The 130,411-nt window shown below is 39.2% G+C and overlaps 1 protein-coding gene and 2 long non-coding RNA genes across 3 annotated transcripts; all 3 read right to left on the reverse strand.

Moving 5' to 3' along the window:
* Positions 1–1,874: 1,874 nt before the first annotated feature.
* LOC146379129 (uncharacterized) lies at positions 1,875–2,987 on the reverse strand. The gene is made up of 3 exons (XR_014801465.1): positions 2,855–2,987; positions 2,546–2,768; positions 1,875–2,457 (listed from the first exon to the last, which is right to left on the reverse strand). It is a non-coding gene; the product is annotated as an uncharacterized LOC146379129 (long non-coding RNA).
* Positions 2,988–12,800: 9,813 nt separating this feature from the next.
* LOC146379130 (uncharacterized) lies at positions 12,801–17,093 on the reverse strand. Its single transcript, XR_014801483.1, has 3 exons — positions 17,061–17,093; positions 14,624–14,649; positions 12,801–13,377 (listed from the first exon to the last, which is right to left on the reverse strand). It is a non-coding gene; the product is annotated as an uncharacterized LOC146379130 (long non-coding RNA).
* Positions 17,094–71,061: 53,968 nt separating this feature from the next.
* Positions 71,062–120,846, reverse strand: mtnr1bb (melatonin receptor 1Bb). The gene is made up of 4 exons (XM_084942448.1): positions 119,680–120,846; positions 78,423–78,541; positions 77,967–78,311; positions 71,062–76,737 (listed from the first exon to the last, which is right to left on the reverse strand). The coding sequence occupies exons 1-4, from the start codon at positions 119,885–119,887 to the stop codon at positions 76,315–76,317; spliced, it is 1,095 nt and encodes a 364-aa protein (XP_084798574.1). The 5' UTR covers positions 119,888–120,846; the 3' UTR covers positions 71,062–76,314.
* Between the last annotated feature and the right edge of the window lie 9,565 nt (positions 120,847–130,411).

Raw genomic sequence — 130,411 nt, forward strand, 5'->3', positions numbered from 1 at the left:
GAAAAAATTGCATTTCCTGCGAAAATGCAGTGTGGATGCTTTAAAGCTGAAGCTGTATGCAAAAACTAGCTGAAAAAGCTGAAAAGTTGCAGAAATTGTAAAAACTTTGCATAAGCAAAGGAACTTTGCTAAAATGTAAGCTGTCTGCTGAAAATAGTTGAAAATAGCTGAAGAAGCTGAAGAAATCAAAGTCAGTGTTTAAAAAGTTGTTGAAATTTTAATTTTGCAGAACAACATCAAGTTAACGAAAAATGTAATAACTTAGCAGAAATGCAATAACTTAGAAGAAACATAACAATTCAACAGAAATGCTGTAGTTTACCAGAAGCTACAACTTAGCAGAAATGTAATAATTTAGAATAACATAACTTAGCAGAAATGATATAATTTAGTAGAAAATTAATAACTTGGCAGAAATATTACAACTTATCAGAACTGCTATAATTTTGCAGAAATGTAATTATTAGGAAAAAACTGTAAACAGATAACAGCTGAAAACGATGAAGTAACCACGAAGTTACTTATTTAACTGTGAAAAATGACCAGAAACATTAGAAAAGGAAGAAAACCAATTCAATTCAATTTATAGATACAGATATAGATACAGAGAAAAACCCAACAATCATATGACCCCCTATGAGCAAGCACTTTGGCGACAGTGGGAAGGAAAAACTCCCTTTTAATAGGAAGAAACCTCCGGCAGAACCAGGCTCAGGGAGGGGCGGCCATCTGCTGCGACCGGTTGGGGTGAGAGAAGGAAGACAGGAATACCAGCCAGCAGATAAACTGATGTAAAACAAAACCAAGGTAAAATTGCAGAATTTACACAGTTGGTGAAATGTAAAAATGGCAACAAAAAAACCCCAAAGAAACAAACAAAAAAAAACACACAAACAACATTTAGGTAATAAATGCACAAGATGATTTGATTATAAATATGGTACCAATCTACAAAATACTGTCGAAATGAAGTCCACATTGTGATATATTTGAGGTGTGGAGAGTCACACAGCTGAACAATCGATGTGCATATTTAAAGAAACAAGGATCAAATAAAGAACATTGTTGTGGAATAAATTACAGTGAAAAATAATCACTGCCCTGCGTTAGAGAGTGACTTATGATGAGGTATTAATTGGGTTAACTTTACCTCTAACAGCTTTTCACATAGTGCTGTGACCAGGGTGAAATCCATCATAAAGTAACTGTAAACAGTAGAACCATTAGCATGAATGTTATGGTTCTACTCTGATCAAAACTCAAGTCAGCTGTGTGACCTGATATAAAATGATAAAGAGGAACACATATAAATGGATGTGACCTTTATGAACTTTTCAAAATGACTTTATATGTCTGACCCATTATCTATATATATTAGAACAGCGGTCCCCAACCCCCGGGCCTCGGACCGGTACCGGTCCTTGAGTCATTTGGTACCGGGCCGCGAGAGTTGAGGCTCAGGTGTGAAATGTATAGTTTTCAGGGTTTTTATCGGTTTTCAGCGTTATTTTGTTATCGTTTTTATCGTTTACTCGGTTTTCCTTGGTCTTTTCACGTGTGTTATGAATAAATTTTCTTTTTTTCAGTACCAGTACTAGTTTTATTTTGTTGTATTTATCCGCGACACCTTAAAGGCCGGTCCATGAAAATATTGTCGGGCATAAACCGGTCCGTGGCGCAAAAAAGGTTGGGGACCGCTGTATTAGAGCAGATGTGGAAAACCACTGTTAGACCTACTCTATACTAATGTAGTTACTGACACCCCATACTAAGGCAGGATTCATACAAACACACATTATTTATTCTCTTAAACACTTCTTTTTTCATAATTTGAGATTGTGTAATTTCTATAAAGAATACGTGTAATGGTTCAATAGATATAGTTATTTAAATGTCCATAATAATCACACGATCATTTCTGTACATCCTACAATTCAAGATTTAGAGCTGTGTGTCTGTATGAATTCAGCTTGCTATACTTATAGACTTAGATATATTAATCCACTATTTACCCAAACAAGTTAAATTGTTTGGGTAAATAGATTGGGTTTGTCCTACAAAATAATTATTCAACAATAAAAAAAAAAAACACAAAAAGAATCTGCACATTAATCCAGAGTTCAGTTTCATATGTCTGATATTGTTTGTTAAATCTGGTGACACAAACACAGTCAAAAATTCATTGCTAGCGTGACATGTGGTCCTTTTTGCCTTTGACCAATGATATGCTGGTTACTTGGAGCGGTTTAGTATTTGCTGTCACAGAGGAATGTTAACCATAAATCCAAAAGACAAAACTGAAAAAAATATGTTAATTGCAAACATGTTTTTGCTTAGTAAAAGGATTGAAATTACATGGAAACTGTCACCTTAAAGCCTCATTGTAAATATCATCACAAACAGATGTTTTCCACACAGTTAACAAAGCTCCACCACATCCGATCACTGCATATAAATCTAAAAGAAAACAAAAACAAATAAAAAAAATAAAATTAACACAAGGGAAGACTTTTGATTTAATAACTAAGCTTAAAATAAGTGTTACCTTTGAATATTTGTGGGAAAAATCTGATGCTACCCCAAGAATACAAAGCCACACTGGAAACAATGACAGGCTTGCAGCCCTCTGTCTTCCTGGAGTGAGGTGCCTGATCAGTAGCAGTGAGTTGACAGAAGTCGGTGTCTGTAAGAGTGGTCAAACACTGATACTCTGTCCACTTGCGTAGAGTCTAAGAAGCTGGAATGCAGGCACACTGGACGAGCTTGTTCTAAAAAATACAGAAAAAGGAACATTTTATTTGTGTTAAGGCCTAAAAACTACAAATAAGTTATACAATGAACAATATTGAAATACCTTATAGGTGCTGCAGGCCACATAACCAGAATCCAGAGCAATCTCACACTCACATGATGGTGAGGAAAGACATGAGCTCTGCAATGAGGTTTGAATGTCTCAGTTGGGACACTGAAGAACTCAGAAGACAGCAATACCTGCACAGAGAGACCGAGTAGAAAAAGCATAGATTTGTAATCCATAATGTGAATTAAAACTCAAAAAGTGTCAAGAAGTATAATCATTTGAGTGTGAAATTATTTGTGCAATAAACAGGATTTAAATTAATTAATTGAATTAAAAACACTGACATTTTTTATCAAAGTTAAAGAATCATACCTCTCTCTGCTCTGAGGATCACTGAGGACCTCTGACAGGAAATACAGTTTCCTCAGTATGAGTCATCATTGATGGTCTCAGAGGTGTGCAGTGTGGCAGCATGATGATGGTCTCCAGATCAGGCAGGAGGTCAGGTGATGGGTGTGTCATCTTCTCCATTGAAGACACACTGGTATGGCAGTTCATAACACAGCAGTCTCTGTGTGGCATGTAGTTATCTGTGCAGTCCAGCACTGATGGATCAGGTTTGGCTCAGCAGTTCATGAAGATGGTGTTAAGATGTTGTTGTTTCAGCTGAGGATGGTGAAGTTTGAAGGTTTTCCCACAAAGGAAACAGGACTGTGTGTGCCCTGTCTGAAAAAAATACATCTACAAAACATAAAGTGCTTTTAACACCACCCACCCACCCATCTCAGCCCCCAAGTGTCTATATAATGCTGGTATGGGGTGTCAGTTACTAAGTCTAATTAGTGCATCAGAAAGCGGGGGCTACACCTAAAGCCCCCGCTTTCTGATGTCTTTGTTTATTAGCAGCTTTTTCCAGCTGCTCAGAGAATTCTGACTTGGCCTTTATCCACCCAAACCCAAACCCACCCGGATAAAGGCCAAGTCAGAAAATGGATGCAGAAACTTTCCATGTACTTCTAAATCAGTTTTTATACATATTCTGTAAGCTGTAAAAATGTTTTTCTCTACATAATGTATAATTATAGACATCTCTGGTAGCCTAAAGATAGTTAAAAAATTTTAAAAAATTTTACCTGTAAAACATGATAAGCAAAACCTCATTCATCCCAAAAACATTTGATTCTACAAAATTTACTATAATCAAGAAAACATTATTGTCTGTATTTATTCATGTGACCCATAATAAATACCTGCATTTATCTGGAATTTATTTATTTACTATTTCATATTTGAAAGCCCTTGGAGGGGAAGATCTCGTTGAGATACATACGTCAGAGTAAAAAAAGTATCAAAAAAGGAGATGACAATTAACATCCATGAAAAAATGCATTAGTAGATTTAGTCATTTAAAACATGAGAATAAAAAATAAATTATGTCCGTTTAATACTTTTTGCAGCATATTTCAGATCTGAGGTGCATGATAACAGAAAGCAGATCTCCCGGCTCTGCATGAAGTACAGCCATGATTTGGTGAAATGATTAATAACATTGCAATAAGAAAGGGTCTTCTTACCGACAGAGTAGGGAAAACAATTTTTTCAATGAAAAATCTTTTCCATACTCTACAATCAGTAAACTCTGTAACAAACATGATCTGTAATTGTTTCAAAACTCACCAGACGACTTCATGATTGGCTCGAGGACAGGACACAAAAGACAGGGTTGTGGTAACTGTAATATGTTCTCAGGACACCTGAATGGAGACATTGATGTGGCTGAGAAATAAAAATGAGATCAAGCAGGGTGTCCTTGTCTGTAGTGGCAGAAGTGATCAGCTGTGAATACCCTCTAGACTGAAACTGCTCCAGAATCTGTTTTCTTCCACTCTGTAACTGGTTCTCATTAAAATCTCCACACACAATTATTGGATGACAGTCCATTATTTCAAGTGAATCTAAAAGACTTACCAGGTTTTGCATGAACGGTGTCAAACTGTAGTCAGGGGGTCTGTACACAACCGCAATGAGCGCAGGGAATGGAGCCTGAACCTTCAACACTAAAAACTCAAGATCAGTGACATTATGCAGATACTGTTTTACCTGAACCTGAAAATGATTCCTCAAATACACAACAACTCCACCACCACTTCTGCTGGCCATGTGAGGAAAGTTTGTGTAGGACACATGTCTGTTGCGTTTGAACATGGTGTAGCCGTCCAAATAAAGACTGTCTGCAACAAAGGAGCCTTGGAGGTGAGACTCTGTGAGACACAAAACATCTGCTAAACACATTTCATGATGACTCTTGATGTCACTGATGTGAGACGGCAAACCCTCCGTATTGTGATGGATCAGTGTAAGAGTGTCAAGTCTGCTGGCTGTTTCTCTGACCTGAAGAAGAGGCATCATTTCCTCAACGCTGGCTTGTCTCATGGTTTGGAGCACTGCAGTTACCTCGGGATTGGCGTAAATCTTTTTCTCATCCAAGTCCTGTAAATAGAGTCCACTGAGAGACGTCACCCTGCTGAGAGCAACATAAGCCATACCTGGTTCAAAAATGTTCTTCATTGAAACTACAGCTGTCTGTGTTGTAAGACCCTGAGTTTTGTGAATTGTGCAGGCGAATGCTAGCTTTACAGGAAACTGTCTGCGTACCGCTCCTTTAAACTTCAGACTCTCCTCTGCTCTCTCAATGTAAACCAGATCATCAGATGCTGCATTAACACTGCGGGTGTTTCTTACAGACTGCCGGTTGTCCATTCTGAGCCCCAGTTTAATTATGTGTCCATCATTTTCAGATCTCACCACCTTTATCAGTATACCAAAAGCACCGTTAACCAAACCATTTAGTGTGTCCAAGTTTCTGGTCAGCATAACTCGAGCTCCTTCAGCGACGTTCAGGGTGTCGGGTAAATCATTTCGCCCACCTGTAAATGGTTTGTCTCTTCGTTCCATTCTGCCTGTACGTTTATCCTTCTGGAAATCGTCTGCAGTGATGATTATGATGTTTGAATGAAGCTTCTTCAGGGTATCTGTGTTGTGGGATTCCACATTCTTGTTGGTGGCATAAATGTGTAAGACCTCAGTTGGACATTCTTCTGGTGCAGTCACAGCCTGTGACAACAAATCTCTGTCGCACTGAGAAAGCTCATCTGTCTTTTCTTTGACTCTAATCCTGTTCAACATCTCTGCAAACGCCACATCATCTTTCTGACGCATGATCTCGGTTAGAGTGATCATCTGAAAATGTTCCCGCCACAGGTCAATCTGTTCTGGATCGTAAACACAGAGAGGTTTAGACTGTCGCACTGGTGGCAGCTGGTAAAAATCTCCAACAGCTAAAACTGACATTCCACCAAAAGGTCTCTGAGTGCCTTTGATTTGTTTCAGTCTTGCATCCACATAAGCAAAAAGGGGTTTTGAAACCATTGAAATCTCATCAATAACAATAATTTCAGCATTCATCAGCTCAGATCTGACTTCATCCAGTTGGTTACCAAGTCCTTGAATGGGTGGTTTCAGACTCCTGGGTAGTTTCAGTAGGGAATGTAATGTAGAGCCATTGATCTGAAAAGCTGCTGTACCGGTAAATGAAGTCAGTAAAACAGTTGGATTTGATATGTCAGCTTCTTCTGCATTAGCAGGCAGTCTGCTCAGGATCTTTGATGCTTCAGAGTGAATACATTTAATCAGATGTGACTTTCCAGTTCCTGCACCACCGTTGATATAGAAGAAAAATGGATCTGGGTTCAAACCACAAACTCGCTGAATACACCAGTCTCTTATAGCATAGAACACGCAGGCCTGCTTCTGGTTCAGATTCTGATACATTACACGTACCACAGCTGGATCGACTGCAGGTTGTTCTCTGATGGCTCTGATCTCTGTTACAGCATCAGACTGACAACTGTAGTCGGGGACATTCTCCTGTTCGTTCTCATCATCAGAATGTCTCTCAGGAAGATTCTCATCACATTGCAGCCTCACAACTTCAGATTCAGGAGCCAGATTACACCATTCATCAATCACAACATCCCTATTTTGTTCAAACTCTTCCAGTGCACTCTCAATATCCTCAGAGTTCTTCTCATACTTGTCTTTATTTCTTTTCACAATCCGTTTCACAGACTCACTGTGGTCTGAACATGGAAGTCGCACAAAACCCGAGTTGTAGAAGGATTGATAGGTTTGGAAACATTGTGGTTTCAGTTCCTGCTCTGATCTGTGTGGAAGGTAAAGTCTCAACAGTCGACCATAATATTGCTCAGGATCTTTTTCCTGTGAACAGTGGTAATACCTGATTATAGCGGGTTTATCATTCTTTCGCCTTTGTACAAATCCAAGCTGGTTCAGAAGAGGAAGCACATCTTTTCCTTCATTTGGACCACTCACCAACCGGCACAGGGCAGCAAAATCAGCCAGCGACATTTCCTCATTTTGGGGTCTCAGGTCTGCATTTGTATTTATCACTCAAACTTGTCATCCAAATATTACAACTGTCATGTGTTGTGCTTTCCAGGAAGCTCATGGGCCGACTCATTTTTACTGGGTTATCATCGGTTGGTACAAATACAACACTGCGGGAACATTTTTTCATTTTTAGGCCACAGACTCGAGTCACACACTCCTGTGCGCTGATCTCTCTCTTTTTTGAGTAAGCCTGCATCACAGCTCTCATTTCATCACATTCATTGACCATGTTGTTTCCAGAGTTATCAATAACTGTCTTCAGGTATTCAGAGAGGCCAGATTCTTTCTTCGTTATATATTTACAGAGGTATTCTACACATGAATAGGCATTCAAAATGAATGAGACATCTAAATTAGAGTTCCAGGCTTCAAGCAGGTGTGGGTTGTAATTGTTGATCCAACAGTCCTTTGGGTCACGTTTCAGAATGAGACCTGTTTTCTTGTTTATGTCCTGGAGGCATTGTTCATACTCATTCATTGTCAAGTTGCATCGTGACAGAATCTGCTCTATGGTGAGGAAAGCAGCTTCAGGTTCCTTCAGCAGGTTCATCAAAGGTCTGAGTTTGGCTTTTGCAGCTTCAGTGTCTGAATCCTCATCCTGTCTCACAATCATTGTTCTTGTGGCTGGTGGTTTTGGAAACCCAAATCTACAACCAGAGTTCACACTCTTAAAGCATGTTTTTGTGTGGTTTTTGCTGTGCTTTTGTAGTTCAGTGACTTTTTTGTGCAGTTCAGGTTGCTTTTCTGGATCAGGGAGTTGAGCTGAGATGTATCTGTCCACAAAGTCACAGACAGTTTGGTCGTCATCCACATCTACTTCTACCTTTTCTTGAATCCACAGCAACATGTGTATATGCGGACTACCTCTGTGCTGGAACTCAACTCTGTAAAAGTAATCAATGATTTCACCAAGGGGCTGTGCAGGAGAAAAAAGCAAATCTCTGAACAAAGCCTCAACACGTTTATCCAGTGGTTACTGGATTTGATCTTAGGATTTCACACTTTTCTGACCAGTCCAGGGCTTCAAAATCAACCTCTTCACCTTGCTGTCTCTTTATTGCTTGAATCACTTCAGGCCATCTCATCTCAGCAGCAGAGAAAGTGACAAAGAACTGAGGTGTTCCTATTTGGCGAAGCATACTGAATAAATCTTTGGTAGTTTTCTGCCAGTAAGCTGGAGTTCCTCTGAGTGGCTGCATAAATCTGATTGCATCTTTATTTCTTACCAGCTTCTCTACTTCTGTCTTACTTTGTAACATTCCTGATGTGATTTTGCGTCCATCTTTGGTCATAGTTTTACCTTTCCTTAGCTGTATTGTCATGCTGGAATTAGCCAAATGTATTTCAGTAACAAACTGTGAGAAAAACAGGTAATTTGTGTCTTTAGCAAATCTTGCATCAATGTTGAAAAGCCTTGACTTGAAGTAAGCACTCGGTGTGAGTTTAAGAAGTCTCTTTTCATCCAGTGTATTCTGACCAGTAGGAAACTGCACAGGAAATGCCATGGCTTCCAAATGAGGAGTTCTGAAGAAGCTAACAGGATTGTTTCTTTCTGCCGGAGCCACACAATATGTGTTATCGGTGAAACAAAGAATCTCTTCTGAAATGTCAACAGGCTGCAGACAGCTTTCTAGAGCAAAACCTCCATTGTTCAAATCACTTTCTGGTTCCTCTGGATTTTGTTCCTCTGGTTGTTCATCACAGGATTGCATATTAATAGCTTGTTCACTTTCAGACTCACTTTCGCACAAAAGGGCATCTTTTTCATAGTTCTCAATTTCCATTAAATCTGCTTCATCATAATCATCGCTTCCCATGCTGGCTTCATCACTGCTGTCATCATCAGGTAACGTTGGATCACAAAGCAATGCATCATCTCTGATAACAACATCTGTGTACTGTGGGTGAATCTGTTTCAGTTTACGCAGGGCTTCAATGAGTTTAGACCAGGTGACAGTCTGGAACAGCTGATGGCCTTTGTAGCACAGTCGTCTTTTCAGCTTGATCCGCATTACCTGTGATTGGCTTCTGAGCCTCGGTAAACAGTCAACTGTTTGTTTGACTTCAGATGGTACACACACCACATTACCACGTATGAGTCTTTGTCTGCCCTTTGGAAGTGGAATAATCTTAGCAAAAGGTATGCATTTGGCAATCAGATGTCTCTCCAGAATGTTGAGATCACACAGTTCAGCTGGAATATCCTGCAGTTCTAAACCATTGACAGCGGCAAGTCTTGGCATGCGTCCACTTTTGAGGGAACTGTGACACGTGTGACAGATATACTCCTTTTTTCTTTCAACAGGAAAGCTGCAGTGATCATGACATGCTTCATCACACACATGAACAAATTTACCAGTTAGACACTGCTGAGCTACAGTTTGGTGTTTTGAGTAATTTTCTCTTTTGCAGATTTTCACCTGATTAGGAAAAGAAGCTTTTAGACAAACAGTACAAACATAAGATGGTGCTGACTTAATGTTTGATCTGAAACGAGATATGGCCTCATTCATTAAAGTGTTATCTGGATGACACTGTAAACTTTCAGCTGGTCGATGCATCTGACGATATTTTATTTTTATTTTCATTGCACATCTGATATTATGCATCTGTCTAAAGGAAAAACTGTTCCAATATTTTACTCTCATTCGTTCTCTCATATTGTCCTTGTGTTGCTGCTGAAATTGTCTTTCTTCTCCATAACGTTTAGTGATGTAACATTTTTTTTTCTGTCTAAATTCTACACTTTCTTTATATAGGTTAGAAACATATGACCTCATGTAAGCTTTATGTTTCTCTCTGAATCCAGCACAAGTTCTGTAATTTCTTCTTATACGTTCCTTCTGGTGTTCTTTGAACATAGGAGATTGTCTATAAGATTCTTTATATGTTTTTCTCATACGTTCCTTCTGCTTTTCTCGAAAAATGGGAGATTCTCTGTATGTTCTCGTTATACGTTCCTTCTGCTTTTCTCGGAAAATGGGAGATTCTCTGTATGTTCTCGTTATACGTTCCTTCTGCTTTTCTCGGAAAATGGGAGATTCTCTGTATGTTCTCGTTATACGTTCCTTCTGCTTTTCTCGGAAAATGGGAGATTCTCTGTATGTTCTCGTTATACGTTCCTTCTGCTTTTCTCGGAAAATGGGAGATTCTCTGTATGTTCTCGTTAGACGTTCCTTCTGCTTTTCTCGGAAAATGGGAGATTCTCTGTATGTTCTCGTTATACGTTCCTTCTGCTTTTCTCTGAATGAAGAATCTTCTTTATACATCCTTATGACACGTTCTCTTTTTCTCTCTCTAATTTTAGCACTATCTCTATAGATTTGTCTATAATGTTCTCTCTGTTTCTCTCTATATGTAGCATTGAGTTTATACAGATTATTTTTGTACACACTCTTTTTCTTACTGTGATCAGAATCATGAGACTTTCTACTAGAATCTTTTTTCTTTGCCTCAAAGCTTTCATCAAAAGTGTACATCTGTCTTTCTTTCTTTTTCTCATTTTCCTTTCTCTGTGGTAGTTTTTCTTGGACCAATAGTTGTCTCCTAATCTTTCTCCTTTGCTGTTTATTATGCTTCAACAGTTTATGTGAGAGTTCCTCTGTTGTCATAGTTAAACAGGAGGCAGTGTTTAAATCATTCAGAGGAATAGAATCTTTTGTTACCTGAGTGTCTCTTACAGAAGATGCAGAGGTTTCTATTTCAAAATAATCAGAAGGACGATTGTTCAGCTCAGCAGCTGGCTCATTTGAATAATCCACTCTGGATGACATCACTTCAGTAGCTAAAGTGTTGGCCACAGTTTTCTGTGTCTGCTCACTAGATTTTGGGGTTTCAAATTCAGGTTCATTTAAAGCTGGTGCAGGAACACTTGTAGCTGTTTGTCTGTTTTCATCAGCATTTCTTTGGTCAGCAACGTTTTCACTGTGGAACTCAACAGGCTGTAGCTCCTAAGTGCAGGATGGGGCGATGCTAAACATTCGGTACAAACCTTTGATCCTGTCAATCATGTCGTTAAGACGTGTGAATTTTAACATAACTGCAGTTCCACCACTTACACTTAGTGACAATGGCATTCCTGTAGACTTACGTGGGTGAGGGTCAAAGTATGCATATTCACCTGAAGTCAGCCTGCAAACAGCGATGACCGTTCCTCCCATGACTAGCAAAGCGTAGCGAACGTCTGAAGCCAAACACTGTAGTCCCTGTTCAAGGCTCGGAAGATGATCTGTACCGTCAAATGTGCCATAACGAGCAAACTGAGACATATCCACTTGATACTCGTGTCTGCGGCTGGTGACCACTGTGGGAAGCTCATCGCAGGCTAGAAACACGCTGTTCACAAACCTCTTTCTGGCATCTGAATACACGGCATGGCCTTTGTCCAACACACGGTTAAGATCTGCTCTGGTAATGAATTCATCCTCGTGTAAGAATGACAGGAAAACCAAACTGTTAGCCATGCATTGCTGATTCCGGTACTTTCCATACCTAGGAGAAGCCTGGCTTCGGGATGCACAGATGCTACTCACTCGTGGACGACTTTCACTGTTTGTAACCTGTACATGAGACGGTCCTGGAGCTTCTCCATCATGCTGCATTTAGACAGTTACCTGGGGTTCAGTCTGGATTACCTGCTGTACTTTAGCATTTGGCACAGATGCGCAAACACCTCTCTTTACCACATCTGCATAAGACACTGCGGCTGTCTGAACGCTGAGCTGCACTTCTGGACTGGGAATACTTGTAACAGACACCTTTACCTGCTCACCGGTCTGAGAAACATTTACCTGTTCCTTCTCCTTTTGCCATCTAAGCTTCTGGGACTGTGACCTTTGACCTTTCCTTGGCATTTTGTGCAAGTACAAACTGGACCTTATATGTATTTATACACTAATGTAAACAAAACTCAACCTGTAAACACTGAAAAACCTCAAGTTTCTATTAAATGGATAAATGTAAAACTATACAAATGGTAAAGTGTTCTTATAACTGTTTAATTGATGTAAAAGGCTGACTTAAATACAAACTCAATATAAAAGTTATTGAAAGATCTTTAAAAACAGTTTTATTGTAGCTTTTTCAAAAACTGTATATTATTACTTCTTTTTTTTTAACCAGACTGGTTAATGAATAGGTCTATACTTCTGTGAAGTAATATGCAGAATAAATCTCAACAATCAACAGGCTATAATAAAACTCTTAGCTTTGAAGTAGACTTTGTGTAAATCTTTCAGATATCTAAACTTTAAAGAAAATATAAGGAGCTGTGGTGGTGTGGTAATCAGATGACAGGCGATGAGGATTCTTCAGCTGGATGTTCTGCAGCAGTCAGGAAACAGGAAGTCTGGGTTCTCAGGGCAGCCTCTAGATGACAATTGTAACTGAATACTTACACTGAGTGACAAAAAAAGGGTTTGTCCTTAAATAATAATAGTTTAAACTTGTAGTCAAATGTTATAGTCAATGAAACAGACTTGAAAAATGTATTTGAATCTAATTTAATATTTATCTAAATACAGCAGTCTGAATGTATATATTACAAAATAACCAGATTGTCTTATTACAAATAAACCTTTAAGAGGTGTATATTTTATATAATTTATCAAAGCAATTGCACCTGTAAGCCAAACAGCCAATCAATGTTTATTCCAAAGTGTAATGCAAAATTAAAATGACAAATGTAGGGCTGTGTAAGTAGTTTCTACTGTGAGTTCTACTGTACTGTAATTCTACTACTGTAATTTTAACTTTCTACTTGTGATTTCCAGCAAAATGACTGGATGTGAGAGAGTTTAACGACAGGAAAGCTGGAGCAGTGAGAGCGGAGATCTCTCAGAATTCTGAATACAGATTGACGAAGTTGTGGTAACTTCAATTCCAAAAACTTAGATTCTGGTAAAACTGGATTTCAAGTCACAGGATTGCGTTTCAACTCAGGTTCAAGCTTGTCAAATTAGATAGAGCACATGGCGGAGAATGGATAGAAGATAGAATGGCTTGTCAAAAAAGATGGAGCAGGGAGAGGGAGAGTGATAGGACAGACTGAAATTGCTTGTTAATTGCTTGTTAATGATAGAGGGAGAGGGTTTTCTGCAGCAGGTCACCTGTAAGACAGAAAGAAAGTGGAATTAGACACACTTCCAATAAACCTGCCTTTACCGTATTTTTCAGACTATAAGGCACATTTAAAAGCCTTTAATTTTCTCAAAAATAGACAGTGCACCTTATGTATGGTTGTGCTTACTGATTTCAAACCAATTCTATGTGGTACACGGCAATCTGTCAAATGTTTTAGTATGACTTTGGTAAGCTACAAAGCAGCACCACTTGATGTATTGTCGGAGCATGGCTACCATAGTCAGCACCCTCGTAGAGTAATTCGTACTGTGCTTCAACATAGTATGGTGTGTGTGTATAAGGGCCTGGCACCTGTTGAGAGCCATGCTTATGAAGCAGATTTCAAACTGATCAATCCACATTCATCAATCCACAAATCCTGAAAAGTGAGTGTATTGTTCTGTATTTTATGTCTTACAACTGAACAATTTTGAGAGTTATTGTAAATGAGTTGAATAAAGTTTGACTTATCTGTTTTGTTTGACTTAATGTGCCTTAGAATTTAGTGCGCCTTACAGTCCGAAAAATACAGAACATATATATCATTACACACTGAAGAGTTGTACAGTACATTATTAGATTCAACTGAATGAAAATGTTTAACATATGGTGGTGGAACATTTCTAAGGACATTTTTGCATTCTATTAACACAATAAAAACAAACAGAGTCTGTAAACCAAGATGTGGTGCTACAGTAACTTACTAGAAACATTATATGGTCAAGCTAAACCCACACAATGAAGTCAGAGCAGACAGTTTCAGACCACCTGCTTTAAACACTTCACATGCACTCAACTCACATGATCCTAAATGCCCAAAGGTCTCAAATTCCCGTTTCTGTGTGTACTTACCTGGTACAACAGTATATCATAATGTCTGGGGAGCCGTTAACATAAAAGTAAAAAATAATTTACTCAGTATGACTTTTGGCAAAATGAAAAATTTGGAGACAGATGACTCCTATACAGCAGTTTCTACATTTTTCAGTCAATTTTGGGGCATGTTTAATACACACTCCGCTAAATCTACAATAAACTTAGCATGGCCGATATTAGGGCCTAATTAAAAATGTACTATGATGATAAGAGAGATCTGTAAGTCTGGAAATGTTTACATAGACTTTTCTAGGATCTGATGATTGCCAAGAGCTGTGCTGACTCACTGCACTAAACTGAATCTCCTATAATGAGAAACATTTCCCAGCACTGCACCTCAGACAAACCTTTACTTACCAGACTGAGACGATCAGATCAGCAGTCTAGAGAAAGGAAACAATTCATCAGATCACTGTTTGATGATTCAGACTGTTGAGCCTCTTCACACACAATCCAATTTACTGTGACATAAATTAAGTAGTAAAATTCTCAATTTATTTAAGGCTTTATGAGCTTACTGTAGTCTAAATAGGAGATGAATGAACTGCAGTGTCTCACATGGCTATAGCAAGTGTAATAAAAGCATTCATTACTACAGAAATGCAAAGAATAGCCACCAATATTTGTTGGCACAAGTGCAGGATATACCAAATATTTCCAACATAGAAGCTTTGTGGCTCCAACATTTTCTATAACAGGTCAGTACTAGTAAAGTGTAAAAACCAAAACTTTTAAAAATGTTAGCTACAAAGTAATTATATAAATCAGAAGCAACAGAAAACCTCATCATGTCTGATATGAATATGTAAATCTTAAAATACCTTTAAATATTGACATGTTACAATAGCAGAGGTGCACCATGTTTTGTAATTAAAATTAAATGTCTTAAATTTTTACACTAAAAAGTCCTCTCATTGTACCCGTTGCTAGGAATATTTATGTATTTTGCAGTGTACCTTTTTGGCAACTTTTCTATTTACAGTTTTTTCTGAATGCTTAAACCCTAACTGTGATTCTTATAGCACAATTTCTAAAACTATTAATACTTATAGCAAAACCACTCACTGAGTTTGCAAAACTAAAAGCACAAACACTGCTTTGCACTCAGTTTGCCATCTTGTAACACACACTTTGCAAACCTGTAGCTACAATCCACTGCACAGCATTCTTTTTGCAGAACTGTAAACACAACTCACTGCGTTACACTTAATTCCCAAATGATCAACGCATTTGGGCCATTATTTATGCTATGCTAACTGTCTGGCACACTGTCACATGTGAAAACTTTTTTAGATAATTAGTTCACTTTGCAATCAGCCTAAGCACTATAATACAGGTAAGCTCTGTGTGTGGAGTACAATGGAGGAAGCAGGAAGAGTGAGAAGTAGAGGAGGCTGAGCAAGAGGACGTGGAGGTGAAGTAGTAGGATGAAGAGGACGACAAGGACAAGGAGGAACAAGAGGAGGACGAGGAGGGGGGAGAGGAAGGCTAAGAAGAATAAGAAATAGAATTGCTGATGACATCAGAGCTACAATAGTGGACCATGTAATCAACCGTGGAATGACCCTGAGGGAAGCTGGCCAACGGGTTCAGCCTAACTTGAGCCGCTACACTGTAGCAAGCATCATAAGGACATTTTGAAATGAGAATCGGTTAGTACAGTCACTTTGCACTAAGATTTGTAGCACTGCCATATGCCAATGAGAAACACAACAATACCATAGATGTAAAAATACTTAAATTGTTACTTTATAGAATTGCTAGACGACCAGATGCTGGGGCAGAGGAAGCATGTTCACTGCAGACCAAGAAACCCATATAGTCAATATGGCGATTGCAAATAATCCTATACTTGGAAATAAACCCTTGTGTTTGTTTTGATGTGTGTAAATAAACACCAGTACTTGAAGTTTGGATCCCTCTATGCTTGCGGATCTATGACAAAAGTATGAGCTCAAACTGACATAGCCTACCTTGTGCACAGAGAAAGCAAAAGCCAGATGTGTTTTTTATTCATACCATCAGTGTATAGTTGGTGCATTGTGTGCTTATTAATATGATGGCTTGTGTTAACTGTTGGATACGAAAATACCATTTTTACAAAGGTGTGGAGACTTAAGCAAGGGTTATTCGCTTTTACAAGAAAACTACAATGTTTTGCTGATTGGGTGAAGAGTTTTCTTATTTGTGTGTAAAGTTTTGCAAAAATAGCCAATAGTTACAAAAAATGTGCTCAAGCCATCAGTATAAACTGTAATTTTAAAACACATTATAGTCACCAAATAAGTAATAAACCAATTAGACACACTGGCTGTAATGTACCTAACAATGTCCACTCACACCTCTGGTTCTCTTAGTTTTTCATTATTGCTTAACTGTGCAAAATACATCAGCAGAATTTGAGAGACAATATGAATCAATCACTGTGCAGCTCTTAAGTGTTTGAGCAACCACTTATACTGACTCCCCTAAAACACTTTCATTGTTTTGTCTGCTACTTAAATCCACAAACATAAGGAGAAAAATGAACAACTGCCATTTAGCTATGTTTGGATTTAATAACCCATAAGAAATTTAAATCATACATAAATGGGCTATTAAACTTCAGGGACATTTTCAGGGACAGTCAGAGGTGGGGGCTTTGCTGCTACACGTAATAAATCCTGACTTTGTGTTTTCGCCAATCAGTAAATGGAAACATATCACAAAAAGTCAAACTACTGTATGTAAGTTGCCAAATGTGCTACGCAATGCCAGGTTCATACTGCTTCAGTTACAATCACTGTTTACTTACCAGCAAAGGCAAAACCAAAGATCTCTTTCACTCTGTGTAACAAAAGACAAAGCACAAAAATACAGAATGAGACAACTCAGATCAGCATCACAGTCAATACTGCATCACTCTGTGTAGTCCAAAAGATTCAGTACACTTCTTTGTTTACCACAGCAACAAACAACTCACCTCTTTTTTCTACACCTTATTAAAGATTACTGTCTTCATTAAGGTAAAATGTGGTTTCATCCATTTGTAATAAGCCACACACGTCTCTTAGTTATGTGATAGCTCTATTAGTTTGGTGCTATTAGATAACACAGTAGATTTAATAAGCAATGATTTGCTACACCTAGCTGTGCACACTTTATCAAATTCTGACATCACAATTTCAAAGTATGAACAATCATGAATGAAAGCTTGGATGATATTTTTGTAGGCTTCAACATTTGAGTTGGTCTGCATTCAAATTCTGCTTTCTAAAAATATTATCACCTGCACACAGTATCATTTAATATGCTGTTGTTTTAAATATCTACAACTCATATTTTTAATATTAATGGTGCACTGCTGCATTTTATTTATTTGAAGGTGGACTTTTTTATATTTCGTTAATTTTTCACAAAGTGAGAAGCTAAACAGAGCTGCAGGTGTAGGTTTTATTTTAAAAAAAACAACCTGCACAAACAAGTGCTTGTTAAACAGTTCTTAAAATTTAACTAAAAAACTAAAATTAACTAATTAAAAAAAACTTCTTGTTAAGAGATGTTATTATTCTTATATTATGTGTTTTATCCTCACTCTCTCTCTGCCTTCTGTTAATTAACCCACAGCACAAAAACACACCGGTACAGGCACGTGACTCTTTCTCCCGGCTTTCAGTCAGAAGCTGTGTCCCAAAATGTCGGCTGCATCCTCCGGAGGCCGCATTTGAAGGCCGATTACGTCACAGCCAGTCGACGAAGGCTGTCCCAAATGCGGCTGACAAATGCGTCCTTCATTTCCCCGAATAAACTTTTAACATATTTTTAGGCGAGAAAGTAGCGGTGTAAATTACAAATATCTGCTTGGTTTATCAAGACATCGCATATTTGCAAAAGTGTGCCGACGTTTTCAGAGACGTCTGTCACCCACCGGCTAGATAGCAAGCGGGGAGGGGGGTTCAGACCCCCGCTCTTTCGCTACTCAGGTTAAACATGATATACAAGTCAGTCGGATAACTTAAAAATGTAATTGTTTGCCTTTTTCTGTGTTTTATTTGTTCTGGAGTAAATCGGTTTGGCTGAGATTAAAGTTATTAGATTATTAGATTAAATAAAGCTTGATTAATCCATCCGGTGGGTTCCTCCGGGATTTTCACACAGCTCAATAAACGTTAAACGGTCGAGAATTTACGCCAGTGTCCTGTTATATTTTAAATAGCAAGGAGCAGACGGCCGAGTTTATTAAACTCCAGCGAGACAGCGGTGATGCAAATCTTAAGGCTAGACCGTCCAATTTCACAGCCTTCTCGGTCTTTGAAGGACCCGGCCCACGTAGACCGCGAAGGCCGGGTCCTCCGAAGGATGCAGCCGACGTTTTGGGACACAACTAATGGCGGTAAAATGGTTCCTTTGAAGTTGTCGACCCTGCTGCTTCAGCAGCTAATCAGCTAATGACGGCTCATTACCTCACAAACAAAAGAATGAGGCCGTTTTAACTGACTGATTTGTGAAGAGAACTATCTTCAGCTTCCTTAACAGACTCAGAAACACTAACACACCGAATGAACCAAATACAACACAATAACTGTAATAAACAATCAAATGAACCATATTAATTTCACACTGGGCCTATAGCAGCTAGGCTAGGCGTTAGCGCTTAGGTTGTTAGGGCTAGCATACCAAACACTCCTTTTAAATAGTAAAATTACAACGTTTCACTAAAAAAGCAGTCATTGTGTTACTTTAACATGACTTATACTTCGACTGGCTTCATAAATCACTAACAACAACTGGGTAAATCCCTCATACAACTTATAGACATTTCAGAGAAGAGAGACAGAGAAGCAGCGCTTACCGGCAGGGATCGAGCTGAGAGTGGGCGGAGATTCAGGAGTCAGGCGGAGACGTAAAAAAAGAGGCATTCAGGAGTAGTGGGAACCTCCGGAATTACACAAAATTGGCATGGAAAACGTGAAAAATATATGTAAATTTAAATATTATTATATTCGATTTTTTTGCAACAAAAAGCAACTAGCAGAAATTTAATTCTATAAGTTTAATAAATGTTTCAAACAGGATTCTTTGAATTTGAAATAATGGTTAAAAGACAAATAAACACAAGGTCATTATGTTAAAATGTACTTTATTATGATAGATTTATTTAACTGACTGCAGTAATAAGAACAGTCTTCTTCTGAACACCAACACCAAGGAGCTGGTCTTGGTGATCGCCTAAGCATCCTCACAGTAGGAGCTGCAGAGGCTCATCTCACTCCACTGCAGGACTCAAGACGTTCAGGAAGTCCCTTAACCCCACTGCCATGAGTCTTTTTAACAGCGACTCTTGACATGTTCATTGCACATTTGTTTCTTTTATTCTAATACATATTGGTTGTAATCATGAATTCTGAATTGCTTTAAAGCTGAAGCTGTCTGCTAAAACTAGCTGAAAAAGCTGAAAAGTTGCAGAAATTGTAATTTTAAATTAATACTATGTTTTAGCACAAATACTATAATTTGACAGAAATACTATCATTTGGCAGAAATACTATGATTCAGCACAAATACTCTGGTTTAGCACAAATATTATAACATAGCAGAAATACAATTATATAGCAGAAATGCTATATTTAGAAAGAAAAATATAATATAGTAGAAATAGTATGATTTAGCAGAAATACTACAATATAGCATAATAACAATGATTTAGAACAAATACTATGATTGAGCAGAATAGTAATAACTTAAGTGAAAATACTGGAAAAGTAAGATGACAAGCTGAAAAAAAAAACGGATCATGGTTAAATTCCCTCAAAACTAATTGTTGTTCACCTGTGAAAAAAAAAAAGAAATAAAAATAAATTTAAAAAACAAGAAGGAACAGCCAACAGATACACACAAAATTAAATATGTATACACAAATGCACAGAGAGAGAGACACACGGAGGGTCTATGCCAGTCAACCAGTCTGAATATATTATACTTTTTTCCAACAATGAGATGCTGCCCTAAAGAGGGTCTCTCTCTCTCTCTCTCTCTCTCACGCACACACACACACACACACACACACAAGATCCAATTCAGTCAACCAGTCTAAATGTATTGAATTTGAATCTTACAATGAGATCATCCCATAAAAAGGCTTTCTCTCTCTCTCTCTCTCTCTCTCTCTGTCACACACACACACACACACACACACACACACACACAAGATCCAATTCAGTCAACCAGTCTAAATATATTGAATTTAAATCTTACAATGAGATCATCCCATAAAAAGGCTTTCTCTCTCTCTCTCTCTCTCTCTCTCTCTGTCACACACACACACACACACACACACACACACACACACACACAAGATCCAATTCAGTCAACCAGTCTAAATATACTGAATTTAAATCTTACAATGAGATCATCCCATAAAAAGGCTTTCTCTCTCTCTCTCTCTCTCTCTCTCTCTCTGTCACACACACACACACACACACACACACACACACACACACACACACGATCCAATTCAGTCAACCAGTCTAAATATACTGAATTTAAATCTTACAATGAGATCATCCCATAAAAAGGCTTTCTCTCTCTCTCTCTCTCTCTCTCTCTCTCACACACACACACACAGAGACACACACACACACACACACACACACACACACACACACACAAACACACACACACACTCACTCACACACACAGAGGGAGAGAGAAGCAAGTTTCTAGCTCAGTCAAGCAGCCTGTGAGCTGCTGAATTTGAATCCACCAATCAGAGAGGCTGTGCACTTTTTCCCGCCAAAACAGGTGCACGCAGCACAGAGAGACACAGGATTTTTGCAGTCTATTTCTCATAATGACGACTCCCCTCAAACAAATGACCATAATTTCCTAACCGTAGGGGCTAGAACGGTCATTCTTACACCGTTTTGTTCAGAAGAGATTGGGGAATCTTAAAGTGTTGACAATTTATCATTACAATATGAATTATTAAAGATATTTGACTTGTAATGCACCATAACTGAGTAGAGCAAAGCAAAAACTGCCTTGACCTGCCCTCAAACAACGCTTTCTAACTCTAAATCTATTTGGAGTATCGATATCATTCTTTCACCGTAAGAGACAGCAGGCTTTGGTGAACAGTCATGGAAATTTTCAGGTCTCTGTGGAAATCCAAAAAAAAGATATGACGAGAGAAAAAATTGCCTCATTTCCAGAGTTTGAAATCTGAAGAAATCTGAGCGAAGGACGAATTTCCTACCCTCAAACAAGTCCAACTCATTTCAGAACGGTAATAGGTGAGAAAAAAATTCTTGAATTGTGAGCGTCAGGAGTGTCTGAAGATATACTGGGACAAGCCTCATGTTTTAACTTCGCTTCGTTAAGGAGATATGACGATTCGAATATGCCTCTCATTACAGAAATCAAGCGGTGATTTTGAACAAACTCTCCATTGACTTTCTATGGAGAGTTTTGAGACTTTGTGTTGGTCTGAGGAGATTTGCGAAAATTCTATAAATCTCACAACAATGATAGTGACATTTTCTGAAAGCCAGCAAAAATACCTACGTTTTGATGTATAATTTGTGGAAGTTGAGTGAAAATTGAGCAAGTAGCAAACAGTTGTTCGGACATGAAGAGAAGACTGCGAAACCTAGGGTGGCACACTGGAAGCCAAGTGCATAGCAACCATAACAACGCATGTATTTTGTGAAAAATCACAATTTTGCAACTCAAAACTTTAAGAGGCATAAAAGTAAAACGGTAAAAGATTTGAAAAAGCTGATTTATACCTGAATAGCCCAATAATTTGTGAACATTTTAAAGTTTGAATGGTTGTTCTACGTGAAAATATGAGGAAGTAGTTAAGTTTCAAAAACAAGCAAATTTTAGCAGAATTGCAGAAGTTTCCCATTCATGTCAATGGGACAAATTAAGCTTAATATTTTAAAAAGTATAATAGTGAAAAATACCAAAAGACATAGCACACATTAGCAGAAATAGCAGAATAGTTTAAAATTTGAACGGTGAAAATCGGCTGAAAATTGTGGAAGTAGTTAAGTGCCAAAAAGTGTACGGAAGTCCCAAGAGGAACTCAATAGTGTGGATGCTTAAAGCATCCACACAATAAAGAGAAACAGGAAAACAATAGTGTGGATGCTTAAAGCATCCACACAATAATAATAAAGTATAAAGAATAAAGAGAAACAGGAACTCAATAGTGTGGATGCTTAAAGCATCCACACAATAAAGAATAAAGAGAAACAGGAACTCAATAGTGTGGATGCTTAAAGCATCCACACAATAATAAAAAAGCAACAAAGAAACCTCAAACATACTTTAGATACAATATTGAAACATTGATTCAACCATCCACAAAAGCATCCACACAATAATAACTAGAAAAATTTGCATTTCCTGCGAAAATGCAGTGTGAATGCTGTAAAGCTGAAGCTGTCTGCTGAAAACTGCTGAAAAAGCTGAGAATTGCTGAAGAAGTTGAAGTCAGTATCAGAAAAGTTGTTGAAATTGTAATAAATTTGTAGATGAATAACAACTGAGCCAAAATATAATAACTTTGCAGAAACATAAAGAGTTTGCAAAAATACTATATCAAAGGAGAAAAAAGCAGAAATGTTGTAACTCAGCAGAAACATAGTAACTTAGCTGAAATAGTACAACATGGCAGAAGTGTTATAATACAGCAGAAATGTTAATATGTAGCACAAACCTAAAAACTTGAAAAAATGTTGTAAGAGTACAACTTAACATACAGTAGTATAATAGTAACACCTAGTAGAAATGCAACATAGGAGCTGAAATAGTATAATTCAGCAGAAAAGTAATAACTTTAGCAGAAATATTGGAAACGCAAAACGGCCAGCTTCAAAAAGCTGAAGTTCCCTCAAAAGATTAGTTATTGTTCAACTGTGAAAAATTGTCAGAAACATGAGAAAAGTTACAAAGGAACTGCCAGCAGATACACAAAGCTAAGGCAAAAATGACATGCCTAGCAATGTTTACAAATAGGGACACACACACACACAGAGACACATAACCCATGTTCAGAAAACAATGTGTACAAACATAGATGCAAGCATAAACACAGACATACAAACATACACACACAAGGCCACACAGAGACAAACAGAGCATGAAGTGTCCTGTGTGTTTCTATGCCAGTCAATCAGTCTGAATCTGGTCAAGTTGAATCCACTAATGGATGCTGGTCACCAACGAATAAAAATTGAGTCACACAAGCACAGACAAAGACACACACACACACACACACACACACACACACGCACACACACCACAGATGCTGCTTGTGTCAGAAATATTATGATTTGGTAGACATACTATAATTAAACAGAAGTACTACTTTTAGTAGAAATGCTATGTTTTAGCAGAAATACTGTATTCATCAAAAATACCAAAAAGAAGCAGAAATACTATGATTTAGCAGAATTACTATGATTAGCACAAACCCTTTAAAATAGCAGAAATTCTATGTTTTAGTAGAAATACTGTATTTATCACAAATACCAAAAAGAAGCATAAATACTGTGATTTAGCAGAAATACTATTATTTAGTAGAAATCCTATAATTCAGCAGAAATACTATTATTAAGCAGAATTACTATATTTAGCACAAATCCTATAAAATAGCAGAAATTCTATATTTAAGCAGAAATACTATGATTTGGTAGAAATCCTATAATTCAGCAGAAATACTATATTTAGCACAAATCTTATAAAATAGCAGAAATAGTATGATTTAACAGAATAGTAATAACTTAAATAGAAAGATTGGAAAAGTAAAATGGACAGCTGAAAAAATGCTGAACATGGTAAGCGTCGCTCAAATGTACTTGTTGAAAGGTAAAAAATTGGCAAAAAAAAAAAGAAAGAAAGAAATAACAGCCAGCAGATAAACACAATTACAATTATGGACACATATGGAAATACAAATGCACAGAGAGACACACACACAGGATGTAATCCAGTCAACCAGTCTAAATATAATCAATTTGAATCCTACAGTGAGATGCTGCCATAAAAAGGGTCTCTCTCTCTCTCTCTCTCTCTCTCTCTCTCTCACACACACACACACACACACACAAACACACACGCACACACACACACACTCACACACTTCTGTAAAGTTATTAGAAATTCAAAAACTTTTTCAAACACTGACATCGGCTTCTTCAGGTTTTTTTTCAGCTGTATCTATGAGAGTCAAAAAGCCTGGATCTGCTCAATTTGAATCCACCAATCAGAGCTGTCACTTCTGTCTGCTTCATCAGGCTATGTAGTTGTCCCTGTCAATGCAGCTGCATCCCTTGCTCACACCGACAGAGACATGGGCTTTCTGTAATGCATTTCAGACATGGAGCAGTAACATAACATCTTAGCAAAAAAATTGTGACTGAAGAGAAACATAATAACTTAGCAGAAATACTATTATTTGGAAGAAATAATAGTATTTGGCAGAAACACTATATTTAGCAGAAAACCTATAAAATAGCAGAAATGGCATGACTTAGCAGAAATACTATATTTAGCACAAATACTAAAAAGTAGCAGAAATACTATGAGTTTGCATAATAGTAATAACTTAAGTAAAAATATTGGAAAAGCAAAATGGACAGCTGAAAAAATGCTGAACATGGTTAGGCTCCATCAAGTGTACTTGTTCAACTGTGAAAAATTAACAGAAATTTAAAAAAACAAAACAAACAAACAAAGAGAAATAACAGCCAGCAGATACACACAATTACAAATATGGACACATATGGAAACACAAATGCATAGAGGGACACACACATAGGATCTATGCCTGTCAACCAGTCTCAATATGTTCAATTTATATCCTACGATGAGATGCTGCCAAAAAAGGGTCTCTCTCTCTCTCTCTCTCTCTCTCTCTCTCTCTCTCTCTCTCACACACACACACACACACACACACACACACACACACACAGACGCACAGACACCACAGATGCTGCTTGTGTCAGAAATATTATGATTTGGTAGACATACTATAATTAAACAGAAATACTACATTTAGTAGAAATGCTATGTTTTAGCAGAATTACTATATTTAGCACGAATCCTATAAAATAGTAGAAATTCTATGTTTTAGTAGAAATACTGCATTTATCACAGATACCACAAAGTAGCAGAAATGCTATAATTTAGCAGAAATACTATTATTAAGCAGAATTACTATATTTAGCACAAATCCTATAAAATAGCAGAAATTCTATATTTTAGCAGAAATACTGTATTTATCACAAATACCAAAAAGAAGCATAAATACTATGATTTAGCAGAATTATTAAATTTAGCACAAATCCTATAAAATAGCAGAAATTCTATATTTTAGCAGAAATACTATATTTATCACAAACACCACAAAGTAGCAGAAATACTATGATTTAGCAGAAATACTATATTTATCACCAATACCAAAAAGTAGCAGAAATACTATGAATGTACTTGTTGAAAGGTAAAAAATTGACAAAGAAAGAAAGAAATAACAGCCACCAGATACTGCCTGTATGTTTCTAGGTCAGTCAAATTGCCTGGGACCTGCTCAATTTGAATCCACCAATCAGAGAGGCTGTTTACGTTTTCCCGCCAAAACCGCTGCATCTGTTTACACATGCAGCACAGAGACACAGACCTGCTTCTTTCAGTTTATTTCACATAGTGAGGATTCCCCTCAAACAAATGGCTATAATTTCCTAACCGTAGGGGCTAGAACGGTCATTCTTACACCGTTTTGTTCAGAAGAGATGGGGGAATCTTCAAGTGTTGACAATTTATCATTAAAATATGAATTATTAAAGATATTTGACTTGTAATGCACCATAACTGAGTAGAGGCGAAGCAAAAACTGCCTTGACCTGCCCTCAAACAACGCTTTGTAACTCGAAATCTATTTTGAGTATCGATATCATTCTTTCACCGTAAGAGACAGCAGGCTTTGGTGAACAGTCATGGAAATTTTCAGGTCTCTGTTGAAATCCAAAAAAAAGATATGACGAGAGAAAAAAGTGGTTCATTTCCAGAGTTTGAAATCTGAAGAAATCTGAGCGAAGGACGAATTTCCTACCCTCAAACAAGTCCAACTCATCTCAGAACGGTAATAGGTGAGAAAAAAATTCTTGAATTGTGAGCGTCAGGAGTGTCTGAAGATATACGGGGACAAGCCTCATGTTTGAACTTCGATTCGTTAAGGAGATATGACGATTCGAATATGCCTCTCATTACAGAAATCAAGCGGTGATTTTGAACAAACTCTCCATTGACTTTCTATGGAGAGTTTTGAGACCTTGTGTTGGTCTGAGGAGATTTGCCAAAATTCTATAAATCCCACAACAATGATAGTGACATTTTCTGAAAGCCAGCAAAAATACCTACGTTTTGATGTATAATTTGTGGAAGTTGAGTGAAAATTGAGCAAGTAGCAAGAAGTTGTTCGGACATGAAGAGAGGACTGCGAAACCTTCAGTGGCACACTGGAAGCCAAGAGCATAGCAACCATAACAACGCATGTATTTTGTGAAAAATCAAAAAGATGAAACTCAAAAATTGAAGAGGGATAAGATGAAAACGGTAACAGATATGAAAAAGCTGAATCATACATGAATAGCCCAATAATTTGTGAACATTTTAAAATTTGAATGGTTGTTCTAGGCGAAAGTATGAGGAAGTAGTTAAGTTTCAAAAACGAGCAAGTTTTAGCAGAATTGCGGAAGTTTCCCATTCATTTCAATGGGACAAATTAAAGGAAAAAAGCTTAATATTTTAATAAGTATAATAGTAATAAATAGCAAAAATCATAGCAGAAATTAGCAGAAATAGCAGAATAGTTTAAAATTTGAACGGTGAAAATAGCACAAAAATTGTGGAAGTAGTTAATCGGCGAAATACGGAGCAACTAGAAGAATAATAATAAAGTATAAAGTATAAAGTATAAAGAATAAAGAGAAACAGGAACTCAATAGTGTGGATGCCTTAAAGCATCCACACAATAAAGAGAAACAGGAACTCAATAGTGTGGATGCCTTAAAGCATCCACACAATAAAGTATAAAGAATAAAGAGAAACAGGAACTCAATAGTGTGGATGCTTAAAGCATCCACACAATAATAAAGAATAAAGAGAAACAGGAACTCAATAGTGTGGATGCTTAAAGCATCCACACAATAATAAAAAAGCAACAAAGAAACCTCAAACATACTTTAGATACAATATTGAAACATTGATTCAACCATCCATTTCTTCTGCTTGTATCTGCAGTCTTATTCTTTTTTCACTACACATAGCTTTTAGCCAGTGCCACATACAATAGGGTAGGAATGTAGATCAACCAGGAAATGAAACGTTTTGCATTCATTCTCATCTTTCTCTTCTACTAATCATTGCACCAAATCATTTATCAGTCTCCCTTTCTGTCATTCTCTTTCTGTGTTCCCCACAAGGACAAACTGCTTTGTCCCTGCTGAATCCAAGGTTTGACTAGCTGACAGACTCCTTTCCAGCACCCTGGGATAGACTATCCCATCAGGGCTGAGGAGTATTATCCACCTTAAGTTGGAACACACCTCCCATTTCTTAAAAAGGGGTGCCATCACTGCAAAAACAATATAAAACATGTGTAAACTAGCCTTAGATTTGCCACATGAACCCACACATATTTTTTCTGTGTGAATTAACGTCATTGATGGACAGTCGTCACCTGTCTGCCAACCTCTTTGTGTAAAATGTTTTGCGAGGATTTACTTCCCTGTTCTGCTGTTCATTCAGTCTTCTTTCTGACGTGGAACTTGGATGTGATTTTTCATTTCACAGGATTTACGCTCACAAAACCCTATTACCCCGCCAAAAAAAAGAAAAGAAAGAAAGACAAAAAGAGATCCATTAAGTATATAAGCTCAATCATCATTCAATCATGAAAACATATTTATAATCTTTTTTTATTATTATTATTTAAAAGTTTAAAAAAAATAAAAACTAAAAACATTCAAATACATTTAGATCCATAGGTATTTAGCCAGTGAGGCAATTTGTAATTTTGTCTCTGTACACAACAATAGTGAACTTGAAATCAAACAATAATTATGCAATTGAAATACAAACCTACAGACCTCATTTTCAGACACTCAGAAAGTACTGAAAACAGTTACCTCAAATTATTGCTGCTGAAGGTGGTTATGCAAGCTATTGAATCAAGGATGTTGCTTAGCATGGTAAAACGTTCTTTTCCACGTAAATGTGACACCAACAGTATTGTACATTTTAATTACAAAACATCATTTCTGTTAGAATTAATCTAAATAGGTGCAATCACCTTTATACAGGGAGTGCAGAATTATTAGGCAAATGAGTATTTTGTCCACATCATCCTCTTCATGCATGTTGTCTTACTCCAAGCTGTATAGGCTCGAAAGCCTACTACCAATTAAGCATATTAGGTGATGTGCATCTCTGTAATGAGAAGGGGTGTGGTCTAATGACATCAACACCCTATATCAGGTGTGCATAATTATTAGACAACTTCCTTTCCTTTGGCAAAATGGGTCAAAAGAAGGACTTGACAGGCTCAGAAAAGTCAAAAATAGTGAGATATCTTGCAGAGGGATGCAGCAGTCTCAAAATTGCAAAGCTTCTGAAGCGTGATCATCGAACAATCAAGCGTTTCATTCAAAATAGTCAACAGGGTCGCAAGAAGCGTGTGGAAAAACCAAGGCGCAAAATAACTGCCCATGAACTGAGAAAAGTCAAGCGTGCAGCTGCCAAGATGCCACTTGCCACCAGTTTGGCCATATTTCAGAGCTGCAACATCACTGGAGTGCCCAAAAGCACAAGGTGTGCAATACTCAGAGACATAGCCAAGGTAAGAAAGGCTGAAAGACGACCACCACTGAACAAGACACACAAGCTGAAACGTCAAGACTGGGCCAAGAAATATCTCAAGACTGGTTTTTCTAAGGTTTTATGGACTGATGAAATGAGAGTGAGTCTTGATGGGCCAGATGGATGGGCCCGTGGCTGGATTGGTAAAGGGCAGAGAGCTCCAGTCCGACTCAGACGCCAGCAAGGAGGAGGTGGAGTACTGGTTTGGGCTGGTATCATCAAAGATGAGCTTGTGGGGCCTTTTCGGGTTGAGGATGGAGTCAAGCTCAACTCCCAGTCCTACTGCCAGTTTCTGGAAGACACCTTCTTCAAGCAGTGGTACAGGAAGAAGTCTGCATCCTTCAAGAAAAACATGATTTTCATGCAGGACAATGCTCCATCACACGCATCCAAGTACTCCACAGCGTGGCTGGCAAGAAAGGGTATAAAAGAAGAAAAACTAATGACATGGCCACCTTGTTCACCTGATCTGAACCCCATTGAGAACCTGTGGTCCATCATCAAATGTGAGATTTACAAGGAGGGAAAACAGTACACCTCTCTGAACAGTGTCTGGGAGGCTGTGGTTGCTGCTGCATGCAATGTTGATGGTGAACAGATCAAAACACTGACAGAATCCATGGATGGCAGGCTTTTGAGTGTCCTTGCAAAGAAAGGTGGCTATACTGGTCGCTGATTTGTTTTTGTTTTGTTTTTGAATGTCAGAAATGTATATTTGTGAATGTGGAGATGTTATATTGGTTTCACTGGTAAAAATAAATAATTGAAATGGGTATATATTTGTTTTTTGTTAAGTTGCCTAATAATTATGCACAGTAATAGTCACCTGCACACACAGATATCCCCCTAAAATAGCTAAAACTAAAAACAAACTAAAAACTACTTCCAAAAACATTCAGCTTTGATATTAATGAGTTTTTTGGGTTCATTGAGAACATGGTTGTTGTTCAATAATAAAATTATTCCTCAAAAATACAACTTGCCTAATAATTCTGCACTCCCTGTATAACAACACTTTAAATCACTGCTGATAGTAAAAAATAATTAGTACAAGATAAAAGGACTATGCTTTCTTTTTGTTAGCAGTAAGGTTGACCATAATGTGGAGGAGGTAGTTGACACCAGTATTTAATTAACACTGTCTTTCACAAAAGAGGTTTGGCACAGAAATATTTTTTCTTTATGAAAAAGTAGTTCTCCAAGAGAATATTTTGCTTTTAATTTAAGTCTTATGTATTTTTTAAAAGTGGAGCTAAGACTGACATGAAACGACACCATTATGAGATATGTACTTATCTTCTTGTTCCTAATTGTATATGTATGTAGTCTTGATTATGCCATGTATCGGTGCATTTTCTTTGAGGCTGTTATGCATGGTGTTCATGGGCAGCTGCAGAATTAATTCTGATTTATTCAAGTGGCTATCCTTATATTATGTATATCAAGATTGAATTATGTAAGATACGAGAAGCTGAAAAGTCAGGGGTGACCAACTTTGCTATGAAAGAATCATTTAATTTGCACAACCACAGCCATGAAGGCTCTGGAATTTTAGCTGTCCATTTACTTTTTTTTTTTTTTTTTTTTGTGTCCCGTTTGGATCTTTAGCCATCAGAATTGTTGTCTTAAGGCCAAGAAAGATGCCAAGCGGATTTATTTTACCAAGTGGATCATCATGGCCTTGCCATATTGGTCCATTTGATTGACCTTTATTATAATTATGTATTTATTTTATTTTTGGTTGCTACAAACGGGACAGACGTGACTGGGGGATAGGACAGGGAGAAAGAATGAAAGAAAGAGAGGGAGAGAAAGAAAACCAAAGGGGAGAAAGGACGGTGAGAAGGGGGGGAAGAAAGGAAAAAACAAACAAACAAACAAAACGCCTGGATCACCTGTATGGAGAAAAAAAACAGAAGAGAAAGAAAACAACAAAGAGCAACATAATAAAAACAGCACCATCACAATAAACTAGCTAGCAGTAGATAACAGTAGATACTAAATAATAAACGATATTGTGCAGCACGCAAGATAGACAGCGCACAATGTGCTTTGAGGCAGCAGCCAAGAAAGGTGTAGTCCGCGTCTGTGAACACCCGTGTGTACACCTGTGTGGATCAGCATGCTTGTATTCCAAAGGTTTCTCCATGTAACGATCTGCTAGGGAGTGTGGGGAGCCATAGCCCCGTCCACCAGGGTATGAAGCAGGTATGGAGGAGATCCAGGCCCCAGATAACCAGAGGCCCCAGAGTACAAGGACCCGAGGAGGACCACCAAAGGGGGGGGGAACCGTGCCACCCTCCTGGGAAGAGCTGAGTAGAGCCCCAAACGAGAGGTCACCCCGCAGCTACGGAGCAGAGGCCAGAGGGGGTTGCAGTGGCGTGCCCGCGGGCTCTGCCGGCAGCCAGCTGTGCCAGAGAGGACCGAGCTTCAGGCCCAGAGGCCAGAGGCCTGAGGGCATCCCACCCCCCAGAAGGAGCCCAGCCGGGCCACAGGCGCCCGGCCCCGCCAATCGGCCACCAGGAGTGAGCCGGTACATGCATGAGCGCCCAGCCCCAGACGACAAGGACCACCAACACACCAACGTCTGAGGGCATCAGCCACCGGCAGGGAGTGTGGTGAGGGGAGATAGGCCTCCGTACTTTAGAGGGCCTGAGATGTACCCAGAGAGGTTGAGTCTAAGACCCAACCTGACATATAGACACAGACAAACAGGCACACGCGGACACAGACGTGCATTCCCACCCCCATATGCACAACCAAATACTCGGCACTCACCCGACGTGTAGACAGACACAAATAGACACTGCACAGACAGTCGCACTCCCCAAACATACTCTATATCCCAGGTCCAGGTACCCCCGCCCCCAGAGGGGCAAGCCGCACCTAGACCCAGGAGATGTAACCCTTCTCTCTGGGGTGGAGGCAAGCGGACCACTTCCTTATCTGCAGTAGCAGGGAGGCCCCGCATCCCAGACCCCAGTCTGACGGCCAGCACCTCCTCCCAGCCCCCCAGCCCCCCAGCCCTGACGGCTAACAGAACCGGGGTGAGTGAAGACCTCAAACCTCCCTACGCCCGCTCATATGTAATGTTGTTGTGTGCTGTTCTAAAGTGCATTTAAAACTCAGGAGAGCATGGTACTAGCTTCCTCTCAGAGAGCAGCACGGCTCCTCCCGAAAACCCTCAGTGTCTAAATGCATTTAAAATTGAGGGTAGGGCACCAGCGCCAGAGGTGGGTTGGAGTACAACGACCATCCTCTGGATGCTGTAAAACGTGCCCACCCCCAAGGCCCTATATGTATGTGTTATGTGAGAGTGTGAGTAATGTGGATGTCTAGGTTGCAGAATAAAATTGAGGCACAGGCGGCCAGAAGGGGACAGAGGGGGAGTGCCTCCCCTGCACCCTGGTGACATACCTGCACCCCAAGCCCTGCGTGTGTGGGTGGGTGTGGTAGAGCGGGAATAGGGAGGCAGCTGAGGATGGGGAGGGAAGAAAGGGAGGGGCAAGCGGCCCCTCCCTGGGGCCAGCTCCCCCGCTGACCCCAGTAGGCACCCCCACGCTCTGGAACCAACCAGGGCAAGGGGGCCCAGGCCGATACGGACCGGGGCCCGCAGCAGCAGCACTGCCCAGCCCCACAGAGTCCGGGGCAGCCCACCCGACTCCACCCCAGAAAAAACTGCACCCACCCCATCATCCAATCATCTCCCAAACTACACAAGACAATAGACACCCAGGTTGAGTTCATTCTCCCCCTCTCCTATATCTCTCCCCCCACCTGCAGAGTGAGCTCCTGTAGTGAGGAGACCACCTGCAAAGATGTAACAACCTCCCCACCAGTTAGAGAGCCCCCTAGTTGGGCCGATGCACCAGAGATCCCCTGCACTGGGGCTGAGCCCCCCTGCACCCACCCACCCACTGCTCCGGCGACACAACAGCCAGGACCCAAGCCCCCAAGGCCCGGCCAGCACCCCAGACCGGGGGGCGGAGCACCCCCAGACCCCCAAGCCTCCACGCCCGTCCCGGACCCTCCCAGGGGCAGCCAGGCTACCAGGCCAGTAACCAACGTCCGCCAGCACAGACCCTCCCCCATCTCCGCTGTACGCAGCCACAAGGAAAACACCATCCAAGAGCCCCAGAGCTTCTAACCAGGTCATGGCCACAGCCCCCAGGTTAGGCCCTCCAGGGAAACGTCCCTAGGGACTCCCCAGACGCCCTAAGGCCGTCCCTACCCCCACATCAACCACAATAGCGAAGGCAGGACCAAACCATGACCCCCCACCCCCACTAGGTGATGAAGCCGATCAAAGGAGCCCAAAGGGATTGATCAAATGTGATGGCAGAGGTTGTATCAAGACTAATGTGATCTATTAGATGGTTTTTATATTGGTTAGAATTAAGATTATTTTTATTTTTCCAGTTAATGAGGACCATTTTCTTGGCAATGCATAGGGCCGTAAAAACAACGTGGGCTGTGTTTATTTCTGCAGTGACCTCATCCAAGTTGCCCAGCAAGCATACTAAAGGGGAGGCTGGAATGTTACATTTCAGACACTTTGATAAGTCTTCACATCTCTCACGCCAAAATTTCTGAACTGGTGGACAGAACCAAAGAGCGTGGATGTAATTGTCCGGTGTATTTGCTGTGCAGTGTGAGCAGTTGTTGGAAGGCGTATAGCCCATCTTGAACATCCTATGACCAGTATAGTGCACTCTGTGTAATATTTTGTATTGTATTAATTGCAAACTGGGATTTCTGATCCATTGAAAGGTTTTTAAGCATATCTGAGACCAAAGGTTTGGGTCTAAGTTGATTGATAAATCTGCTTCCCAATTTGCAATAGGAAGGGATATTGATTCATCTATTTTAGAAAGTGTTCTGTATATTTTAGACAATAATTTGGGGGGTTTTAGACTAAGAAATTGTACCACACTTGGTGGTGTTTGTAATTCAGCTTCACTGGGATTAAATTTCTTTTTTACTATGGATTTAATTTGTTGATATTCCAAAAATCGTTTCTTGTTGATCCCATATTGTATAACTAGTCTGTCAAACGAAATAAAGTCTGTTCCTTCCAATATATGTTCCAAGTATTTAATTCCTTTGCAACTCCAATCTGAAAAGTTTATCATATTATTGTTTTGTAATATGTCCGGGTTGTTCCAGATAGGTGTACGTTTGCATGGGATTAATGAAGACTGTCATTTTTAGAAACTCCCACCATGCTGTCAGAGAAGAGCTAATATTGATGCTTTTAAAGCATTCATGTCGTTTGATGTTTGAGCTGATAAATGGTAGGTCTGAAATTTCTAGGTTATTACATAGTGCCTGTTCTACATCTATCCAAGGTTCATCTAAGAGGGTGTGTTTAAACCATCTAGAGATGAACTGAAGCCTGTTGGCTAAAAAATAGTGATTAAAGTTAGGCAGATCTAATCCTCCTTTATCCTTGGTCCTTTGTAGTGTTTTTAAGCTGATACGTGGGGGTTTATCTTTCCAAAGGAATTTAGAAATGTACGAGTCTAGAGATCTGAACCAATCTTGTGATGGCTTATTTGGGATCATTGAAAATAAATAGTTTATTTTTGGCAAGATCATCATTTTTATAGCGGCGACCCTTCCCATGAGTGATATGAGTAAAGATTTCCATCTAGCCAGGTCGCCTTCTACTGTCTTTAAAAGTGGGATGTGGTTTAATTTAGTTAATTCTGAAAGTTTAGGAGAGACATTAATACCTAAATATTTTATATTTCCACATTGCAATGGGGAAGGAGAAGAATTATGGAAGGAGCAATTAATCGGAAGAACTGTTGATTTCGACCAGTTAATTGAATAATCTGAGACACTTGAGAAGGAATTTATCAATGCAATTACCCCAGAGATATTGGTTTGTGAGTTTTGGAGAAAAAGTAACACATCATCTGCATAAAGGCTGATTTTATGTTCTATATTCTTACATTTTATGCCCTTAATTGTTGTAGCCTGTCTAATTGCTGCTGCTAATGGCTCAATAAAAATTGCAAACAGTGAAGGGGAGAGTGGGCATCCCTGTCTGGTGCCCCTCAGAAGAGAGAAGCGGGAGGATGTTTGGTCATTTGTTCTGACACAAGCTGTTGGGGAGTTATATAATATTTTAACCAGTTTATGAAACAGGGTCCAAAACCAAATTTATGTAAAGTTGCAAATAGAAATTTCCAGTTAACTCTGTCAAATGCTTTTTCTGCATCTAAAGAAAATATTATGGTTTCAGTGTTTTTACTGCATGAGTAGTCTATTAAATTAAGTAATCTACGTGTATTTGTTGATGAGTGCCTACCTTTTATAAAACCAGTTTGGTCAGGATGAATTAAAAGGGGGGTTATTTTCTCTAATCTCTTTGAGAGAGCTTTGCAGATTATTTTAAGGTCTACATTAATAAGGGATATTGGACGATAGCTTGAGGGATATACAGGGTCTTTGCCTGGTTTTTGTAAGAGACTGATATTTGCAGAGTTCATATTTGGTGGTAGTCTACCATTTTCTTTGATTTCCTGCAACATCCTGTGAAAAACTGGTGCCAGAATTGTCCAGAATTCTTTGTAAAAATCTGTTGGAAAACCATCTGGACCTGGAGCCTTATTATTGGGCATACTTATCAGAGCTTCCTGGAGTTCACCTGGCGTCAGTGGCGAATCCAGTGCCATTGCTTGGGTGTCTAATAATTTTGGAAGAGTTATGTTGTCGAGAAATTGATCAATTTCGTTTTTAGATGGGTTTATTTGTGGTGTATATAAAGTTTCATAGAAATCCCTAAAAATTTTATTTATTTTTTTAGGATCATACATTGTATTCCCAGATAAATCTTTAACAGCACATATAGTTGTTTTTTCTTTATTGATTTTTAACTGGTTAGCAAGAAATTGTCCGGATTTGTTACCGTGTTCATAATTTTGCAGGCGAAGTCTTTGTACTAAGAATTTAGTCTTTTTATTAATAATTTCATTTAATTCTAGTTTTGTCTTGCGTATTTTGTTTAATATTTCTTGATCTTGGTGTGACACATAGGCTTTTTCTAAGGATTTGATGTTTTTCTCTAGTTCCTGAATTTTTTTGTTTTCTTCTTTCTTCTTATGTGATGAGAAAGAGATTATTTTACCTCTCATCACGGCTTTCCCTGCTTCCCAGAGGACAGATGCTGATGTTCCAGGAATGTCATTAAAGCCTAAATATAGAGTCCATTCTTTTTTAAAGTATTTGATAAACTCTTCGTCTTTGAGCAGTGATGTATTAAATCTCCATTTTTTTCTTGGTGTAGTATTATTCATCTGTATTAGTGTTAAAGATACAGGAGCATGATCGCTGACAGCTATAGGATGAATCTCAGTGTCTGTAATGTTACTCAGCAGTGAGCTGCTGACCAGAAAATAATCCAGACGAGAGTAGGAGTGATGGACATGTGAGAAGAAAGAATATTCCTTACTGTTGGGGTGAAGGGAGCGCCATGCATCGCAAAGACCAAAGTCGCTCATATACTGTTTGATTATATTTGTGGACTGCCAGTTACGCTGAGTTCCTGCTGTAATGAGCCTATCCATTTCTTCATTTAGTCCCAGGTTGAGGTCTCCCCCCAGAACAATTGTGCAGTCTAGGTGTTCGGAGAGTGTACTAAAAAAAACCGTGGAAGAATGAGGGGTCATCAACATTTGGACCATATATACTTACAATACCTAGCTTTTGGTTAAGTATAGATAGTTTGACGATTAGGAATCTGCCCTCTGGATCTATAACTGTATCGAGTACTGTGAAATTAATATTTTTATGTATTAGAATTGCTACTCCTCTTTGTCTAGAATTATAACAGGCTGAGAACACATTAGGAAACTCAGGTGTTTTGAGTTTATTCAAACCTGTGACAGGCATGTGGGTTTCTTGTAATAAAACAACGTCTGCCTGTAATTTTTTAAGTTGGTTAAGTATTTTTAACCTTTTTTCCCTAGAGCCAGCTCCATGCACATTCCATGTGACAAATCTTAGCATGCCCATAGTTGTGTGTTTGTGGCTAATGATGTACGCTGTGTGTCTCGCTTAGACGGGTGAGGAAAATGGAAACACGTCTTTTTTTTTTTTCTTTTTTTTTGGTAAGTAAAGAGAAGAAAATGCGCGGCAAGAAGCTCCATAGGTCTGACTATGTGTGTGCATAATAACTAATATGAGCAAATGTGTGCATGTGTCCTATATCTGTGTGCGCTGTGTGGCTGTTGTAAATGTGTTGCCTTTAAACGCATGTGTGTGCGTGATCGTGCAGAGTAAGCATGTAGAAATAGACAGTGTCGTTTGTGGATGGATAGGGAAACAGGTGATCGACATAGTGATAGAAAAGAGAAGCAAATAAACCAAAGAGCAAGGTGCGCGACAAGAGAGAGAGAGGAAAAAAGAAATAAAAACGAAAACATTCCAATTAAAGCATTGGCGGAGAGTGACGGTGACGTTATACTAAATTAGCAAACTGAAATTACATAGTTAAGCAAAAGTTAATACAAGAGAGTGTGAGTGAAGAGAATAGTGTAGCGGATTCTTATCTGGTGTGCGGTCAATACAGCCATGGAGTGGTGCCAGGGTCGCGGTAGAGCTGTCCGTCCACGTAGAGCCGGTCCACGGCGATGACAGCCCGGGAGCCTTTCTGGATAAAACTACGTCGGACTGGGAAGAGGACCCTGCGTCGTTCCAGGATCTCTCTGGGGAACTGATCGTTCACGCTGAAATCCGTTCCTTTCAGCTCTCTGCCGCGACTCTTCACCTGCTCCTTCTGCTTGAAGTGGCCGAATTTGGCTACAATAGGACGTGGTCTCCCGCTTCCTGTCTTCGGAGCCCCTATGCGATGCACTCTTTCGAACCCTATGTTTTTCACCGTGTCCTCCGGCAGCTTCAGGTGGATTTTAATGAAGCTTCTCACGGTCGTTTCCGGGTCCTCTCCGGCAGACTCTGGAATACCAGAAAACACCAGATTATCTCTCATGCTACGGGCTTGTAAATCTATAACGGTCTCTTTTATTATTTTATTTTCTATGTTTAATTGGGTCACATTTTCGGTTAGAGATTTGACCGAGTCCCGTAGCGTGGCGTTTTCCGCAGCAAGTGTTTCCACCTGCCGCTGGCTGAACTCCAGGGATTCTTTTAGAGATTTAAATTCCCGGTGTAAGATCTCCACCAGGGACAGCCTTGCATCGAAACTGGACAATCGCTTATCGATTGACTCCAGGATGTCGACGATATCTTTGCCGGCAGGCGATGTTGTGCCGGGGGAGTCTGCCGGGCGATATCTTTTAGATGACGGCGTCTCAGCTTTGGCCGGGGAAGACGCGCTCTGGGCCTTCTTCATTACTAAATCTTCAAAGCACCGGTCGATGTATTCTTGGAGAGCGTCTAAACTCTCCTCGTTGTCCTCCAGGGTGTTAGAGATGATAGGACAGATGTTGTTAGTTATATGACAGTTGGTTAGTTTATTTGGCAATACTGAAGTTTAAAGAAACTTTGTTAAATTCTATGCTACCATTCGCTTTTTCTTTCCGCTAAATCTCCGGCGTCTGACGTCACCTACAACATGGGTCGCTTACCTTTCCCCGTCACTTACCTCTCCTCCTCTGTCTGTCCATTTATTGATGTACTGGAACATCTTGCCCCATACTTTCTGAATTGCCTTTTACAAATTGGATTGGTGTGATGAGTACTTTTTATGTATCAGATTTCTCCACAACAGCACAGTAGGTCAGTGACTGTGCTGGCCACTCAATTTCAGACAGAACACAAGCTTCTTCTCTAAATATTGGAGTTGGGTTTTTGGATTATTTTTGGTCATACATATTATGTGATGGAAAAGAAATGTGTACACAGGTCCACATTTCAAAATATGTCTAAGAGTTCACAGGATACTTCACACTACATTGGTAAAGTACAGTTTTAATAGTTTGAGTCGAGAATATAAAAATATCCCCATTGTATGAAAAAAAATCTGTACGACAGATTTATTGAATCTTTGTAAAGGATGTTTCTACAAAATGTGCACTTAAAAGTAATTGATTTAATTAAAACAAAACAAACACTAAATAGTGTCCTGAAACACAATCAATTTGTCAGTAAGCACGAGTGACAAATAACAAAAAGGCATGTCTTTATTTAATACAGGAATTGCAATATCAGCCAAAGAACCACAGCACAATCACATGTACTAAAAACAAACTAATATAAAAAAAGACAGAGACTGCAGTACAAATGCAATAGATAGAAATATGTAGCAAATAATGCTGGCAGACATCAAAGTGTTAGAAGTGTGTGGGGTGTAGAGGTTTGGACATGAGTACATGGTACTGGGAGGAAATATATAAGGTATCTTTAGGAGTATCAAAAAAAGCATCTTTTTTGTCATACCTCATGGGTATTTGTGACGTTGTCAGTCAGTTGTTCCTAACAATGCTAATCTATTTCTGCTTTGATTAGGGCTTTTTACAAATACAGATTTTCTGGGGTCATCCAAATCACCCAAAAATCTCTACAGTTTTAGTAAATGGAATGATTTATTTGATTATTGTTTGCTATGATTCCTAAATGAAAGTATCATGCAGCATCAAGGGAAGTATGTTTAGGGAGAAAAAATGGGGAACGTCCCAGACTGGAATCTAGACTAGACTGCCTGGTCATGTGACAAATGATAGGGGAACTGATGCTACTATACTTCTGGCCCCAATTGAAGCAGTAGTGACCCTCCTGTCATCTGCTGATGTGACTGTCCAATGCACAGGTGGACAATCTATTTGAAAAAGGCATTATCTTTTATATCTAGCTGTATGGCAAGCAAGGTGGGACCAAAACACAGGACTCAAAGAGAAGGGAATTAAATAAAGGAGGCTGCTTTATTTGCTGTAACAAAATACTTGAAAACTCAAAGATACTAAAGCCCAAAGTTCAGGTGAAGTGGAAACCAGGAACCAGGGATCAGAGACAGGGGAACTGAAAACAATACACATGAGATAAGGACAGGGCTCTAGACTAACCTTTTGCCACGGTTGCACTGGTGCGCCTAAGAAATGCACCGAAATTTTTCAACTGCATCGCTTAATGTTCACTTTTTTTTTCTCCCAAAATTAGATGGCAGGGGACACTTGGGCAGTGCATTTATCGCAGCATATAATGTGTTTTCTGGATACGCTGTGCTTTTTCAGTGTTTCAATTCGAAACATATTAGCACCAGTCACAAATGCAGTATTGCTGGCCATGGTCTTTCCACACTCACGACAGTAAATGCCTGTTGTCGGCTTTACTGTATCATAGCCAGGGAAACTGGTCAAGCCACTCTCTTCGAAATGTATACACTTTCTCCCTTTTACTTTCAGTGGGCTCTGGCTCGGAGTCTATCGTATGTGGCTCACTATCTGATGCCGTCTCTGAACCAGTGTTAGACATAACCTGAGAAGTTGATGGCTCCGTGTCAGAACGCTGGCTATGAATTTCGGGTGGATCAGGCTTTAACTTAACAAAAAAGTAATCAATCGTTCTTTTCATCTTTTCTCATTACCCACAGCTACATCCACTTCTATCAGACCTAGGCTACTCACCTCTCTGTATCCGCCTGCACTTTCAAACGTACACACACGTAGCACGTAGCCTAAAGGAATATCTGGACCACGGCCAATCCCAATCAGAGAGGTCTCGCCTTTGATTATCTCTGATTGGTTTAGACCCTGATATGGGCACAATGTGTGTCTGTTGTTAACCACACCGAGACTTTCACAGTTGCAGAGACTTTTTTTTACTCGAACAGCTGGCCGTACCTGTGCGACCTAGGATTTATTAGGTATTAGAAATTAGGTCGCATGTGTGACCAAAATGGTCGCACTCTGGAGCCTTGGACAAGGACTGCCATAGTAAAACAGGAAACAACACAGAGACAAAGAGTGAGGGACAGCGACAGAGAGGGAGACATGGCAGGCTGGAAAAAAATACACAGACCATGACAAACAGGACCTGAAAGGGAACATAAAGAGAAAAAGGAAGAAGAAAACAAAGAACTAGCAGTTTAGGAGGCAGCCACAGATGGCCAGACAGTGCAGGACAAGTCATGTCTGCATCAGTGACCACTGACTCGGGTGAAGTGCAGACCACTGGCTCAGGCGTAGCAGGACCACACGGTGGATCGCAGACCTCTGGCTCGGGCAGAGCAGGACGAGAACATGTGATGTCTGGGGGAACTTTGGTGTAAATGTTACAGAGGCTATAATGAGTCTACCTGACACTGTACCCTACTATATGGACACCACTTGATTGGTGTCAGTTTCCTTCTACAGCAAGTCATTTGTATTTACTTACCAGAATAATGAACCTGCAATGCACATGCACTTGTACACAAAACATCTGTCTAGCTTAATATTTTCTGAAAAATATTCTTTACAGCTTGACCTAACTATCAGCAGCTGTAGAAGTAGTATCCAATAACCACAAGTTAGTGCAATCAGATAGTGCCAACATTTCTAAAATAATTACAGTTTATAGTTGATAGTTTGACTAGTGTCAGCCATTGCCAGTGAGCACTCTACACAAATTGTGCAGCACAGATGCTGGCTCACTGCTTTTTGTCTTAGATAGATTTGGTCATATGCACCATTCAGGCAAGCCATTTAAGTCCAGAAAATAATTAAGTGGAACAGTTTCGACATCCAGCGTTATGTTTTTAGAAACTGGCCTCTAAAAGCGCTGCTTTTTATAGAAAATGTATTTATGCTTGACAAGTCAACCAATAATCTGCTTTTTCAAGTGCAAAAAGTGGTCAATGGGAAGGTTATTTTCAAAAGTAGGATAAAAGGAGTGAAAATTAAGTGAATGCATAATGATAAATCATTAATGAGTCTCATTTTTCTCTAATGGAGTCCATCCAATCCACACTCTGCAGTCGAGGAACTGAAAGTTGCAGTTAAATACTGATGTATACGTACCAAATGATGCACAGCTTCCAAGATTAATCAACGAGTAACCTTGCTTCAGAGCTTAATCTGGGATTAAGGTATGATGCCTGCTGCCAGTACACGACAGCTATGCATGAATATCTGAGGCAATTTGAGGTTCTTAGACGTTTTCTATCCACTGCAAGGAGAAACACGACCTGATAGGAGTTTGCATTAGAAACTTTAGTCCACCCAAAGAATAAAGCAACATTTCTTTGATAAAAAATTCAGACAAAGATTTTTCTTTCCCATTGGGACTAAAATGATGTCTTAATTAAGTTCTGTAAAAAATTTAAAGCATTTGAGAGATCTTAAAAAGAACTGTTAATACTGTTTTGTTAACTGTACGGATGGAATGGACACTGCATTCCAGTTGTATTCACTCACCATTCAAATCATTGAATTCAGATGTTCCAGTCACTTCCATGGCTACAGGTGTGTAAAAGCAAGCACCTATACACACAGTTTGGAAAAAATGGGCCACTCTCAGGAGCTCAGTGAATTCCAACATGCTACCATGTTAGGATGTCAGTCAGAAAGTTGGAAATTTACTTGGCACCACATATTCCACAGTCAACTGGTAGTTGTATTAAAACACTGACAACAACTCAGCCTCAAAGTGGTAGGCCATGTAAAATCACAGAGCAGGGTCAGCGGATGCTGAAGCGCATAGTGCATAGAGGTCACCAAGACATAAAGACATAAATGGAATGTAAACACAAATTCATATTATGTGTGTGAAGGTGAAGAAGCGCAAATATTTTTCGCAATACAGTGCATGTACACATTCAGTTCTGATGGGGGTTTGGTGATTCTACTTCTCCAGTTAGTCCTACAAAAGAACTGCAAGTGTTTTTCAATAATGTATTGTAATGTGAATCTAGAAGAATGGTCAAAATTTCCCATAAACAAACAAACAAAAAATTATTTAATGCATAAATTTTGTGGAAAGCCTTCCCAGAAGACTTGACTCATGTCAAGCAGTCAAGTTCCCTGTGCATGGGAACGCAAACAAGCAGATATTTTTGGCAATATGTAAGTGTTTACATGTTAAGGTAGAGATACTGCAATGTGTCAAACCATGAAGGGTAGAAACAAGATACTAAAGGATGAAACACGAACACAATGCCCCTAATGATCTAGAATTATTAGATATTACCCTGTAAGAGGATTATTGTGGCACATCTGGGTCTAGTTAGGTCTTATAAAATTAGCTGGCTATCTACTTTAATAGCTAGGACACCATCAAACGTAATAGCCTCCTGAATTATCCACATTTCACTATAATACAAAAATATGCTGTCAGAATGCTTTAGATGAACTAGCAGAAACAGTTCGAATAATTGTTGTTTTCCATGATAAAATACCAAATACTTCACATATTTCACACTTCACAATGCTTCACATGTAGGGATAGTGATTCTCCGGATCCTGAGTTGTCCCATGTTGTCTGCTGGTGCCTTGTGTCTTATTGCTGGCTTCCACTCAGTTGTTTTAGTTTGACTGCTTATAAAAGCTTATTTTGATTTTTGTTACTAATACATCCTGCCACACTGCATTTTAGGGTTTTATTTTATTTTATTTTTTTCCTAGGATATGTAATTGACCCAAAGGCACATTTATGCAATGCAAAGTCAGTGGAGATGAATTGCCATCATTTGTTTGTTCTTAGGTGTGGCTGAACCTTAATTGAGCCAGTCTCTACAGTTCATCCACAGGTGCTTTCACTTTCAACATATTCCCAACTTTTATTTGGATTGGTTAGAGCTCTCGTAAGGTTGAGGGCGTGAACAGACACTGCCCACATGGAAAAGAAATAGAAGAAACGTGACGTGAAGACTTGCATAAGATTTGGCTTACTTCATAAAGTGACTCATATAAGGCTTATATGATTTAGTCATGAAAGTGGACACTTTCTCATTACTTTCATATATTGTTTTAATAAGTATCCAAAACATACAAGTTTCATTTATATAATTTTTCAAGGGATCTTATATCTGTTTTCACTCTTGTATGCTTTGCATACAAGTTTGACACAAGACAGATACAAACTTTATAAGATTTATATATATTTTTTCCATATGGGTGGCTTTGTTTGTTTTGTTGTACCTCTCAGCATGGGAGAGTTTGCTCTTCTATTTATTTTTTACGTATATTAAGTTTGGTGTCTGTCCAATGTCAACTTGAGAAAAGGTCTAATCTGCCAGAATAATGGGGAAAAACACTGGAATGATTGAAAAAAAATACAAAGAAGGTGACCTTTCATTTGCATTTATTTCCGCCTTATGAATGATCTCAGAATTGTTGCAATGAGTTTTAAGACACAAAGTGTTATAAATTAATGTCTTGCAGAACAACAATTACTTTCCCTTTTAATACATGCCTGGTGTATTATTATGGGATAAAATCACAAAGGGAGGAAATTTTCTGAGATCAAAGCTGTTTTTACAGCTGAACGAAATCAATTTGCAGACATAAACCGGTTACAATGCATAAAATTTACAGTTTGTCCTTAAGGGCAACAAGTGAGGCGTCAGTGAATGAAAAAGCAAAAACATAATATAAATCTCCACAGGGAATATTAGAACACACTTAGAACTCCTATTAATCTTCATACTTCCATACCAGCTCAGGAAAGAATTTTGCAATGTTAAGCAGCCAGGCAGCTGGGGATTCGCACCTAAATGAATAATGCTGTCCTTTCTACTTATCCTTCGTCTCTAATTTCTGTGAACAAATCTCCATAAACGACTGGTAGAGGGTTTTGTCCCCACTTCGGTGGAATAATGTTACAGGAAAAAAAAAAACAGTTTCCAAAATCTACATACAAACTGGTTTATGGAAAAATCTAATTCAAAAATGCATGATGAATATACACTCACCAGCCACTTTGTTAGGTTCACCTGAGGCCTGTACTATGAAGATGGATTCTGTCTCGTCCAGGTAACTTCAGGAGTAATATTGGGTTTTTTGATACTATTAAGACATCGCCATGGTAACACTTTCATTTGAACCTAACCTGCTCTGGAGCAACTGGTATGATATTACTGCCTACAATCGGAAAATCGGAAAAGAGCATTATCGTTTCTGGAAGAGCCCATTGAAGAACCCGCCTTGTGTCTATTTAGTTTGTGGTTTTCTGTCCTTGTGAGTACATTAATACCTATTTCACTGTTTCTTGAATAGTTTAATTCTGTTTTTTAAAAAAGTTTTTATATATATTATTTGTGGCTTTTGTGCTTTCCTTATTAGGATATATTGTATTCCTCTACATTGAGTTTTCTGTTCTGGTTAGCAGTAGTAACTGTTGATGAATGAGTTTACTTTGAGTTCATTCTGTCTTGTGTCCCAGTTGCTTCCCATTTTATTTTGGGAACTGTTGTTCTCTCTGTCTTGTGTTTACTTCCTCATCTCGTTATGTCTATTAGGCTCAGCTATGGTTTCACCTGTTACCTCCTCTCAGTATCTGATGAGCATATACATTCTCTTCATATCTCTCCATTAATTGTCACGCAGTCTGTGTAAGCTTTGTGTTCCTTACCTCTGTATTGAATCTGGTATGGTTGCTGGAACCAGACAGTCTGATCTCAGAAAAAGTGATGTTCAGAAACTGCTAATCTACTTGGATTTTCTCACACAACCATCTTTTTTCTCTTGCCTCTGCAAAGTGCGGTCTGAAAAAGAGGAAAATATCTGGTGAGCAACAGTTCTCTGGGCGAAAATGTCTTGTTGATGCCAGAGGTCAGAGGGGAATGGCCAGACTACTTCGAGCTAATAGGAAAGCAACAGTAACTCAAAAAACCACTCATTACAACCAAGGTAGTCAGAAGGATATTTTTGAAGCCACAAAACGTCAAGTCTAGAAACAGGTGGCGTATAGCAGCAGACAAACACACTGAATGCCATTCCTGTCAGCTTAGATCAGGAAACTATAGCTACAGTTTGACCGACAAAACATTGTCAGCATTTTTATGGTAGGATCAGAATGTGGTGTAAACAACAAGAAACCATGGATCCATCCTGACCTGTTTCGACAGTTTAGAGTGTTGCTGATGGTGTAATGGTGTAGTTTCTTGGCACAAGTTCATCCCCTTATTTTAGCAATGCTAAAAACACCACAGCCTACCCAGCTATTGTTGCTGACTGTGTCCATCCCTTTATGGTCATAGCGTACCCATCTGCTAATGGCTGCTTTCAACATGATAACAAAACTGTTTAAATCATCTTAAACTGGTTTTCTAAACATGGCACTGAATTCACTGTACTCTAGTGTCCCCCCAACAGTCACCAGATCTCAGTCCAGCACCTTTGGGGTGTGGTGGAATGGGAGGCTCTTATCGTGGATGCGCAGCCAACAAATCTCCCAAAAGTCTGTGATGTCTTCATGTCAATATGCACCGAAATCTAGCACCTTGTTGAATTTATGCCCCAAAGAAGTGTCTGGCGAGTGTGCGTAAAAAACTGATTTTTATCTGTTTTCATTTGATTGTACACCCATAGATTTTTAAGCAAGTTCTGATATTGCATTCTGTCTCACTTTGATGTTGCATGTAAGGATACACTGTGGACTATCCCTTCTTTCAGGAAAAAACAAACCATCCTGATGACAAATATTTCCTTCATTGATGTAGAGCAGGGGTCCCCAGTCCCGGTCCGCGAGGGCCGGTGTCCCTGCAGGTTTTAGATGTGTCCTTGATCCATCACAGCTGATTTAAATGGATAAATTACCTTCTCAACATGTCTTGAAGTTCTCCAGAGGCCTGGTAATGAACTAATCATGTGATTCAGGTGTGTTGACCCAGGGTGAGATCTAAAACCTGCAGGATACCGGCCCTCGCGGACTGGGATTGGGGACCCCTAATGTAGAGGTTGTGTAGCTAGTGTACAACAGGACCTTTTTTCATTTTCTGTGTCAATCCGTGCAAGTCAAATTTTTAGTGAGGAGTACAATTTGGCCAGATTATATTGTATACTATGTATTTATTTTCCCATTTCCCTTACCTGTCTTTCTTGTTCAGGGTTGCAAGGGCTTCCAGCAAGCATTTGCTTAGAGGTCGAACACATCCTGAACAGATTGCCTTTTTATGTCAGTGTCAAAAATAAATACTGTATACATATATTTAAACAACAGAAAATGGTAATAAGATGTATAATGTAAGATTTATAATGTATAACGAGGATCTCATGTATTTGTCGTCTTTGTTAATATAGAATCAGTGCTATCATTTACCATATGTGAATCTTTCACTTTGTATCTGTTCCAGAAATGAGCTCCTCCCTGTTGTTTGTGTGCGGTGACATTTTCAAAAACCTGGTTACCTAATTACTGTTTTAATGCAATCATCAGTCATGGTTAATGTTTCATGTTAAAAAGTCTTTCAACCCAGTTTAATTAAGATTGAAGTTGAGCTGATAAAGAAGGTGTCATTGTTCTGGGTTATTTTGACCCATTGTTTTTGAGTTCCTGTGTTTTGGTGTTATTTTGTATTATGGTTTATAATTTAAGGTTCTTTTTGTAACCCTGAGTTTATTCTATGTTTGCTTCTTGTATGTTTTAGGCTCCCCTTGTGTGTTTGTTCTTTGTCCCCCTCTTAGTGTGAGTCCTTGTGTCTTATTTCCCTCTTCTGTGCCCATGTTTCCCAGCATGTCAGGTCTCTCTCTCTCTCTCTGGTGCTCCCTCGGGGTTCCCTCGCTCTTTCCCTCGTCCCTGTGTTCCCCTCTCGCTCTCCCTTGCCCTCTTAGTGGTGTCTGTGTTTTAGTCCCCTTGTCCGTTCCTCTTCTTGTGTTCCACCCTGTCTCCCCAGTCGGTCTGCGTGTGCCATGTCCGGTTGTCACAGTCTACATCTCACCATGTTTCCTGTTTCACTTTGACAGTCCGTGTCTTGGGTTAGTATTTTCAGTTTTGCTTTCCTCCCTGTCTCATAATTTGTGTCAGCTGTGTTCCCCATGTGTTTTCTGTTCCCTCGTCATTCCCTGTGTATTTAAGTCTCTGTTTCCCTCAATCTAGTGTCACTGTTTCCCTCATACCCGGATGTATATGGTCTGTTCATGATTTAGTTTGTAGGTTTTCCAGTTTAGCTTTTTTATCATGTCATTCTAGCAATAAAGCTGAGTTTTCGTGTTAAAATCCTCTCTGTGAGTCTGCATTTGGGTCCAATCGAGCCTGCCACACACAGGTTATGACAGAAGGAGAGGTATAGTTTACTGCACTTTCAGTAATAGTAATAAAAAAACAGCAATAAGTGTGACTCTTCTACAATTCTGAATATTTCAGAGGGAATTACCCTTGTCCCTTTTTTTGGAGACATCAAGATATTGTTACTTTGTGTGACTGCCTAATCTCGAAAAAATTCCGACTGATTAAACTGGCTGTTACTAGGAACCAGTATAACTTGATTCTGGGGTGTGCAAGTCATGCCATGTTTGCAGTTTTAATTCAGAGTTGAGTGTCTCATTGTGGTTTGTACACTTTGACATTTTCAAAAACCTGGTTTCAAAATTAGTGTTTGATGTGATCTGGCGCCCTGCAGTTTTGGTGGTTGTGGCCAGCATTGTCCTGTTTTCGTGTTTCATGTTAGAAAGTCTCTTGACACAGACTCAGTAGAGTTGAAATGGAATTAATAAAGAAAGGAGAGGTACAGTTTACAGCAATTTTAGCAAATATTAACAGATTTTTCAAAATAGTTTAAGAAATGAAACTTTTGTGTGTGTGTTTAACTAAAAAGTCTCTTATTACAGTTTTGCACATTTTATGGCCAAAAAAACCTCAGAGCGCTTCAGACTACACATTGATTTTTTCCCATGATGGACAGTGGGTGCCATCACTTTGTCCCTGCTAAAGCTCCTCTGGTATGTCCTCTGAGCTCTCACCTTCCTGCTCTGCCTGGCTCTCTTTCACCTCATCCTCTGACAGCTATATGTCTGACTCCCCTTCTACAGTGAAATCCTTTCTGCCTCCCTCAGCCCTCTGCTTCCTGAAGTATAGATATAGGTTGAAAACTGGGATTAGTAAGGCCTGCTGTCCACTACAAAGTACACTGAATTAAAGTTTCGTTTTGATAAGGTTGAAATTACTGTTAAGCTGAAATTAAGAGTCTCATATTGAATGAACAATTTTACTAAAAGAAACATACTACCTGCAAAAATATCACCTAAGCTGTTTTATTGCCATAAAATGTGGAAGCTGCAGTGCCTATCAGTTTTAAAAAAGAAAGGTGATGCTGTCTGTTAGTCAAACCTCCCACAAATATGCCATCACTAAAAAGCCCAGGATGTCCTCTTGACAGTACAGAAGGACTCAAATAGATGCATAAATTTGGCTTGATGTAGAAGTTTCAGACTCATCTTCCCCACAGAGGAGAAGAATGAATTGCTGGGTCTTATAAGGACTTATAAGGACTGTCATGAATAATAGTGACATTTGTTAATTTCCACTTGGTCAGCATTTAACAACTTTATTGCGGTACAGTGAGCGCTTCCACATAGTTTGCCTTCGAGGTGTAAATGTTCCTAAACACATAAACATATTTATTGTATATATTTATTTTTATATTGTACAAATGTACAACTTTTAAATTACTGGGGTTTTAATTTTTCTCCGTTACATAAGATAAATTCCATAAATAAGATTAAGAACTGTGGGGCTTGAATTGAACTTAGTTGGCTTGGAGAGATTTGACTTTGTCGCATCTCACACAGACCACATGTTGATATTAGCTAGAGGTGTTAAAGCTATTGAAAAAGTCTAACCAAAGGATGTTCTGGTGCTTATGGGATTTGAACTACTTCAAAAAAGTATAAATAAGCCCCAAGAGGACAATCTTCACACATCATCATCCAAAGATACAGGACAAACACTTCCCAGTAGTTTTCACAGACACAAATGGGACACAGAAGCACACACTCACTCACTCTTTGGCTATAACCCACGGAGGAAAGATAACTCTCTTTCTAAATACACAATGTTCTGAAACAGAGAGTTTCCTTTATCTCAGATTAAAATAAACTCAGAGTTTTCACTAAACCTACTTCCAAAGCAAATACTGCATCTCCATGGTTGTGGAAGCCTGTCAAAGGTGTACACTGCCCCTCACCGAATGTGACCTTGGATAGGCTCTACAACAGTAACGATCTTAACTGTGTTTGGAGTTTTAAGAAATCATATTTGTGTGTATTTTTCTTGAAAAGTTCTCAGTTTTGTCCTTTACAGATGTCTTCGGTCGGCTATCTAAACACAATATTTAAACTTTTCACCACTTAAGTTTTGAAAATCATTTTTTGCAAATTCACACTGTTCTGGTAAATCAAAGATATCAGAAAAACATTACTGCTAATGCAGTTTTCAGTGTTTTGATACCACATGTGGCTTCAAAACAGAACAGTTTAATGCAGAAATATGCCAATGGACCTATGAGCATCATTCTCTCTTTCACAAGCTACAATATTGGGCAGAAATGAATCAAACCCACACACAGTGATCATCTCATAAGTCTTCACACACACTGTGATCAAGCTCAAGGTCACATTTGTCATTTACGGGCAGTAGCCTGTGAATTGTAATGGACTGTGAGCTGGGTGAGCTACTGTGTCATTAAAGTTGTGGTTTGTTGTTGCACTTTTTCTTTTAAGAAGTGAGTATTCTTAATAAGCTACAATTAACATGATGAAACAACACCACTGTAGTGATGGCGAGCATTTGTGTAGTATGTAAGGAGCAAGATGTTAAATTATTTGGTTTCGAACGGTATTATTTTTTTGCATTCAATTTGTGCTAGATTAGATCAGGACTGGTAGATGTTGCCTCTATGTACTCAGATCTTGTCTGTGCACTTATTGTAATGGGATGTAATCTACACCTGCAAAGTTATTGTCTCTCAAAATTCAATAGTGTATTTTATTTTTGACAAACTCTATCTCAACACATTTTCTTTGGCACTTTCGTAGCTGTTGGGAAGAAGAACAAGATGAGGTTCGGTGGAAGACAGCATATCTGTCTGTTGCCACGTCAAAGTGAACTGTTTATTCAGTGCACTTGTAAAACTCAAAAAATGTCAACATAATAGCCCGAGATTGTATTTTTATCTACCTTCTTTATACCAGTCCAGGGTGAATCTAAAGGTGTGAGCTGACTGAGCAGTGGTGTAACTTTGGGGGCAAAGGCGAAACATCTCTGGCTTTCAGGTGAATAGTCGGTGTCAGCAGAGATAGCCGAGGTGAGAAAGCACTATTTGATGGCTGACGAAAATGTGAAGAATCACTGGGTCGAAAGTCACAACACAGCAACTCATTTTGTGGGGGGGATTGAATCCATAATAGAGGATTTCATACCTCACGATTTATGCCCAGCTCTGTCTTTAGTGCTGTTGCCAGACAGAATATACTATATGAACCAAAACAGGCAGTCGGATTAAGAAGGTCAGCTGGATGGATTTTGGAGAAGTTGTAAAAAAGGAAAGCCTTAAACCATTAAATGGCTTCCTAACAAGTATTTGAATGGAAAAATTGAGGCATCAATCTTGTTCTGAGTTGGACCAGGTAAGCAAGCTATTTTTTACGATAAGCTCGGAGAAATTTGTATTCAAAAAACAAAAAAACCCCAAATCACTCAGCAAGTTGTTTTTCATCCTAACTGTACCATTAATTACAATGCTTATATCGAGACTCCCATAAGTGTGTCCTCTGCCATGATGGGACCAGTACATACTGTGCAATTTATTATCCAGACAATAAGAGCTAGCGCTGCCTTTAAATTAGAAACGAGGAGAAGCTCGCACATCACATTTTCTGCGGTTTATTGAAAGTGTAGAAGCAAAGAAGCAATCTGAGCGGTTAATATTTTCCATTTTCTGCCTAATCTGCAACTTTAGAAAGATCAAACTACTTCCCTTTTTTTGTATTTTGCTCTGAAATGAAACATCTGTTTGTTTGAACAAAAGGACACTGCCATCAATTATAACTTTCCCCCCATCCAATACAATTCCTGTGCCCCCTGGTGCAAGTACCCATCTCAGTGCTTTTAAGGTCTGCTTGACATGCTCTTCACCAGCTCCACAGTGAATCGACTCTTCATGGACCACCTGCTATCACTGGCTGGAGGCATTTTTCTTTCCTTCACAATCACATCCTTCTTTGACATGAATGAATGTATTACCATTTTTATACTTACTTTGAATATTTCTTCAACACTGTTTGAATGTCTAATAGGAGTGTTGCCGTGTCTGTGTATGCTACCATCTCTGGCTATCATAAAGGTTGGTGTCCAGGCAAATGTCAGCTTTGTTCTGTTGATATTGATCCTCGTTAGTATATAAAACAATGAATGTATGTTTGACTCTTGAGTTTCATATTTCACAAACACAAATAGATTGTAATTAAAATAATAAATCAGATTGGTTTCTGTAATTAATCCATTTATATCAATTGGTGTGAACATTGTGATTTTTGTAATCCATCTTACTCCACAAGGAGACATTTTCGTTGGTGCCAAATTCATAATGCAGATGACAGCTACCCCATATGGGTCGAGCAGCAGATGTTATGACCCCCCCAGAGCTCTGTTCTTAACATCAAGTTAGTTTAGGATTACCTGAAAAGACAGTCTACATCCATGGGGGCAACGAAAGGTTGGAAAACTAAGTGAAACAGCTAAAAAGAAACAGCTGGAGAAACACTTTGCAAGTAATTGGTTTAATTGGCAACAGGTCAGAAATCACTGACATCTCAAACATAGTACTACTACTGTGTGTCATGGCTGGACGAGCCGGTGTGTTTGAGGTGTGGACCAAAAATGCAGGCACGGTAGAAAAACGGAGTATAACAAAAAGCGAGCTGTTTATTTGGGCCGAAAAACATGAATACAAAATAAGGCAAAAATGAACAATTGTTATAACTAAAACCTAAACTGGGAAAAATTAGACTGTGATGACTTTGAAAAAGACATGAACATGATTCAGAGCAGGAGCATGCAGGAACCGTGACACGAAGGGAGGAAAACAGACCACCTGACAAAGACTGAATGAAAACACACAGACTAAATACACACAGGAGGTGATCGGGGAAGTGGAAACACATGTGGAAACAGCTGACACAAATGAACATAAAGGCGTCACAGGGGAAGAGTAAAACTAAACACACTGAACAAAGAAACACAAGACTTTCAAAATAAAACAGGAAACATTGAGAGATGTAGACATGACACACAAGCTTGAAAACATGAAACACACAGGCGGGAAACACAGGACACAGAAAACAAGAACAGTCTCACACAAGGGGACATAGATGAAAACCTAAACTAGAGTAAAATTCAACTAAATCCTAACTAATTATACCAAGACCACTAGAACTTGACATTTAATATAAGAAATCAAAAAATACAAAATAAACTGAAAATGAATCAATGTCACAGACCCAGCCCCTGACAACTGTGCATCTCCACATCTCCACCAGACTCAGGAGGAGAGAGATCTCTGGCTTGTTATCAGCATTCAGTTCAGTCACCCTCATCTCTTATGGTTTGGGGGGTGCATCAGTGACTATGGAATTGGCAGCTTGCACATTGGAAAAGTACCATCATTGTTGAAAGGCATATATACAGGTTGTAGAGCAACACATGCGCAGCATTTGCAATGTCCAGACAATGTCTTTTTCGGGCAAAGCTTTGCATATTTTAACAAGAAAATGATGAACTGCAGGATGCTGAAATGGCCTGCCTGGAGTCCAGATCTTCCACTAACTCAAAGAATGTGGTGCAAGACTCTGACAAGACTCAGAACTATCAAGCAGGTCCTGTATCAGACATGACTGGGACAATATTGCTCTCCCAATTTACATACAGTATATATATAATAGGGGATGTTACACATTACCCTGCCTGAAATGTTTTGAGACGTGTCATCAAATTCAAAACTAGCGTATTGTTTATAATGGTACATTTTCTCAGCTGTTTTCTATTTTCCACTGTGAATCAAATATGCATTTATATGATTTGCAAATCATTATATTTAGTTTACATTTTACAGTCACAACTTTTTCAGACTAAGGATTGTAGCAGAGTTTTTGGACAATGTCATTTTCTCTAAATTTGCCACTTTACACCTCCATGATTGATTCAAAAGAAGTGCAGACTTTCGGCTTTAATTCAAAGACTAAAAGTATTGTTATAACTGTTTTGAAATTACAGCCATTTTTAAACATATATTCCAATTTTCAGAGGCTCAAAACAAATTAGAGAAACTAAGCTGATTTTAAATAGAAGACTTTCAGGGAGTTTTATTTTAAATGAAAATTACAGTTAATAACTGCCTGAAGTCTGGAACCCATGAAAATCTCCAAATGCTCTTTCCAAATGCTGTTTTAAACGAACTAACTAATTACTGAGATGTGTGCTTTGCCTTATGAAACCCTTGGGTTGCTTTTACGATAGGCTTTGGGTCATTATCCATTTGCACTGTGAAGCGCTGTCCAGTCAGTTTTGTGCATTTGGCTGAATTAAGGCTGACAGTATGGCCACTTCATCCTGCTAGTTCTATCAGCAGTCACATCATCAATAAACTCTAGTGACCCTGGTTCCTCTGACTGCCATAACATTGCCTCCACCATGTCTGATAGATGATACGATATGCTATCATGATCATGAGCAGTTCCTTTCCTTGCAACTAAATATATTGTATATCAACAAAAATACGTTGCTACACCACTTGAGGTGAAATATATTTAAATAGATAATTAATCAGATGCCTTGATAGGTAACTATAGCCAAACTGATCTCCCCTATATAAGAAAACACCTTTTTCCCCATCAAACTGAAAATTTTGTTCATTTTGAAATGTTATTTTATCAGTGGTTCTTCACTTGTATCTGTGTATTTATTATTCATTCTCATTCAGCCATTTCCAGTCCAATCCAATTTTATTTATTTGCTATCTGTTTATCTGTTGGACAAAACTGATAAACAATATTGTTTCAAGAGTTACATCTGATATAAATTAAACTTGAATCACAAAACCCACTTGGCTTGCAGCTTTCATAGTTCTGACTTGTACTCAGCCAAAAAGCCAAAAATCCAAAGAAGGGTAAGGATCCAATCTAGGTTTTACTGTTTAATAATATCCTCATATATATGAAACTTTTCAGTTTGTCCAAACTACACCCACAGCTCTATACCAGATGATTTCAGTACCCATCATACACTGTCACGTTGAACACGATGCATCATGTGGTCAAAACCCTTTTATGTCCACTCTTTGTTTAGCCACTGTGCTTACTGGTCATGCACTCCTTTTTCCCAGGGGGTGCACTTGCAAATACATGAAACAATCAGTAATATATGCAAACATCAATTTCTTATTGGAAGAATAAATATCGTAATAATCCTGTTCTAATTATTAGTAGTAATAAGGTAGTAATAACACATTTATTTTAAAGATTTTTATGATTATTTTTATTTAGCTAAAAAATAAACTTGCAAAAATAAACAGAATCATTGATTTTGCCTCCATAAATGTGTAAACAGTATTTATTGTAACTGAGGTTTGTTTGTTTGTTTATTTTGTGTTACTGAAAAGTACATATATTGAGTGGAAGCTATTTTTACTGCATATTTTAGCAGGGAAATCCTAGACTTTATAGATTTGAATGATTAAACCAAAGATTCCACCTTAACTAAATGTAACAGAAGATGTTAAATGTTGGGGTGTACCTATTGTTTCCTTGTCTTTTGCATGATCATTTTTATCATTATAATAAATGAACATCTATATTTATATGCCATTTATTTGATTTTGTATCACTTTCAGTGAGAAGTTTTTGTCTTTATGGAGGATTAACTATATACACACTGTTTGTACAGTAAACATGGTCACATAAAGGAAAGCCAACAGAGCAATCTAAGGCTGATAGACACTTATAAATGCAATTATCTTAAGAGGCAGTGTCAGTGTATTGAAATGTGCCATGCTTACCAAGGATTTTTTTTTGCAGTTCTCAAATTGGATTGCTCTTTGGATTGCAGAGAGTATTCTTGCTGGCCTGAATGTCCTCTGTTGTTTTGGTTGTTGGAAAGTATTCTCTTATGATTTAGTGCAGCTAGGTCCAGACGTTGCCCAGCCAATCAGATGAATATTAGAGCCCTTCTCCCTCTCTGAGCCAGTCAAACAAACTCAAAGCCCCGAGTCTTTTCTGGCACAAAAGCCACAATTAGCCAGAGCTAATCTGCAGTAAGTCACTGTGGTTACTGAGGCTACTGTCTTCTTAGAGAAACGTGTGTCTTCCTACAGAGCAAAGCAAGAACAGGCTCATATTCTTTTTAGAAACAAAAAAAAATCCCAACCTTATTCTCAATTCTAATTACATTTTCTGCATTATCAACAAAAATCTTTGACTCTAATTTATTATTTTGAAATGTCTTTTCAGTCAGAACACACCCAAACTCAGCCTTCATTTTTATGTTAACCAAACACTTGTAAAGCAACGCTGACTGATCTTGAAGAGTTTAAATTAAAATGCCTGTCTCTTTACTTCAGGTAGAATATCTGACAGATTTTGGCAGGCAGATTTTTGTCAACTAAATAGTGGGCCAAGCTCCAGGATGAGTGTCTTGTTGGAATTGACTGGTGTCATGGTTGGTGTGATATCTTGGCAGGTGACCAAGGAGCAAGCATCTGTTTTCACTCATTCATCGGGTTCAAGGAGTACAAGGCTGGCAAAGAGCATGCAGTGAGAGCCAGTGGACCATTTGGCAGGGTTTGGGCTGTGTGTGCTGCGTACGCCTCTTTGCCGGCAGCACAGTGATGGACTTGCGTACCAGATCTGTTTGGGTTTTTTTTTTTTTTAACATTTGTGAGTTAGTTGTCTTTGGAGGAAGCAAGGTTTTCCTACTATTACTCTTAAACATAACATGCAATTCATATTGTGCTTAAGCCATTTTAGTACCGCTACGGTTTTCAAAGGCTCTCTCCTTCTGTTCAATTTGCATAACTCACATACATATTTCCATTTTATCAGACAAGCTTTAATGAACAGATTTCCGATTACTGTTTTATGTTGCCTTTAATCCATCCAGTCAGGTAACTGAGACACCTTCTGGATTGCCTCTGCTGAGCAGATTTGGATCAGGAGACCTGGGACTGCCTGCCAATCAGCACAGCGAGCATTCAGCATGTGAACATTGACTGAAATGCACTCAGGAAATAGCCCATTAACCAAACACATTTATCTGTAAAGCAGCACGAGATGCAGCTTTGTTACTATGAGGCTGATTGCCATTTGCAATCAGTTTCATAAAATGTGAACGCTGTGACTTTGATCATATTTTCAATTGACATAATCTCACAATTCTTATACTGTATATCACCAGCCGAATGAAGATGTTGTTCAACACACAAGTATTTTCAGTGCTGGCTATTCAGGTGTCAAGGTTGTTCCGCACATCTGCACACATCCTGAAGGTACCACATGTCTGCAGGTAGTTAATATGTACTGAATAATTAGCACAGCATAAGCAATCGTTTGAGAGTGTACTGTAACCATTTACAAAAAGATTTAAAAAAATAATCATTTATATATCCCCAAAAGTTGTATCTGTTCATCTGGGCGAAGCGTTTCCAGATGAACAGAATCAACTTTTGTGGATTTACTTACTTGGATGATTGAGCATGCATTAAAATATCATTTATATAAATTTGTTCTTTCGAAATAAGTGTTAAAAAAGTATAAAGGAAACACACCTTTAATATAGTTATGTAACTGTTACATTATTTATTGTGAAATATGAATCAGCATGGATTAATGCATAAACTAGCCATCAAAGCATTTACAAAGCTTTTTACTGAAATAATTTTCTGACTACATGAAGCTACATGGACGTATCTTCAAGTTGTTATGAAAGTCAGACATGATTTTATGGTGGAAATCATTACATGGGCAAAAAACAATTTGTTACTGCATCCCTAAAAGCAAACCTCTATATTCAAAGAAAAAAAACAAAATCCAAAGACAGCTGCACCTGCCTTCTCTGCACCTGAGCTCATTTAAAATGCACACAGGCAAAACGTTCTGATCAATAACAATTTAAAATTCTTTTTGGAAGTAATGGATGCTATGAGGAGAGAAGCCAGGCAAATTTAAATATCCATGAAGCACTACAAGGTTTTGGAGTTTGTTGCTTCCAGCGTACATGCTAAGTGTCCGTCTTTGAAAAACACGTCTGTCATAATCCTTAAAACTAACATTTTTTGGTGGACTCTAAAGCAAGACCCGAAGCAGGACACTGTGCAGTTTCAGCGGTTTACTGATGAGAATTCAGAATTCACAAGGCAGACTTGTAACTGGAGAATCACCCAGAGTCTGCATCACAGAGTTCTCAACTCTGTCAGAAAAGAGAAGGAGATGAGTTCAACTAATGCGAAGAGGCAGACTCAGATTACTCAAACTGTTTCAGATTCTTGCTAGGGATTTCCAGGAAGAAGGCAGTGGGGATAGCGACTGGTCAGAGTAACTCGGGTAGTTGGAATCAGTGGAGAGTTGACATGCAGTTGAATGTGAAAGTTGCGTGTATTTTGATAATTTACATTTGCACTACCATTTACATTAAACAGCTTTAACATCTATATACTGGATAATGGATATGCTGTAGTCAGTTAATTTATTGACCATTACACTAGCCAGTGCTGCGGTAGTAATGTTATCACATTCCAGTTAAATTGCACCAAGCTGCTGGTCAAAACACACATAAATTTCTCTCCTCAAATCCTCTTTAAAAATACTGTTACAAACAGCAAAAGCCAGAAAAGCAAGGAGAGAAAATAAATGAAGGAAAAACAGATTCAGAACCACTTTTTCATCCTTGGTAAAAGTAATTTAAATTCAGTGAAGAAGAGACTGCTAAAAGGCACTAATGATAATTTACTGACATTTTGACATGATAATAAATTAAAAAATTCTTAACACATAATTATGTACTTTACTCTGAACAAACAAGCTAAGTCATACTAAATGTCCTTCATGCATGCAGCTTCAAAAGCTTCACCTTTGTGTTCATTCTGAAAAGAGTGCAGAGGGCAAAAAGCCAGGGTCTAAATGAAAGTCTGCTTAACCAGTCATGTGCTTCTATTAAAGATAAAGGTCATAACCTAGGCTTAAAAAACACAAACTTCCTTAATTAATCCAACACATAAAACATCTTAAAGGTAAGTCACATATTAGCAAATGTATAATAACTTGTATGGCATACTGTATTGTATTCAAATATTATTCTGCATAAATAATTACAATAAACAATTGCTTAAAGAGCATTAAATTCACAGAAGAATATTTTCTGTGTTTGCATTTTTCAAGTGCTCCATATCCATGTCTCACATAAGGTCAGTCTTTGCTTTTCACTTAAACAACTAATTTAATTCACAGCCAAATACTATAATAAAATGTGTTTGCAAAAGAGACATAATGTTGGATGACAGTGAGTACTGTAAAGTATTCCTGTGACCTTTTAAAGAATTCTCCAATACTAAAAAAAATTGTAATCAAAACTATAGGAGTGCATGCTAGAATTAGAAGAGGATAATATAGGGCTTGAGAAGAGATATTTAGAAAGTACGATGGTGTGTGAAGTGATTTTTAGAAAGACGAGGCAAAGTGGAGTGAGTCCCTGAGCTGAATTTGCATTTGTTTTCACTGGGCACCAATTGAATATTTTTAACATTTAAACAACAATAACATATTTGCATTGTGTGAGAGATACAAGCGGATTAATAGTGGAGTGTTGGCTAGTAGCTTGTCCTTTTTGTTTTAATATGGAACAACCCATTTATTCTTTTCCTGTTCAGGGACACATTTGGGCAAGAGTGTATCCCACCTCTCAACCATTTTGACCATGGTTTATGCTCTATCTCAAACAAACACATTCATACTCATAATAACACGTGTCATTCAGAGCTCCCATTTCACCTGACCTGCATGTCACTGGGCTGAGGGATTGAAATGGTGCACCTGGTAGAAACCCATTCATGGTGAACATACAAACAGAAACAGTGCAGGCTACTCTGCCACAATTTATACCATAATCACTGTCTGTTACTCAAATTTATTTAAATCTTGTTACACTACTTATACTTCTGTGTTAATTGTGGCTGTATATTAGAACAAATACCTGTCCCTTTCTTTAAATCGATATTGTGGCGGACCACCAGGTGGCTCCACTCACACCCAAGTTGAAGGGAAGTGCTGGGGTGGAGATTTTGGCGCTTAATATATGTGAGGTTCTGAGAGTCAGTCAATAAAGTTGGAGTGAGACACTGAGACCTCTCCTGTCGTTATTACATACTTCCACATTGGTGACCCCGAAAGCGAACATGCTAAGGCTCGACGACGAAGCCAGCTCCGGCCTGGAAGCATCGGCTGCCGCCGGACTTTCACCTCCGCCGATGGCTGCGTTTGCTGTGGCGCTTAAATTGCCGGATTTTAAGGCTCACCGATGCTCCAGGGGCCCTCCGACTCGTCCACGGTGGCCGGAATCGCTGCACGGGCTTTGCTTTTATCACCAGCGTTTTGGAGCGAAGGCACGGCGCTGTCTCCCGCCTTGCAGTTTCCAGACCCAGGGAAACGGGCATGTCAGCGCTCTGTAGCAGCCGCGACCGCTGGCAACAAGGAAAGGCTGCTTTTCTTAGAGGACTCACGCTCGGGGAGGCGTTTCCTGGTGGACTCCGGCTCACAGAAGAGCCTTCTTCCCCCGGCTGGCTCGGACATGCTAGCTGAGGGCTGCGGGCCATTGCTAACAGCGGCTAATGGCTCTCCCATCAAAACCTTCGGTGAAAGGTTGGTGACTGTTTGCTTTCATGACCGTGACTTTCAGTGGAACTTTGTTGTTGCTGCTAGCTCTGTGCCTATAATAGGCGCTGATTTTCTTTGTGCTCACGGACTGCTGGTTGATGTTGCTAACAGACGTTTAATTGATGCTGTGTCATTTTCCTCATTACCCTGTTTGACTCGGGGTGCTCAGCCCGTGGTGCATGCTAACTCAGTAGATTCGGGTGACGTTTTTCAGTGTTTGCTTTCTGAGTTTCCCTCACTCACTGTCCCCACTTTCTCGAGCACGGTGACGAAGCATGGGGTGGAGCATTACATAACTACAGTAGGGCCCCCGGTGTTCGCGCGCGCGCGCCGCCTTGACCCTGCCAAACTGGCTGTCGCTCGGGAAGAATTTGCCACCATGGAGCATCTGGGCATCGTGCAGCGTTCGAATAGTGCCTGGGCTTCCCCGTTACACATGGTGCCTAAATCTGATGGTCGGTGGCGACCTTGTGGGGATTTCCGCCGTCTTAATAATGTCACGGAGAACGATCGTTATCCCATTCCCCACATCCAAGATTGCGGGGACCTCGGTTTTTTCGAAGATCGATTTGGTACGGGGATATCACCAGGTTCCCGTGCGCGCGGAGGATGTCCCCAAAACTGCCGTAATTACACCTTTCGGCCTTTTCGAGTTTCTGCGTATGCCGTTTGGCCTGAAAGGTGCCGCCCAAACCTTCCAGCGGTTGATGGACTCGGTCTTGCGTGGGCTGCCCTTTGTTTTTGTATATCTTGATGATATACTGGTGGCCAGCAGCTCGAAGGAGCAGCACATGTTCCATCTGCGTCAGGTTTTTCAGCGTTTGGCGGAGCATGGACTGATTATTAATCCGTCTAAATGCCAGTTTGGGTTGCCGGTTCTCGATTTCCTTGGGCACCGTATTTCCGCCGAGGGCGCGGTTCCGTTGCCTGACAAAGTCCGAGCTGTTTCGGAATTTCCGCGTCCCACGAATGTTAAGGCACTGCAGGAATTTTTGGGGACGGTGAATTTTTACAACCGTTTTCTCCCCAGAGCGGCACATTTGCTGAAGCCCCTTTATGGGGCGTTAAAAGGTAAGAAAGCTAATGACTCAGTTGACTGGTTTCCGGAAAGCATCCAAGCGTTTTCTGATGCTAAGTCAGCGTTAGCTAATGCTGCCCTTCTGGCCCACCCATCCCCCTCAGCGCCGATTGCGTTGACCACCGATGCGTCGGACATAGCGGTGGGTGCGGTGCTGGAACAGCGAATCTCGGGTGTCTGGCAACCGCTCGCCTTTTTCAGCCGTACGCTGCGTGACAGCGAACACAATTACAGCGTTTTTGACAGGGAGCTACTGGCGCTCCACCTGGCGACTCGTCATTTCCGTTTTTTTCTCGAGGGTCGTCACTTTACGTGGACCACAAACCCTTGACGTTTGCCATGTCCAAGGTTTCTGATCCATGGAGTGCACGCCAGCAGCACCAGTTGGCAGCCATTTCTGAGTTTACCACGGACATTCGGCACGTGGCTGGTAAATCCAATCATGTGGCTGACTGTTTGTCCCGTGCGCTGGTTTCTCCCGTCTTTCTCGGCATAGACTACTCCGCCATGGCTGCCGATCAGAGCGGTGACCCGGACATCCTCGCGCTTAAATCCACCCAGACGGGCCTCATATTGGAGGACAGACCCGTGCAGGACGGTGGTCCCCTCCTCGTCTGTGACGTTTCCACCGGCCGCCCTCGCCCAGTGGTTCCCGTTTCCTGGCGTCGTCAAGTTTTTGACTGGTACATGCTGTCTCTCATCCGGGGGTCCGGGCCTCTGTTAAACTGGTCAACTCTAAATTTGTTTGGCCAGGCCTTCGCAAGTCTGTTAAGGAATGGGCGTCGGCGTGCATTCCCTGCCAGCGTGCGAAGGTTCATAAACACACCAAAGCGCCCCTGGAGCCGTTCTTCATACCCGGCAAACGTTTCGATCATGTGCATGTCGATCTGGTGGGTCCTCTGCCGCAGTCACAAGGTTTTACGCACCTTTTGACTGTTGTTGACCGGACCACCAGGTGGCCGGAGGCGGTCCCCCTGGCGTCCACTACCGCAGCAGTGGTGGCCAAGGCGTTTTTGTCAACCTGGGTCTCGCGTTTCGGCCCACCCGCGGACATTACGTCAGACAGAGGCCCCCAGTTCATTTCCGAGCTTTGGTCGGCCATGGCTGATGGACTGGGGGCTAAAGTCCACCGCACAACCGCATACAACCCGCAAGCTAATGGGATGTGTGAACGGTTCCACCGGTCGCTTAAGGCTGCTTTTCGCGCCTCCTTAAAGGATGGCAATTGGGTTGACCGCCTCCCGTGGGTTTTGCTTGGGCTGCGCTCTGCGGTTAAGGAGGATCTCAGCGCTTCCCCAGCTGAGCTAGTGTTTGGTCAGCCCCTCCGCGTGCCTGGAGAATTCTTGCCCGAAAATCCTCCTCCCTGCTTCGATCCATCGGTGCTATCTCTCAACCCGCTTTTGCACTCGCTTCGGGTTCCTGGTCCGGTGCACCATTGCGTGCCTGACACTCTTGTTCCAAAGACTTTAGAGACTGCTAAGTTTGTTTTTGTCAGGCACGATGCCCACAGGACACCGCTGCGGCCGCTGTATGACGGCCCATTCAGGGTTATCGAACCGGGCCAGAAACATTTTGTTTTGGATTTTGGGGGTCGAAGGGAGACTGTGTGTGTTGACAGACTTAAACCTGCACATGTTCTTCCGGACAGTAATGTAGTGCCGGCCCAGGCCCCTCACCGTGGCCGCCCTCCTTCGATGGGGTTGACAGACTCTGGTTTTCTCCCCAGGACTACCCCCGGACCACCGGCGTTTGAGCCTCCTCCTGCCTTTCCTGCTCGCCTTCACCAGCCTCGTTTACAGGATGGACCTTCCTCTGCCTGTTCTCTCCCTCCCAGGTTCAGTCGTTCGGGTCGTTTGCTTAGGCCCAGGGTCCTGGACTGAATAGAGACCTAACTGTGTGTTCAGGGGGGGGTATGTGTGGCGGACCACCAGGTGGCTCCACTCACACCCAAGTTGAAGGGAAGTGCTGGGGTGGAGATTTTGGCGCTTAATATATGTGAGGTTCTGAGAGTCAGTCAATAAAGTTGGAGTGAGACACTGAGACCTCTCCTGTCGTTATTACATACCTCCACAATATTACCACAAAGCCGAGAGCAAACCCAGTCCAAAGAGGACTGCGCAGAAAAAAATATAGTGACAGCATTTCTGCTGAGGAAAGGGCAGTAGTCCAACAATGAACAAGCCTGTTCATCACAGCTTTTACTACCTGTTGAAAAATGAAGCATTGGCTGCATGGTTGGGCAGAATATATTCTGCTTTAACATAAGTATATAGTCATTTCCACAGTTTGTATTTTACTCTCTAGACTCTTTGTCAATAAATTTAAAGTGATATATATGTCACTAGTATATCACAGAGGACACAGAGGAGTATTTTCTATATTTGTCGTTTGACAAATGTTGCACACAACAGGAGAAAATACTCTTTCATTACTGAAACTACTCTGCTTTAGGCAAGAGTGAGACTTGATTAAACTGTCAGGAGGCAGTACACACGACATGTACTTTCTTGCTGTCAGTCCACTGGGCAATTACTATACTGACCCAATTCACACATGAGTGCAAAAAAAGCCTAAAAAAGTTCAGGTTTTCAGTGCATGTGCTGAAACTAGGGTTTGAGAAGAACAACATGATGAGTTAATGAAGTCTGGAAATTGTATTTAAAAGTGAACATCAGCACTGGAAGGCAAAAACAGCTGTCAGCCAAATGTAAGATGCACTGCCTTCTTAGAATGGATCCTATTTGCATGAGTCATTATCAGTGAAGTAGTGTATAGATTGGCAATGAGCTAATCAAACCAAATAAAATAAAAACTAGATGCAATCATTAGATGCAATCAAAGTCCCCCTTTACACATTAAATGTTAATCAGAAAATAAATATAAAAAAAATACAAAAGAACCCACCAACAAGTACAGTTAAAGAGTAAACTGAAAATTATATTTCAGTGAGGCAAATATGGCTTTCCAAGCAGAAAACTCTCCAGTTGACTTCAAAGAGATCCAAGTGTGTCCAGGAGAAGCCTAAACTGACAGCATTTGATGGCAGCTGACCATTCACTGACTTTGAATATCATTCTGTGATAAAACAGACTGAAAAGAAAATGAAAAGTGGAATACCTAATCTCAACTGCTGAAGTCTGCCCAGTCAGATTCAGAAGAGCATGACAGTTTGGTTGCTTTACAGTTTCGGTTTGTTTAGGGCTGTTTATTTTATTACAGAGAAAGGTTGGTGTCTGCAGTGTCTGTTGCCATGACAACCATCGGGCACCGCTTAAGGTCTCAGCAGTTATCAACTGTCTTCAGGCTCCCGTAGTCCTCAGCAGACCAGGGAACCAACTCCTGCAGCACCAATTCAGTGTACTTCTAGCAGTTACAAAGTACAGTAGTTGAAAGTGTATTGAAATGGAACAGTAATGTGACCATAATTGTTGTTCTTCAGCAGTACAAGAAGAGCATGCTTTGGCAATAGGACACATGCTGTAATCTGGCTAGAGCAATTCAGACTCAGTAGCTTTGGAGGCATTTTTCTGTTGGCCATGCTTTTGAATGAAATCTTGCTCCAAGAAAATATTAAAACAATAGCTGTTAAGACTTGCAAAGTCAGCAGGCAAGGATTATCACAGTAAGTCATTTCTGCATAGTACAGTTTCACAGCAATTAATGTCATTGGATGCTGTTGTAGATAAAAATCACATCTCTTTATTATTACAGGTCTCTGGAGCAAATTTTTCTGCCTAATGTTCATATTCACAAAAAAGCTCTATGTATATATGTTTTATTCATTATGAAACACTATGCTCTTTTCCATTATTCATTAATATATGAATGTGGATTGTCATATGCCTCACATATGAATTTGTCATTAAATGTAATCATATCATGCTTGATTGGATGAGATTCTGGGTGGGTGTATTGGAGTCTGCTTTGGAGGGGTTATTTTTGTATATGTCAAAATCATCTTTTTCTGTATCTGCTTCTGGTCCTCTTCCATTTCTTTTGTCAGCGGTGTACTGCAGGGTTCTGTTTTGGGGCCATTATTGTTTTTCCGTGTATTTGCTTCTTCTTCAGTTTTGTATCACCACTATGCAGATGGAATAAAACTCTAGGTCCTCTTGCCACGTCAGTGTCACAATCTGGTAGTAGGAACTCAAGCACAGAGCGGTAGGCGTCTCCAAAAAAACAGGGGCCTGGAAGGAGGGCACAACGGGCTGGAGAGCACTGGCTTGACCTGAGACACATGAAAGATGTTGTGAATGCGCATGTTGCGCGGCAGTTTGAGGCGGACGGACACAGGGTTCACAATGGCGTCGATGGGAAAAGGGCCAATAAACTGAGGAGACAGCTTTTTAGACTCAGTCCGTAGCGGCACAAAATGGGTAGACAGCCATACCTGTTGTCCAATGGCGTACTCAGGGGCTGGTGTCCGGTGACGGTCAGCGAGGGCCTTGTTCCACTCCTTAGTACGGAGCAGGACAGCCCGAGTCGCACGCCAGGCACAACGGCACCTGTGGAGGTGAGCCTGTACCGAAGGAACAGGCGGAGCGTTCCAACCCAGTATGTCACCTTTCTCCCAGTCAATATGTGGGTTGTGGAGAACAAGCCAGGGGTGACCCAGAACTAGCGGAGTGAGAGGAGCTTTAAATGAAAAAAAAAAAATCCTTTCTGTGTGATTGCCTGAGAGGGATAATGAAAGGAATTCAGAAACATGAGTGATGTTGTGCAGGCGCTGACCTGATAGTGCGTGAACGCAGAGAGGGCGTGACAGAGGCTCCAAGGCGATGTTTAGTTTGGCGGCAGACGAGGTGTCAATAAAGTTCTGCTCAGCCCCAGAGTCAATGAGAACAGAGAGAGAGAGTGAAAAACAGTCTGAACGCGTAGTTTAGCCAGTAAGAGAAGTCTGGGGAGAGGGCTTTCACTCGACAGATCGCCCACCAGCACCCTCTCGATCACTGGTGAGCACGCCCTTTTGCCAGTGTCGGGCAGGAAGAGACAGAGTGGCCTTTACGGCTGCAATAAACGCATTCACCGGCGGCAAGGCGGCGCTGGCGCTCTGTGGGCGACAGCCGTGAGCGCCCAAGCTGCATGGGTTCTTCCTCATCCCGGGTGTTGGCGTCACGTGGCCCACGGGCTGCAGTAGAGGTCCCACAAAAATCCAGTGGTTCATGCCCCAAACGTGTGCGTGCGCTCCGGTGTGCGCGCACTTGGTCGTCCACCCGAATACACAGAGCCAAAAGCGCATCTAGGGAGGAAGGTAGTTCACGAAGCATCAGTTTTTCCTCTGTATTTCCTGCATTCTGTATTTCCTCATTAACGTTAGTAAGTAACGCACTCTTAAGGGCCTCTTCTCCCCATTCCGTCTGTTCGGCCAAAGTAGAAAAATCAATAGAAAAACCAGCCATGCTTCGTTTACCTTGTTTGAGCGCAAGCAAGCGCTGGCAGTTGTGGCCTTTCTGTCAAACACACCTTTAAACTTAACAAGAAAGTCAGTAAAAGTTATGTCCAGATCTGCTTGAAGCACAGCTTGTGCCCAGGTCAGAGCACGATCTTGGAGTAACTGGACGATATAAGCAATTTTCGCACCATCAGTAGAAAAGGCTTGCGGTTGCTGGTGAAACTGAAGGGCACATTGAGTAAGGAAACCAGCGCATTTATCAATTTCTCCAGTGAAAGGTTTTGGTGTAGGAAGAAATCTGTCATAGTGAACAGGTGAGGGAGCAGGTGGTGTGGCACTTACTGCTGGAGCTAGCGCCTCCTGCGGAGGAGCGGCGACAGGTGGAGCTGTCGGTAGCAGTATTAACCGGGCCACGGCCTGAGTGATGTTTGCGAGCTCTGCTCAAAGGTGAACAAACATTTGCTCATGACGCTCCAGCATCGCGGCTAAAGTGGCGAGGGTGGGGTTTGAGATCGCCGAATCTGCTGAGTCCATTTCCGTGGCTGGATGATTCTGTCACAATCTGGTAGTAGGAACTCAAGCGCAGAGTGGTAGGTGTCTCCAAAAAAACAGTTTATTTAGAGCACCAGTGCACGATATATACAGTGAAGGGGAATCCAAACTCCAGGGAATCACGGGGAAGCTCTCTCACACTCGCTCACGTCTTCTTGCCCAAACTCACACACGTTCACACGACTGGGGGGGTCACAGGTACGGGGAGGAAAGTCTGTCGCAGAAGAGAGGGAAGTCACACACAAATTACGAATCACAGGTTCACAAGAGCTGGGAGAAACACTAACGTCTGTAGTACAATCATCCAGCGACGAGTGGATCTGTGTTCCAGCCTCAAATAGTGCTCCTGGGTGATGACCGCTGATTGTTGACAGGTGTGTGGGCCAAGGGCGGGAGCCCACAGTGAGCTCCGCCCAGGCAGAGAGGGAGAGAGAGAGAGAGAGGGGGAGAGAGAAAACCAAACAACACATGTAGCCTTGTGGGGCCGGCCGGGCAGGCACGGAGACCATGACAGTCAGTCTTATTAGGAACCTTGAGGTGATTTTGACCCAGCCTTTACTTTGCATGCTCATGTTAAATCTCACGCTTTATTTATTAAATATTGCCAAGATAAATTCCATTGTGTCACACTCTGTATTGGAAATTGTTATTCGTGCCTTTTCATTCATTCTTCACTTGTGTTAACAGGGCTTCTTTGGAATGACTGCAGGTTGTTTATAATGGCTCTGTCTGGCTTGTGGCTAATTCTTCAAAGTAATTAGCTGTCACACCATTGCTAATTCAGTTGCACTGACGCTGTTATCTCTTTTGGAAAGGAAACTTTGTTTTTAGCATTTTGTTATGAAGCACGTTGTAATATGGCAGCTATGTGAATACAGTCCCAATGCAGTGGTGAAATATGAAACATGAAGGCTTAGCTTAGAATATTTGATTTTGAGTAATCCTCATATGACCTGACTAAAAAGCTTAAACAAGCTGTAAAAAAAAAAAAAAATCATACTTTCACCTTAAAATGATAAAAAAGAAGACTAATCTGAAGTGATGTGCAGCAGGTTCTTTTAAGGTCAAGGTTTCCCTTAAGGTGCTAACACATTTATACTTAATCACAGAAAATCAAGAATTATGGCATAATACTGTTTTCAAGACATAAAAGTCCGTTTCATCAGTGTATATAAATGTATTATTACAGATCATGAAAAACCACGAGTGCTTTGAAGTTTCCTTTTTTAAAACCTGCTGAGTTCTTCTCAACAGGAGAGTATCTGGCATGCTGTTTCTGTCTTAAATGTGAAAGGGTCCTTGTGTTAAAAGGGCACACAGGTTTAGAGCACATGTTTTCTAAATCTCAGAATTGTGGCATTTTGCTCCCTTTTTACTCTACATATATGTGTTGCCAGTACAAAAGATTGCCCAAGAAACCCTCTTCAGTTAAAAGTAAATCAAGCATTCTACATAAAGCTCCGGCCACACAGTGTTTACCTCATATTTGCATACCTAATCTGTGATGATGATATGTAATTTCAGAAAACAGTGCTCTCTAATTTCATTTAATTTTAAAGCTTAGGAGTTTTAAAATCAAATGAAACTGCATATTGTTTTTTCTGATTAAAATGAATACATGGATTAATCTAATGCATGGATTATCTTTGTTAATCCATGCATTAGATGCAATCAAAGTCCCCCTTTACACATTAAATGTTAATCAGAATTACTGAAGGCAATTGCATTCAGTGAGTTGAGCTTTGGTCTACAGCAGGCAGAGACGTCAGCTTTAAATATGACTTTAAAGTCTTTGCTGATCTTTTAAACTTTTGATATTCACTGTAGCCACTTAACAAATACTGAGGAGGATATATCTTTTCTGAGCTGAGGAGGGTGGACTATGGTAATAATTACAGTAAAGGGGAACACAATAATTACACTTGTCATATTAATCACATTGATATAAAACCAGCCTACCTAATCAGTAGGTTGCTGTTATAAAGGGCCAAGTTTCTGTCTGTAGAGTAATATATACACTTAAGTTTCACCTAGTTAAGTTTTGAAATCTCATCACATCATATCCCCAGAAATTATCATGTTGAATTTACAAAGTATTTCATGTGGAGAGAGTGTTTTATGAGATGATATTACATGCTGTGCAGCTTCTATTGGAGCAGCTGATTTGTCTTTTTCCACTAATATCCCATTATAGTAGTGATGTGTGCACTGCGTTTGATAATGAGAGTGAGTAGACTACCATCTGGATATTAGCGCCTGCAATTATTCATCATGAGCAAGGAGAAGTTTCTCTAAACCACACCCTCATTTCTTAATCGTAATCTTTGCCTCCGGTGCTGAATCACCTCCAGCTACTCATCCCACGGTCTGTTGCAATCTAATCTGCTTTGACTTGACTAACAGCCACTCTGTTAGACAGTTCTTTCCACTTATATTTACTCTGCACAGCTATGTAAAAAATATCTGTGTTTATTCTATTAAAGTGATTTAATTGAGAGCTCAAGAATCTAAATATAAGTTTGATAAATGGACTTAACTCTTAATTGCCCCTTGGAGATAAATAAAGTCTTTCTGATTCTGATTAAGTATAAATTTTTTAAAGTTTTTATCTCTCTGTGGCAATGTGAAGCAACTTTGCAGTCCCCCAAATTTAGATCTTCACCTTTTCCAGTCTAACATTCAGTGCGAGTGCAAAGCGGCATAGTCTAATGGCAGGGAGTTCAGGGAGTTCAAAAGTATGCACCACAAGCTGGCAAAAGCTTTCCAGCCCCAGGTCAGTCATAATTCTAAACCTTAGGAGAGTAAGAGGGTGTCTCATAAAAAGAAAAATTACCCTTAAAAAGTTCATAATCACACATCTATACAGAGATGAGTCATTTTTTAGTCAATTCAGGCTTTTAAGAAACCTTTTTAGCTGCATGCTGAAATATTATATGGAACAAGAGGCGACTTTTGTTGTGATTTGGCGCTATATAAATAAAATTGAATTGAATTGAACAAAGTGCTGGGAAGCAACAAAAGTAAGTCTTTTCTAAAATATGCCGATTTAAAAAATAAATAACAACACATCAATGACTAAATCCAACAAAGCATGATATATGAATTTTATTTTCCATAACATTGTGTTTTAGGAGAATTGTACATATAATTCATGGGTTGTTTTTTTTTTTCTTTTTACACACAGTTCATTTTAAGCAGACTCAGTATCACAACATTGTCTTTTTTTTTTCCTTTTTCTTTTTTTTTTGTGATGAAATTTTAAATTTCGTTACATTCCACAGATTTCCCTTTGGTTACTCAGACTCAGACCTCTGGGCATCCTGCCCCCATTTGTGAATTCATGCCAATTAGTGTCGGTCATAAATAACATCAGACAAGCATGCACATTCACACAGCCTCTGGAACAGAAAACATTTATCATGACACAAGTAGTCAAGTGGCTACACGCCTGAAATGTAACATAGCAACTGTCCTGCTTAATCTGGTGGCGTTTCACACCAAAAAAAAAATTATAAAGCATTTAAAAAAAAAATTCACAAAAGCCATTTAGGACATTAAGATACACAGTCAGTTGCCACATTTAAATAGTTACAAACTGTTTATGAATTCTCCATCTTTTGCAGCACCTGGTCAGCATGAGCACAACTTCTTTGTAAGACTGAAAAGATTTAGATGATTGAGTTCATCACTGCAGGCAGCAGACAAACGAAAAGTGTCTAATGAGCTGCAGACGATTAAGTGGCCACTGAGCGTAAAAGTTAATCAGTTGAAAAGCACTTGTGCTTTGCAAATATTTAATTATTGTTGTCATAGTCACAGTTGTAAATGACACATATAGGGTTTCTTATATGTAAACAGTACAAAAGGTGCATACACAAGGTTTTTTTTTTCTCTCCCTTTCTGTGGTTTGATTTTTTTCATGTCCTTTACAGGATACTGTAAGTGCATTCAGTTACGTTCCCAAGGCCTATCATTTTATTTTCATCTTTGAGAAAGTGCTTTGCTCGTAATTTGAGCAGTCTTTTGTCCTTTTCAGCTGGTGTTGTCATGCTCTTAAATAATCTATTAGTGACACAGACACGCACTCACATACATGCAAAACTGAATGCTGTTTAAGAAATTTGTGCAGATCAAAATAAAAGACAGGAACAGTGACATCTCAGGGTTAACGTGTTCATCATGTGCCAATATCCCTCAATCAATAAAAACTTTATATGAGGCATAATGCGTCATGTAGGCTTGTAGCTCAGATTTCGTGGATACCTTTTTTAATATTTGCTTGCCAGCCTGCTGCACAGCAGTCATTAAAGGGCTATGAAGGCTTAACGAGTAACAGTTTTAATAAGTGTATTCACCATATGAGTGTTTCACTCTGATTCATTTAATTTTATGAAATTTTGACTTCATCAAGTTATAATTTGGGAATATCTTGTGATCTGTGTAGTAGCCTGTAATTTGGAAACCCATCTGTTGAAAGATGTAAAGCGAATGAATGATGAATGTGTTTACACTGCCAAATGGGTATTCGCTTTTTCAAATGCAAACTGGCACCTGGGCTCACGCTACAGATCACATTGTGGAAATGATCATTTAAAATGATCAGGACATTCCTCTTTTACTAGAAAGTCAATAGTGCGTTAATATTGCGTACAGCATTTGGGGAAGGTGTGAGAGAGACTCCAACACCATACTGACAGACAGACAGTGTGTGTCATCTCATTTAGCACTGCACTCAAAGTGATTAGTTGCACACAGAAACCTTGGCTTTAATCTTCCAATGTAAAACAGCGTGACGATCTTCACTGTTTACTTTGCGTCTTCACTTTTTGAGGTAAAATTGTATGTAAATCATTCATAAGTAAGCCGAAAATAGCTTTTTCAATTCCAAAGTTGTGTGACTCAGAATTTAAAATGTTGTTTTGATTCGTCTACAATTACACGTAGCACAATCGCACTGATAACTTCTGCTGGAACGCACCAATTTATCCCTTTGCTGCAGCATCTCACCTGGTGCAAACACAGTCCAGCATGGTGATCAAAAAGTAGGATGCCTTTAATATAAGGACCTCTAGGAACAGCTGTGCATTCAAGATAGTTATCTGTTACCATGCCAATGTAAAAACTCATCATACAATTTATATGATTTAAGAGGATTGATGAATCACCTTGCTGCCATGTGGTAAAGCCCGATGAGAAACTGCAAATGTGTAATATTTGGTGGCATGGAGAAATAGGCCCACACTGTGAGTGCAGGGAACATAAATGAACAAAGCTACATAATTTTGCCCTAGTGTATACAAGACAAAGACACAAAGGAAAAAAAAAAGATAACACTTGTTCTTGTGTTTCAGCAATTTAGTCTCCTGCCTGAGGTCTGGATATGAACTTATGTGCAATGCTGCAGAGAAAACTTTCTATAGACAGCTGTCCTGAATACATAAAAAGAAGCAGTATGGAGGCAAACCAGGTTTGCTGAATGGGTTCATTATTAATAGACACTATGGCACTTGCCGTATAATATTTAAAAGTTTGACACGATTGTATTAACTATAAGGCAGTAGTTTTAAATTGAAGAAAAAACAAAAAGAAAAACTTTAGGGACTGAAGGTATTCTAAAAATGTCCCCCAGCAACATCATGATAAAGTGTATGTGCACATAACCCCCTTCACCTACATCCATTTCTTTGGTTTGAACTGAAGTCTTTAGCTCCCTCCAAGTGCATCTAAAACACTCTCCAGATTAGTTTTCTCTGTCAATACCAGCATCGCCTTTCTAGTTGTTGTTTTTACAACTTTCTCTTCCCTCCAGTGACCTAGGCACCACTTCTGCTTCCCTGATGGGGAAGTGACCTTCCCAATTCCTCTGTTCCCAAAGAAGCCGCACAGTCCCTCCATATGTTTTCCTTTCAAACACAAAATAATAAACCACTGCTATTCTTCCCCGCCTTCCCTTTTCTGCACCACATATTTCAGTGTTTGCTTTGAAATATTCCCTCTCTGTCTGTAAGGTTTACACTTCTGTCTTTGTGGTATAACTTTGAGCTCGGCATCTGTGAGCGTCTGGCTTTGCACACGTCAGCCTGTATAGGAACACATGAATGTGCACCAACAGTGCATTTAAATGTCAGAGAAAAGCAGAAAAACAAATCTGTTACATTTTAATGCACATCTTATTTCACCATTCTTAGAATTTTTTAGTGATGCAATGTTCGTGTCAGTTACCTTAGAGGTTGTTTTAGATGCACTATAATGGGGTTAATGGGAAGAGATGATAAAACTAATCCAATAATATAGTTATTATGTGGGGTTGTTGAGTTTCAAATATACATTAAAAAAAAAAAACACATTTTAATACATCTCTGATAACATCATAGCACAGGTAAAAACAACACTAACACTAATTTACAAAATATCCCTTTGAAATGTCTTCGGACTCCCTCGTAAGGTAGCTAATGAACTGCAAATGTTTTGGACAACAAAACATATCACAAGAAAAATGTTCAGTAGGCACCCTGAGATGGGAAAACGGATATGAACAGAACTTACTCGGACATCTACGATGTATAAAACACTGTTCACTGATAAGAGGCAATGAGTGTCATCCTCCTGTCAAATTTAATACAAGCAAGTGACCCGCTCCTTACATTTCACTAATGTACTCTCATTGCTTCTCTTTGTTTTACTTTCCACAATGAAAGCATCGACGTGTATCCATGGTGAATTCAGCTTCTTTTTTTTTTTTTTAAATAAAAAATTATCACGAACAGCATTAATAAACAAAGATACTAAATCACCTATTAAATGAAAAGCTAAAGCTTTGCATAAGTATTTCAGCATAAATAAACATATCACCACTACATCGTACTGCACAGCATATGATGTAGGAGGCAGAGGAACCTGAGCCCAGTCTAAACTGCTTGCTGCATTCGCAGGGCTTTAGCAGTGAAGGGAGAACAGCTTCATGAACTTGTTGTGTGTCTCAGTCTTTTTGTTATTATGCGGTCTAGAGAGCAGCAGTGCGGCAAATCAGAAATATACCATGACATCTTCTTGAAATATGAATGTGCTAAGGTTAGGAACTAGCTGAGTTAACTTAATACTGTTTTCAGATGCAACTTATGTTGGAGAACTTGGATTGGAACACACAGTGTGTTTTGAATTGCATAGGAAAGTGTCCACAGGGAACTGTCCATTTGCTGCACTTGGATATTTGATGAAACTGAATAAGTTATTGCATTGCACTTTTATTTCTGTAGATTTAGATGGATTTAATGCTGTGTGTACTGAGTTTCTACCTTAGCAAAAGTACAAAAGGTTCACTATAACATAATACCTGTAGTATCAAAACTGATTATGATGCAAAATGACCATTTCTGGTCACCTTATGTAATTTTTTTTATAAGTTTTATTTCACATTTATAGAACTTATAGAAATTTCTCTAATTTATAAGTACAAGTTTGGGTCTTTTCTTCGGTATTGCAAGAAGCCTAGATAGCCATATCACACCAACTGTAGCAGATATGAAGCATAGCTTATTTGTTGAGTGAGTGATTGGTTGAGCAGCATCAGCAGACACACAGGTATCCTCCACAAGCTACATCATGTGCACTAAAATAAAACAGATATGTTAATTAGCACATATTACATGGTTTGATGCCAGTTTTTCTCTCAACTTGTTTTGTGCCATCCATCACCTGAATTAATTTGTCATGTTTATTACTAAGATTTTGTTTCCTGTTGTTCGCAGTGCAAGAAGGTCAAACCAGGCAGTATTAAGTATTATGCTACTGCAGCATTTAGGCTTAGCACTTTCACCATATAAAACTCTATCAAACTGATATTATACTGTATATTATCAACAGTGAGACATCATTTCCTCTTGTACTAATCTGACGTTCAGGTGAGGCGAGTTTTACGATTTGAGGCTTCTGAAGTTACTAAAGAGAAGTGTATGGTTACCATTGGCCACCCAGTTTGGTGAATTATGTCTTAAAGTCTACAGCAGCAGACATTAAAGGATATCACATTTTAGTAATGTGTCATTCAGATTGTTAGAGTAATAACAACATGCAACTGCAATACATGGCTTAGCTGTCAGATATAATCTCTAAAGGGTTTGCTCCATTGACGCAAATCACAGTTATTAAAACCCATCACTGGTAAAAACTCTGAGTTTAAATGATAGAATTCTTCATATCTTGGTAAACTACAAGAAAAAAAAACCATGTCTTTCAGTTTCATTCATTACTTAATACTCTTTAGCTGCACAACTACCTGGATGTAACACAAAACAGGAATTAGCATTTAATAGGCTCAAGACTTCAGACTTCATTCTTTGTTTGTGCGGTCTCTGACTGACTCGTTGTTATTGAGCGGCGGAGGCGGCGATTGCTTGCTCCTCATGCTCCGTCCGTCCGTGGCGGCTCGTGAAGTCTCCGTCACGAAGAGCCGATTCACCCAGACGGAGGTGACAATGCGTTTGTACTCATTCCTGAAATTTCGGTTCAGTAAGCCATAGATTATGGCATTCAGACAGCTGTTGAAGTAGGCCATAAAGTAGCTGACTACAAAAAGCCACTCAGGGATACGAGGAGCCACGCGGGATGGATCAATCGCCACTGCCAAGCCAATCAGGTTAAGTGGAGCCCAGCAAATGGCAAACAACACAAATACTACAAACATGGTGATGAAATTCCGCAAGTCACTCGGTCTCAGGCGAGGGCTTTCTTCTGTCTTCACTTTACGACGCACCTGGACATGAAGAAAACATATTGGACATAATTGTAAATGATGTGAATGAAAAATTCTTTGCTGAAAATGCATTTTTATGAAGTGAGCTTTTTGAAGTGCAGACTTCCAGCTTTTATTCAAAGGGCTGTAACAAAAATATTGCATTAACAGATTAGTATTTACAGCCAATTTTATACAAGGTACCCCATTTTCAGAGGCTCAAAAGTAACTGGACAAACTAACATGATCTTAAAAGTAAGGATTATTTTTATTGCTCTATTGGGCTGAGATCAGGTGACTGACTTGGCCACTTAGAATATGCAATTTCTTTGCCAGACATCTCTATACCATACTGTGGTATGTTTCAGGTCATGAGCGCTTCCTTTCCTTCTCAATAGTATACATCTTATTATTATTCTGGCACAAGTTAACCTTTCTATGCAGATGTTTTGTGGCCATCTAATCTAGCATTCTTGTTCTGGAGTGTAATAAGTAGTTTGCATTTTGCTGTAAACCCTCCGTATTTACATTTATGACAGTGTATCTTGATCACGTTTTGGAAGTGCTGCATCAAACTCTTTCTTGAGTCGGTTAGATATTATGAAGTTCTTCAATCATTCTATTTAAGTATGTGTCACATTGTTGATTTTTAACTGGTTTATTTATTTATTTTTATTTATTTTTTTTTTTGGGGGGGGAATGGTGGGACTACAAAAATGGCTATGATTCATAAATAGTTGATGCAGTCCTTTTGTTAAACTATTTTGAATTTAAGCTGAAGGTCACATTTCAATCATATTTTGACTGTTTGATTTAAAGTCTAATGCAGTGGTTTACAGTGACAAAATTACAAAAATTTCGGCGCAGTATTTTCATTGACTGTACATTCACTAACCCACACAGAAACACAAATACGCACTAACCTTGTTTTTTGTAGCTTTAATTTAAAAAATTTTTTTAAAAAAATTGCGCTAATCATGAATTGAAATTTAAATGTCAACCAAGGATTTTATGGACTGTGATGAGTTTTTCAGTACATGAAACTATTTATAATGTACACTCAGCAAGTAATGGGTCAATTATCCAGGGTTTAAACATAAAATCATCACATTTTTCTACTCTTGGTGTTTCTGTATTATTTACAGCTGGTATTGTATTTACTGGTTTTGTTGGTGGTATTGCTTTGTTCTAAAAGCTTTAATTTAACTTTTGAGACTGTAAATATTAATGTAGAGAGCCTGGAAACTCACCTGAATAACAAGTACCCAAATGCGTAAATAACAAAAGGTAACCACAGCAATGGGAACCAGAAAGTGAACCACCACTACTGCCACTGTGTAGGAACTGCTGACATTCTGGGCGAAGGTGCAGGAGTAAACCCGCGGGTCATAACGCAGGGAACCAACGAAGAAATTCGGGACAATGGCCACTACGGTGAGCAGCCAAATTAAGGCAACAAACATCAAAGTGTTGCGATAGCTGTATAGCCGACTGTATGCGAATGAGTGGCAGATATAGCAGTATCTGTTCACTGCAATTCCAGTGATGTTGAAAATGGAACCGATGACACTGAGCCCCATAAGGAAACCACTGACCTGAACAGAAAGAAAGAGAGTGAAGTGTTTTTGTCAGACTGTGCTGTGAGTATGCTTATTGCTGCTGTAGTGGTGGTAAACTGAAACAAGCTGAAAGCTCTGTGATCTTACCATGCATTGTGTGTTTCCCAGAGCCCATCCATCATGGAAAAGAGCGTAGAGAACCAGAGGGTAGGGGTAGAAGGCTACCACAAGGTCAGCAAATGCCAGACTCACCACAAACACATTACCTGTAGAGGAAGATATAAGGAGACGCTGTCATTTCTATGATATACATTTGCAGAAATGTGCTCTCCGAACATGTGTTGACTCGCATCACAAACACCATAACTACTGCTCTCTTAGCACTAGCTTGACTCTCAAATGTGAGCATGATGAATTCAGCTGTCATCTTCTCTTTCTAAACGTTTGCCTGCAAATGCTCAGTCTTTAGTGTCAGTCACTGTACTGACAACTCTGCAGTACATCTAGAAAATGGAACAAAACCATTACCAGAACTATATATATCCTCATTTCCATTGTTGTCACTAGTCACTTAGGATAATCACCATGCAAAAGGACCCTTGTTGAAACTATTTTAATAATGGAGTTTTGTCTTGCACTGAACATTGTCCACCTTGACCATTTACTGACTACTACATGGGATGCAATTTTCAGTGAACTAGGACCCTATCTCAGCAGGTCCAGCATGGTGTGCTTGTTGGCTGTGAAGACAGAGATTACAAACGGTTTCTACCCTCTGCCCACAGCTGATTGCCTCATCCCAGACAAAGTTTTATCACAAATGGCAGAGTCACTGTTTTGACAGAGTAGAAGAGCAGGAGTGTGGACACAGCTCTTGGGGCATCCAAGTCTTTTTTTTTCTCCATCTGGCTAGTCCCCTGCCCAATTCAAAGAATGGTACTGTCGCTATATCTCAATGATATAGCTAAAGCCAGATTGGCGTCTCAGAATAGGTTGTGTGATTAATTCTAAGTCAAATATCTTTTGCTTGAAACAAAACATAAACAAACAAAAAGGAGAAAATGGCAACGATGAGAAAAATTGAAGAAGATTTGGAGGAGATTAAGCTGTCGCTTAACTCGTTGTCAACAGACGTTGAAAGAATAGTTAAGCAACAAGGAATGTTAACGAATTTAATGGACCAAATCAAAGAATTAAAAAGCTTGATTAAGGAAAAGGATAAAACAATCCAGCTCTTAGAAAGGAGAGTGGAGGATTTAGAACAGCATGCACGACTGGAGGACGTGATTATTACCGGTTTGGAAACCAAACACAGGAGCTACGCAAGAGTTACTGAGACTGGGAGTGGTGTGAGGTCTGGCGGAGATGAACAAACATTAGAGCGTCAGGTAGTGGAGTTTTTTGCGAGTAAAAAACTTCCCCTGCATAGAAACAACATCGCGGCGTGTTATACCCTCCCCAGAAAGAATGCCAGCGCACCTCCAGCAATAGTAGTAAAATTAGTGAATCGAAAACACAAAATTGAGCTACTGAGGCAGTCTAGACAACTGAAAGGGAGTGGAGTATATGTGAACGAACATCTCACAAAAAAGAACGCCGATATTGCCAGACAAGCCCATATCATGCGTAAAGAAAAAAAAAAATCCAAGCAACATGGACAAGAAATTGCAAAGTGATGATAAAGCTCAACGGAACACCAGAAGGAGCCAAGGTTGTAATGATCAGGGATCTTCATGATTTGGACAACTACGGGGGATGATTACACTGTTGCAGTCGGACGGCAGAAGGTCTGTTATGATGTGTTTGCTAACAACTAGCCGAACTTATTCAATAAAAGACACTATTTCCGACTGTCAGAGGGGGAAAATGGCAAGGTATGAGACAGTAGACTGGAAGAGTATTAGTGTGAAGCTGCAGGTGGATATGGAACTGGGATCGACGGTACCATTATGCGTTGTGAAATACTTGTACGGATGTTAATGGGTATGTCATAAGGATTACAGACATTTAAAGAATACCTAATCACAATGACTGAAGATTCGGATTACAAATTACATGATTTTGAAAATAATATAGATCCAGAAAGGAATGTGCTTAATGCAATTAATGTTACATGCGAGTATTATGAGAATCAATTTAGGGATAATGTTTACTTGGGCAATACATTTTCATTAATTCATTTCAACTGTAGAAGCCTCTATAAAAGTTTTGTTCTGATCAATGATTTTTTGAATAATCTGAAAGGCAAGTTTAAAGTGATAGCACTATCAGAAACATGGGTAGATGAGGAACGGGGTTGGGACTTTCACATTGATGGGTATGAATTATATCATATAAATAGATCTAATAAGAAGGCAGGAGGTTTGGCACTTTTTGTTGATAGTGATTTGAAATGTAAACAGGTTGAATATATGTCTGTGGAGTGTGTGACAGTAGAAATAGAAATGGAAAGAAAGAGTAATATAATTGTTACTTGTATGTATAGGAGGCCTGGGACACTGATAGAAACATTCACAGATGTAGTAGAAGATTTATTGAGCAAGGTAAAGGGAAATAAGACATTCTGTATTTGCGGGGATTATAATATTGGTTGTTTTTTTTTTAATGTCCAATCATAAGGCATCATCAGATTGAGTTATTATTTGGAAGAGGGTTCTACCCTCTGATTACTAAACCTAGTAGAATAACTGAAAAGTCAGCTACTTCAATTGATCACATTTTCATTAATTGCTTGGATAGCAGCATTATAAGTGGTCTTGTCATAAATGACATAAGTGATCATTTACCTATTTTTGTTACTTTAGATTATAAAATGACACGAAAGGAGGAAGTGTGTGGGACAGATATATAAGAATTAGAAATGATGATGCAATAAATGAGTTCAGGCAAGATCTTATGAAAGAAGATTGGAATGAGGTTTATGTAAATGACGTCGATGCTGCATACGAGACATTCTTAAATACTTATCTGGTTTTGTATGAAAATCACTGTCCACTGGTATTATATAAGCAAAAGAAAAAGAAAACTACTGGTAAACCATGGTTAACAAAAGGATTAGAAAATGCATGTCAAAAGAAAAATAAACTGTATAGAGATTATATAAAACTTAGAACAAAGCCTGCTGAAATGAAATATAAAGTTTATAAAAATAAGTTAGTATTAATGATCAGAAAGGCTAAGAAAGAGTATTATAATAAATTATTTTACAAAAACAAAAATAATGTTAAGGGTACGTGAAATATCTTAAAAAACGTATTGGGTAATAAATATACATCTTTAAATTTACCTTTAATAAGAAAAATAAGGTCATAAGTGATATGAATTAAGTGGTAAATTAATTTAATTCTTTTTTTGTAAATATTTGGCCTAACCTGGCAAACGTAATTAGAAAACAGGATGATTCAGAATGGAATGACGAATGGAAAGGAGATAGCAGAGTGGTACAGTCTATGTTTTTAGAGGAAATCACTGAAAAAGAAATCATAGCTATTGTAGCAAAATCTAAAAACAAGACATCCACTGACTGTGATGGGTTAGACATGGTCATCGGAAAAAAGACTTTGGATTGTATAATCAAACCTCTCTGTTATATTTTTAATCTCTCATTTTATACAGGTGTATTTCCTGACCAAATGAAAGTGGCAAAAGTTACTCCCCTTTATAAATCAGGAGACAGTCATAGTTTTAATAATTATAGACCAGTATCATTGCTATCACAGTTTTCTAAAGTGCTTGAAAAACTCTTTGCACAAAGATTTGATAGTTTCATTGAAAAACATCAACTGTTAAGTGAAAGTCAGTACGGATTTCGACGGAACAGATCAACAGCAATAGCATTAATGAATACTATTGAAGACATTTCATCAGCAACACATAATAATAAATATGCTATAGGGGTATTCATTGATTTAAAAAAAGCTTTTGACACTCTGCAACACTCCATCTTGATTTCTAAGTTAAGTACTTATGGTGTGAGAGGAATAGTATTGAACTGATTAAGCAGTTATTTAGATAATAGGTTTCAGTATGTGCAGTGTTTAGGCAATTCATCTGATAGAATGAAAACAGAATGTGTGGTCCCTCAAGGTTCTGTTTTAGGACCAAAACTTTTTAATTTATATATAAATGACATTTGTGATGTGTCAAAAATGTTAAATTTTGTTTTGTTTGCAGACAATACAAATTTTTATTGTTCCGGAGAAAACTTGAAAGAATTATGGTTACTGAAATGAAAAAAATAAAAAAAATGGTTTGATGTAAATAAGTTATCACTGAATTTGGAAAAAACAAAGTTTATGATATTCGGAAACTGTGTAAAGGAGGAAGAGTATTAATTGAAAGAGTGACAGAATTCTGTTTTATGGGTGTAATAGTGGATGACAAGTTAACATGGAAACCTCATATTGAACATAAAAAAAAAGTTGGCTAAAAATATTTATATCCTGGGTAATGTAAGATATATATTAGATTACAAGACAATGAGAATAATATATTTTTTTAATTGTTTCTACCCTATCTGAGTTATTGTGTTGAAGTATGGGGGAATACATACGTGACTAATATGAAACCATTATATTTATTACAGAAGAGAGCGCTTCGAATTATGCATAATGTTAAATATAGAGGACACACTAATAGTTTGTTTATAAAATCGAAATTATTAAAACTAGAAGATATAGTGAAATTACAGACATTAATTATTATGTTTAGGGCAAAAAATAAAACACTACCTCTTAAGTTACAAAGTTTATTTGTATTGTGTTCAGAAAATGGGGACGGCAGAAGGAAGTTTTATTTTAAGCATCGGTTTGCTCGAACCACACAAAGGCAAATGTGACCAACAGTCATAGGCATAAGAAACTGGAATTCTCTCAATGATCATCTTAAGTGTTGTACAAATGTTTCTCAATTTAAAATCTGCTATAAGAATAAAATGATAAACCAGTATGAAGAAGTTGAAAATAATAGAATTTAATTGTAGAAAAAATTATCCTTTTAGTTTGATATTTAGTGGTATTGCTCATTGTTGAGTATATTGTTCTGTTTGTTTTGTTTTGTTATGTGCAGAATATTGTCAGAGTGTAATTTTGGTTGCCTACTTGTATTGTCACAGATAAGGGGCAGGTGTCAATAAGAATTTATTCTTCTTACTGCTCCTTTTCATGCATGGAAAGTGTTACTTTAATTGAAAGGAAGGTTGTGTATGGGAAATGAATTACTGCTGTACCATGTGTGAAACAAAATAAATAAATGAAATGAAATGATGCACAAGAAAAAGACAATGCATTGATGTTACCCCGGCTGCTGATTTGAATTGTTTTCATCCATGTTTTTAGCTGGAAATTTGTTGGGACATTCTTTGGCAGAAATATCTGCAAACAGATGTGAAACTGAATCTCAGCCCATGCGTGCAATCAAATCTAAATTAAATGTTAAAATAGTCTCTAAATCTGTACTGGATTTGCTATTCAGAACAGGGAATGTGTCAACACAGGCCCCTTTCAGTTGGAGGTCTTTTTACACATAATTTTTTTGCTACGCTTTTACACTTGTGCCACGGTAGATTTGCAAACACCTGTGGCGATTTGCAAATGTGTGCTGAGATATTTTTTTTTTCTCTTTTTTTAAAATCAGGGTTTTGTTTGCCCTGAGCTCAGACTCACAGGCTCCCGCTGTCAGACGGTGTACTGCTCTGCCTGCACATATCTAATCTAATCTAAAATGCAGCTCATTCCATACTATTCTCCATCTTGCGCTAAGCTTTAGGTATTGTTGATTATACTAAGTCTCCATGTTCATGTATGCATGTTAAGTTGGGATTAGTTCTCTTAACAGAATCCTCACTGCTGGATTCTTTAACAGCTCACTTAAAGTGCAGAGTTGTTTCATGCAAGCTCAACTTAATAACCATTTTCCATGAATAATCATCAGTTACACAAAAAGTGGGAACCAAAGACACTAGTAGGTGCATTACTTGGAGATGTTGTACTTATTTCAAAGACTTTTGCCCCCCAAAAAGAAACGAAAACAACACAAATGTCCAGATAAACATGGCAGAGCTCCACCAGGTCTTACTGTCTTTCACCTTCTACTTTTCATATTTTTGGCTCGCCCAGTATTTCATCTGCTGACACCTACAGAGGTGATTTGAAAGACAACTTTTGTGCTCATGAGGTGAAACAACTACTGATCATTCCCATTCCTTGTCAGTGGTCTGAATGAGGACAAAGGACAAAGGCCTCTTGTGTGGCAAATTCGCAGACATATCTCAAAGGGATTGTGGAAGCTTACTGTGTCTCATATAACTGTCAAACCATGTCAAAAGTACATGATGCACAGCACACCAGAAATGTATTTCTAGCTAAACCATGTACACATGGATTCTTTTGTGCGTTCCCATGTGGCTTCGGTGTGTGTCCGTCAGCCCAGCGCTGTCACTGCGCACTTCGACTGACAAGGAGAAATAAGTTATTCAGCTTGGATGGACATCAATCATTTTGATATTCCAGTTATATCCCAGCCAGCCCCGTGTGACCAGATTGTCACAGATGGCTTATAGACTTCAAATGTAAATGTCAATGATGAACACCACTTTTCTAAACATGCAGGGGATGTTTTCTTGCACAAAATGTCATCATCTTATAATTGAGATCACTTACCAGTGTTCCAGTCTGGGGTTGTTTTTATATTTGGACTTTAAATAAATTTTTTATTACTTGAAAGATTAGCTGCAAATAAATATTAGTTTTAATTCAAGGAGTGCACAACAGAAACACAGATTGTTATACACTGATCTTCACCAGGGAATTCCACAGTCACTGTAATCATTTCAGTCATTTAACACGATTAACACTTGTAACTGTTGTGTGTGCTGTGCGTATGTGACAACATACATCAGTCACAAACCACAAATATAAGAAAAATGTCTATGGACAGCAAGATTTTTGTGGCAAATGCAGCATGACATCTTCAATTATGGACTGATAAGATTTTGTAATCTAATACTGTTCATTTCTTCTAGTGGATATAAATATGAATTGGATGTGCGTATGTGTGACTCTTTTGTACAGTTCCCCAATGTTCTGACAAAGCACAAATTATCTGTGGATAGATTAATGTTCATTACTGACAGTTGTGTTTGTATAGGCGCGCATTTCCCACATTAACAGTTAAATTAGACACTGCAGAGTGATGCATAGAGCATGGATAAACATGCACACAGAGATTTACACTGATCAGCTCCAACATTAAAATCACTGACAGGTGAAATGAATACCATTTATCATCTCATTACTATGCAATTCTGCCGGTAAACCTTTGGTCCTGTCACGGTTCTGGGTCCGTTGGACCCAGTATTTTGAGTTTATTGTGTTTTGGTTTCATTTTGCATCATGGATTGTTTTCTTGTTCTCTTGTTGTGGTTGTGATGATTATTATTTGAGTTTCATGTTTCTGTTATCCATGTTTTAGGAATTGTGGTTTCATGTATAGTTCAGTTCCATGTGTCATTTTCTGTCTCTCTGTGTTGAGTCCGTGTCTCTGAGTTGTGATACATGTTTCCTGTTTTATTGTGAAAGTCTTTGTCTTATGTTAGTGTGTGCAGCTTTGTTCCCCATGTCTCGTTAGCCCTGATCTCTCCCAGCTGTGTCTCCCTCCTGTTGCCGATTCCCCCGTTACTACCCTGTGTATATAAGCCCTGTGTTTTCCCATGCTCGGTGTCGCGTCGTACCATCAGATTATGCCTGTGTGTTTTTTTGGTCTCAGTGTTCAGTCCTCACTTCATGTTTTGTTTTCTTGCCAGCAATAAAGCTGAGGTTTTTGAGTTGCATTCCGTTTTCCGAGTCCTGCATTTGGATCCTCATCTCTGCCTGCCCGCACGCAGAGCCCTGACAGGTCCTGCAATTGCTTTACTGTGATTGATTGTTGAAGTCCAACAGAAAAGGGCTCTCGTCAGTGGCCTTTATTGGCATTACAAAGCAAAAAGGAGATTTCAAGTTTCTTTCTGATGGAACTTCCTGTTATGAGAAGCCATAGTGTCTAAAATCCCTGTAAACTAAGTTCTTTTTACTTTGGGTACATGCAAACATGACAGTTTTTCAACTTCAGAAAGGTCATGCATGCCTTATTTCATCTACTCTTTACTGTTGTAACAGTCTTTATTCAGCTGTCAGCCTGTCATTGATCGGTTCACTGCAGCTGGTCCAAAACATCGCAGCTCAGCTCTTAACTGGCACATGCAAGTGAGACGACACGTTCCTCCTCTCAGCTTCCATACAACTGGCTACCAGTCAGTTTTAGACCTGATTTTAAGATTTCAGTGTTTGTTTTTAAGATGCTGCATGGGTTGGCATCTTTTTGCATCTCTGATCTTTTTACTTTGCACACTCTCTGTAGATCACTGAGGTCTACAAAGCAAAAATTCGCAGTTGTCCCAATTTCAGATTAAACATAGGCATGATTGGGAAGTTTGCAGGAACTGCCCCTGAACTGTGGAATAAACTGCCTGCTCATGCCAGGGCCCCCTAAACATTGGACCCTTTTAAAACCCATTTTATTTGGTTTTTAAACCAGAATGAGTTCTCATGCCTTTTTATTACCTCCACCCAGGAGGTTATGTATTTGGTAGCGTGTGATAGGGTGAAAGGTTTTGAATGAATTCTAATAAAACTTTGTAGTTGTGTAGAGTGGGGTCTTTTTAACAATCCATCTAAAAATTTTGGCATACACCCAATAAGGCATTCAAGGTCAACTTAAAATAACATGTAACATTTGACCTTTGACCTCACCTTCAAGGTTAACAGAGTGATCTGAAGGTGAAAGAACTAATAATGCTCTATAGAGCTATTTATTATGGCAATGGGTTTTTAGACTGACATGTTGGCATGGGATACGTTTTAAATTTACTTTACTTTAATTTTGTTGTCATTTTGTTATGTACATGACAGTAACAGGTTATAAATGCATAACAATATGAATATATTGTAAAGTGTTCCTGAATTAAATAGGAACTAAACAACGAAACGAATGCTACACACGCACTATATCCATATAAATAAAAAAAATTAAATTGTACCAAAAATTATGTCAAGTAATTAAAAGGCACAAATAACAAAAGTCTGCAGTTTGCACCACAAACCTCTTGTTTATGCTGCTTTATTTGATTATTTATGCTTAAAAAAATCTGTATTTTGTTTTATTGCATTCTTTTTGCTATACAATATTTCACCTACTGTTTATAATTGTCTTTATGAATCTTGAAACTTACTTTACAATTTGTGGTATTTCTACTCGGTCGTTGTTAATTTCCCTGCTACATATGTAACTGTCTGCCCCTCCTTCGTTAGCACCTGCTATCTGTCTGCTACAACTGTTCTCAGTCAGCCAGCATATATATAGCACACCTGTGGGATTGTCTTGAAAATCAAACCTTAGCAGTACTAGTGTTCCTTTGTGGTTTCCTTTGTGTTGCCATTTAATCTTCTCATGTAATAACTTTTGGAACTGTTTTATGAACTTTGACCCTGGTGTGCTCCTCATCTGTTTTGTTTGCCATGCTACCTGCACCTGCTCAACCACTGTTTCTGGAATAATGTTTTACATTTTAGACTATATCCAGGGCTCATGCGTCTTGTGTTTGGGTCCTCTCTCGTGTGAAACCATTTAAGATACTTAGGAATGGCCAAAGCCTGTGTTCATGAACTACAGGGAGTGCAGAATTATTAGGCAAATGAGTATTTTGTCCACATCATCCTCTTCATGCATGTTGTCTTACTCCAAGCTGTATAGGCTCGAAAGCCTACTACCAATTAAGCATATTAGGTGATGTGCATCCCTGTAATGAGAAGGGGTGTGGTCTAATGACATCAACACCCTATATCAGGTGTGCATAATTATTAGGCAACTTCCTTTCCTTTGGCAAAATGGGTCAAAAGAAGGACTTGACAGGCTCAGAAAAGTCAAAAATAGTGAGATATCTTGCAGAGGGATGCAGCAGTCTCAAAATTGCAAAGCTTCTGAAGCGTGATCATCGAACAATCAAGCGTTTCATTCAAAATAGTCAACAGGGTCGCAAGAAGCGTGTGGAAAAACCAAGGCGCAAAATAACTGCCCATGAACTGAGAAAAGTCAAGCGTGCAGCTGCCAAGATGCCACTTGCCACCAGTTTGGCCATATTTCAGAGCTGCAACATCACTGGAGTGCCCAAAAGCACAAGGTGTGCAATACTCAGAGACATGGCCAAGGTAAGAAAGGCTGAAAGACGACCACCACTGAACAAGACACACAAGCTGAAACGTCAAGACTGGGCCAAGAAATATCTCAAGACTGATTTTTCTAAGGTTTTATGGACTGATGAAATGAGAGTGAGTCTTGATGGGCCAGATGGATGGGCCCGTGGCTGGATTGGTAAAGGGCAGAGAGCTCCAGTCCGACTCAGACGCCAGCAAGGTGGAGGTGGAGTACTGGTTTGGGCTGGTATCATCAAAGATGAGCTTGTGGGGCCTTTTCGGGTTGAGGATGGAGTCAAGCTCAACTCCCAGTCCTACTGCCAGTTTCTGGAAGACACCTTCTTCAAGCAGTGGTACAGGAAGAAGTCTGCATCCTTCAAGAAAAACATGATTTTCATGCAGGACAATGCTCCATCACATGCGTCCAAGTACTCCACAGCGTGGCTGGCAAGGAAGGGTATAAAAGAAGAAAAACTAATGACATGGCCTCCTTGTTCACCTGATCTGAACCCCATTGAGAACCTGTGGTCCATCATCAAATGTGAGATTTACAAGGAGGGAAAACAGTACACCTCTCTGAACAGTGTCTGGGAGGCTGTGGTTGCTGCTGCACGCAATGTTGATGGTGAACAGATCAAAACACTGACAGAATCCATGGATGGCAGGCTTTTGAGTGTCCTTGCAAAGAAAGGTGGCTATATTGGTCGCTGATTTGTTTTTGTTTTGTTTTTGAATGTCAGAAATGTATATTTGTGAATGTGGAGATGTTATATTGGTTTCACTGGTAAAAATAAATAATTGAAATGGGTATATATTTGTTTTTTGTTAAGTTGCCTAATAATTATGCACAGTAATAGTCACCTGCACACACAGATATCCCCCTAAAATAGCTAAAACTAAAAACAAACTACAAACTACTTCCAAAAACATTCAGCTTTGATATTAATGAGTTTTTTGGGTTCATTGAGAACATGGTTGTTGTTCAATAATAAAATTATTCCTCAAAAATACAACTTGCCTAATAATTCTGCACTCCCTGTAATGGAACAAGTGAAATATATGTCTTATTAAGAATTACTACTACTTAAGTCTGGGACATTTGTTATATGGTCCTATTAAAATTCTCCTTTGAAAAAATTCTTTATGCAACACTTGGAGTACCAAGAAAATGTAATCATTTTAATCACACTCATTATGACAACAGAATGTCAAACATTTAGTGGCCTATAAGTGTTTGAGGAAAAAGTAATGAACCATCAAGTAATCAAGATTCAACCAAGTAGAAGTAGAAATAAAGCTGACTTTTTGCTAAATGTTTTTAAAGAAGTGTCTTTTCATATGGCTCTTCATTATTTCGAAGTTATCATCTTGTCCTCAAACATCAAACCAGCATTTTTGCAAGGTTTTTATTGCAGTCAGACATATAAATACATTTTATGATTATTGTGGGAATTTCATTTTCAGTTTACTGTTGGACTGAATCACATCCAATACAGAAAAGAGTTTTTATTTTGAATAGTGGTAGTTCAGCAACAATATGAATATGAACAATATGAATGCTTGAAATCGCAGTACGATTTCAAGCATTCATATTATTTTAATAAACGAGTTACATAATGGGACTGTTATGCTGAATGAAAAACATAGTTATTTAAGTATGTTAACAACAGAAATGAATGTACTAGTTTTTTTCTTTTATACATACAGTAGCTAGCTCTAAGACTAGATAAACAGCCACATGCTACGTGAGCACTGTGTTGGCATGGACATAGAAATTTGGATTTGGTTTTGTGAGAGAGCTGGCTGCTTCATTTCCTCTGTCATCAGATAGCAGCAACAAAGCAGCAAACAAGTGTCCCACATGTGTGAGCACACATGCTGAGAAGCCTGGGGGAATTTGTGAGAACCATCTGGTTGCTAAGCTATAGATTATGATGATGATCACATTTCATCATTATTCACTGAAGAAACTCGCACTTAAATTGGTTTTCCTGTTTTGTGGTTTAGTGCAATGTAAAGAGCAATTACATTACACTAGGGCAATTCTTCAAATTTTAATATTGATCATGTATTTGTGTCCCCACAATTATATGAGCATGATCGAGCCATATTTAAAATGCATGCTGTCCCAGTTAAAACAGAAAGCAAAAGCAAACTGAGCGTTCTCTAAATCAGTGCCTCGCCAGATGCCTGCATACAACAGTCACAGCTGTTCCCTGCACACGTCAGCAGGAAGTTTTCTGGACTAGTACTGTACTATACTGCATATTTTGGTATCAATTCAATACCATGTAAACACAAGGCCAGTGGTGCTGATGACAATATCGTTACCAATACTTTTTACTTGTGAAGGCAGCTTATTTCTGTTGTCCCTTATCTTTGTTTTTGCTGGGTGAACCTGTAAAGCACTTAAACGTACTATACAAATAAAGTTGAAGTTGAAGTAATTTATGATATGAATCATCATCAATTTGAACATTTGTAATGACTAATAATCACTGTGATTTTTAATTTCCACTATAATCAGTTAGCGCAACAAAACACACCTTTCAGTTTTTCATGTGTTTTAAAGCAGGACTTTTTGGAGACCCTGAAATTTAATGTGTCTGTCTCTAAAGCACTTTGGGTCATCTTGTGTTGTTTAAATGTGCTACAGGACATACATAAAATGGACCTGGCAGTCAACACAAAAAAGTTCAGACATTTTTCTTTGTGCATGTTTGAGGTATATTTTTTTCATTTCCAAAAATGTATTTATTTAACACAATTCAGTGGGCTACATATTAAACGTAGAGAATAAAAACAGTATTGAAGTATCAATCCTATGTGCTATGTGCTAGTAGCGATCTGATACCAATACCAAAGTTGGTATTGATACTATCGATATTTAGCTCGCACCACAAGAATCAAACATAGCAGAGGGTTAAAAACAAAAAACTACACAACAAAACTGACTTATTCAACTGCCTGGAAAAACACCACAAAACACAGTATTATGAATGCAAGAAGGCTTCGAAAAACAGAACAATGGTGGCTAACATGAAACGTCCAACATCAACTCAGACATCCATGAAAGCAAGCCTTTGTGCATGTCAGTGTATCCATCCAGCTCACAAAGACACACTGAAATCATCAGCGCAATCACATTCCATTTGGCCAGAGATTCAAGTCCATTAAACACGGTTAGTAAAATGGTCAACTTACTGGACAAAAGATGCGTTATCCCCCCCAAGCAATTATTTTTCCAAACTGGCAAAACCTGTGCTGTATTCAAAACACTGAAGGGGAAATAGAGGGCTCTCACAGCTGTTTGAATACTTTGTTGTGAGTTTTAGTCACATCCATCATGCAGGTAGAATGAATGGAGGGAAAGATTTTATACAGTTTGTCTGCAAAGATTAATCTATAAGGATTCATTTACAATGCCCCTGTGATTTCATTTTGTGTCAGGCTTTGGTGCAAAATATACAAATATTTTTCATATGTCCCTTTTACACGACTGTTAGATTTGTATTGTTTATTGTCATTTATGCTTAGAAATATTTAACCATATATGCTTAGAGGTGTATAATCGATTGTGTAGTGATAGGATGTGTGATCCTTAATAGTCTGCAAAGGCTTTGTGTGCATTCCAGAGTGTTCTGGCATTCACACCTACATCCTGGGAGCATGGGGAGAGGTCGTACCTTGTCTTATTGTTTTATGGTAGGATAAACGTAGCTATGTCAGTTTTAGGCTAAGAGCCTTTTGTTTAGATGGACCGCTAGACTCCTGGCACCAGCTTTGGGGAGTCTTCACAGGGTCACATCTTGACCCCACACACACACACACACACACACACACACACACACACATACTTACACAACGCACAGGCAAGGTACTCTTTGTGTGTATGTAGACGTCATATGTTAATGAACCTATGTATATTCATGTGAGCTCAATAAAAGGAGTGCTATGGGGAAGCTGGCTGAGAGTCTGACGGAGGTCAAGCGGGTGGAACGACACTTGGCTCCAGGCAGGTCTCCCTCATGCATGAGTAACACGAAGAACTTTGCCTACTTGGTGTTCAATGCTTTTGCTGTGTAATGAAATTATCTTGAACGTTCCAGCGAATAGGTTTAAGCTACAAACCTATCAACGACAGTGCAATAAAACCATTTTTTGTTTCTAAAATTAATGAATGATCATGACAAACAATCGTGACCTCAGTATAGGACTGTATTTGTGATTAGCATTTTGGCCATAATCATTGCATTACATTACATCCAAAATTAGATTTGGACACCATCATTGGATTTTTCACATTTCCACAAGAAACACATATACACAGTCCGAAGTCATTATGATATATATGCACTGAAGAGGAAACACACAAGCATAAACAGGTCAAAGAATTATTCTTATTATTATTTTGCTTTTTTAAAATTTTTCTAATTTTTATGCTTAATGAGTGGATGATATGTTGCTAAATTTAAATTTTGGGCCACACATGTGCATAATTACATATTGAGCTGTTGACAGAAATGTGATGCTCTTTGATAAAAAGAAATCATGAGGCTTAAATGACTATAACAAACAATATAGAATCAAAAATCATTTCATGCATTTTTCCTTAACGACTATATAAGAAATGCCTTTTGGGAGGAAATTGCAATGATTTTTTTTCTTTCATTTATCCTTTTTCCACATCATTCCTGTGGGAGGACATGCAAGGCTGTTTTGCCTTTTTTGCATTTAAATTTGTTTTTAGTGAAGGAATGGGGACAAGGAATAGATGCCAATAGAAAGATGAGAGAAATGGAGGCTGAGTCCAGGAGGGAGTGATGTGGAAGCGGAAGTGGTCAGGTGTGATAAAAATTGCATTTTCATGAGGAAATGCTAAAAGTAAAAATTGAGAAGTCAGCAAAGGTGGGTAAATAATGTAATTCCCACATGACGTGGACGTGTACCATCAGGTGCCCTGGTAAATCATATGTGAAAATTATGCAAGAGGAATAAGTATATTCTCTTGCTAAGTCTGCAGAGATGAATGAATAAATCGATTAGCAGAAAACATAAAATTAGGAAGATAGGAAAACATGAAAGAAAAATAAAGGTCACCAGAGAATAATATTGTTAGCAGTGAAGGGACCTAATTCGTTTTTATATTTATCTAATTATTCATAATTAGTTGTGTAAAATTACTGTGCCGTTTACTGTTTTAACAGACCAACCAGAAGCTGCCCTCCTAATTTTGTATTTTGCACAGTACAATGTCAATAAAGCCTTTTTATTCTTCTTTTCCGAGGTAAAGATACGTTCACTAGGCCCTTTACCTTACTTAGCACTGGACTGGACACCATTCTTTACTTCACACACATTCAACAAGGTGTTGGAAACATGTCTCACAGATTTTGGACCATATTGACATGATAGCGTCACACAGTTGCTTGAGATTTGTGGACATGATTTTCACCCATCCTACTAGATCCCAAAGGTGCTATACTGGATTGAGATCTGGTGACACTAGAGGCCATTATGTCAAGTAATTAGTACACAAAACTCACTGGCATCTTCAAGAAACCAGTTTGAGATGATATGAGCTTTGTGACGTGGCAGCCATCAAAGGATGGTACACTGTTGCAATAAACGGATGAGCATGGTCAGCAACAATACTGTGGCATTTAAATGGTTTAAACAATTTATTTGCTTTTTCTTTTGCTTCTTCCCCTTCTATAAAAACACTCATGTAGAGGTTTTTTTTCTCAGTGGTGACACCTATTGTTGAGGAGAAAACCGCAGCAGTTTCGTGCACCATTACAGCAGTGTGGCTGTGTAGTAACGTATATCGGCTGTGCATGGAGCAGCGGGTATACTGGAGCCTTTACACCACCACCACTACCACTAGCCTGAACCACTGATATGCGGCAGGAAGGATCCATGTTTTAATGCTGTTTACGCCAGACAGGGGTGTAATTTCCAGGGGGGTTATGACCCCCCTCCAATAATCAGACCCAACCAATATAACCCCCCCAACAAAATTATGAATTATCTTGCATAAATAGGCTGTTGATTTTCTTTACTCATTTCAGTTATTTTCAGCAAAATAGTTGCATGTTTAATCATCTGGGAATTTACCCAGATTTATTTATTTATTTAGACAGAGATCTTAACCCCCCCAATGTTCAGCACAGTTACGCCGATAATGCCAGACCCTAAAATTCTGATGTTGTAGCAAAAATTTAAACACGCCAGACCAAGCAACTTTCTTCCAATCTTGTGTGGTAGCCCCACTATTTAGGTGTAGTTACCAGCCACACTTGTTGACAGCAGTTCTAACCTTAACAATCTTTCACTTTGTAACTTGGTGAAAGAAAACCCCAGCTGTGTCAGCTCCCAACACCAGCTTTTGCTGTTTAAAACTGCTAGTCCATTGGAAGTTAACAAGCTATTGCTGGTTACGTTGTGGAAAAATTGTGCTAATATCAACTCACTATGCTGTACGGTAAAGTCAGTGGAACCACGCTAATGTGGTCCGCTGAACGTACTGCATCATAACCTTCTAACCAAGATTAGTGCTGAAGGGGTGTCAAATTTTTAGCAATTTTGCAATGTAACAAGTTTTTTTTTAAAGTAGCATTATAGAGCTGTGCGGGTTATTCATACAACTTTTTATAATACCACTCTGGGGAGAGTTGCTGAAACAGTGCACAAGATGGATGAGTAATACCAGTTTTCTCATAATTTTATAGGCACGTTGTAGGCAAGCAATAAACAATCTTGTCATCACTACCATACATCGTACATCATCAGCGCATGTCTGTCCATGCTGGCAGTTCTCTGTGCCAGAAGCTTAATCACTCTACTACTCCGCCTACTGCCTGGTCATACATATCAATTGCAGTCTGGATCCTTTTCTGTCACTCCTCCACGGAGTGACCCATTAATCATCTTTCATCGCTCTCAAGTAATCCTGGTTTTTATACCTTAAAAACGTGTTTTTCTCTGAGCTGAAGAAAAAACACGCTTTAATTTCAACACACTCTCAAGGGAGCCAACAAAGTCTGGAATATCCCTGGATTATCAGAATCCCCACTTTCATCATGGCCACACGAAGGCAACTCAAAGGCTCCACAAAACTTCACACAGGCAAAGCCTGCCAAAACAGCTTGTCCAGCTACTTGGACATGATATTGTCCAAGTAGCTACAATTACTATCGTGTCTTCTGCACTCTTCTTTTAAGTGTGATACACCTGTGGTGGTCCACCACAACTTTTCCGTAGGTCCGTGCATACGCTCTCCCATGATCTGTGGACTGCTGCTGAATATTATGGACGGTCGGGTCAGTGATGCACAAATTGTGGCCAGAGGGGTGAATTCCAAGCTCCAGTTGAAACTCTGCCTCAGACCCTCATGAGTGCAAAACTTTGGGTCTGTCCATAGACTCCCATTCGGCCGACATCCATACAAGGAAGACGATACATAATTATATTCTGCGTAAGAACTTAACGCATTATGTAATTATAATGTAAAAGTTTGACCACAAAATGGATTCTGGAAGGCACGTAGGCTGTATTAGCAAACTGTTCTTATTTGCAATGTGTGTCGCAGTTTTGTATGTGATGGATTTTTTTCAATCGATATACATACACACTCAAACACACAGAGATACAGGATTGTGTCAGCCATGTCACAAGTCTAAAGTCGATTTAAAGCCAGTCTGAATACTACAATATAATGAAAATAACCCTACAAGTGCCCCTTAAACACTTGGAATATTATTTATACTGCATAACTTCACAGACGACACACAAAGCTTGACTCTTTGACTCTGCCACCAAAGTTTAAATTACAGATGCCATACATGAATACTGGTTATCACCTAAAGTTAGTTAAACTCTCAGAAGCTTACTACAGCAGCAAGGACAAACACAGCCTACAGTACAATTCCTATTTTATCTGTGGCTTACCAAGTTTTCTACTCACATTTGGCTTCAGACGCACGCACGCACTCACTTATTTGACCCTGCAGTTATTTCTGTCAAAAGTCAGCCTGCTTAAGTTAATTGGTATAAACATCCCTGAGGTCATATTTTAATTAGAAATGTGCAGCAATTTAACCAGTAAGATGTGACAAGTCCTCTTGATTTGACTATCCAAATTCACCTGGAAATTACTAGTGGACTCAAACACATCAAAGAGCAACACGCATATTTGGATGGGCAGTAGATCCATTAAAATATATATATATATAAAAAGGGGAATGCCGCATTATTTAAAACACCAAGCACAAAGACTAAAGTGTAAAAACCAGCGTACTTTTTAAAGACAAAGACAAGCATTTAGGGGTTCAAAATCATCAGTCAGTGATGATGTCCTTCCCTGTCATTAGGGGACATGATGAAAAGTGTAGTCACTCGGGGATTTTACTGTGCAATTACATCACACTGCATCTACCTGACTAATAAAATGCAAGTGGCTACTTTGGTGGAGAGGTCTGTAGTTTCAATTACAGATAATAAAATGGTCCAGAAAGCCTAATTTTAATAGGAGATTCATAAGTTGGAAGCTTTACAGACAGTAAAAAACAGCACAGCACAGAAGTTTATAATTTTTTGAGACAGGATTATGTAACTCTGGAAAGTTATCATGATGACAGTTCTGCATAAGCAGCTCCTTGCTGGATAATGCCACTTTATGCTCCAGCCAGGGGTGAGCCTTTTACTTTTATTTATTAATTTTTTTACTGAGGTGGCAAGTAGTTACTCTCATCACCACGAGAGGTTGCATATACTGTAAGGTAAATGTAAACATTTAAACAACAGTCATATAAAGCTTGCAGAGGACAACCTGAGTTCACATGTCTGCCTCCATCTTAAAAGAACAAGCTGAAATGCAGTTTCAGGCAGTTGCACCTCTGATCCCCCACCCTGCCACAACATCACGTGGGCTCCACCACCTCTAGCTCAGCTACATTAGTGCTGCACTTCAAGCCTTTGGAGGTCAGCAAATATTCTTAAGCTGGTGTTAAGTTACTGTGAGAGCTGCAAAGTTGAAAACATTCACTTGTGGAAAGTGTGTAGGAACTGGCTGCTGAATGTTTCAGTGAATATGATTCAGCTGCTGGTCGGCTGCTGCTTTGAACCCAGGCTTCCAAAAAAGCTCTGCTTTTAGCTGCCGCCCTCGGGTCTGTCTCTGTTTGCCTTTGTCGCCTCCTTTTAAATTGCACCAACGCGGATTGTTTACAGTGTAAACAATGTGCGACACTCAATACAAAGCCTCTTCAGAAAAATACATTAACCTTAAGTAACCACAGGCAATCATTGTTGTGGTACAGAGTTAAGAAAGTAGCTGAGCGATAGCTAATGCAACATGATGTAATAAGTAATAAACAGCTTTCACAGTGGTGCATAAATAATTCTCAACAACTTATAAAAACACTAAGAAAAATGCCCAAATCTGAGAGCACATCACAAAAATCTGCATTTTTTTCAAGTTGTTCCAGTTGCTGGAGATATTCTGAGAATTCTGCTCCCCTATAGAAAGGTTCATCTGAACAGTATGGCCATTTTTTTTCTTCTGGAAAAGCCAGTGATGTGACATCCCTTTGCTTTTGCTTTTATGCCGTGTTTATGAATAACAAAATAATACAATGAATGCAAAACCAAACAAAACCCTCATACATTACACTAATTAAATGAGAAGCAATTAAATGCCTCGTAGCACAACCCTGGTTTCGGGCAAACCACTACAACTGCTGAGTAAATCACCTTCATAATAATGAAGAACAACTTAAATCATGCTCAGTCAGGCACAAAGAAAGAAAGAAGGCACAGAGGGGAAAGGGTACTGAAAGAAATGAAATGCAATGATTATGTACGTTGACAAAATCACTCATTAAAGAGGGGCTTGCTCACAGTTGTAGGATAACAGCAACAGCAGTGACATTGGTAATAGGAGTGGATTAAGTCTAACAGTGTGCAACATTTCAATAAAGCGATACTTTATAGTGAAAAATGTGAGCAGTGTTTTCTAAACATTTTTGTAGTGCAAATGTGTGATCTGTTTGCCTGAGCCCACAGATAATTTACATATTAAACTAGAATCAATAGTTCTACACAGGGTCACAGGGGGGTCACTCTTCTGACCTTTCTGCTGTCATATAAGTTAGCAAATAACCAAACTTGTCCAAGTCATTCATCCTCTCAAGTGAGCATCAATACATGCAGCTGCACATTCATCAGAATACCACTCTTACATGTTGTTCCAGTGGACCTTATGGTGTGCATTAGCACACCTGTATAAACTGCTTAGACATGAGGAAATTGTACCTTTAGAATGCATACAATGAATTATTCAGTATGTCATCTGCTATCCGGGGTGTGGGGGAAAAGAGACACTTCTCTGGTATTAGGCTGTAACCAACTGGGATGTTTCTCCACACGCAACAGAAAATTGATGGAGCTATTCCCTGTAATAGAAAAGGTAGATGACCAAAGAGCTTATTCCAAAGTTCCTGCTCAATTATTATGACCACGCTGAAAAGAAATTCCACAGTATGATACATGTGATACACAACCCAGTAGTTTATACTATATTATATTGGCTGTGCTGAAGTTAGGAAGCAAAAGTACTGCAATTTCAATACGATGAAAGATGTCAGCGAGAGAATAATATGTGTAGCTGTAGCATATGGAACTGGTCAGCCAATAAGGAAAACCAAACACTTACAGGAAGGAGGCTCTATTCACACAATTTGTAAAAATGAATAAGAAAAGACATAAATCTGATAGACTACAACTACAATGACTTTTTTTCAGTCTATGCAGCAAACATTATCCAGTTATCATGTGACAACTGAAAAACATGGCTCGCTTCCCGTACATGAAGTCATGGAATTACAAAGTAAAACCTCTCGGTTTTGAGGTCTGCACTGTATTATATTTATCAAATCAAATATCTCAGTGGCAAATATCACAGCACTGAACTGCTCCCCCATCTGCAAGCACAATAATGAGAGTGAGTGTACTAAATAGTGTCTGGCCTTTGCAAATAATTAGTGCTGCCAAGCGCATATGGCTGTTTTGTGTTCAGGCACGTGTTTTGAGCAGGTCTAGGCTTTGCCACCGCAGCGCTCGTGCTGCAAGAGACTTACCATATGGACAGCATTTGGGTTGTGAGGTAATACAAAGCATGTCAGGTGGAGGGATGAGTTATGGGATGAGATTTAGAGCTGGTGGTTGTATTTCACGCTCGGATATTCAAAACATCCAAGACCTTTCATGCAATGTATTTATTTGTGATTGTGTGTCATCATTGCACTCTGTGAATAGGTTTCTTGTGCATGAAACATTTAACTCAGCTTGACTTCTTGTTGCCCATTGCCTTGTTAAAAAATTCAATATTAGAGGTAGAAAGCCATGAACTCTGACCTTGGTTAAAAGCAATCTGCGTTTACATCACTGTTAAATTAAACAACATGAATTATTCCTTAACAGCATGATAAAGGACCTGCATATATGTGGTTTGTGACATATACATGTGTGTCATAGGTTATTGGGTCAAGGGAAGAAACAAACACTGCTGTGTCACGGATGGATCACATGAAATGAACTGTAAAGCAAAGATGCAATAATCGCTGTGCAGTTGTACTACCCTGTGTTACCCAGTGAATGCAATGTCTTTTGTCACATATTGTTAATGCCCTTTATGAGAGAAGGGGGGGGGGGTCGCCACAACAGAGCACCAGCTTAAAAGTACAGAAATCAGGCGAATAATATAAATAATATGCCTCTGTAGGTTTTCATTTTCATTGAATGCTTTGAAAATATCCACAACTGTGCAGAAAGTTGGTTACTTGAATTACTCAGTTTCAAAGACTAAAGAATGTAAATGCCTTTCTTAAATCTCATGCTAAACATAATTTCCCCAAAGAGATAGTCCTTATAAAAACAGCATGTTGCACAGTCACTAAGAATAACCAGAAAAGCTGCTGAATGTTGTGCCTTTGTTTAAAAAACAAACAAACAAACATGAACCATAAAAAAAATACATTGTTGTAACAGAAATTGACGGACAGAAACTGAGAAGACATGGTTTTAATGCTTTACCTGAACTGCTTAAGAGCAGGATATCGGCACGCGGACATTTAACACTGGTGAGACATATAGCCAGTAACCTGGTCGCAACCTAATAATCTGGAATTTAACTGGACACTGTGAAAGACAGAGAGCGAGGAGCAGAGCGAGTTGAGATTTCGTATTGATCAGTCGCTGAAGGAACATCAGAAGTTTCAAGGACTTGGCACTGGAAAGTTTAAGTTCATCGATTACACAAGTCATGCACACCAACTTGCAAGGAAGGAAGCTGAAGTTTATCACTAGCTCACTCTAAAATCTCCACACTACTCTTACCTTTGTGATGTAGTGAAGGAAACCTGCACTTAGTTAGCATCAATCTGAGACTGAAGCAGGTCTTTGAGGCTCATCATGAATGTGAAATAAGAGGGTGCTTAAACGTACACTTAGACATGCATCTTAAAAGCATCAGTATTTCACGACACACCTTTGTTCATTTTTATTTGGTAATAGGAAGAGTGAACAAAGGTCTACATAAAATCTGTTCAAAATCCATATGAATTTGTTTGACTTCATTTTACTTTATGCAATGCATCATTAAACTGACTGCTGCTCCAAATGAGTCTGTTCTCACTAGGTGTGTATAATGTCAGGTTCTCCAAATTTAGGATTGGTCTTTTTTAGAAGTTAAGGTCAATTTTAAACTCCTTTGTTGACAAAAAGCAATTCAATTCTGTTCAAATCAAGTCAAATAATTTCAGTTCAATTACACTTTACTTATATAGCACTTATATATATCACAACAACAGTCACCCCAAGCAACTTATATTGTAATGTAAAGAACCTACAATAATACAGTCAGTTACAACTTATGTCACAAGTTTGTGTCTAATTCACCTTACTGAACTGGACAAATAGTTAAAATGGCCCTAATCCTAACCCCTTATCTACTTCGGGGTTGCAGTGGGGCTGCAACCTAACCCAGTTGTGGTAGGGCAAGAGGCCTAGTACATCCAAAAATTATATTCTTTAATATTTTGTTGGCTCAAGAAAAGAAAATGACTGTGATTTTCTGGTAAGCTGTCTTTTTGGAGAAAGATAAATGACTAAGCCAGGTTTAGAAACATATTACCAGTTACCCAGTAGAATAAATCCAACTTATAGGAGAATCATTTTTTACTTTTTCTAGTTAGAGAGCTCCCGGCTGCAAATACATGCAGCATAGGTGTGATAAAGGGTATAAGGATGCTGAATTAATAGCAAATACAATATATACAGAGGGAAGCATTTAATTATTTTTTTGTAGGTAAAAGACTACTTAAGGCTCTCACACTGGAAGAAGATAAATGTGCTTCCATTCCAGTGGGGCTTTTGCCCAGGACTAGGAAGTGTACTGTATCCGATAAGACAAGAAAGCCCCGAGGAGGAGCCATATTTTCAGCAGCTGTAAGTGTGAGCTCATATTGTTTCTGAATTAAAGTGTTTCTGGTTGACTTCTTTAGCACTTGACACTTATTTATTCTCTCAGTCTATTTTTTTCAGCAAAGTTTCAAAGCCTCCACGGTCTAACATTTTGATGCTTTTCTCTTTGTGCTTAGATTCGTGCATAGTCCAAAAAGAATTACAGGTCATGGTGAAATTCAAAGCAACACAGGTGATCTACATTATGTTTACTTGGGAACGGTAAATACTGCCAGTCAGCTCTGCCTGCTGGTTCCCGAACGTTCAGTCCTCATCAATTTTGCTGAAGGCCCGTCAGGCCCCCCAGCAGCTAGGCTGCTATCTAAATCCAAGCATCAGCTGCATGCTTCTCCACCCCCACCCCCCCCTATGTTGAATTATTTTTGCAGGAGTGTTATGGAAAGCGTATTACACTAAACAAACACTACACCAACATAGAGTTCAAAGTTGACTTTAGTAAGAAAAAAGAAAACATGCCTGTTAATTTTAGATGCTTTAAATGGAAACGTTGAGTCGATTCACTAGAATACGTCTGAGAAGCACTGTGTTTTGTGGTCTTAAAGAAAGTCTGACCCAGCTATATTTAAAGGGATCCCCAAGAACTTACTTACTCTATTAATATTTTGATCTTCTAAAAGTTCTTCTTCATACGTTTGATGTTTCCCCCCTCAGATATATATAACTATTTACCATTTTGCAAATGCAACATCTATTTTTAATCCTACCCCTAATGGGTAACAGCCAAAATGATGTAAGGTTCGTGTATAATACTTTTGACTTTAAACATGTTACATTTTCTTTCAGCTTAGTTGGAGGCTGCAGAATGTGTGTGTAAATACAAATTGACATATTATGCAGTGAAGGGGAATTCATTACCAGCTATTTACCATGTCCACATACTTGCCCAGCAGTTACAAAGAAATATCACTGTGGCACAAACATGCAATGTTCCCTGCTTTCAGCTCTTTTTTGGTCTCTACCAGCTCACCACTGTGATTCCCAGTTGCTGTGTTCCTTGACTTTTTTAAAATCTGCTGACTTAAAGTAAAGCTGAAAGCTGGAAAACCAAAAACAGCAAGCTTAATATTGACCAAGGTTATTTCTATTGCCTCCACCTTCCGCTGCTGCTGTCAAATGAAAGTATAATCCAACCCCTCCTGTAACACTTTGTCACCATGATGAAAGTATCCAACAAAAAATTTCAACAGCATTAGACACACTGCCAACACATCACTGGTCTCCTTACACCTCCAACCTCACGTCTTACACCTCAGCAACAGAGCGTCATGCACTTACCGTTGCGCTTTACACCTCCTCAATCACCCCTTTAGTAACTTCCGTTTAGTGAGCAATACAGTACTTTTAAAGTCTAGTATGACATAATAGCCCTACACAAGTTATGTGTGTACGTAAGTGCTTATGTGATTTTGTTGTTTTTTGTGCCTTTCCCCTGTGTATGCTTCTTCTTTGCTTCCTGTCAGACATATCCAGTGTTTTCTGAATTACTTTAACAGTCTCTCGCATCGCTGTGGAGGAATTCTGACCAATTTTGTTTTACAACATTGTTTCAGTTCATTGAGGTTTGCAGACATTCATTTATGCAGAGCTCTCTTAAAGTCCCGCCACAGCATCTTAATCAGTTTGCAGTCTGGACTTTGACTGGACCACTGACACGTTGATTCTTTTCTTTTTCAGTCATTCTGTGTGTAAATTTGTTGTTGTGCTTGGGATCGTTGTTCTCTTGTATTACCCAATTTCCGCCATGTTGTCAGACAGATGGTTTCACATCTGTCTCTAGAATACTTAGTTCCAGGTGCTGTGGCTCAAGAAAAGTCCAAATCATCACCACACCACTAATTTGTTTAACAACTGCTAAGAGGGGCCCAAACCACTTCACTTTGGTCTTGTCTAACCAAAGGACACTATTACAAATTTCTTATGGTTTCCAGGAAACCCCCCCAAAATGGTTTACTGTCCTGAACTTTCACATTTAGCATCTTAACTGAGCCTTCAGTTTCTTCGATGTAGTTATTGAGATTTCTCTGTGCATGCATGGTCTAACCATTGGATGAATTTACTAGGACCTCCACCTCCCAGAAGACTGGCATCTGTCTTGAATGTTTTCCAGTTTTGAAAATTTGTTTTTACAGTAGAATAAATCTACATTGATTGCTTCTTTAAGACCATTGCTGATGTTTTTCCTCTTTGCCCTTGTGTTAACACACAAAAGACCTACAAACCACCAAAACCTATGTTTTTATATAGGTGCTCACACTTGCTGATGATCAGTTAATCAAGTGGTTTTGATAAGCAGAAACTCACTGCCACTTACCCTCTTAACTACTACAGAAGCAGTAACAATGTCCTTTACAGGATTGTACACGCAAAGGTTTTGGGACACCAAGGACTATCAAGCACAGACCATGTATCTTTGTAATTGGTACAAAAAGAGAAAAACATGCAGTAAATCATAAAAAAATAATATCCCATTTGAATGTTTGTTTGTTTTGTTTTTTTGAGAAATGTTGCTAGCTAAATAGTTGAAAAACAAAAAATCTTTTTTATGCTCTCTGTGGCCCCATGGTTGCTTTGGTACCATAAGCAGCCACTTAGTTCAGTCATGCCTCAGGCTAACTGAAACTGTCGACATTAAAATGTGTCACCACTCTGAGTAATATGGGAACAATGTGGAAAAGATTAAAGGTTCATGTTTTGATATCAACATCCCACTTCATTACAATCTTAATAGGGGGTTTGACGCCTCCTTTATTCTTATGGACCTTAAAGTGTTAAGTTTTCCACCAAGTGTAACTGAAAAGTATAATCAGACATTAATCTGCTAGTCATATCAGCATTTCTTTTCCTTCCTGTTCGAACATCTTCAAGCATCAAAATTTTAATATGCAGCATGAATGGTTTATGTCTTTTTTTCCACTTCATTGTCAGTGACTTTCAATTTGTAACTTTTGTACCTTTCATGCATGCCACATTAGTGATGCTACTCTGGTTTCTAGACTGACCTTAAGTTAGAGTGAAGCAAAATAAGTTTTCAAAAATGTATACATTTTTTTCATGGACAATAATTCCCCTTAACATGCCATTTATATAAATGAAAAATTATATATAAAATATAGAAGTGTATCTCATTTCAAACATTAATAAAATCCACTTTAGGAGGAAGAATTCACGGGATTTACACAAACACCACTGGAGTGTGAATCCCACAAGAAACTTTCAGTATAAAATTGCAGTAATTTTATATTGAAATTGTTTACATAGAAACATTACATGTTAAACAGCTCAGCTGTCTTAGCGCTGGTCTAAAAAATATTGACTCCAGAAAACTTGAACTGACTGTCAGAAGAAAAAGGAAAATTGATGTCCACATACACAACAAACAAATCTCATTCTGTGACTAATTCACAAATTGTCTTGAGACCAACACAAAAAGATCTGTCAGTACACTCTGTTGCTGGATTTCTTAGTACAAGTTTTTTTTTTCTCACCTATAATTACTTTTCTTGCTTCCCCAACATGCACAAGTGTCACATATAGTTATGCATGTGCCTAGTGGGAGCCGGCATCTTTTTGTTGTAATTGATGTATTCTGAAACAGAACAACAGACCCCTGAGCTGAAGCTTCAGTCTGGTTCAGCAAGTGCTTTGATGGGCCTGGTTGTACTTCCCATTACTTTCATGAGACAAACAGGCAACACTACACAGAATATAAAGCACTATAACATTAGAAAACACATTTGCACTCACTGGCTACTCTTATGGATGCACCTGTTCAACTGCATTCGCCAATCATATGGCAGCATTTCAGTTCATTTAGGCATCTAGACATGGTTAGGACAGCCTGTTAAGTTCAAATCATGCATCAAAATAGGAAGGAAAGGTGATGTAAGTGACTTTGAACATGATATGGGTGTTGGTCCCAGACGGCATTACAGAAACTGCTGACCTACTGGGATTTTCTCACACAACAACAATCTCTAGGACTTACAGGGAATGGTCAGAAAAAAGAGAAAATATCCAGTAAGTGTGAAATCGCTGAGTGCTAGAGCTCAGAAGACAATAGCCACACTGCTTCAAGCTGATAGGAATGCAACAGCAATTTAAATAACCACTTATAACCAAGGTAGTCAGAAAGGCATCTATGAATGCACAACACATCAAAATTTGACCACACTGAGAGTTACTCCTGTCATCTAAGAAGAAAAGCCTAAAGCTACATCTCAAATGGATTCACCAAAACTGGACTATAGTAGATTACAAAAATGCTTTGTATGATGTATCTCAGTTTCTGCTGCAAAATTCGAATGGTAGGGTCAGAATTCTGCAGAATAACATGAAAGCATCAATTCATCCTACCACGTATCAGCAGTTCAGGCTGGTGGTTGTGTAGTAGTGTTGGGAATATTTTCTTGGCACACTTTGGTCCTGTTAGTACCACCTGAGGATCATTTAAATACCACAGCTTGTTCCTGACCATGCCCATGACCCTTTATACCCACAGTGTACCCCTGTTCCAGTGGGTGCTTCCACCAGGATAACGTGCCATGTCACAAAGGTCAAACGGATTTCTTGAACATGACAATGAGTTCATTGTACTAAACTGTTTCAACAGTCAACAGATCTCAGTACAACAGAGAACTGTTTGGATGTGGTGGAACTGGAGATTCACACCATGGATGTGCAGATGATGCATCTGCAGCAAAATTGGTGATGGCATCATGTCAATAAGAACCAAAGTCCCTTTTTTTAATCTGTGCCATGAAGCAAAAGGAGGTCCAACCCATTACTGCCAAGGTTTATCTAGAAAAGAAGTTGCCAGTGACCGTATTAAGATTTTAATGATCTTAGCAGGGTTGAAAAAAAAACATTCTCCCACTGCGCAAAGTGGCGTCAGAGTGCCGTCTTTTATATGTATATTTGTGGACGTCCAATTTTGGTCCACTGAAAGGGTTGTTTTGTAACTCCAGGTGACGTTTTGTTACATCTATCAATAGACCTCCATGTCTATTTATAGTCCAAATGTAGTCGTCTTTCAACGTCAAATTTAGACTCACTTCTGTGGTACCAATTTTTCCAGAGGGTGGAGGATGTGTTTTCTATATGCTACCAGTTTATTTTTCTGTAGCTATGTTTTTCACCTTTGTATGCATTTCCAGTTATCATTTGATAAAATGACATTATTAGAAAATGATCTGGAACAGTATCCCACCTTCTGATATGGGACTAAATAATAAGAGTTACGTGTGAAGGAATGTAAAGTGATCAGCAGACAACTCCAAGTTTGCAAAATGCGCACAATGACAAAGGCTGTCAAGCAGATAGTCGAGTTCATACATACGCATTTGCATAAACTTCTCGTACTTTCCGTTGCAACTTCTCTCAGTCCAGCTACTGATCACAACCACATGTCGTCTTACAATCATGAGCAATCATGCCACTTTACAGGATACTAGTAAAGCTGAACACATATCATGCAAATGCTCTTTTAAACTCATTAAACCCATTGCACTCCTATCGAAATACTTTAACCATTATTATTTACATTTTAACATGGATTTCAATGTTTTAAATATTTCAATACATTTTAATTAGTGACCGTTTTAAACTTGTTACAGACAAATAAGTTGATTAACTGGAATAAATAAACCAGTTAAAGAAAAACCAGAAAATCAACCTTTATTAATCATGTAAATTCCCTGCACCTGTCATTAGATGTCCACATCATGTCCAAAAAAATTACCCAGTCCAAAGTTCAAATGTTGAACATCATATAATGTCATGGCTGGACATCCAAATTGTGGACCTAGTTTGGACATCGTATAGATGTGCAGAATTGGTCATGGACTGATGGATTCATTATAGACACGACCTGCACGTCTATCCAACGTCCAGTGTTAAGTAGGTAACTATTACTGTTTACTATGTGACTGCCACTTCAAATATTACATTTTCAAAATATTCAACATATTGTTTGTTTCTATTTATTAATCGTATTGCAACTTTTCCTGTCCCGGAAACCAAATCTGAAGAGCTTAGTTTGAACTACTACTGTTGTTTATTCACAGACATGACAGAGACATGTTTCAGTAAGTATTGCTGGCTATTAGTCTCCTCTATAAAGAAAAAAATATATGACATAAAAAACAGAAAATGTAACATGTCAGAGGCTAGGGGAGCAGACGTGTAGCTGCCAACTGTTTTGCAAAACCGTTAATCCAGCTCAAGGCAGATAAAATCTTACTGTTAAGTTGTACAGTGAATGGCATATGAAGAACTCATAGCACATGTCACAAGCCTACAAATAATGTGTGTATTAGATAGTTTTTGCTATCCATTGGTAAGGTTTTGTTTGAATGTGGAGATGAACTCAGATCAGGACAATTCACATTCAATATGCACTTTGTGGACGTTTTGCCTCAGGCAAACCAAACCCTTCTTACCTCCTACCCCCTGCATTTCAAATGCACAACACCGACCCTCGTCCATTTCTCCCTCTATTCCTTCACATTAAAAATGCTGCTGTGCTCGGTCTAGTGGCACATGCTGCCAGGCTTGCCGTGCAGTGAGGTTTAACAGCAAATACACTTCACTCTTCCACTAAATTCATGCGGCGTTTGCAATAGTTTATTGTAGAGTTTGGAAATCAACAATGGAGGCAGTGGGATGTGAAAAATCCTCAAATTAGACTGTTATATAGGATTATACTTATATGTATCACAAACACAAAGCTACGGTGGGGGAAAAAAGCATTTACCTTCCTGAAGAGTAGATTCTAAGTACAACACTATACCTGTGATTTAGTACATTTACATAGTGGACCCACATATTGCTGCGATTCTGTGGCTTAGTGGCTTTTCTCCTGAGTCCAGCAGACAGACATTAAGTCTGGTTAGTCCTAGCAGATTGACCTTTGAAGTGCACATTGAACTGTAAAGCAAAGCAGATGATTAAATCAGAAAGCTGTCTTAGCTTATCATTATAACAGTGAACACAGAGAAAATAAAAATCAGGATTACTGCTGCACTGCACACATGGAGAAATGCCTATTGACATTATTGATTATGAAACCACAAAAGAGAGTCTTTAAGGCACAGCCTCTTTCATTATGTAAAATATTGCCTTTGTCTCTTCACATCATTACTTACAGGATTACATCCAGTTGACTGACTGTAGCCTTTGAAGGGCTTTAATTTCTCTGGGCACTTTTGTGTTTGATCAGAAAACTTGGCATTTTGGATACCCAGCATTTGAGTACTCGAACTGTCTTGTAGCAGCTGCCAAGACATACCCGAGCTGCGAACATACTCTGATCATAAATTGTGGAATGGAGGGGGGGAAAAAACACTAGAGGACATGAAAAGCGATGCTTGTTGTTGTTTCAAATAATGGCTTAAAATACCCTTGATGCTCAACTGTAGCCGTAATGTGATTTAAATGAGATGCAAAAGGCCTGAGGGCAGCCTGACGTGCCCTGGCAAATACATGTTTGAAACTTGTTTAAGTGGACACAATAGAACAACAATTACCTGAGTGAACAAATGTCTTGTTCGCTCAAGCTCTCGAGTCCATTCAGCTGCAAATGTGAAAAGTACAAAGGAGAAAGTTGAACAACTTTAAAAAGGTGAACATGACGAAAAATGAATTTATGTATGAAATGAGGTATTCACATTAAAACTCTGGAACCTTGAGAATCTTTAACTAGAGTTTGAAAAAGAGTAAACTATGTATGAGTTAAAATCAATGTTTTTTGATTTAGTATTCAATTCTCGGTATTTGAAATCAATCAGAAACAGTTTCAGCTTTCTTTGCACATACCTCTTTAATCAGTGCTTTCTTTCAGGAAGAGGCGGATTATATGACCTCCTCTAACAAGATATATCAGAACCGCCGCACTGTATTAAACATGACTTCAGGGTTTAACGAAGAGAAAACGGGTTAAATAAAAAACATTTTTCTTTTTAAAATTTTGTTTGTAGCAAAGCACTCTGTATCATAAATACCAGCACCGGGGTTTACCGCTTTGGAAACGGGTAGATGTAATACATTTTAATTTGTGCATTTTGCTATGATACAAGTTGTGCCATTAGGGCTTTTAGTTATTTTTTAATTTAAAAAAATTACCACTTTTATATGGACACAAATTCTTGTATTCATGTGATATTAGATAAAAGCTCTCCTGGATGAGTGTGCAAGGATACACAGAAGCCTTGGTGTGTCCTGCAGCGGTCTGGGCTTGATTCTGCCTCAGGCCCCTTGCTGTATGCCACCTCCCCTCTCTGTCCACCTACCTTTTCGCATGTCTCTGCTGGCTTTGTCAAACAAAGACTCAAAAGGCTTCCCAGCCACATTTAAAGACAGTATCGTGTTTTTCACACTTGGCCTTTTAAGCTTTTATGTACACTGACCATGTTTATCTTATTCTCTGTAGGGCTGCTTCGACGTGCGGATTAGAAAGAGGCGTCAGTCCCCCTCCACTGTCTCCTTTGCTGCCACAAACAAACATTTTGCCTGTCTTGTTTTGAAGTTGCTTGCATGAATACAGTTCTGCACATCCCTGTAACACCTCCCTCCTTTATCCTATTCTCATTTTCTCATCCTAGATTGCCCTTGATTTTTCAGGGCTTCTCTATTTCACCTCCCTCCTCTTTTCGCTTCCTTTCTCCTCCTTCTCTTGCAGCAAATCCCTTGCTTCTTCCACCTCTTCACCCACTGCTGCCTGAAGGTTTTGAGAAATTGTTACATAATGCACTTCAAATTATCACAAAGCATGCATTATGGATACGGGTGGGGTGGGGGGTAGTGATACGGCAGACACTACAGGATTTGATAAGGAGTAAAGCAATGAAATTACCAATCACTTGCTTTGCAGATTAAATGGGTCAATCTATCATGTTCATGGTTATTGAGATTAAAGGAGATTGTTCTGTCAGTTGCTGCATGCGCGTGCGCGCGTTCATGCAAACTACTGAATCATCCCCCATCTCAGCACCAAAGTACTGATAACAGCTGGGTGATTCTGATGACACATGACAGTAGTTCTTACATTGTCTTGGCTGCGCCTCTGAAACACAACATCACTCTCCTACTTTCCATAGCAAGGGATTTCAGTCCTGTTTGTCTCTTATATAAACACTGGGCTGTCTTTCTGTATTTCATAGTCCGTGTCCTTATAATTTTTCTGTTTTTGAGCTCTTTCTAAACCGCTCTTTCCTTTCGCATCTCTCTCTCTTGCTTTTTGTCTGCTTGCTGCTCTCCATCTAGATGGTCTGAGCTCCTCCTGTTTCCTTTATCCAGCTGTCTGCGTTCAAGGGAATTATGGAATTCATGCTTCACCCAAAAGAGACAGGACAGTGCCTGGGCACAGCTCTGGCAGAAGTAGATTCCCAGAGCACTTAATGCTGCAGAAAACATCCCCAGCAGTCATGTCCAACCTTCGCTTCTGCCTAAATACTCACTGAGTCGGACAAAAAAAAAAGAAAAAAAGAGAAACAGAGAATCCGAATGATGAAAGAATTATATGCCAAAGCCCAGCACACATACAGAAAATCCCCCGAAGCCCCATAGGCACTCTTTTTCTGTGCATTATAGATCAGTGGTAACTCAGCTCCCCTATGGATTCTACTTGAAATTACATGAGGAACTAGACTTAGTGGCTAATATTTGTCACAATGGGATGTAAGATGCATGTTTCCAAATAAGTTAATATAAAATAAACAAATTGTTGCAAATAAAACTAGCAACAGGGCTTTGCATCTAAAATCTTCCTTTAATCTTTTTGAGCTACAGTTTAACATTGCCCCATTTTCATCTCTGTTATCGCTACCTCTCTGCCTGTTTTTCACCATCTCCTCTGTTGTACAGGTTCCATTAGGGTGGTTGGGAAAATGCTATGAATCTACCTTCATCTGTCTGCCTTTTCAGAACTTTCTTTTTTCTTTCTTTCTTTCTTTCTTTTTTTTTTTTTAAATCTGTACTCCAGAAAGCTGAGAAAGCTTTTCAGGATTAAACAAAATCTGACTGAACTGACAACCTGTTCAGCTTGCTTATCTCCTGTTTTGATTTTAATGAATTAAAATCAAACACCCAAGTGCCCCTATGGCAAAAAACCTTGGTTGGATGCATAAATTATGAGAGGAACGAAAATGAACCAAGGATCTAAAGATGCCTACTGGGTCTTGTTGGAAAAGATGGGCCTAACTACTGTATTTTTTTAAAGCAATGAATGGAATATTAAAATCTATATAATCTAACAAGAGATGAGATGCTGGACCAGAGTAAGGGAAGTTTTAAGTAGCTAAAATTTTAGGATAGAAGTTAAACTGCATACTTTTGTACGTTTGCTATTTCCCTGGAGTGTAACTTAACCATCAGGCTTTTATATTATTGTTGCACTTTATATTACAGCTTGGTAATGATGTGGTAGTAGTGGAAGCAATATTTGTTATAATATTTGTAAGTTATTACCACTTAAATACCAATATATATAATAACCAAATAATGACGAAGTAATAGTAAGTCTAGTTTAACATGGTGAGCATTTTGTGGCTAACTGAATCTTTTAAGCTGGAGGAAGGAAGAATTGTTTATGTAATTAGCAGAAAATTAACCATATATACATTCACAGATGCTTAAATTCAATTTATCACTCAGTAACACTTATATTATGTACCCTGATTACTTTTAGAGGGAGACTGCACATTTACAATGTTAGTTTTCTACCAAAGGTCTTCCAGGTAACAAGCTTCATGGTAATAAGCCACAGCATTAATTATAATATTTAAACTGTTATGCTCAAATTGAAAGATTACTGGGGACAAAATGCAGTATTAATTTCAACATTATAATGTGGTAACACAATACAATTTTTTAATCATCGATTATTACTTTGATATTACAACTTTATTACATACATAAATTCTAACTGACATCCCTCTTTATTGCTTTATTAAATAAACATACATTGGTTTCAACATTATTTCTCTAGGTTCTGACCCTGTATCACTCAATTAAATAATCTTCTATGTAACATTATTCTATTAAAACCATTTTTGTTATAACTTATTTCCATGTTATTACCTTCTTGTTTCCACCTTATTACCCCACTAATAGCACATCATTGCTGGGCTGTAACAGAAAGTGTTACCTATCTATGTATATGGGTGACATTATAGATTGTTACCTTAGCCTTAATAGCTGAGTTAGTTATTATATGTGATCAGAGGCATCACAAGGTCAAAATGGCAAACATTTCAGTTCATTACCAAAAAGCTTGCTGTGTGTGAGGTGAGACCACTATCATGTCCAAGTTTCCACTCTACACAAGTAAGAATGTACATAGTGTTCTTCACAAAAGTCTGCTAACATAAGTGTGGAAGCAGTAGGTTATGGTTAAGAAACAAATGAAGCAGGAAATAAGGGTTATAATGAAGGGGCAAGCAAGTGTGTGTGTGTGTGTGTGTGTGTGTGTGTGTGTGTGTGTGTGTGTGTGTGTGTGTGTGTGTGTGTGTGTGTGTGTGTGTGTGTGTGCCTGCAGTTATTCAAAACTGGTTATATTACATTTTCATATCTATTCTAAGTTGGATGATTTATTTTGAAAATAACTGAATGCGTCACTGTGTGTTCATATATCTTAGCTTAATTCTCAGCATTTATCAAACAAATCACTTGTGAATGCATAATGGAACTCTTTTACTTTCTTCTTTGTACAAAAAGGAGGGATGTCAGTCTCAGTTCTCTTAAAATCACCGTATGTCATAGCTGTTAATAGCCTATTGCTCAGATTGACATTAAATGCTCATCTGGTAACAATTATCAGTATAGACAGCGTTAGTATTCAGAGAGATTGTCTGCAATAGTCTGCCAACAGCTGTATGTCCTGTCAAAATGTCTTTGCACAAGACAAAGAAATCCCCCATACTTATTCAGTGGGACACACTCTGGATTAAAGTGTCAGCTGAATGCCTAAAAATGTAAAGATGCGGAGTGTAGACTTGGGAACTGTCCAATAAATTAAAAAGCTGAGGTTGTCCATTAGCAGCTTAACAGAAGTCCTCTCTCTGTCTCTCATCTCATTTCCTACGTCATTCATGCAGACCTATTTGCAAACTTCTCGGACAACTCATAACCACTACATAGAGCATCTGCGCACCCATTTGTAGCCAAGTCCCTAATCATGGCCACAAAAACCGGTCAGCTCCAATGTCAGGAAGACATTTGCCTTTGCAATCAAACTGTCTTAAGAAGTGTCTGAGCTTTCAAAAGTATCTCACAAGAGTAATTGTAAATTACTCTTGACATTTCTCTCTCTCTCTGTTGAAGTCATTCCTTAATCATCTTTTTCATGTCTTATCATTGTGAAAACAGCCAACTACATCAAAGCTATGACAGAGAAGTAGTATAATTAAGAATAAGAGTAGATCCAACACAGACAAACAGAAAGGCATAGAGTATATTGAGAGGTGGTTTGAATGCTTTAGCACCATTAAGAGCGGGGGGGACCAAAAGACCCAAGGCCATTCTCAATATGATGTATGCCAAGTTCAGACTGGCATTCTTGGAACTTCAAGCTTGATGAGTTCAGCTTGGGAGTCCAGACTCCCAACAACATAGTGGTGAAGTACTCTATATGCAGTTGGAACAGCAGTGCTCTCGCTGACATTTCTGGCTCAGATGGGAGGCACTAGACTGCACTGCACAATTTGTTCCCAAGCTTTCATCCTTTTATTTCCTTAATATTATTTACATCTCGGTTTTTATTTCAGTAAAAATTCTATTCTTCCTGGCCACGGATCAACCTTGCATAAATCTGTAGATTTTTTTCCGGACATAATATTTTTCAGCTCTTATAATACATTAAAATCAGGAGACATACTTGGCCAGCTCACAGTTTTTTCATGTGTGGTACAGTGTTTGAAATCATTGTAATGTTGGAAAATGTTTTCTTTTTTCAGGATTTGTAGTTCATCTTCATTCATTCAGTATTCAGGTATACAAACTTGTAAACCACAGTGCCATTTATAAATGTAATTGCACATATAGCCTTTGTATTCATGCATCCCTTAGCAGCATGCCCAAACTTCCCTGTTTCACCATCAGCATTATGCAGTCACTGTGGTAGTCCTGGCCAGACCCATGCCAAAAATCCTGCACAATTCATTTTGGTTTCATATTGCCAAAAGTGTGTTGCCAATATTCATCAGGCTTCCTTTTATGTGCCCTTTGTGCCATTTTGTAAACAATGGCTTTCTTCTTGGGCACTGAGTATAGAGGTTGACTTCACACAGTGTCAACAAAATACCAATTTCCACAGTCCGAAGCACCTGCCCATGAATTTTTTTGGATTCAGGGTTGTGTAAGCAGCAAATTGTGTGTGACAGCATTTTTAGTGGACAGCCTCGGCACCTTCTGGTAGCATGGCTGTTCTGGCTTCTGGTATCTGGCTCCCTGATAAGTCACCTTAGGTGACTGTGAATCTCAGGAGCTGTCCAACCATTGGCAGAGGCAACCATGATGTGATGTTGGAAAATCTCTAATTTTTTCAGGACTGATATTCCATCTTAATTTATTCAGTTTTTAGGTATACAAACCCGTATACCACAGTGCCACTGAAAAATGGAATTGCATGCATGTCACACATGGACAAAACATCCTCACACTTTGCTGATGCATTTATTATTTTTAAAGCCATTATTATATGAGCAACTAATTCAGTGATACAGTAAATATGCGGAATCAAATTGCAACATTTATGAGCCTGACACAATTTTTCCATTGTTTCAGTGTAATGGAGAGTTTACAGATTCAGCTAAGTTTCTGTGTAAAGCTGTGCTTACAGAATAGAAGGCTCCGTATTAGTTCATTCTTTCATATGTAACACATGTTAATGTATGAGTTATGAGTATGCTGTGACCATAGCAGACAACTTTCCTTTCAGCATCTGATTTACTGTTTATAATTCTGCTTTTTCAAAAAGCATCTAGACTGCTGTCATGCTGTCTGTACTCTTACTTGACTGCTGTGCAAAGGTAAATAAAACTCATAAAGGTAAGCTGCCTGTGTTCACCTACATTCATTTCAGATTTCCACAGCAGCCATTAGTTTATAGTGGGATACCTGTCTACCCTGGGTACAGAGGTTTTAATCTAACCTGGATACAGCTGCAAAATAAGAGCACCTCATTCATACATTGATTTGGACTGTACTTACATGTGCACACTTTTAAATGGACACTGAAAAAAGTTCACAGGAGCACAATTTCAGACAAAAACACAGATTTAGACAGAATACGACTGGTTTTCACGGTTCGCTTCGATGTTTAGAGGTAGACTGAAAGCAAATTGTGTAAAACTTCACTGGGTAAAGGGTGTTTTCTTCCCCCAAATATTAACTAAGGAATACTTAAGCATTATATTTGTGCAAGCAGTGAGTTTTAGAACGTAGCAAGAGAGGGAATGAGAGAAGCAGGAGGAGATATGATGTAAATAAAGTCTCTTTGAAGAGAGTCTCTGTAATGTGTGATCCTGTCTAACACTCTTTGAAGGCTTGCAACACCTAAGTGCCTTCAAAGACAAATCTCAGGCGACAAAAGCCTCTGCCCCACACAAGTACAGCAGGCGCTTTTCCGTGCAAACACACACATTCCTACAAAACTGCACAATATTACAGTTGCATTTCTAGTTAACTGTATTTTCCTGAACAAGTGATTTCATATGAATAAAAACTTTCGTTTTACTGGCTTGTGATTGTGTGCCTGTGGCACCTGCTTGTCCATACACAATAGCCAATGATGAGAGGGAGAAACTTTAACATGGAGGTGCCTGAACAGACAAGACACAGAGATAATTGACAGGAAAGAAGTTAATGTGCAATCACTTCGCATTCCACACACGGACTGGTTGCATGAACAATGTGCTTCCAAGTTCTGATTTGTATGACTAGCCGATATCTTGATGCCTTTTCAGCCAAAGAATAATGAGTCTCTACTATTCAATTTTCTATGGGGATGCATACATCATATACGTGGGTTGGTGAGAGCTAGTCGTCAATCATCAACCAAGCATCTTATGAAAAATTACTCTCAGCTGTCAGTATACTTCGTTCACTGCCACAGGGGAGACTTATGCAAAGCCATGACAACAATGGTGAGCAATCGTGCGCTACCCTCCTGCTCCTGCTGTGACTGTGAATATACCACTGTTAGGTCAGGTGTTTTCCCATCTAAACTGTCGAGTGGGTTATTTCAATCTACAGGAGCCATCCTTCGAGTTCACCATCGTGGGTTCAGTGTGGTTTTTGAACTGCTGAGTGGGCTGTCTCAGTTGAGAGAGATCAGCTTTAAGGCAGAAATATGCACCATGCGAGTGGCCAAAAAGAAGAAGAAAACAAAAATATATGGGAAGACTAACCCCTACCATCCAAGAATATCTTGAATAGAAATTAAGCAATTTTTAATCAAGCGTTTGATATATTGTCTTATGCTAGTGGGTGTATATAGGGAAATTGCTGGCATGTGATTAATCACAAGATGTGCTGATTGTCCTTGTACAAGCAGTTGTTGTTGTTGGAATTGTAAATGCGCATTTTATACAATTAAAAATTGATCCATTTGGTGGGATCATGCCTCCTAATCCCCCTTTTCCAGAAGATCCAAGCCATTTGAAAGCCTATATGAGAGATTTCCACTGGACAAATGACAGTTAATGTTTTATTCTCAATGGGGGCACTTGACTGCATGCACTCACTGCAGATTTTCTCCTAAGTGTACACCAAAGACTGATCATGCTTTATATTCAAAAAGGTTCCATCAAAGTAATGCCTGAGTCACTGTGGGAAAACAGCAGAGATGAAGATATCCAACGTTTTCTGTGGTTACAGCAGCAGCCAACCTTTTCTTTAATAGGCTATAATCTCTGTTTTATTCTCTCAACAAGTGGGAAGCCTTCTTTTTGATTATTTAAATCCTCTGAAAGCTGCTGTCACTGTGTGTAAAGTTTAATAAGATAATGATTATGAGGATATCTATAGGTCATGTCTTGCTAAAAGAAATGATTCATGCTGGCACCCGACATGTTACTTCTTAATTTTCTGAATTCTGCTTCTTGATAGCTTCAATAAATAAATAACCTTGATTAGATTTAGCGCTATGAATCCAATGAACCTAACCTAAACCTCTATTTAAAAAAATTGAACCTGAAGACAGGGTTGCATTCAAATGCTCCAGTGATCACTGTGTATATCTGAGTGAAAGAGAATACACCCAAATGGAATAAAAAACGTCTCCATGAGAAGCAACTTCATTACGTGCTTCAATGAAAGTTTGTAGTTGCTTTGATAAATCCTAAGGGTTTTTTTCCTATTGACTAATAAGGGGGAAATGAGTCCTGGTTGCTTCCTACTGGCTGAAAAATAGTTGCTGATTTACAGATTATGCAAATAAATGCATATTTCCTGCCCTAATTGTTGCCTGATAAAGCACAAAATAGCCAGTCAGCACTGTGTGGCAGACTTCACTGCATAAAATATCCATCTTGGCAAGTTTTTAATCTCAGTCTCGTTCTTAAGCATTTTTTAAAATTTCCATTAGAATAAAATATTAGTTTTCAGTTCACAAAAGAAGCATCTCAAGCTTGTAATAAATAGGGAGAATTAGGGAGAAACCCAGTCACATTAAAAGTTTGAATGAGTCACTAAAAATTTGTAGTTATTCATTTCATTTATAATTGGATGAATTAGAGGTCCAAGAGTACTTTTGTCCTGCATGCAGAGGCGCCTACATTCACAACAAAATAAGTTCATCAACACCATTATAGCAAGCTTTTCAGCTTTTCCTCTGCTTATTAACCAGCCCTTTCATAGTAAGTGTGACTCAGAGTGCCGGTGAACTTTACTAGTAGAGCGTGTAAGTGTGGGAAAAGTGGGATGCTAGACTGTCAGAGTAGCTTTAACAGTGCAAGCTATCAATAAGAGCTCCAGTGGCAGCTTAATTCATCTTACACGACATTTACTTGAACACACTATTCCCTAACTTGAAGCACAGGTGAAATCTGTGCCTGTATCATTTCCGTGCCCATCTGCACCTACTGTAAGCATCCTGTCCATGTGCCTGGCAGCTTTTAATCAGCATCAATGTATTAACTAAGCTTTACCAAGAAGTTTAATTTGAAATCAAGTTAAAAATCCAAAAGTAGGAATCAGGTTAAATTGGACAGTACCTAATGTGAGTTCAGTTTAGTCACTGATTTTTTATATTTTTTCTCAAGGTAACGCATATAAAATGCACAGTTTACTAGAGTAATTTCTTTTGTTGTTGCTCTGATGACAGTGGCACGGAAAGGCTAAGTGCGCTCTGAGGTCAATGGGTTAAAGAAATGCGCAGAAGCAGCCCGAGATTAAGAAACGTGCGGGGTGAAACAAAAACAAGATTTTATATAACCAGTGTTCACCCCCGAGCAGATGTCACAATCAGCATTGCCTACGTAACCTACATTATTGTGCAAACTTTCGCTAGACTACAGTAAGTTGTATCTTTTCCATCTGGGTAAATGGCGAAGTATTGTTAGTTCTGTGATCACTGATCATGTGGTTTGACTTTGTGCGACCTTTGCGTCCTTTCAAACTATCGGAATTGGGGGAAAAGCTCCTACCCGCGTTCCTCAGCTTGCGGTTCCTGAACACCGAGATGATCACCAGCAGGTTCCCCAGCACGTCAACCACCGTGGTGAAGATCAAAACACTGGCCAGGATTGCAATGACCCAGGCGGGGCGGGCGGTCCCCTCTGTGGCCAGGGTGCGATCTAGCTGCCCCAGCCGTGGCTCTGTCCGGTTCTTTACAAGTGTTAATGTGTCCGGCATCACTGGCCCACAGCCCGAGCTGCTTTTGAATCGCCGCTGTAAATTTATGTCCCGCAGGTACCGTCGGTACCGGCGTGTCCTAAACGAAACATTAAGCGCACCCTTTCGAGTTCCACAAGAGCCCAACGAGAGTCTGCCACTTAAAGGCGATGGGAATGAATTGCCGGGCTATTGTGCGGGAATCACGTGTGGCATATAAAGTTACACGTACTCTCGGCTCTTTCTTATGATCGCACAAAAGTCATCCATCCACGTGCCACGGGCAGCTCGGACACGCGGCGGTGCCACACCTTCTCTCTGGCAATGAATGCAAATTATATGTCGTTCAGAAAATAGTCCTCCAGATAAGGTCCAGTCCATTCATATTTTAAATCTCCATCCTCGTCAAGTGTCCCCGGGTTGCTGGCTGGCATCTCCAAGTCTCCTCCTGCATGTGCCCACGCGGGAAAGAAGAAGGCTATTTCTTCAGATATATATATATATATTAAAAAAATGTCAAATCATCGCACCGCCGGCGGAAACCTCATTTAATTTGCTGTTCTGGGGACACACGCGTGAACAAATTGCCTTCCCTGACCGTTTGTGTTGTCCTTGCCATGCTCTGAACTACGACGCAACCGGAGCTGTCCGTGGCGAGGCGGCACTGTGGCAAAACATCAAATCCACAGACTGAGCACGGGGAAGACACAGCTTCACAAACAACGTTTGTGCCTTCCACTGGGCTTTATGCGCATCTCCATTTCTCACACCTCTTGCCGTCTTTGACTTTCTCTCTTCATCTCCTAACCTACTTTGCCGAGGCATGCGTGCAAACAAAGATTTTCCCTCATTTTCCCCTCTGCCTATCCCCAGCGTGACATCCCAGAATCTGTCTTTGATCTCAGCACAAAGCTTGGTTGTGCTCTAAGTGTACACACAGCGGTGGGTCGGCATGGGAAGTCCAGTCAGCACACACAGACTTGTGTGAGGCATGCGTCGTAGGCAAACGACAAATTTGAAAATGTAATGATTGTTTTTTCTTTGTCCGAAGTTATTCGTGTGCAAGTACAAATATGCTGTTGGCTTTTAGGGTATTACAATTAGCATTTCCATGCAGCTGGAGCCAGGCTACATAATTTAAGCCTTTCATTTGCAAATATGGTGCACTATTGATTGAACCAATGTCCTTTAGTAGTGTCTCTACTGAGTGCCACTTATGGACTCTAAGCTATAATTCACTTTGTGCACAGTGCAGTAACAGTAAATGGAGTTTGCAGGCTAAACCCATTCATCCTTAACACGGGTAACAGTGCAGTCAGTCTCTCCATCAGATCTGGTGGATTCATATGTCATCAATACTTGTGGTGACACATTGAGGACAGTGCCATTCCACTTGTTTAACTCTTCACTGCTGGGCGAATGGATGACCCTGATGCCCTCAAGCACAGCAGCAGGAACAGATTAGAGCAGCCCAGTGTCATCCTCAAAGCAGTATGATGAGTTCCACATGAGCCTGATGTGATGACCAGGAGACAGACAGCTCTGGCAAGTGAGGTCAGGGCACACAATCATACGCTTTGAGTATGTGAATAAACTCGATAGAAGGGACAGTGACTGAATGAATTTATAATATTACTCACACCAGGAAAAAAAAATCTATAGTCTTGATGGTACAGACCACAAAACATCTAAATCTGCTAATTGAAACTGCAAATCCCCGATAAGACTGCGCTGACTGTGCTTCACAGACTTCTCAATCTCAAGCTAATGTATTACAGTGCTCGTCTGCTCTGAAGGAACTTTTGATAATCTTAAGCACTTAAAAAATAATAATAAAAAAAAACTTCAAGGCATTCTTAATTACAAGGAAATCTCCTTTATCAGCACAGCACGGTGATGTGTAACCTTAAACCTCTGAGTTTTGTCATATAAGCCTTTGAGTAAAAAAAACACTAAGAAAGGCTTTTAAGGTAAAAATAAAAAAAAATAAATCCAGGATTATTAAAGAAGCAAGAAAGAAAAAAAAAAGATGCAAGTACCCTACAATTTATAACCCAATCTGAATCCATAAATGGTCCTATTTTGATATATACTCTTTAGAAAAAAAGATTTTTAGCACTTACTTATGGCAGTGTAGCCTAATGTTATGGGAATAAGCGCAGAAATGAGGATGTAGATGAATAATGTACTGAGAATCTCACCAAAGAAAGTGGGTTTTAGCATAGCCCTCTAGAAGAGCCAGTAACATACAGTAGCGTCTCCATATAGCCGTGTTCTTTGTGCTGTACTCCACATGACAACATGGCTTATTAATATTGATAACGCAGTCTTTGCTAACACAAGCCACTGTTCCGCAGAGAGTTTTCTGGAAATTACCAGATGGTGCCATGAAAACAAGTGTCGGAGGTACCAGGTGTAAAGAAAAGAAAAGGCATAGAGTCTATACTTTATGTTGTTTTGAGAGTTATTCAAATAAATATAACAAGCGTGACCATAATTGGATTGTATTCATGAGTATAAACAATCTAATCTTTGAGTAACACAACTGACAACAGGTTTGCAGGAAGCGCTGCTACATTCATTTAACAACAGAAAACCAAAAGTATATACACCAATATATATATGGTTGTGTGTGAACGTGAACAAATGCAAAAGAAAAATGGAACATCACATTTTCATTTGCAGGGTTATGATGAAATGAACGTAATATACATGAAAATCAAGAGAAGAGAGATATATAATAAATCTCAATAATAAATCTTTAAAAAAAAAACGCAAACGCATAGTGAATTGCTGTATGTGTGACAAAGTTCTTGCAAAGTTTCACTGGCCCAAACAGTTCAGGTACATACAGATACTGAGCATACAAACATGTCATCATTATATTAGGATGGGACTGAAAGCTTTTTGTTGTTTCCAAAACATTTAAAGATGTGGGAACATAAAAATAGCCAAACTAGTCTTCAGTGTTTTTGAGAACAGATTTGGAGATCTAAAATTTTGGACTCACACATGTGGTCCGAGAGAATGAATTTCATCGATTTTGCAAAAAAGATTCGATTGGAATTTTCACTAATTTTTGACAATTATTAAATGCACAAATTCAATTTTAAGCTTTCACCTATCACTGAATTTGATACAGGCAGTAATGGTCATTAAAAAAGACAAATATTCACAGGTGTGGCTGGTTATTATTATTATTTGTATTTTTCAACCATAATTCATAGGAAAGATCACTCCAAAGACCTTTTAAAAAAAGAGCTATGGGCTCATAAGCTTAAAAATCCTGTATGAAATTTAGTGGAAACGGCTCCTGAGCCAAATAACACGGAAAGAGATTTTGGTACAATCTGGATTTGGAATTTATGCTGTTAGATTATCATTTTAAACCACAGCTTGAAAACTGGAACTGAGGCAAAGGTTAAACTGGAAGAGGTTGACGTTTTTACTTCATCATTATTAATAAGATGTTAGCTTGCCTTTTGTCTTCTACACATGTTTCTGTGTTTATCTTATTGTGTTTTTATTGTTCTTACATTTGAATTGTCAGATGGACTGTAAAGGTTCCTAGCAAAGGCATTTCACGCTTTCATAGTTTAACAAGGGCCTAATAAAAGTCTTAAAGTTGCAGCAAAATCAGCAAATCTTGATGCTTATTCTGCTGACATAAATAAAAACCCTGATGATCAAAGAACAACACAAGCCAGCCCTTTTTCTTAGCTAAATCAGATCTCAGCAATCTTAAAGGTGACAGCGTACCAATTCTTTAGAGCCAGAGAAGATAACAAGCTGAGCTCTGAAGCCCATGATGCAGCCATATTTCTCAGCAGCTGTTGATCCATCATTCTGTCTCACCTCTCTTTAAGGCAGCAGTTTTTTTACAAGATCAGAACAAACTGGGAAGTGTTGTAATGCAGTCCAACAGCTTAACACTGAAGGCCCCTGCATATCAGCATATTAGGGCTCGAGCCAAGATGAATGAAGGGTAAAAAAATATGTATCCCGGAAAATGGGATTCAGCTTTTTCTGTGGTCTTTGTGTAGTTTGCAGTAAGTGGCCAAGAGAGGGAAATCTTCCCCGCCAAAGAAATGTCCCAAAGTTTGAGGCAATTACTGTATTTTAATGTTGTGTAAATGTGACATAATCCGATGGTCTTTATGCACTTTCATCACATAAGGAAATCCAATAAAGGACATGAAGCGCATGGTTAACATCCCTGTCTCGCACATAGCAGTTTTGCAGGCATATGCCAGCGGATTGCCTTAGTAATAATCTCTTAAAACAGCAGGGGGAGGGTAGTGATGGGATAGAGCTGGTAAACAGCTTCCTACACGGCCGAGAGCGGCTTTCTGATGTGAATTCGTATCCCCGCACATCCCCCTCTTCCCCTTGTTGCCTTGTTTTAAGCATGCAGGCATGTTCTGTCAGATCATACTCATATTATTAAAGTATATAATACATGAGATGAAATTGCTCCAGACACTGACTGCGTTTGTAATCACTGTGGTCACGGTTGGGTTTGCGTGCAGGTATGTGTCTGCATGCTGGTGTGCACACGTGTGTGTGCGTTGGTGCACACGCAAGTGTGTTTGTGTCTCATCAGAGGCAGATGTTAGGCACATAGATTAGGTCTGGCCGGGTGTGTAATCCCGGTGTTACTGAGAAACAGCGTGGATTTATAATCACCCACACAGCTACCCCTCAATAAGCAAGAACTGGGGAATGGTAATCTCTCGTATTTTTCCCACTCCTCTACTCATCTCTTGCCTTTCTTACACAGTCTATCTTTCAATCCCTTTCTCCTTTATGTAACATCATTTAATCCTTCTGTCCATTTCTTCTCTTCCCTGCTGTGTCCAGAAAGATCATGAAGAAATTCATTGTTAAAAGAAAAGGAGCAGAAAGGAAAGGGAAGAAAAATAGGAAATGTGGGGGTAGAAAGCGGTTTTAAGTGGCTTAGCTGGTATAAATGCCAGCTGGTCCAATGAAAAGCCAGCAGAGCTAAAGGGACTGGCAGGTCCTCATCAGTGTCCCCTGATGCACGATGAATAAACACAACAGTCACTTTTTGTTTATTTTTCTATGTCTTGTTTCCCTCACACCCCCTGATGTTTGCCTTTAGTTTGACCCCGTGCCTGTCACTAGGAGAGCCAGCGTGCTTGGAATACGCTAAACAAGTGGGATGGTCATCAAACAAGTTTGTCAGAGAGACAGTGTAAGTTATTGGAAGATGTTGCACAATCCTTTGTCACCATAATTTAATGAGCTCTAAATCTGGACGAATAAACTGCTTGCACTGTTTCGCCTCTCTTTTACCACAGCGCAGGGACATTTGTGGTGTGTGTTTACATTCCTGTTGTTTATTCTCAGTACCTCATACTGAGCGAGAGGCAGTAGTAATGTTGTGCAAGGTTATGCACATCAGGGTAATGTCCTGTGGGTAATCACCCCTAAATTTTTTCTTCTTCCAGTAAAGACCTAAATTGAAAACAGGAAATAATTCAGAAAAAGCTGACGTACCACTGCCCCTTTTTAGAGACACCTGGCTTTCTCACCTGAGAAATGTTTAGCATATTATGCTAATTGATAAAATCTTATTTTCTGTTTTGCCTTGTTACGACAGGCAGGGGTAATAGAGGAAACATAAATTCAGGTGTTGTGATCACATTAGGGAGCAAAACAGGCTGATTATTTTTAGGCTGTAAAGTTGGTAATAGAAGTTTTAGAATGTCTCCCACAGTGACAAGTTTCATCAAGTTTTATGAACACACTGTAGCGCATAAATTTTTCCTGGGCTGAGGAAAATAGAGATTTGTCTCCCTTGAGTTCTGCCTTGTACCTGTTTGAGTCTTTTGTGGTTCATGGTTCCTGCAGGGAGAGAAAACAGAGCTGGAACAAGCCAGGCAGCATTTAACTATGAGCTATTTCCATCTATTGCACTGACACAAACTGGCATTCACTAAAAGATATATGAATCGTTTCACTCAAAAATGATATTCTCAGTTTAAAAAAACAAAACAAAACACTGGCAAAATGACTGCCTTCATGGAAACACTGCTATAGCTCTATACAGTAAAATGCACACGTTGCAAATACTCTTTCAAAGAAAACAATTTTAAGATACTCTTTCTTATTCTTCCAAACCTAAAGCACACAGACATGCAGTCTTCCCAGATATTGTGCGTAAAAGATGAATGTCGCTTTTGGGTCTGAAAAGTGAAGCCAGTGCGGAAGTGCCTTAAGCCTGCATTCTTTCTGTTAGCCAACACAGGGCTGGTTGTAAAAACTGAACGTCTTTTCCTAGCTCACAATGGGCCTTCGGTAGATGAGCATGCACAGCAATAAACATAACTGCATAAATTCTGCATAATAAAACACAGTGAGCAGTTGACCATCAGTGGAAATTGTATGTGATACATGGATTATAAGGTAAAACTTAAATTAACAATAAATAAAACAGCTGTACAATTTGATTAAATGTTAGAGTTATTTCACCAGGGACATCTGGCATCTGGTAAAACTGCCCTTAATGGGCTTATATTTATCTGGGGGGAAATACTACATATGTTTACATTATTTAATGTACAAAACACACTGTTTTCCCCCCTCTGCATTGCTGCAAGGATGTCCTTTCACCTTTATCCCTGAGTGGTCATTTAACATGTGAATCTTGCAAAATTCACACATCAGCCAAGACTTAAAGTGGTGTGAACGCTAATTTTGTCTGACAACTTAAATGTTGTAAAATCAGAACTTTAGCAGAAATGAGAAACTGACTGGCATTGACTGACTGACATTTGTGGATGCCGTTTGTGTCACTCTTTCATGCCTGCACAGTTTAATGACAAGCAGAACAGGAAACTGTGTAATTGAGCACACAATGTTAGCACACAGTATAGGAGTTAAACAAACAGATGTTAACATTAGCTAGATTAGCTATGGTTGATACCTATGCTAAGCACATATTGGTGTCTTGGATGATGGGAGTGCTGAAATTGGACCTCTGCTGGTGCTGAGCTTGACATGATAAACCTCCACAAACAGCCAAGATGCGGTTTGTGATACATGTGGCAAGAAAGTGAGGTGTTGTGGCGACACCATTTACCTCGTCAAACACCTCAGAGTAAATCATATCACAGAATATGACGAGCGTATGTTGAGGCGAACTGAAGACGAGGAGAGGGACAGGTGCTGCTAGGGCGAGACAGACGTCTCTCGAGGAGTCCTTTAGTGCTGCAGGCAGGAAACATGCTCAAATGGCACACAACTTCAGTTTTCTGTATGATAATTCTGCATTATTAAGTGATAAGAACAAGTAATCTGACGTCCTGTAATCACTATGAAGCTATAATTTGAGGTACAATAAAAGATACAGTAAAAAAAAATTTTTGTACAAAGTATCGGTATCAGATCAGTATCGTTGATACCACCCTGAATTATACTTGGTATCGGATCGGAAAGCAAATCAGTGATATCGCACATCACTAATTTGCACTCATTTCATTGACCAATATTCAGAACAATTGGAAAATCAAAACAACTCACTGAAGTGAATCCAAGAAGAATAGCAGACTGAACCAGTGGTCAAATTCTCTGAATTCTTCAGCTTCACCTCAAACTTCATTCACCATGTCTTTATACAACACTCTGCATTCAAGCATGAGTTATTAATAATCTCCGGCCCTCTTCCACGGTGTGTCTTTTGTCCTCTCCAAATCTTGTACTTCTCTTCTCAACAGGGTGCCTGATGCCTCCTCAACACCTGACATGGACCTTGTTGATCGCTTAGCATGGGTCTAGCCTACCTCAGCCTACCCTTAGGACCCTTACTGGACAGACACCGAACTTGCGATCCTCTGCTCCAAAGGCGTGTAGTCTAACCACTACTCTAGTCTCTACACCTCTCCTCTCCTTATCCCCAACCGGTCACGGCAAATGGCTGCCCCTCCTTGAGCCTGGTTCTGCTGAAGGTTTCTTCCTGTTAAAAGGGAGTTTTTCCTTCCTACTCAACACGTTCTCACTCCCTAAGCTTTATATTTTACACTAGGTGACAAATCGTCAACATTTTAAGTTTTCGGGTACCCAACCCATTCCTAAATGACAACATTGGAAAAAGGAGAACACATGAGAACCGTTTGGACTCAATCTACACATGTTCGTTCATTTTCTTAAAATCGCTTTGGAAAACACTATTTTACGTCACTTAACTGCTGGTTAAAGTTAGGAATAAGGTTATGGTTATGGTTAGGGATAAGGTTAGGTTTAGGGCTGGAATACATGGCTGGAACGTCTATTACCGCGGGACCGTCATTCCACTGAAATTCAGCCATAACCTGGTGCGGACCATAACAACGCGGAAGGTCCCCTTTCGTGTTCCTCAGGAACGCTGCGGGACGTGACAAAACGTCCCAGGAGTGAGAACGGGCTGTCCTACTGTTGTCAAGTGGTTGCTTATGGGGGTGTTGGGGGGTTGGGGTTTTGATTGTTGGGGTTTTCTATGTATTATTGTAAGGCCTTTACGTTACAGTAATGCGACTGTTGTAATTTGGCACTATATAAATACAACTGAATTAAACTGAATCAACCACTGGACAGTTGAAACTTGGACACAACTGAGTGTCCCAACAAGACAATGATCTCAAACAAAATCTGCTCTAGGATTGGATAAAGTAGGTTAACATTAAGCTTCTGGAATGGCCTTCCTCAAGCTCCGACCTCAATCCTATTTCATTCCAGGGTTAAAAGCTGTGTAGGTGCCAGGAAACCGACTTATTTAAATATCCAGCCAGAATTATGCCAGAAGCCTATTGATGGTTGCCAAAAGCATCTGGTGGAGATATAACTTTCTAAGGGATATTTAAACAAGTTTTAGTTATCATGTATGCATACATCTGAGCCTGTATGAAGTTTTGACCGTGTAAAGATTGGAGAAAATCCCAAATTATTCCAAACTTGACTGATTGGTAGACATCAAAGACACCAAATTTTAAAGATCTTAATAAATAATTGATATGGTATATTTAATTTTTAAGTTTAAGTGTTGCTGATTCAGCTGTTGTGTATATGTTAAACATGTTCACAGAGTGCTTGATTTGCTTTTTCCGCCTCAGTTACCATTTTGGCACTTGTAATGTTCCTACTATTTTCACGTATTAACATTAATTTAACTTTATAAATTCTGGTCTCCATGATAGTCACACAGGATGATAAAGCAGGGCAGGTTTTGGGCAATCCTCCCTTATGATTGACAACTGCAGTGTCCCTCAGTTTCTCAGTCAGATCGACCTCCACTCATCGTGTCTAATTTGCAAATACCAAGATGGTGACAGCCATAATCTTTTAGCTTGAGACTTGCAAACAGGACTTCACTAACCTGTGGGTGGCATCCATCTTTTATATACAGTCTGTGATGCTCCCTTTGTAACTTCACATTATCTCAGTGCATGCATACATAGCACCTACATATATATCTGTCACACATGAGTGGGTGAGTGGATAATCTTTTACTAAACAACTCTCTCCTGCGTGGCACTGCATCTAAAAATAAAAACATGCTATTTTTTTTGAGGTCATGTATATTGTGTTGAGCGACATGCAGGGGAAAAACATGCATTAATGCTACAAAAAAAATGTACATAGACACATATACCTCCACAACCCTTAATTGGCCAAAATGTGTTGTATGTGCCAGAGAAAATAAAACACAATCGGGGGAATGCCTGGTTGCCATGGGAATGCTTTCTGGCAGGTAGTCAGCTTGGTGATGTTTATACGAGGAGGCTTGGATGGCAACAAGGAGAAAGTCTGTGTATCAACTCCGCGGGGGGTCGGGAGGATAATCAAAAACCGCAAAGATTCCTTTGTGTGTGTCCTTGTTAGTTAGGGCCACAGACTGGCTGCCTTCAACCTTTTTGTCAACAATCAAGAATTAATTTCTTACCTTTTAGTGATGCAGATAAAGCTACTAAGAAATGCCACTCTACTCAACAGTAGGAGACCTTGTGACATTAAAGTCGCACTAATTTGAATCTTGTGCAGATGTGCATGCCCAAATACCCGAGGCTCTTGATGTTTCCACGTGTCCAAACCTTGTTTACCTTGCACTGGGGCTTGGTAGAGCCCTCAGTTCATTCTCAACCTGAAACAACCTGCACTTTAGCTCCCTTTCCTCCAGCTGAGTGCCCCTAAAAACAAAAGGGTTGAAAACACTAAATGAGCATTTGAGCAGTCTGAGACCTGAGATTATGGTTTACTTACACATAACCACACTTCATTATTCAAAACTTTGTTTTTCTGTGGCAACTCTGTAACAGTATCAAAACTAAGGGAAAGGGTAATAGGTCTTCTTTTAGGTGTTTGCCCGATTGCAAATGCCAGATGTTCATATTTGATAAAGGTTTTCATAAAAAACATACTTCATTTGCAGACGGTAACTGTAATATTACTATTTTTAAGTGCAAAGTAAAATTTTAAAATATACCCTTGCAACAATTCCCTGGCTCTTGTGCAGTGCCACTTTTCATGTAATACCACCTGCATTAGTGC

This window comes from Perissodus microlepis, chromosome 10, assembly GCF_051167445.1.
Source record: "Perissodus microlepis isolate ML-2025 ecotype Zambia chromosome 10, ASM5116744v1, whole genome shotgun sequence".
In the NCBI taxonomy this organism is placed as follows: domain Eukaryota; kingdom Metazoa; phylum Chordata; class Actinopteri; order Cichliformes; family Cichlidae; genus Perissodus; species Perissodus microlepis.

What these genes read in the sequence shown, in the direction of transcription:
- mtnr1bb (XM_084942448.1), bottom strand. Translation starts at nt 119,887, where the DNA reads ATGCCGGACACATTAACACTTGTAAAGAACCGGACAGAGCCACGGCTG. An exon ending in CCGCAAGCTGAGGAACGCGG is followed by an intron (nt 78,542 to 119,679) that starts GTAGGAGCTTTT and finishes CTTCCTCTACAG; the next exon opens with GTAATGTGTTTGTGGTGAGT. An exon ending in TTTGGGTACTTGTTATTCAG is followed by an intron (nt 76,738 to 77,966) that starts GTGAGTTTCCAG and finishes CTTCATGTCCAG; the next exon opens with GTGCGTCGTAAAGTGAAGAC.